The sequence below is a fragment of the Coregonus clupeaformis genome, chromosome 31 (genome assembly GCF_020615455.1).
Source record: "Coregonus clupeaformis isolate EN_2021a chromosome 31, ASM2061545v1, whole genome shotgun sequence".
Classification (NCBI taxonomy): Eukaryota; Metazoa; Chordata; class Actinopteri; order Salmoniformes; family Salmonidae; genus Coregonus; species Coregonus clupeaformis.
Genome location: NC_059222.1, coordinates 11,252,435 through 11,396,613, shown reverse-complemented (window position 1 = coordinate 11,396,613; position 144,179 = coordinate 11,252,435). Strand labels below are relative to the sequence as shown.

General features: G+C 43.6%; 2 protein-coding genes and 1 pseudogene across 4 annotated transcripts in view; all 3 read left to right on the top strand.

Annotated features, from left to right (window-relative positions):
• LOC121547568 (protein tweety homolog 2-like) overlaps positions 1-28,373 on the top strand; it is a 128,023-nt gene extending 99,650 nt beyond the window's left edge. The window contains exons 6-15 of one of the 3 annotated variants that reach the window (XM_041858906.1): positions 5,596-5,668; positions 14,040-14,109; positions 14,230-14,285; positions 24,218-24,310; positions 24,404-24,496; positions 24,655-24,797; positions 25,098-25,289; positions 25,525-25,603; positions 27,063-27,089; positions 27,815-28,373. In XM_041858906.1, the coding sequence (XP_041714840.1) occupies positions 5,596-5,668; positions 14,040-14,109; positions 14,230-14,285; positions 24,218-24,310; positions 24,404-24,496; positions 24,655-24,797; positions 25,098-25,289; positions 25,525-25,603; positions 27,063-27,089; positions 27,815-27,895 (907 nt within the window). In that variant the 3' untranslated portion in view covers positions 27,896-28,373. Of the gene's footprint in view, positions 1-5,595; positions 5,669-14,039; positions 14,110-14,229; positions 14,286-24,217; positions 24,311-24,403; positions 24,497-24,654; positions 24,798-25,097; positions 25,290-25,524; positions 25,604-25,816; positions 25,854-27,062; positions 27,090-27,814 lie in introns of all 3 variants that reach the window. The other 2 variants (XM_041858908.1, XM_041858907.1) reach the window with 2 other exon arrangements.
• A 7,148-nt stretch (positions 28,374-35,521) lies between these two features.
• LOC121547854 lies at positions 35,522-45,242 on the top strand (annotated as a pseudogene).
• A 7,224-nt stretch (positions 45,243-52,466) lies between these two features.
• LOC121547565 (kinesin-like protein KIF19) lies at positions 52,467-140,011 on the top strand. Its single transcript, XM_045209785.1, has 19 exons — positions 52,467-52,962; positions 54,583-54,663; positions 97,536-97,734; positions 100,010-100,146; positions 105,214-105,339; positions 108,699-108,893; positions 111,568-111,714; positions 111,939-112,061; positions 112,483-112,639; positions 113,110-113,284; positions 113,510-113,708; positions 119,032-119,302; positions 124,921-125,042; positions 125,246-125,409; positions 125,607-125,712; positions 125,916-126,039; positions 126,567-126,961; positions 138,179-138,347; positions 138,537-140,011. The coding sequence occupies exons 1-19, from the start codon at positions 52,924-52,926 to the stop codon at positions 138,662-138,664; spliced, it is 3,057 nt and encodes a 1,018-aa protein (XP_045065720.1). The 5' UTR covers positions 52,467-52,923; the 3' UTR covers positions 138,665-140,011.
• Positions 140,012-144,179: the final 4,168 nt, after the last annotated feature.

The window sequence follows — 144,179 nt, the reverse complement described above, 5'->3', positions numbered from 1 at the left end:
AGGGAGGAATCGACTTTTTGAAGGGATATGTTGAAGCTAGAGAATTTCTATGTTAATGTAAAATAAATACTAAATGTACATCTTCACACACAAACACACACACAACCTCCCATCTCATCTCAGTATCTATAGTCATCCATAACGATTTCCACTATAAGTACTCCAGCCCCCTGCTGTACTGTGAGAGAGATTCCACAGGGCATGTAATGCATCACTCTGTGCACACACACACACACACACACACAGTAAGCGTGTAGCTCATCCAGTCCCTCTGTGCTCCGTGCTCACCCAGGCGCATAGCTTCCTGTCTCTCTCCATCAGTCATTGGGGCTGAGAACCATGCTTATATTATATCCTCAACCAACACCCGCTTAACACACACACACACTTCAATGAGTCAGTGAGTCAGGCCTCCCAGGGGAGTTTCGATCCATTCCATTCCACTAGGCTGGGCGTCTGGGCGTTTTACACATTTGAGATGAATTACAGTTTTGAAGAAGGCCGGCTTGTGGGGTTTATGATGTGTGAATGGTGGTTCCTGTGGGCGTCAACCCCATTCTTGGTGCTCGGAGAGGAGAACTTTAGGTAGCACACAACACTTCCGTTTGTGGGGCCTAGCTGTGCAGAACATCCCAAATGGCACCCTATTTCCTATATACGTAGTGTACTAATGGGATGGACATTTGAAATAATTGTACTATTCAGATAATATCATGACATTTTTTGGGATATACCCGGATAGTCAAATTGTTTTGTTTAAAGAAAAAGGTTGTTTAAACTTGGACACTTGTTTGCTGCGCAGCCTGCCCGACTCAGGAGAGACCGTACGCAATGCAGCAGGATGGGGGATGACAGGGGCCGGTGGTGTGTGTGACACGGGAGGGAGAGAGAGAAAAAGTAGCCACTGACTCAAGTGTAGTTAGACAAACTTGTAAATGTCATACGTTATCTGACAGTGCATGTCTTTACTGCATCAACTAGATGTAAAGAAGCTAACTAAGATAGCCAGATGTTAGGTACCCAGCTAGATAGGCGAGTTGAGGCTATTTTGCTGCGCTCCCCGTCCTTGTCTACACTGTAAAAAAAAAAATCCTGTCATATTTACAGTAAATTACTGGCAGCACAGTAGCTAGTAAATTACTATAGATTTACAGGACCTTTACTGAAACACAAATGTACATCATATTACTGGACCACCTAACTACAGCAACATGCTGTGTTTCTAGAATTTACAGAGCATTACTGGAAGCACAGTGGTTAGTAAATTGTTGGAGATTTACAGTGCAGGCAGCTAGTGCCAACAACGGGCAGTATTTCTGTTACATGTATTTGATATAGGTATTTCAATCATTTCAAAACGTATTTTGTAGTGATGTTACGTCTGATACCAGAGCTCCAGAGCTCCAGACAAAAAGGCTACACTGCGCACGCACTATGACGTGTGCGACCTCATCTATAATAATTTGGCTGTTTTAAATTATTTTGACCACCAGGTGCCACTAGTGTACACTGTGTTGATTAAAGCCTTGAGTAATGAACCTATTTTCAAACAATTGGCTGGAAATGCTCAATGCTTCAGGAAGCTTTGTTTCCCCATTACTACTATTTTGTAATGTGTGTTTCACTGGCCAGAACTACAGTTGATGTATTTTGTAACATTTTAATTAGAATACATGTATTTTGTATTTTCTAATACAAAGAAAACTTGCAAGTAGCCCGTTTAACTACAACAACATTCTCTGTAATGGTAACATAATCTTTTTACTTGCTATGACTGTGATATAATTTTTTTTATCTACCTTAGTTTAATGCACTGACTGTAAGTAACTCTGGATAAGAGTGTCTGCTAAATGACCAAAATGTAAAAGTAAATGTAAAAATGTACACTTGCAAAGCACACTGCTGGGTATTATTCTAATGAGCTCCACCCTCAAACAAGGCCAAATTTGATCAAAATACAATGTGCTTTGCAAGTGTTAATTTTTACATTTACATTTTGGTCATTTAGCAGACGCTCTTGTCCAGAGCGACTTAGTGCATTAAACTAAGGTTGATAAAAAAAAAACACATATCACAGTCATAGAAAGTAAAAGGTTTCTGTAACCGTTACTGAGAATGTTGTTGTAGTTAAGGATACATTGGTCTTCAAGGTATTTTGTATTTGTAACAAGATACTAATGACTGACCATCTCTGGCTAGTGCCAAGTACGTTACTATAATATTCACATTAACTTGCCACCAGTGTCCTGTAAATTACTGTAATATCAGAGCAAAGATAAAGCACAATACTGTAAAATTAGCCTACTATACTGTAAGAAAGTAAATGCTACCGTAATATTGGTATTTAACAGTATTTTGCTATAATTACATGGGCTTGGTGCAAGCAGGTTTATGAATATTTGGCATTTTATGTCACTTGCACTTCGAGAGGCCTAAACAAAGGCTTTCAAAATGGCTGTGATTAAAGGGCAAAACAGACCAAAAGGACGTAGCAAAGCACTCAACCAGTAAAGGTTTAAGGCCAAAATTTGACTGTAGGGTGTCAGCAAATATAATAAAGTTTACCCTATTCATCTATGGCAAAGATACTTATATTTTTCCCCTTTCATCTGTGTCTAGTGTTAACTAGCTAGGTCTTCAGCCAGCATGGAACAAAAGGGGGAAAGTAGTTCAAAACTCTGACGCAGTTGTCAAGTCAACACATCCGTCAGTGCTGTAGTGAACCGCCTCATAAGAGACATGCCGAACGGGAGATGTAAATAAAACAAATCATATCATTCATGCAATTTCAATGTTTGAGTTGCTTTGTGTATCACCAATTTTGTAGTGAAGGGAAAACAAAGCTTCCGTAAGCATTGAGCATTTCATTTTACATATTTAGCAGGCGTTCTTATCCAGAGCAACTTACAGTTAGTGAGTGCATACTTTTATTTTTTTCATACTGGCCCCCCGTGGGAAACGAACCCACAACCCTGACGTTGCAAACGCCATGCTCTACCAACTGAGCTACATGGGATTTCCAGCTAATTGTGTTGAAAAAATTGGTTCATTACGCAAGGCTTTGATCAACACATTGTACACTAGTGGCACCTGCTGGTCAAAATAATTTAGAACAGCCAAATGATTATAGCTGACGTCGCACACACCATAGCGCATGTCTTCTACTGAAACCAATATCAAACCAATCAGGTGGTTGTTTGACAATGTGAAGCTTCAGACGTCATTGATCACGTGCGTCTGATAAAGTGATACAAGCATCGCCACACTGCTTCGAAGTAAACTGCTTAGCGGTTTTGATGCATTCCCCAGAGCTCCGGTATCAAACGTAACATCACTTCAAATTTGCTTGAGATTATTTTACTGCAACACTGCTCACTGCATCCAAGTTTCTTGACATAGGCATTTCAAAGAGCTGTAAGAAATCTGACATACCTGAGATGTATGCAACAAGTATGTCTCAGTCACTAACAAATTCAGTCATGGGTGGTAACTCTACAATTCACTCGAAAGGCAAGGCATTCTGGGAAATATTCAAATTGCAACTAAAGCTTTACAATTCAACAATATTCAGTAGATATACGGGTCCACACTTTAAGTGTTAATTTAACACTGGGGAATTTGCTGAGTAGAACCAGCTCACCTGCAAAATAACTAGGGATTTACAATGATGCTGAAACTTGGAGAATTTGGGGGATTAAGTGTGGCGCACGTCATAAAAACTACATTCAAAAGTTTGTTGTTTTAGTAAATAAAGAATTTTTAATGTCATGGTATATCCTTGTGTGAAGCAATGTCACAGATTATTTTATTTAACTGATCCATTGTTAAAATAGGCCTACGATTTTTTTCCTAAAACATTTGTACTCTCGCAAGTATTCGATTACTGACGTCCGTTCAGATATTCGAATATTCGAATAACTGTGCCTGCCCATCCCTATGCACTAGAGAATAGGGTGCCATTTAGGACACAACCCAGAGCTGCCCTCTCTCTGTGTTGGTGTGTGTGTGCATCAGGCTTTAAGTTTATGTCTTGTTGTTTATGTACCTCTTGTCTGTGCATGTAATGAACCAGCCAGGCTTCATCTGCCACTGCCCCAGTCCCGGCTCCTTCTCATAGATCAGTGATCTGCCTGCCTGAGCACAAAAGCCAACGGTAGCTTGCTGGAATCGCAGCTGACTTGGCGGCCCAGGGTGGCGTGTTGGTGGCCTGGCCTTACGTGGTGTGGTGTAGTGTTGTGTGTTCAATAAAGACACGCTGGGTTATTATTCCTGCCAACTGGTTTCACCCAGAGCACATACACACACTCTATCTCTCGCTCACTTTAACTGAGGCCTCCATGGCCCAGTGGACCCACAGAACCCCTCATTAAGCACTTTGAGTACAGTAGGGCAGAGCGGGCACCTATCCTTCCACACCACTGACTGCATCCACCCACCGTAGTTCCCAGAGGTCATACGCGCACACAGTCTGGGTAGCCCCCCAGAGCCCACACATGGGTTCAAACACATTCACACACACACACAAATCAGAGAACACACACCGCTGCTGTTATGCTCTTGAGGAAGACCCTTGATTATGGATTTTATTGCACAGATATTCAGCTTTTCTCATGGGCTTTACAGTATATGGCCTTCATAGCTGCATCTTCTCGACTCACGAATAATACTACTACTGTTAATAATTAACTCCTTCTTTATCATTCTGACTGTGCTCACAGACTGTCCTGACAGACAAAGACCCTGGCTTTTCTTCTCACACACGTCAATGCAAACACAGGAAGCTAGAGGATGAGTGTGTGTGAGAGAGAAGGGTCGTACAGCAGTGGGAACTCACAAAGCCCATTATGCTGCCAGTCTGTTGTGAATTGGATTAGTGGGAGAGCTGTGATGTGTTATGACCTGATGGATGCACACACACAAAAGACACACACACACAAACACACACACACTCACACGGATCAGAGAGACAAATAGGTTCATCGTATTCCTAACCACTTACTGCACACATTCATATTGCATGTGATGAGCTAATTTCATTTTCTTCGAAATATTGTGGTCATTTGTGATTGGACCCATTGCCCAATGAGTATTGAGCCCCTTGCATGCATATGTAGTTCACGTGAAATTGCTAGCTAGCTAGCGGTGCGTGCAAGCAGTGTTCAATTTGTGACGTCACTCGCTCGGAGACCTAGAAGTAGTTGTTTCCCTTGCCCTGCAAGGGCTGTAGCTTTTGTGGAGTGACAGGTAACAATGCTTCATGGGTGACGGTGGTTGATGTGCTCAGAGGGTCCCTGGTACGAGCACAGGTTGGGGCAAGATGAGGGAAGGAAGCAACACTGTTACACATACATGAGCTTACATACATAGACATACTACAGAGCATTCTCAGTATCCAGAGAGAGGACCTTTGACCTTTTTGTTGTATAACTGGCGAGGCAGAGTGACAGCCCAACCAGATAATGACATCATCTTTGATTATCACATCCTTGATGACCACATAGTTCTAATGTTTTGTGGCCAGTGTTATATATATTATAGTGTGTTATTAACAGTGTTATAATACCCACAATTCTTTTTCTCTGTGTGTCCCTGCAGGATGATGGTGTTTGGGGTGCTGACGTTGATCCTGAGCTGGGGGTCTCTGGGAGTTGACCTTGCCACAGCTGTGGTGAGTGACTGTAACTCCAAGGCCTGCGTCCCAAATGGAACCATATACAGTGCATTCAGAAAGTATTCAGACCCCTTGACCTTTTCCACATTTTGTTATGTTACAGCCTTATTCTAAAATTGATTCAATTGATTATTTCCCTCATCAATCTACACACAACACCCCATAATGACAAAGCAAAAACTGGTTTTTAGAAATGTTTGCAAAAAAACTGAAATATCACATTTACATAAGTATTCAGACCCTTTACTCAGTACTTTGTTGAAACACCTTTGGCAGCGGTTACAGCCTCGAGTCTTCTTGGGTATGTCTCTACAAGCTTGGCACACCTGTATTTGGGGAGTTTCTCCCATTCTTCTCTGCAGATCCTCTCAAGCTCTGTCAGGTTGGATGGGGAGCATCACTGCACAGCTATTTTCAGGTCTCTCCAGAGATGTTAGATCGGGTTCAAGTCCAGGCTGTGGCTAGGCCACTCAAGGACATTCAGTGACTTGTCCCAAAGCCACTCCTGCGTTGTCTTGGCTGTGTGCTTAGGGTCGTTGGCCTGTTGGAAGGTGAACCTTCACCGCAGTCTGAGGTCCTGAGAGCCCTGGATCAGATTTTCATCAAGGATCTCTCTGTACTTTGCTCCGTTCATCTTTCCCTCGATCCTGACTAGTCTCCCAGTCCCTGCCGCTGAAAAACATCCCCACAGCATGATGCTGCCACCACCATGCTTCACCGTAGGGATGGTGCCAGGTTTCCTCCAGACGTGATGCTTGGCCTTCAGGTGCCTTTTGGCAAACTACAAGTGGGCTGTCATGTACCTTTTACTGAGTGGCTTCTGTCTGGCCACTACCATAAAGGCCTGATTGCTGCAGAGATGTTTGTGCTTCTGGAAGGTTCTCCCATCTCCACAGAGGAACTCTGGAACTCTGTCAGAGTGACCATCGGGTTCCCTGACCAAGGCCCCTCTCCCCCGATTCTTCAACCTCATGGCTTGGTTTTTGCTCTGACATGCACTGTCAACTGTGGGACCTTATATAGACAGGTGTGTGCCTTTCCAAATCATGTCCAATCAATTGGATTTACCACAGGTGGACTCCAATCAAGTTGTAGAAACATCTCAAGGATGATCAATGGAAACAGGATGCACCTGAGCTCAAATTCGAGTCTCATAGCAAAGTTATTTCTGTTTTTATATTTAATAAATTTGCAAAAATTTCTAAAAACCTGTTTTCACTTTGTCATAATGGGGTATTGTGTGTAGATTGATGAGGAATTGTTTTTATTTAATCCATTTTAGAATAAGGCTGTAAGGTAACAAAATGTGGGAAAAGGGAAGGGGTCTGAATACTTTCCGAATGCACTGCATATACACTACATTACCAAAAGTATGTGGACACCTGCTCGTCGAACATCTTATTCCAAAATCATGGGCATTAGATGGAGCTGGTCCCCCTTTTGCTGCTACAACAGCCTCCACTCTTCTGGAAAGGCTTTCCACTAGATGTTGGAACATTGCTGCGGGGACTTGCTTCCATTCAGCCACAAGTGAGGTCGGGCACTGATGTTGGTTGATTAGGCCTGGCTCGCAGTCGGCGTTCCAATTCATCCCAATGGTGTTCGATTGAGTTTAGGTCAGGGCTCTGTGCAAGCAAGTCAAGTTATTCCACACCGATCTCGACAAACCATTTCTGTATGGTCCTCGCTTTGTGCACGAGGACATTGTCATGCTGAAACAGGAAAGGGCCTTCCCCAAACTATTGCCACGCAGTTGGAAGCACAGAATCAACTAGAATGTCATTGTAGGCTGTAGTGTTGAGATTTTCCTTTACTGGAACTAAGGGGCCTAGTCCAACCATGAAAAACATCCCCACACCATTATTACTCCTCCACCAAACTTTACAGTTGGTACTATGCAGTCGGGCAGGTAGCGTTCTCCTGGCATCTTCCAAACCCAGATTTGTCCGTCGGACTGCCAGACGGTGAAGCGTGTTTCATCACTCCAGAGAACGCGTTTCCACTGCTCCAGAGTCCAATGGCGGCGAGCTTTACAGCACTCCAGCCGACGCTTGGCATTGTGCATGATGATCTTATTAGGCTTGCGTGCGGCTGCTCTGCAATGGAAACCCATTTCATGAAGCTCCCGACGAACAGTTCTTGTGCTGACGTTGCTTACAGCGGCAGTTTGGAACTCGGTAGTGTGTTGCAACCGACAGACGATTTTTATGCGCTACGCGTTTCAGCACCCGGCGGTCCCGTTCTGTGAGCTTGTGTGGCCTACCACTTCGCGGCTGAGCCGTTGTTGCTCCTAGTCATTTCCACTTCACAATAACAGCACTTACAGTTGACCGGGGCAGCTCTAGCAGGGCAGAAATTTGGAAAGGTGGCATCCTATAACAGTACAGGCCATTCTACTGCCAATGTTTGTCTATGGAGATTGCATGGCTGTGTGCTCGATTATATACACCTGTCAGTAACGGGAGTGGCTGAAATAGCCGAAACCACTAATTTGAAGGGGTGTCCACATACTTATAGTGTATATATTTTTTACCCAGTCAGTTGGGTCATTGAGCAATGATCCACAGGGTCAGATCAGAAGGTGTGGCTTACTGGGGGTGTGGCGTTCAGATATTTGTTTTCGACCACCCATAAATGTCATTCCGCTTCATCTGTTCTGTTGTATTGTCAACACACGTTGTACACGTGTACACAAGTTCCTCAAGTACCTATGCGTATCCAAATGTTGGTTTAGTTACCACTTTGATATGATATTTACGTAATATTGTTATTAATTGTGTAGTAAAATATGTAGTGTGCAAAACTGTTGAAGGGAAATTTAATTTTGCCGTGTAAACACAACCAGCTTCATGAGGTAGTCACCTGGAATGCATTTCAATTAACAGGTGTGCCTTGTTAAAAGTTAATTTGTGTAATTTCTTTCCTTTAAAATAAAAAATAAAAAAATGAATATATAAATTGTTTTTGTCATTTAGCAGACGATCTTATCCAGAGCGACTTACAGTTAGTGAGTGCATACATTTTTTTCATACTGGCCCCCCGTGGGAATCAAACCCACAACCCTGGCATTGCAAGCGCCATGCTCTACCAGCAGAGCTACAGGAGCGTTTGAGACAATCAGTTGTGTTGTGACAAGGTAGGAGTGGTATACAAAAGATAGCCCTATTTGGTAAAAGACCACGTCCATATTATGGCAAGAACAGCTCAAATAAGCAAAGAGAAACGACAGTCCGTCATTACATTAAGACATGAAGGTCAGTCAATACGGAACATTTCAAGAACATTGAAAGTTTCTTCAAGTGCAGTCGCAAAAACCGTCAAGCTTTATGATGAAACTGGCTCTCATGAGGACCGCCACAGGAAAATAAGACCCAGAGTTACCTCTGCTGCAGAGGATAAGTTCATTAGAGTTACCAGCCTCAGAAATTGCAGCCCAAATAAATGCTTCACAAAGTTCAAGTAACAGACACATCTCAACATCAACTGTTCAGAGGACACTGCGTGAATCAGGCCTTCATGGTCGAATTGCTGGCAAGAAACCACTACTAAAGGACACCAATAAGAAGAAGAGACTTGCTTGGGACAAGAAACACGAGCAATGGACATTAGACAGGTGGAAATCTGTCCTTTGGTCTGATGAGTTCAAATTTGAGATTTTTGGTTCCAATCGCCATGTCTTTGTGAGACGCAGAGTAGGTGAACGGATGATCTCCGCATGTGTGGTTCCCACCATGAAGCATGGAGGAGGAGGTGTGATGGTGCTTTGCTGGTGACACTGTAGGTGATTTATTTAGAATTCAAGGCACACTTAACCAGCATGGCTACCACAGCATTCTGCAGCGATACGCCATCCCATCTGGTTTGCACTTAGTGGGACTATCATTTGTTTTTCAACAGGACAATGACCCAACACACCTCCAGGCTGTGTAAGGGCTTTTTGACCATGAAGGATAGTGACTTTGAAGAATCTAAAATCTAAAATATTTTTTTGCGCTTTTCTGCTTACTTTTTTGCTTACTACATGATTCCATATGTGTTATTTCATAGTTTTTATGTATTCACTATTATTCTACAATATAGAAAATAGTAAAAATAAAGAAAAACCCTTGAATGAGTAAGTGTGTCCAAACTTTTTACTGGTACTGTATATATATATCGTTTTTTTTTATTACATCTCCCGTTTGGCATGTTTTTGTGATGCGGTTCACAGCAGCACTGACGGATGTGTTGACTTAACAACTGCATCAGAGTTTTGAACTACCTTCTCCCCTCTTTTGTTCCTGGCTGAAGACCTAGCTAGCCAGTAACTAGCTAACACCAGACACAGATGAAAGGAGAAACATATACGTATCTTTGCCAAGTGTTTGACAAGTGTTGTAGAAGCAACTGTCATTTTTCATATTTTAGTTTCCTTCAAATAGCATCCAATTTCATGAAAAACATGATTTTGACTGTTCATGACTTTTAAAGAAAACAATAGGTTGTTTGTGACCCAACGGGCTGGTTTAAAATAACCCAACGTGTGTTACGTCCAATATTTACCAAAATTGGGTTGTTTTTAATCCAGCATTTTTTTGAGTGTACGGTATATACAGGCAACTGCCTCCCGAGTGGCGCAGCAGTCTAAGGTGCCACTACAGCCTGGGGTTTGAGGCTGTGTCACATTTACTCAAGTGGTTCTATTATTTTGGCAGTTATGATATGATAATGGACCTACATATAGTCTTCACTCTGTCCAACTTGCTAACAATCATCGAAACGAAAGCTACGGTAGACAGTCAGGGACCATCGAAAATTCCAAAAGCTATGTATAGAGGACCATTTTTTGCCCCTATGGGCCCTGGTCAAAAGTTGTGCACTATGTAGGGAATAGGGTGCCATTTCAGAAACAACTCAGGACCATGTCTATGTCCATGTCCAACTGTTACTGTTACTGTGCTAATCAATTCTCACCATGGCTGACAGCTTAGACAAATTGCTTTGGGGCCATGAGTGTTCTCACTCACTTTGAAAGTGTTCTTAAAGAGTGCGTGTGTGTGTGTGTCTGTGCGTGCATGTGTGAGTCTGAGAGAAATCACATTAAATAGCTTTCCAACAGAAATCCTTAGGGATATGCCTTTATATGTGCTCTGAATACATAACCCCAACATGTTAACATAAATCCATATTGTATTTACATAGACAAGTACTATTGCTGTCTACAAAAGTGTCATTGGATGTCTGTGTCTTGAATCAGATTAAACCAGGTATGAAAAAATATTGAGGAGAAAGAGTTAGCGAGAGAAAAGGGCAGGAGGAAAAGGAGGAGAAACCTGGTTACATTTAGTTACCAGAGGTTTGACATCTGAAGGATCTTGGTGCCTACCCTTGTTTCATCCTAGTGTCTCTCTCCTGAAGGTTTTGATCATCACTACCTATCAGCTGTAGATTAACTAAATATTACCCACAACTACTACTATACAGCTGTTATAGGATATAAACCAGGAAACCAGATCATGAGTCATCATTATAAAACCAACTAGTCAATGATGTTCTGTCAGGGATTATGTGACGAATGATGGTCCTATTCTGGTCTTGAAATTCTATCACATCCCAAATGAGAGCCATTGCAGCATTTAGGACTGTATCTCTGTTTCTATCCCAGAGCATCTGAATGCATGTGAATCTCTGGTTTGAATACAGGAAGATGAATAGATGCTGCTGTGTTTGAGTCACCACACGCCTAAGGCTCGTTGTGTTCCCTTTCTCTTCAGTTTGTTTGTTGTTGTTCCCCCCAGATTTGACTTGGGGCTGTGGATCATGGAAAATGCATAGTGTATAAGCCACAGGGCTAGTTGCATGTTTTATTTTAGACTCTAGTTTAGGTTGAGACTTCAAGGCTGGGTTTGATCATACGCACGCACGCACACACACACACACACTCTCAAACTTTTTTGGGCCTATAAGCACAAGCCTGGTTTGTTTAGGGGCAAACTGAGGTCAGGATGCTTATGTTTGGAAGAAATCACAGGGGTGCTCTGTGGTGTGCCACTTCCTGATTCTACACCATTCTCTTCACATTGTTTGGTCCAAGATGGTCAGATAGATTCCTTCCATTCTTCCATTTCTTGTGTGTGTGTGTGTGTGTGTGTTTGCCCACTGACAAAGAAATGATCAGTCTATAATTTTAATGGTAGGTTTATTTGAACAGTGAGAGACAGAATAACAACAAAAAAATCAGAAAGATTTCTGGCTCCCAGGTGTCTTTTATACAGGTAACGAGCTAAGATTAGGAACACACTCTTAAAGGGAGTGCTCCTAATCTCAGCTTGTTACCTGTATAAAAGACACCTGTCCACAGAAGCAATCAATCAATCAGATTCCAAACTCTCCACCATGGCCAAGACCAAAGAGCTCTCCAAGGATGTCAGGGACAAGATTGTAGACCTACACAAGGCTGGAATGGGCTACAAGACCATCGCCAAGCAGCTTGGTGAGAAGGTGACAACAGTTGGTGCGATTATTCGCAAATGGAAGAAACACAAAATAACTGTCAATCTCCCTCGGCCTGGGGCTCCATGCAAGATCTCACCTCGTGGAGTTGCAATGATCCTGAGAACGGTGAGAATCAGCCCAGAACTACACGGGAGGATCTTGTCAATGATCTCAAGGCAGCTGGGACCATAGTCACCAAGAAAACAATTGGTAACACACTACGCCGTGAAGGACTGAAATCCTGCAGCGCCCGCAAGGTCCCCCTGCTCAAGAAAGCACATATACAGGGCCGTCTGAAGTTTGCCAATGAACATCTGAAGGATTCAGAGGAGAACTGGGTGAAAGTGTTGTGGTCAGATGAGACCAAAATCAAGCTCTTTGGCATCAACTCAACTCGCCGTGTTTGGAGGAGGAGGAATGCTGCCTAATACCCCAAGAACACCATCCCCACCGTCAAACATGGAGGTGGAAACATTATGCTTTGTGGGTGTTTTTCTGCTAAGGGGACAGGACAACTTCACCGCATCAAAGAGACGATGGACGGGGCCATGTACCTTCAAATCTTGGGTGAGAACCTCCTTCCCTCAGCCAGGGCATTGAAAATGGGTCGTGGATGGGTATTCCTGCATGACAATGACCCAAAACACACGGCCAAGGCAACAAAGGAGTGGCTCAAGACGAAGCACATTAAGGTCCTGGAGTGGCCTAGCCAGACCTTAATCCCATAGGAAATCTGTGGAGGGAGCTCAAGGTTCGAGTTGCCAAACGTCAGCCTCAACCTTAATGACTTGGAGAAGATCTGCAAAGAGGAGTGGAACAAAATCCCTCCTGAGATGTGTGCAAACCTGGTGGCCAACTACAAGAAACGTCTGAACTCTGTGATTGCCGACAAGGGTTTTGCCACCAAGTACTAAGTCATGTTTTGCAGAGGGGTCAAATACTTATTTCCCTCATTAAAATGCAAATCAATTTATAACATTTTTGACATGCGTTTTTCTGGATTTTTTTGTTGTTATTCTGTCTCTCACTGTTCAAATAAATCTACCATTAAAAGTATAGACTGATCCTGTCTTTGTCAGTGGGCAAACATACAAAATCAGCAGGGGATCAAATACTTTTTTCCCTGACTGTATAGTATCTACTATATAATCCCTCGCTGTGCCTGGGAGCGTGTGCGCGTGCGTGTGTACAGGCGGTGGCCGCGTGTACAGGTGGTGGTTGGTGACTGCCAGAATAGCCAGACAGTACCGTAATAAAGGACAAGTGTGGTGGTTTACCAATAAAACAACAGTTACTGCTAGTCATCAATACACTACGGTGTGACAGAGATTGCATTATATTAACACCTCATTGAGAGGAAGCAGAGTAGGTACTGTGGCTCTCATAGAAAGCTTGGCTGCATGGTGTGGCCCAGTTAAATGAGCTGTGTGTGTGTGTGTGTGTGTGTATGTGTGTGTGTGTGTGTGTGTGTGTGTGTGTGTGTGTGTGTGTGTGTGTGTGTGTGTGTGTGTGTTGCTGCAGTTGTTGTGATGTTGTGATGGTAATGAAGGGAGGGAAACTGCTGCCATCTGAAGTAAAAAGAAAAACACTGACATTTGCAAAATTGCTCCAGATTCAAGGCTTCACGCCGGGGCACATAATACATGAATGCATAATGAATTCCTTCACAAGAATAATTATAGACAGAGCAGAGTGGCCGGTATGAAGGCTGCAGGCACGCACACACACACACTATAGGCTTTATGGAACAATGTACTCACAAACTTTTCATCCGTGGTATATAGAGGCTCATTGGTTGAACCCCAAGAGACGTGTACGTATTCCTATTAAACCCAGGAGGGTGTGTGACACTAGTTTTGTTGTTTAAAAAAATGCCTCTTCTTCTTGTGTTCAGGGCACCAGTGACTTCTGTGTGACCCCAGACAAGTTCATCATGAACCAGACCAAGGACCTGATCAGTTCTGGTGAGTTAAAGACAAATGCTTTTAATGTCACTTTAATTAAGCTGTAATTACAAGGTGATTAAACCCACCCCGGGCTGTAGTCTTTCTGACTTGTTGTTGGTGTATCCCTGTCCTCTACAGATATAGTGCATTACTACCTGTACTGCAGCCAGACCCTCACCAACCCATTCCAGCAGGTAATACTCATCACCACAAGCACAGGGTCAATGAAACCTGCTTTGACCTTTCTGTCTCCCTGTTTCTATCTGACCTCTTTCTGTCTCTTTTTCTCTACCTCTACACCCCTCCTCTTCTAACTGTCTTGTACTCTCTCTCTCTCTCTCTCTCTCTCTCTCTCTCTCTCTCTCTCTCTCTCTCTCTCTCTCTCTCTCTCTCTCTCTCTCTCTCTCTCTCTCTCTCTCTCTCTCTCTCTCTCTCTCTCTCTCTCTCTCTCTCTCTCTCTCTCCCCCCCCTCCCCTCCATCCTTCTCTCTCTCCATCTCCCTCAAGGGGTTCAGCAAGGTCTCCAAGTCTCTCAGAAGGAGAGGAGGAGGTTTTTAGGTCAGGGCAGTGAGAAGTATCTTTCTCTCTCCAGCCTCAGCTAGCTCCATAACTCAATAGAGTTCAGATCCTATTATGCTGTGCTTGTAAACATGCCCCTAAGGATCAAGAGAATGCAGCAACAGAGTGCAGGCAAGCGTTACCCAGCCTGCTCAGTCAGCACACATTCACCTGAGCACGGAAACACAGAGATCGCTCACTGAGACACACATACACGCATGCACACACACACACACACACAGTTATTGGATCGTAGACATGCCACCGAGACAAATTCGGAACATTTTTAGATCAAAGAAGGTAAATTATGGCTGCTGCTATAGCTGCTGGTGTGGGGTAATAGACTGTGTCTTGCTTCAATTAAGGACTGTCTGTACCATTGGGCACTTATTGTCCCAGTATATTTTGTAATGGTTGGGGACACTCAAACTATGTTTTGATTTACTGTGATGTGACAGGTTAACCCATTAATGCTGTTAGATGTCATTTGATGATTTAAATCTACACAGCAAATTCTCCAGTGTTAAAAAACAAAACAAAATTAACACTGAGAGTGTTAAATCAACACTGAAAGTGTTGCGTATGTGGACCCATATAGACACCAGAACAGTCTTAAATTAACACACTGCTTAGTGTAAAGCCTTATTAAAATATTTCCCAGAGTGGCTTGCCTTTCGAGTAAATTGTAGAGTTACCAATCATGACTGTATTTGTTAATGACAGAGACATGGTTGCATTCATCCATTTTCGGTCCTATGGACTTTACCAAGTGAGATCCTAAGCGAATATGTTATCATTCTTTTTTGTTATTATTTAACAAAATACCTTACATATTTCATGAGGCCTTATTTTGAGGGCCTAGTTTTATCCTAATACAGGGGCCTCAAACTTGTACATAAGGGTGTAGGCTGTAGGGTGTCAGCAAATGTAATGAAATTTGCATTCGGGAAGTATTCAGACCCCTTGACCTTTTCCACATTTTGTTACGTTACAGCCTTATTCTAAAATGGATTAAATAGTTGTTTCCCCCTCATCAATCTACACACAATACCCCATAATGACAAAGCAAAAACATGTTTTTAGATTTTTTTGCAAAAACTGAAATATAACATTTACATAAATATTCAGACCCTTTACTCAGTACCTTGTTGAAGCACCTTTGGCAGCGATTACAGCCTCGAGTCTTCTTGGGTATGACGCTACAAGCTTGGCACACCAGTATTTGGGGAGTTTCTCCCATTCTTCTCTGCAGATCCTCTCAAGCACTGTCAGGTTGGATGGGAGCATTGCTGCACAGCTATTTTCAGGTCTCTCCAGAAATGTTTGATCGGGTTCAACAAACATCCCCACAGCATGATGCTGCCACCACCATCCTTCACCGTAGGGATGGTGTCAGGTTTCCTCCAGATGTGACGCTTGGCATTCAGGCCAAAGAGTTTATTCTTGGTTTCATCAGACCAGAGAAACTCCAAGCGGGCTGTCATGTGCCTTTTACTGAGGAGTGACTTCTGTCTGGCCACTCTACCATAAAGGCCTGATTGGTGGAGTCCTGCAGAGATGGTTGTCCTTCTGGAAGGTTCTCCCATATCCACAGAGGAACTCTGGAGCTCTGTGAGAGTGACGATCAGGCCCTTCTCCCCCAATTGCTCAGTTTGGCCGGGCGGCCAGCTCTAGGAAGAGTCTTGGTAGTTCCAAACTTCTTCCATTTAAGAATGATGGAGGCCACTGTTTTCTTGGGGACCTTCAATGCTGCAGAAATGTTTTAGTACCCTTCTCCAGATCTGTGCCTTGACACAATCCTGTCTCTGAGCTCTACGGATATTTCCTTCGACCTCATGGCTTGGGTTTTGCTCTGACATGCACTGTCAACTGTGGGACCTTATATAGAAAGGTGTGTGCCTTTCCAAATCATGTGCAATCAGTTGAATTTACCACAGGTGGACTCCAATCAAGTTGTAGAAACATCTCAATGATGATCAATGGAAACAGGATGCACCTGAGCTCAATTTCGAGTCTCATAGCAAAGGGTCTGAATACTTATGTAAATAAGGTATTTATGTTTTCTATATTTAATACATTTGCAAACATTTCTAAAAACCTGTTTTCGCTTTGACATTATGGGGTATTTTGTGTAGATTGCAGATTTAAAATATATATATATATATATATATACATTTTTGAATACGGCTGTAACGTAACAAAATATGGAAAAAGGGAAGGGGTCTGAATACTTTCAGAATGCACTGTATATGTTTCCCCTCTCATCTGTGTCTGGTGTTAGCTAGCAGCCAGCATGGAACAAAAGGGAGGGAAGGGTCATTCAGAACTCTGACGTTGTTGTCATGTCAACACATCCGTCAGTGCTGCTGTGCATTGCATCACAAGTGACATACAAAATTGGGAGATGCATAATTTTTTGGGGACATCTATGATGCAATTTCAATATTGTTTGAGTTGCTTTGTGTATCACCAAATTAGCTTGAGATAGTTTTACTGCAACACTGCTCACTACATCCAAGTTCCTGGTAGTTAGCCATGAGAGAAAGGGTACATTTTCTCACATTTTGAGCATTTCTTTCCCCAAAAACATTATGGGTGATATTTTTGTCACTCAACAGGCTATTTTACATTGGATTCAGAATGACTGCTCGGGACCTTTAAAGAGGAGCTGGTTTGGAGAGATTTATGCTGCCAACTACTGTAGAAACAGCTGAGGTGTAGGCATCCTGATAAACAAGAATACACCCATTTTCCCTTATATCCCAGCACACAGACCAAAAAGGCTATTTTCTCATTTAGAATTGTTCCTTATATGGTGAAATATACACATTGATTTCATTGTATATCCCCCCAGTGGCACATCTGGTGTTTTTAGATTTAATTCAGGCTATATTAGATCAAATCCAGACAGGAACTATTATTTTAGCAAGCGACCTAAATCACACATTCGGCAAGTTAGACAGACACAGCAATAAAAAAGGGAAATTCAAGGAGCCTCCAAGGAGGCTGAACATTTTCATCTCTACAAATAATTTACAAGACAGCTGGAGATTACTATTCCCAACTACAAAAGAGTACTCATTTTTTTCTCAAAATAAGAAAAGCTATTCAAGAATTGACTACATTTTATTCTACAAAAATGTGCTCAACAATATACTGGTTAAAAAAAATCCATGACTGTGAAAACTGATCATTCTCCTTTATCATGCTTAATTATACCAACAGAAAAGACACTTAGTGACAGAATATGTAGAATGAACAGGGCGCATCTTCAAGACCCGAAATGTATTAAATACGTGAAGTCTACAGTGAGGGAAAAAAGTATTTGATCCCCTGCTGATTTTGTACATTTGCCCACTGACAAAGAAATTATCAGTCTATAATTTTAATGGTAGGTTTATTTGAACAGTGAGAGACAGAATAACAACAAAAAAATCCAGAAAAAGCATGTCAAAAATGTTATAAATTGATTTGCATTTTAATGTGGGAAATAAGTATTTGACCCCCCTCTCAATCAGAAAGATTTCTGACTCCCAGGTGTCTTTTATACAGGTAATTGGCTGAAGTTAAGAGCCCCACCCTAAAGGGAGTGCTCCTAATCTCAACTTGTTACCTGTATAAAAGACACCTGTCCACAGAAGCAATCAATCAATCAGATTCCAAACTCTCCACCATGGCCAAGACCAAAGAGCTCTCCAAGGATGCCAGGAACAAGATTGTAGACCTACATAAGGCTGGAATGGGCTACAAGACCATCGCCAAGCAGCTTGGTGAGAAGGTGACAACAGTTGGTGCGATTATTCGCAAATGGAAGAAACACAAAAGACCTGTCAATCTCCCTCGGCCTGGGGCTCCATGCAAGATCTCACCTTGTGGAGTTGCAATGATCATGAGAACGGTGAGGAATCAGCCCAGAACTACACGGGAGGATCTTGTCAATGATCTCAAGGCAGCTGGGACCATAGTCACCAAGAAAACAATTGGTAACACACTACGCCGTGAAGGACTGAAATCCTGCAGAGGAATGCTGCCTATGACCTCAAGAACACCATCCCCACCGTCAAACATGGAGGTGGAAACATTATGCTTTGGGGGTGTTTTTCTGCTAAGGGGACAGGACAACTTCACCGCATCAAAGGGACGATGGACGGGGTCATGTACTTTCAAATCTTGGGTGAGAACCTCCTTCCCTCAGCCAGGGCATTGAAAATGGGTCGTGGATGGGTATTCCAGCATGACAATGACCCAAAACACACGGCCAAGGCAACAACGGAGTGGCTCAAGAAGAAGCACATTAAGGTCCTGGAGTGGCCTAGCCAGTCTCCAGACCTTAATCCCATAGAAAATCTGTGGAGGGAGCTGAAGGTTCGAGTTGCCAAACGTCAAGATCAAAACCTTAATGACTTGGAGAAGATCTGCAAAGAGGAGTGGGACAAAATCCCTCCTGAGATGTGTGCAAACCTGGTGGCCAACTACAAGAAAAGTCTGACCTCTGTGATTGCCAACAAGGGTTTTGCCACCAAGTACTAAGTCATGTTTTGCAGAGGGGTCAAATACTTATTTCCCTTCTTAAAATGGAAATCCATTTATAACATTTTTGACATGCGTTTTTCTAGATTTTTTTGTTGTTATTCTGTCTCTCACTGTTCAAATAAACCTACCTTTAAAATGATAGACTGATCAAGTCTTTGTCAGTGGGCAAACATACAAAATCAGCAGGGTATCAAATACTTTTTTTCCTCACTGTATATGTATATTTCAAGACGTGGCATATGAGGTTGCAGTGAGATACCCAATGGGTTGGACTATACTTTTCTTTTCAATCATTTTGAAAAACATGTTTACTTGAAAACTGGAAATCAAATTATCCTCTATCGTTAAGACAGCGGATGAATCAAATGCTTTATTATTGAAATATTGAAATAGCGCAATTTGAGGCCAAATGGCATAGAGTGTTACAAGCACTTGAAATGTCCAAGGGATGAAGAATGAGAGGGAATGTTGTTGTTGTGAGACAAACGGGATGGGTATGGATGTGGTGAGAACATGTTGGTCTGAGCAGGTGTGATGTCATTGATGGTTGCTGAAATGTGTGTACAGCTGTCTATTGTCTTTTGTCTATGTATGATTTGTATTGTTAGAAAATAAAAATACTAATTTATCTTACCAAAAAAAATGAAACTCATACACATTACTTTGAACCAAAACCACGCCGACCATTATAATATTTCCCAGCATGCTCTATTGCAGGTAGATTTTTATGAATTGTTTGTTTCAATATTTATGTTTGTGCATTGATTGATTAATGAATTAATCTTATGCTACTCAAATATAATTTACAAACATTTTCTAAACTAATCCAGTATGTTACTTGAAATTATTGCACCCACAAATGGTTGTTCCAGTTTAGATTCTTTAGGTAGTCTCATTGCTTAGCGTTCCTGGTAGTTATTCTGAATACAGGTTGCGAGAAGATGTATATCCCAACACTGGCTGGATTCCAATAGGAATTACACATCACCTTGCAAGCCAGCATGATATGATTTGTAGGCCTGATGTGGTGTGTAAACCAATGCTTCAGGCCAGTGTATTACACTTTGGGGAAAAAATTATTAGATTTGTTCCTAAAGGGTTACAAACACTTATCACAGTAGTGGTAACCCTGTAAGGTCATCCTTTGTACCTTTAGTTATAAGTTCACACACGCCACATTAGATTTGGAAGTAAGGTTGAAAACTTCCAGTGACTTTCCCAGAATTTGCAGATTTTCCAAAAATCCTGGTTGAAGGATTTCAAATTTCCTGTTTCCATTTCCAGGAAACATCCAAACAGGATTTTTGGAAAACCTGGTAATTTTGGGAAAGTTAACACAATTTCACACTTACCTGCAAATTACATTATGCTGGCTTGCAAAGTGATACGGAACTCCAATTGGAATCCAGACAGAGTTAGAATAGCCAACTGTTGGAATTTTTATTCAGAATGACTACCAGGTTTAGAAACACTACTTAAGACATTTAAACTGGAACAAACATTTCAGTAATGGGTGCAACAAATCAACCTGCAATAGAGCATGCTGGGAAATATGATAATGATGGGCTTGGTTTTGGTTCAACGTGATGTGTATGAGTTTCAGGCCCTTTTTTTAGGGTAAAACTAGGCCATCTACATATGGTATTGTGTTAAAGATTTTAGCGTTTTTATGATAACATGTTCACTTAGGATCTCACTTGGTGTATTCAATAGGACCGAAAATGGATGAACGCAACAATGTCTATGTCACTAACCAATATAAGTCATGGGTGGTAACTCTACAATTTACTCGAAAGGCAAGGCACTCACAGTGTGTTAATTTAACACTGTTCCGGTATCTATATTGGTCCACAGACTCATCACTTCCAGTGTTGATTTAACACTCTGTGTTCTTTTTTTTTTTTTTTTTACACTGGAGAATTTGCTGTGTAGGGTTTGAGTCATAGGGTTCACACTACGGTCAGAAGTAGGATCAGCTCTAGGATCAGCCTACACTCCCAAAATTCCTTAGATCAGTGTCTAAGGGGTAAATTCATGTGATTTACAGTCTACTTGCTGTTCTGGGGTGGAGTGCACAGGGCGGATCGTACAGATTCTGTTGGATGAGACTAGCTTGCTGTTAATGATTGGCTTTTGTCGCCCTCTGCTGGACAAAAGCCGAACTGACAAGCCCACTAGTGTATTAAAGGGATAATTCACCCCAAACCACTAATTCCTACGATTAACAGTATTACTAACACTAATATGTGAAAACAATATTTTTATGATTTTTTTTACTCCCTTTTTCGATCTTGTGTCATTGCTGCAACTCCCCAACGGGATCGGGAGGCGAAGGTTGAGTCATGCATCCTCCGAAACATGACCTGCCAAACCACGCTTCTTGCCTGCTTAACCTGGAAGCCAGCCGCACCAATGTGTCGGAGGAAACACCGTTCACCTGATGACTGAGGTCAGCCTGCAGGCGCCCGGCCCACCACAAGGAGTCGCTAGAGCACGATGAGCCAAACCCTTCCCTAACCCGGATGGCGCTGGGCCAATTGTGCGCCGCCCTATGGGACTCCCGATCACAGCCGGTTGTGATACAGCCCGGGATCGAACCCAGGTCTGTAGTGACGCCTCTAGCATTGCATTGCAGTCAGTGCCTTAGACCGCTGTGCCACTCGGGAGGCCCCAAAAACAATATTTTTTTGTGAACAAATGTTTCATTTTGTCGTTATAGCAAGGTTGGTAGCAACATGTGAAAAATCGTTGTGGAAATCTGTTGCAGCTCGAGTCGACTACAAAACCCACTGCTTGCTCTCTGGGCAGGCTGGCTAGCTAACAAACGTAACTACACACATTAATACCAAAGTCAATATCAGCATGTGAAGTACAGTTGAAGTTGGAAGTTTACATACACCATAACCAACTACATTTAAACTCAGTTTTTCACAATTCCTGACATTTAACCCTAGTAAAAATTCCCTGTCTTAGGTCAGTTAGGATCACCACTTTATTTTAAGAATGTGAAATGTCAGAATAATAGTAGAGAGATTTATTTCAGCTTTTATTTCTTTCATCACATTCCCAGTGGGTCAGAAGTTTACATACACTCAATTAGTATTTGGTAGCATTGCCTTTAAATTGTTTAACTTGGGTCAGCCGTTTCAGGTAGCCTTCTACAAGCTTCCCACAATAAGTTGGGTGAATTTTGTCCCATTCCTTCTGACAGAGCTGGTGTAACAGAGTCAGGTTTGTAGGCCTCCTTGCTCGCACACGCTTTTTCAGTTCTGCCCACAAATCTTCTATAGGATTGAGGTCAGGTCTTTGTGATGGCCACTCCAATACCTTGACTTTGTTGTCCTTAAGCCATTTTGCCACAACTTTGGAAGTATGCTTGGGGTCATTGTCCATTTGCGACCAAGCTTTAACTTCCTGACTGATGTCTTGAGATGTTGCTTCAATATATCCACATAATTTTCCTTCCTCATGATGCCATCTATTTTGTGAAGTGCACCAGACCTCTTTTTCCTCCAAACATAACATTTAAGTCATTTAGCAGATGCTCTTATCCAGAGCGACTTACAGTTAGTGAGTGCATACATCATTTTTTATACTGCAGTTGCAAACCGTAGTCTGGCTTTTTTATGGCGGTTTTGGAGCAGTGGCTTCTTCCTTGCTGAGCGGACTTTCAGGATATGTCGATATAGGACTCGTTTTACTGTGGATATAGATACTTTTGTATCTGTTTCCTCCAGCATCTTCACACGGTCCTTTGCTGTTGTTCTGGGATTGATTTGCACTTTTTGCACCAAAGTACGTTCATCTCTAGAGTGGTATGACGGCTGCGTGGTCCCATGGTGTTTATACTTGCGTACTATTGTTTGTACAGATGAACGTGGTACCTTCAGGCGTTTGGAAATTGCTCCCAAGGATGAACCAGACTTTTGTTTCTGAGGTCTTGGCTGATTTCTTTTGATTTTACCATGATGTCAAGCAAAGAGGCACTGAGTTTGAAGGTAGGCCTTGAAATACATCCACAGGTACACCTCCAATTGACTCAAATGATGTCAATTAGCGTATCAGCAGCTTTTAAAGCCATGACATCATTTTCTGGAATTTTCCAAGCTGTTTAAAGGCACCGTCAACTTAGTGTATGTAAACTTCTGACCCACTGGAATTGTGATACAGTGAATTATAAGTGAAATAGTCTGTCTGTAAAGAATTGTTGGAAAAATTACTTGTGTCATGCACAAAGTAGAAGTCCTAACCGATTTGCCAAAACTATAGTTTGTTAACAAGACATTTGTGGAGTGGTTGAAAAACGAGTTTTAATGATTCCAACCTAAGTGTATGTAAACTTCCGACTTCAACGGTAGTTAGCTAGCTAGCTGTAAAATCGCCTAAACAAACAGCGCCATCAATTTAGGAGTCTATATCACCAAGTTTAAAAAATATATATTAATTATTTTTACCCCCTTTTTCTCCCCAATTTCGATCAATCTCACCGAGTTCAGCTTGCAGTTCCTCTCTGCCCAGAGTGCGGAGTATGTTGCTATGTCAACAACAACACTTTCCCATGTTTCCCACAGACACACAGGGCGCATTGGGAGATGGTACTTGAAGGAGAAACTGAGTTGAATCATTTGGTACAGTGTTTAGATTGAGCACACCTAAGTGAAATATATACTTTGTCATGATGATATAAACGGATGGATGTGTTCTAGACAAGTATGCCCATACAATCTATTGGCTGATTTGGTGATCTGGAGTGCAGGCAATTGTCTTAAAAGTGTTATGAAATGTGACAGTGTGTTATCCCGTATCTCTAGTGAGGAGAACCATGTAGCTATGACGCGTTCTACACGATTTCCTGATTTCACAGACGGGCCACTTAGAAGTTAAATCATGGGGGATGTTTTTTTTTACCCATTGATAGAACATAGGCTTTCACCAACTTGACAGGAGTTTCATGATTGTTATTTCTGGGGGTGAATTATCCCTTTAAATGTACAATACCCAGAAGTTGACATGTTGTTTTGTGTGTGTTTTTGCAGTCTCTGACCATCTTCCAGAGGTCTCTGACCACCATGCAGATCCAAATACAGGGCCTGCTGCAGTTCGCTGTGCCTCTCTTCCCCACCGCTGAGGTCAGTGTTTCATTTTCCTGTGGCATAATGTGTCTGGTCTGTGTAAGCATATCATTTTATGAGTACTGAATCCTACACTTGTCTTCTCGACAGAGAGACCTATTGGGCATCCAGCACCTGCTCAACTCCTCAGAGGCTAGCCTCCACCAGTTGACTGCCCTGCTGGACTGTAGAGGACTCAACAAGGTACAGGACACCACCACTGAATCCCACTGCATGGATCTAGTTCTACAGGACAGTGGCTCTGCTGTGTACATCTCTTCACTTCACAACATGTCTCAGACAGACATTGTCTGCTATCTGCTAATGTGTGTGTGTGTGTGTTTCCTCCCTCCACGCTGTAGGACTACCTGGATGCGCTGATCGGTGTGTGTTATGACGGGGTGGAGGGCCTGCTATACCTATGCCTCTTCTCCATCCTGGCAATTTGTGCCTTCTGTGCCATGCTGTGTGCCATCCCCCGGGCATGGACACATATCGCCAGCAGGTCAGGGGGGGCCCTCCCACTGAGTCTCTTTCAATACATTTACATTACATTTTAGTCATTTAGCAGACACTCTTATCCAGAGCATTTTGCTAAAGTAGGTAAGACAACCACATATCATGATCACGAGAATAGCAAAACCAGTGCTAGTAAGAATCAATCACTATCTTTCTCTCTCTCTATCGCCCTTTTATAGAACAAGAGTGTATACATCCTTTGTGTTTATACTGTACATACACTATAACAAGTCACTAAATCATCCTCAAAATCTATTCTCCTGACCACCCTTTCTCTTCTCTCCAGGGAGCGTGACTATGACGATATAGACGAGGAGGACCCGTTTAACCCTCAGGCCAGACGCATGACGGCCCACAACCCCAACCATGCCACCAACATGCACAGCTTCTGCAGCTACAGCAGCAGTATGGGCAGCCAGAGCAGCCTCCACCCACCTGCCGCACAGGCTGTGTCCAATGCACCCGTTTCAGAGTACATGTGAGTCAGAGTCCAGCCCTGGTCTGGTGTGGAATGTATGGTAATGCACAGTCTGGTGTGCTATACGTATGAACATACTGAAGCTTAAGTAAAGCTAACTGAAATGTAGTGATCATAATCGCAAAGATGACATACTGGCCCAAAGTGCTATGTTCTTGTGCGATGGCCACTTTTTTGGTGATAGGGAATGTTTGTTTGACTCTCTCCTTCGCTCTCCCTCTCTCGCCCTTCTCAGGAACCAGTCGGCGCTGTTCGGGGGGAACCCGCGGTACGAGAATGTTCCTCTGATCGGGAGAGGCTCCCCGCCCCCCTCGGTGCGTTGGGTCCCAGAGGCCATGTCTTTCTTGTGATGTCACACAGGGTTGGGGTCAATTCCAATGTGGAAAATTGGAATTGTAATTTCAGTTTGAAATGTCAGTTTGCTTTCTGAATTGACTGAATTGAAATTGATCCCATCCCTGATGCCACTGTCCCACATACTCTCAAGTCAATCTGCATTGTAATACTGATCTCTCTCTCATCACCAGGATTTCTGTTCTGTTATTTAATTGATTCAGTGACCCGGTAGGACTTGTTCCTTTGTTTATTTTCTGTTTGCATGTCAGCTCTGGTAAAGACCTGACAGCTAGGGCTCAGACTGCTTTTTAACTCTAGCTTGAGGCGTTTCCCCATATGATGCTCTCTCTGCATGATGCCTTCCTTAACTTGCTCAAGTCAGTGTTACTTTGACTTGAAGTTGGTCTTGTAGTTTGTTTCTCATGAGTTGTGATGTGAGAGTTTTTCACAAGATATGACGTCCATATGATAATACATTTCCAATATTGAAATCCATCAGTAAGGATTTTGATCATGATCATAATTTTAATCACATATCACAGAGCACACTGCTAACTTTGTGCCTTTACCTGTCTATCTACCATAACTGTAAATTGCTGACTCATTACAGAAGGAGTAGGACATTGAGAGAGAAGTTTAACGTGGACATACTGTACTGTACATGTATTTAAGATGAGTTGGAAGCGTGTTACTTAGACCAATGCCCAGGGGAAGATGTCACTGGTGTTAGTCCCTATTTGGTCACTTTCCTTCTCTCTAAAAGTATCTCTCTCTCCCTCTCTCTTTATTTCTCTCACTCTTCCTGGTCCTCATGATAAATTCACCTCCATCTAGGGCCTCGTAGTGGCAGCTCTTTAGATCTATTCTCCTTTCCTGTTGAGGAGACAGGCCACGTTTTTAGGATGACTAAATGTTTCATCAAGCTTAACCTTTCATAGGCCTGCTGTGCCTAATGACATTTGATAAAGAGACAGATCTCATATATTATGGGTATCGGAGTCTGTTTAAATCTACTGTAGCTGCCTGCCATCCTTCCCATGGGATGATGTTTTTATATTTGACTGAATATAAGGTTTTTACCTGAGACTAATGCTGAGTCCCAAATGGCACCAATACAACATCTTATTTATTTTATTTTAAAAGCAGTGGATTAGATAGGGGGCCATTTGGGACGAGCCCTAAAGTGTTATACCGTATCTACCTCGGTGCGTTCCCCTGCCCTCTCTCTCTACTACCAGTCTTTAGCCAATTTGGCTGTGACGATTATGTAATGTCATGTGGTGCCTTTCTGGACTCATACCTACCTTTCTGCAAAGCGTGCACTCTACTTTTTCAGCTAACAGCTTCTTTTATATTTTTTATTTGTTTGTTTGTTGTTTATATGTTTGTTTGTATTTAATTTCTTACTTCCTTCTTTTTTTTAATCAACTTTTGGAGGTATACACTCAGCAATTTAGAAACAGAGTAAGTTGTTTTCTGCTCCTCTTTGGACCTCTCTGCTGTCTGAAGGACAAGATAGACTCCCAGTTGCTTTTCCCCATGCCTTTGTATCAAATCATCTATTTTTTTATTTACCTCCATTTTCATTTTGGAACTGCATTTTCTATTTCACCTCTGGCATGGCTTTGAACTGCAAACCTCACTGTTCATGACATCATCCTCATTACATCTTAATTCGTCACCGTCATCATTCCAGTTGTATGTTTGACCCAGTCAGGTCTGTCTCCCCCTGCTGTTGGGAGTGTGGTGATGTACCCTATCCTCACGTCTCCTCCCTGGGTTCGGACATGTTTTCAGAGACACATCGGGCAGCCCTATGTGTGCATGCCGCAAACCTTCCCTCTATGTAATTCTATAGCTTTTACCGCCATGAGATGCCGAGCGTCAGGCTTGTCATCATGCTTGGTCTGGTGCTATAGAATTCTAGAGTCATGGTATGCCCCTTGTCTCACCTACCATCTGAGAAGGCTTGATCAATAAGGAGGGACCTACAGTGTTATCCCCTCAATGCTTGGCATAGGCACAGTATTGTCTCCCCTAGCTACCTACCCTTCCTTCCTGTCTCGCTGGTTAGATACTGTTCTGAAAGAGTACTATATTCTTCTATACTGTTGTGTGTGTCATTCACTATAAGTTGCCCGGTGTTGCCTCTAATTGTGTGTCCTTTGATATTCTGTTTTCCCCTACAGTACTCCCCCAGCATGAGGGCTACATACCTGTCCATGACTGAGGACCAGATCAGACACTTTGGGAATGATTTCCAGGCATAGACCTGCTCCTCCCTCCCTCCTTCCTCTCTTTCATTTCTGCCATCTCCAAGAGGGGTTCTCAAACAGGCGAACACGCACACACACAAATAAAACTACTCCAGCAGTGTGTGACTTTGTGGCTGCTGCATGGACCCTATCCTCGTCCAACTCACTGGAATGGACCAAGGCCTGATATGAGGAAAGGTGTCACACACACAGTTGTCCCATCCCAAACCCCAGAGCATAATGTGTATGTCTTAGTTACCATGACTCCAGCCCATATTCTATTATATGATTCTATTCATTCTATTTCTGTGCTCCACAGGGCTGGACTACCACATTTAGGACCCCTGGGCACCTACCTCCAGGGGGACCCCCAACCCCCAAAAACACAGATTTCTTTGGGGAAACAGCTAACTTCCTGCATTTCAACACATTTTGCCATGGGGTAGAGAGAAAAATGTGCTGTTTTATAGCTCATCTCATGGTATTCTTCACATTTTGCCATGAGGATGAGAGAAAATGTTGCAGTTTTAAAGCACATTTTCTGCAATTCTACACATTTTGCCATGAGACTGAGATATAATTTTTACATTTAAAGCACATTTCCTACAATTCTACACATTTTGCCATTGCTTATGATGTGTTCATATGCTATCTGGGGGGGCCCCGACCTCCAGGGGGCACGTGCCCTGCCTGTCCATTCGGTAATCCGGCCCTGGTGCTCCTGCTCTTCCTTGCTGTCTCCGGATAATGCAACAATGCAAAGCCCTACTGTTCCACATAACTGTCTGAAGGTGTAGTCAAAACAATCCTGCCCAAGCTCTCTTGGAAATAACACTTAACTTTTCTAATAGCTTTAGATTCAAATCACTCTTTTGTTTTGTCTGCTGCATTTGTTTTTAGGTGAGTTAGTGAGTCCTAGTATTTGTCATCTCTTTGTGTAGTAGTGTTAAAAAAGTGTCAAAATGGAAATTGTAATAATAATGATTTATTTTAACACTAGCTTGATTCATTCACTCCGAGACAAAAGCAACTTTTACAGGAAGTTACTTTAATAATGATCTAAATTGTTCAGAAACTAATGATTTGTATCAGTCTATTTTGAAGTGAAACTTCTTATAAAACATATTTTAAGAATGGAAGCATGTTTTTGGGCCTATAACCACTCCCTATTCTCCGAAACAGATTTTCTATAATTACAGTATATCTACTATAAGTCTATGACTGCCTGTGACTATTCCTCTCTTGCTAAAATATATTCTCTACCTGACCTCTTCAAAGACTTGATGTGGACTGCTGAACTATCTGGAGGAACCAGCCACAATACTTTAAGTATTCAAGTCAAAAGAAGGAACCATACCATTCTGTTGATACCTGATATACCAACCCATTTTTACTGGATGAAATTGGCCAAGCACAAGGACATCAGAAAATACATGTTCACACTCTTAGAACTGAATACTGTAATTTCGACTGTCGAAGGGTCCTCCTTTTCCCTCCATGCAACAGACAACATATGCCATAATAGTAGTTCTATGTTTCCACATACAGTTCAGACCGAAACCTTGTGAAGCACAAACCCAAACCTGACTGTATGGAAGGGCCTGGGATAGTGGCCCTATACTATGCCCTACACAATGCCCAACATTGATCTTTCACAGATACCCCTCTGTGTTGCTCGCTCTTCTCCATTCAAAAAGTCCTGCACAGTGTCTGACACAGGATTTAATCATTTGAACGACTAAGACATGTTACAAATGTTATTTGTCCACATACAGTAAATGATGCGCATATAAATAATACTGTATGTTGACGTCTGTAAATAACTTGTACGGTAACAGATTGTTGTGTCTTATTTTGTAGTATTTTTATTTCATTTTAGGGTTGTCCACGGGTTGTGCGATATCTGTAGCTTGTTTTAAACCAATAAAGCCCTTAGGAGAGCATTGCTCTGCCACAATATCAGATCTTTTTTTCAGAGGACGTTGTTAAATAATGGCATTCGGTTGTATATGTATTGTAATAATACCATATCAACTTGAGGTATGGTCATGACTTGGAAGCGGCTGCAAGCGATGATGTGTGAAATTGTGTTCAGTTAGCAGTTTTAACCTTACTAATGATAATTCTCTTCCATTTTGAGAAAACATTTCATCATACTCTTAATGAACAGGCCGGTTTGGTCTATCGTCAGATAATGTTTAATTCTGTAGGATTTTGTAATATTATTATTATTTTTCTTCAGTTTGAGTGCATGTGAAGTAGCACTGTCTACAACCATTGAGAGTGGCGCTTGATGTGTATCTATCCTCAGAGATAGGATATAATTGTGAATTAATAATAAAATACTTTTGAGTATTCTCATCTTGTGTTTGGTGTATCTTCATTCAATGAATGCCTTATGCACATATTTTTTTTAAGTCCCAAAATGAAAGTGTGGCTAACCTGACTGACACTTCGCATAATTAAGTGGATGTGAAAGACCACCAGCCTTAGGTAAATGTAAGGACGACTTGGTTAGCCACACAGGTGTACAGGGATAATATCATTTTACATAGTCATTGGGTTACACCGAGCTCCTGTGCAAACCATCCTTTTTCAAAACTTTTTAAACCTCTTCGATGAGGTTTAACGGCTGTTGGCATCCAATAAATGTTGCATTACCGCCACCTACTAAACTGGAGTTTACCTCCCCTATACATTGCTTGAAAAAATATATATATACAGTATATATATACACAAATAAAGCAACAAATACCCTACCATCTAACCCTACACTCGCAAAAAACCCACCACCCTACTCCACTATTTAAATATACACTGTATATACACAAAAGTATGTTGACACCCCTTCAAATTAGTGGATTCGGCTACTTCAGCCACACCCGTTGCTGACAAGTGTATAAAACAGAGTACACAGTCATGTAATCTCCATAGACAAACATTGGCAGTAGAATGGCCTTACTGAAGAGCTCAGTGACTTTCAACGTGGCATCGTCACAGGATGCCACCTTTCCAACAAGTCAGTTCGTCAAATTTCTGCCCTGCTAGAGCTGCCCGGTCAACTATAAGTGCTGTTATTGTAAAGTGGAAACGTCTAGGAGCAACAACGGCTCAACCACGAAGTGGTAAGCCACACAAGCTCACAGAACAGGACCACCTAGTGCTGAAGCGCGTAAAGAGCATAGAAATCATTTGTCCTCAGTTACAACACTCACTACCGAGTTCCAAACTGCCTCTGGAAGCAACGACAGCAAAATAACTGTTCGTCAGGAGCTTCCTGAAATGGGTTTCCATGGCCGAGCAACCGCACACAAGCCTAAGATCACCATGCGCAATAGGAAGCGTCGGCTGGAGTGGTGTAAAGCTCACCACCATTGGACTCTGGAACAGTGGAAACGCATTGATAAATCACGCTTCACCATCTGGCAGTCCGATGGACGAATCTGGGTTTGGTGGATGCCAGGAGAACGCTACCTGCCCAAATGCATAGTGGCAACTGTAAAGTTTGGTGGAGGATGAATAATGGTCTGGGGCTGTTTTTCATGGTTCGTGCTAGGCCCTTTAGTTCCAGTGAAGGGAAATCTTAACGCTACAGCATACAATGACATTCTAGACGATTCTGTGCTTACAACTTTGTGGCAACAGTTTGGGGAAGGCCATTTCCTGTTCCAGCATGACAATGTCCCCGTGCACAAAGCGAGGTCCATACAGAAATGGTTTGCTGAGATCGGTGTGGAAGAACTTGATCCCTCTGTACTGGTACAGATCTACTACTCACACCACTCCTCTCAGGATCCTTGCCTCATCTTCCTCTACTTTCTTTACTGTCTCAGCAACTTCTGCACTATTCTAACCCTGGAAACCTCAACCTGCCTCTCGCACAGGACATTTCTGATCCCCAGCCCCATGGGCACCCCTACAATTAGCACATACCACTACTTTCCCCAATGCTAAACATTCCTTTGTCTCATGCCCTTCTGCACACTTCTCACACCTAGGAACCTCCATCCTACACACTGCTGCCACATGCCCATAAGCTTGACACCTGTAACAATGTAATGTATTGGGCAAAAAAGCTTGTACAGTATAACTGATATACCCTAACATCACTTTGTCGGGCAAAGACTCAACATCAAAACTCAAAAGAACACACAATGTCTCTTCTGTTTCACCACTCACGCCACCCTGTCTGTGTCGCCCCAAACGACGAGCATCACAAACACCGGGAATCTTCTCCTTCAGTTGGTCAACTTTCACATTTACCGCTACCACAGTAATCACTCCTTTCAATGGTGACCTTTTCTTGAGAGCAAAACAATTCACATCTCTTGTCCCCATTCGTTTAACATGGAGCGCCTACTTCTTCTGACCAGCAGAAACACAAACAATTATCACAAGACCACTTGTGGTTACCTTCACCGATTCTGCAGCACCAAACTCTGTTTTCACCCACCCTGAAACGGATCAGCCAAAAGGCAAGGGTCCACTTTTTCTAAAAATGTCACTCCTACTCTCACAGACTAATCTTTATCCTGACCCTCGGTGCAAGCCTCTGGCTCTGAAAACATTACCACACCTACCACCTCCGACACTGTCGCCCTCACTCACTTCCATTTCTCCTCCTGTCTTCAATCATCCGGCGTACAGCTCACTCTGCTTACTCTTTCTACCATTCTTCTTTAACAAACCATCTCCCTTTTTCCACCATTTTTAACCAATTCAAGCTCACCCTCTTCCTCCCTCTCCCTCTCTTTGACCTCCTCTGCTTCTATTATTCCCTCCATTCCTCCTCCATATTCCAAGGATACGTCTCCTTATGATAATACTGCACTTCTGACACCCATCTTGTTCTTGCCCTCTCAAGGGACACCATTTTCTAATCCTTTCTCCTCAATCACTCTGGACGTGCACTGGGATTCTGAGAACTTCAACATTGCCTTCAGCTGAACTTGCAAAGAGAGGGGGATGATACTAACGCGTTCTTTAGATTTACTCTCAGCAGTCCCTCGGTCCTGGGGCCGCCACTAGTTTTTTTTGCCCTAGCACTACACAGCTTATTCAAATTACCAACTCATCTTCTTCTTCGGCGGGGTTTATCGGCGGTTGGCATCCAACGTTATGGTACATTACCGCTACAGTACTGGAGTGTGGGCCAGAGACAGGGAGAAAGTAAATCCTACCTGCCAGCCCCATTGCTCTTAAAAAATATAAAATATTTGAGACTATATCTAATGATGTTCTACTCAATATACTCTTTAAACAGTTTCCTGTAAGCGTTGTTGTTCACTAGTTTACTCCAATGGGGAAGGGGAATATCCTGTATCCCCTTCTCCCTCATACTAGATCTCAGCCTCTTTCTTTCCCTCTGATACTGCCCACACTGTAGCAATACATGTTCCACGGTCTCTGTTTCCTGGCAATAATCACACTTTCCTGTTGGATGCTTTTCTATCACATTTAAGGTCTTATTCAACTGGATGTGTCCCACCCTTAGTCTTGTAAAAATAACCTCCTCTCTTCTGTCCCTTCCTGCCGTCCTCCCCTCCCCGACTTTCATCTGTACTTGAAATAAATGCATTCCCTTATCTCTATTCCACTGCTCCTGCCATCTCTGCACTATCACTGTCCATATCAGGTTTTTTGCCTCTGCCTTGCTCATTGAAACTACAACATCCCCACTACTAAGTGCTTGTTTAGCCAGTGCATCAACTGCCTCGTTCCCCTCCACCCCCACATGGGCTGGGACCTAAATAAATATTATCTGTATGCTCATTTGTCTAATCCTGCCATGGGTTTGTAATACCTCATAAAGTAGGCCTCGTCTGCTACATGAGCTAAAGGACTGGAGACTCATTAACACTGCACATGAATCAGCGCAAATAACCCACTGCAAGGCCAACAGTATGGCCATCAGCCCCGCTGTATATACAGCCAGATTATCTGTAATACGTTTCCTGACTGCCACCCCACATTCCTGCACTACAAATGCTGACCCAGTACATCCTGTCCTTGGATCTTTTGAACCATCTGTGTAAATGGCCACAAAAATCCTATTACACAGTATCCAGACGTCTCTTAAACAAATCAGATGGATTAACACCCTCCCTCTCTTTCTGTAGTCTCTACAACACCTCTAGATCAACTACTGGAGGCAGGAGTAGCCATGGTGGATTTACAGAAATAGATACCATTGGACTAAACTCCCTTCCTTACAGTCCCATCTCCTTCGCCTGGGTATTACCCACCCACCCAAACCTCGTGTTCTGTCTTCGCTCATGTTCCCAGCATGCGTGTAAAATCCCTTTCGCAGGATCAAATCAAACCAAATGTATTTGTCACATGCGCCAAATTCAACAGGTGTGGACAGTGGACTTTACTGTGAAATGCTTCCTTACAAGCCCTTAACCAACAATGCAGTTCAAGAAATAGAGTTAAGAAAATATTTACAGAATAAACTAAAGTAAAAATGTTTTCATAAAGAGTAACAATAAAATAACAATAAAGCGGCTATACATCCCATGTCCCTGTAAATTGACCCAATAATTCATTGCCAGCTGCTGTCTCCTAATCTGCAATGGCAAATCCCCCATCTCCACCTGTAGTGCAGCCACTGGGGAGGTCCGAAACGCCCACTACATATTCTGAGTCCTTGCCCCAGTACGACATCTTGCCTTTCCAATGAGGTCCGGGCTGCGAACCATACGCTGTACTGCCATGGTCTATTACAGATCGGATCAATGCAACATACATGGTCCTCAATGAGGACTTAACAACTAATCATCAAGCTTTGATTATTTGAATCAGCTGTGTAGTGCGAGGGGAGGCAGGACCGAGTTTTGGAAACGCTCTCCTAGTGTGGGCGGTCCTATCACACCGGGCAGGGGATATGTTGCTAGGATACGGTAAACTACTGCTAGTTTTGTGTGTTTGCTTTGATAGTTGGGGAAATCCAAACATTTGGAGATACGGGCGTTTTGACGCTACATTTCATTATTTTGTATCCCCAAGGGGAAAGGTAGGAATATTGCAATATGATGTCAGTTTATTGACAGTCGTTTGAACATTCAAAACAATAAGAATGCCATGTTAGCTAGCTAGCTAATTTAGTTACATGATACTCTGGCTGGTGATGATTGATTACCTAAATAGCTAGCTAGCTACCCCATGTATTGTCAGCCTAGCAAACGTTAGATAACTGGCTAGTCAGTTTAGCTACCGGCAACGTTAGCAAGCTGAGAACTGCACTGTTCTACTCCCCCTAAATATATATTGTAACGTGGTAGCTAGCTAGTTAGGCTAACCATCACAAGTTGGTTACATTGTAAAGTTAACTGAGACAAAGCAAACCGAGACACAGATGTTGACTGATTTGGAAGCTTGTCATTCAATTTGGTTGACATTGCCACATTGCAGGTAACCTCCCCTCCCCTTTAGGGTTAATTATTTTCATCAAGGGCAGTTACACTGTGTCCCTGTACTGTGCTATATTCATCCACTCACTGTGCATCTTTTCTATTGTTTGTGTTAATTACATCATCAGGTGAATTCATCCTTGACTTGTGTTGATAGATAAACAAGTAGGCCCATAGTTTAACCTGTATCAAAACTCTCTCTCCTATCTGTTTCCCAACTGCACTCACAATGGAGATAGTTCATGTGTACACCAAGAAGCGCAACGAGTTTGGTCAACAGTGTAATTTGTCTAATAGGCCTTCTGAATTGCATGTGGACATCCTCTGTGATCCTTCTCTGGCAGCCAACTTCATTGAGAGAGACCCTTGTGATGTCGCCATACAGTGCACACAAGAGATGTCTGAGCATGAGGTGAGCATGTACTAACAACCTGTCACCTGTAACATAAGAATGGAAGACAGTGGTGCACAACACTAGTACAATTATTTGAGCGTTCCTTGATACCTGTAGCAGTATTATCATTTATTACACAACCTAACAATTTCACAAGACTTAAGCAACACACACCAGTTTTAATTGGGTATGTTGAGTGTCATGATATCAGCAAAGTTTGTGTTAGATAAAAACAGCTTCTGCTTCATTATGAGATAATAAGCCGCATCTGGCAGCCTATGTACATTTCAATCCAACACTGTTTATTCAGACAGACTGTCTGTCTGTAACTAGGCCACTACAGCCTTGAGTGTATGGTGTGTGCTGAATCCTGCCTGGCCCTTTCTTTGTAGGTGAACACAGAGCGCTTTGAGTCGGAGACCAGGGGGATAAACCATGTGGAGAGAGGCTGGCCCAAGGACGTCAACCCTCAGGAGATGGAGCAGACCATCCGCTTCAGGAAGAAAGTGGAGAAAGACGAGCATTATTTCAACACCATCATGCAGCTGGGCAGTGTGAGTGTGTCAGACATCATAGAGATTTTTCAATATCATTTTATTGAATTAGTCACTAGCATATGACATTATACATTATATCAAATCTAAATAATATGTCCTACAGCAGCCAGTTCTTAGCTGCTACAGTAGTGTGATAGATAGAGAAAATTACCAGTTCTGAAAGGGAGAGAGTAACAAGAGTGTTCCTCTCCATCTCTGATCACAGCCCTCCTCTGTTCCTTCCGTTTGAACACAGAACATGGAGCACAGCATCAAGCAGAACAATGCCATCGACATCTACCAGGAGTACTTTGAAGGGGAGGAGGAGGTGGTGGAGGAGTCAAAACCATCAACGTTTTCAAGTGCCTCCCTGACCTCTATTAACCTATCGTTCAACAGTGTTACAGTTACATAACAACAACAATGGCAGCAGGGCATAGTTATTGCCCACATACAGTGGGGAAAAAAAGTATTTAGTCAGCCACCAATTGTGCAAGTTCTCCCACTTAAAAAGATGAGAGAGGCCTGTAATTTTCATCATAGGTACACGTCAACTATGACAGACAAATTGAGATTTTTTTTCCAGAAAATCACATTGTGGGATTTTTAATGAATTTATTTGGAAATTATGGTGGGAAATAAGTATTTGGTCACCTACAAACAAGCAAGATTTCTGGCTCTCACAGACCTGTAACTTCTTCTTTAAGAGGCTCCTCTGTCCTCCACTCGTTACCTGTATTAATGGCACCTGTTTGAACTTGTTATCAGTATAAAAGACACCTGTCCACAACCTCAAACAGTCACACTCCAAACTCCACTATGGCCAAGACCAAAGAGCTGTCAAAGGACACCAGAAACAAAATTGTAGACCTGCACCAGGTTGGGAAGACTGAATCTGCAATAGGTAAGCAGCTTGGTTTGAAGAAATGAACTGTGGGAGCAATTATTAGGAAATGGAAGACATACAAGACCACTGATAATCTCCCTCGATCTGGGGCTCCACGCAAGATCTCACCCCGTGGGGTCAAAATGATCAAAAGAACGGTGAGCAAAAATCCCAGAACCACACGGGGGGACCTAGTGAATGACCTGCAGAGAGCTGGGACCAAAGTAACAAAGCCTACCATCAGTAACACACTACGCCGCCAGGGACTCAAATCCTGCAGTGCCAGACGTGTCCCCCTGCTTAAGCCAGTACATGTCCAGGCCCGTCTGAAGTTTGCTAGAGTGCATTTGGATGATCCAGAAGAGGATTGGGAGAATGTCATATGGTCAGATGAAACCAAAATAGAACTTTTTTGGTAAAAACTCAACTCGTCGTGTTTGGAGGACAAAGAATGCTGAGTTGCATCCAAAGAACACCATACCTACTGTGAAGCATGGGGGTGGAAACATCATGCTTTGGGGCTGTTTTTCTGCAAAGGGACCAGGACGACTGATCCGTGTAAAGGAAAGAATGAATGGGGCCATGTATCGTGAGATTTTGAGTGAAAACCTCCTTCCATCAGCAAGGGCATTGAAGATAAAACGTGGCTGGGTCTTTCAGCATGACAATGATCCCAAACACACCGCCCGGGCAACGAAGGAGTGGCTTCGTAAGAAGCATTTCAAGGTCCTGGAGTGGCCTAGCCAGTCTCCAGATCTCAACCCCATAGAAAATCTTTGGAGGGAGTTGAAAGTCTGTGTTGCCCAGCGACAGCCCCAAAACATCACTGCTCTAGAGGAGATCTGCATGGAGGAATGGGCCAAAATACCAGCAACAGTGTGTGAAAACCTTGTGAAGACTTACAGAAAACGTTTGACCTGTGTCATTGCCAACAAATGGTATATAACAAAGTATTGAGAAACTTTTGTTATTGACCAAATACTTATTTCCACCATAATTTGCAAATAAATTCATTAAAAATCCTACAATGTGATTTTCTGAAAAATTGTGCAAGTTTCCCCTCATTTTGTCTGTCATAGTTGACGTGTACCTATGATGAAAATTACAGGCCTCTCTCATATTTTTAAGTGGGAGAACTTGCACAATTGGTGGCTGACTAAATACTTTTTTTCCCCACTGTATGGGATATTGGCAACAAAGCCTCCTTCACTCATGCTGCCAAACATGCCCTCGTAAAATTGACTATCCTACCGATCCTTGACTTTGGCGATGTCATTTACAAAATAGCCTCCAACACTCTACTCAGCAAATTGGATGTAGTCTATCACAGTGCCATCCGTTTTGTCACCAAAGCCCCATATACTACCCACCATTGTGACCTGTACGCTCTCGTTGGCTGGCCCTCACTACATATTCGTCGCCAAACCCACTGGCTCCAGGTCATCTATAAATCTCTGCTAGGCAAATCCCCGCCTTATCTTAGCTCATTGGTCACCATAGCAACACCCACCCGTAGTATGCGCTCCAGCAGGTATATCTCGCTGGTCATCCCCAAAGCCAACGCCTCCTTTGGCCGCCATTCCTTCCAGTTCTCTGCTGCCAATGACTGGAACGAACTGCAAAAATCTCTGAAGCTGGAGACTCTTATCTCCCTCACTAACTTTAAGCATCAGTTGTCAGAGCAGCTTACCGATCACTGCACTTGTACACAGCCCATCTGTAATTAGCCCACCCAACTACCTCATCCCCATATTGTTATTTATTTTGCTCATTTGCACCCCAGTATTTATATTTGCACATCATCTTCTGCGCATCTATCATTTCAGTGTTAATCCTAAATTGAAATTATTTTGCACTATGGCCTATTTATTGCCTTACCTCCATAACTTACTACATTTGCACACACTGTATATAGATTTTCTATTTTTCTATTGTGTTTTTGACTGTACGTTTTTGTTTATCCCATATGTAACTCTGTGTTGTTGTTGTTTTTATCGCACTGCTTTGCTTTATCTTGGCCAGGTCGCAGTTGTAAATGAGAACTTGTCTCAACTGGCTTACCTGGTTAAATAAAGGTGAAATAAAATAAATAATTTGCAATAGCTGTGGCAGTGATATTTACTCATTTGTCATCTTAATTGATAGTTCTAATTGATAGTTATAAGTCTAGTAATTAATAGAATCCCCTTTGTTGCCTCTTGCCTCTTCAGAGAATCCCAATTAGCCAGAGATGACCCTGAAACATGTCTCTCCACTGATCTGTCTGGAGTACAACCCCAAAGACTCTCACATCCTGGTCGGAGGTAGCTACAATGGCCAGATCGGTGGGTCCTTCAACAGCTGTATCATGCTTCCTGTCAGCTCAGTGACAATGTTCTGAGGAGATTACTGTGCAGTGTAAAGAACTTTGGGGGTATGGTCAGGTCATCCAACATACTACCTACTCTCAGACTGCAGCTATTTCATTCTTTCTTTTGTAGCCTATTAATCACAGTTATCCCAAGGTTTTACTGTTTAAAGTTTCATTTTTTTCTGTTGTAAATTTCTGTTGTACATTTGTCCAGATGCTCTTTTGAGCATTTAAGTACATTGCCTCTAGATATTTGTTTAGTCTCTGACAGTTAATATGAAATTCTGAAATTCAGTTGTGTGTTCTTGTCATTCGTGTGTTTTGTGCGTGCATGCATGTGTGTTTGTGAAAGTACACTAAGTAAAATGTCTTTGTCTGAGCAGCTTATTGGGACACTTGCAAGGGGAGCCAGCCAGTGGAGATGTCCACACTAGAGCACAGCCACAGAGACCCTGTCTACAAAGTCATCTGGTTGCAGTCAAAGACTGGAACCGATACCTTCTCTGCTTCTACGGATGACCAGGTGAGCCAAGCCTCCAATAGAAGCAATAAAAGCCTTTGTCACCTTATCCCTTTCTCAAGCCAAGCAGGCACAATAGGCCAGGGAGGCACAAAACGCTCAGGGCTCATGGGCAGTGAAGTCTGATACTCTTGGTCCGGGATGGGTGCACTTTCTCTGACCTTCAACTGCCATTTGGCCGTAGCCAGAAGTTATGTCATAATTTGTCTATTGAAGGCAAGGAGACTGACTGATCGGCCTGAGTTGACCACTGGTCTCTGTCTCTCTGTCTATAATGTGCTGTGGTGGGACATTTGTAAGATGAGCGAGCCCACAGAGAGGCTGGTACTGGACCCCAACAAGAAGGGCAACCTGGAGTTTGAGACCACTATGGTGAGGAGGCTGTCTAGACTGGACTATCCCTCTGTTGTTTCACTGTTGATTAATTAAGAGTATGGATTCACCTAACATCTTCTTGTATGAACTGGTCCAAGTGGGAGATCCAGTATGTCATCTATTTGTATTTGTACGTAAGGAAGACCTCAAATTTAACATGATGTTTTCTCTTTTTCTTATTCAGCCCACAAAGTTTATGGTGGGGACAGAGCAAGGGCTGATGGTCTCCTGTAACCGAAAGGCCAAGACCCTAGCAAAGAAGATAGTGTGCACGTACAGCGGTCCTCATGGCCCAATCTACGCCCTGCAAAGGAACCCTTTTTTCCTCAAGAACTTCCTGACTGTAGCCGATTGGACAGCCCGCATCTGGTCCGAAGACATCAAGGAGTCGTCCATCATGTGGACAAAGTAAAGGGTCCCTCTGAAACAACATAATACAGACCAATGATATAGCTACTTCACAGATGGATACATTACACTCTTTTTAGGTTCTAATACATACACTACCAGTTAAAAGTTTGGACACACCTACTCATTCAAGGGTTTTTCTTTATTTAAAAAATTTGTTTTACATTGTAGAATAATAGTGAAGACATCAAACTATGAAATAACACATGGAATCATGTAGTAAACAAAAAAGTGTTAATCAAATCAAAATATATTTTATATTTGAGATTCTTCAAATACCCACCCTTTGCCTTGATGACAGCTTTGCACACTCTTGGCATTCTCTCAACCAGCTTCACCTGGAATGCTTTTCCAACAGTCTTGAAGGAGTTCCCACATATGCTGAGCACTTGTTGGCTGCTTTTCCTTCACTCTGCCGTCCGACTCATCCCAAACCATCTCAATTTGGTTGTGGTCGGGGATTGTGGAGGCCAGGTCATCTGATGCAGCACTCCATCACTCTCCTTCTTGGTAAAATAGCCCTTACACACATGTTGGGTCATTGTCCTGTTGAAAAACAAATGATAGTCCCATTAAGGCCAAACCAGATGGGATGGCGTATCGCTGTAGAATGCTGTGGTAGCTATGCTGGTTAAGTGTGCCTTGAATTCTAAATAAATCACTGACAGTGTCACCAGAAAAGCACCCCCACACCATAACACCTCCTCCTCTATGCTTTACGGTGGGAACTACACATGCGGAGATCATCCGTTCACCCACACCGCGTCTCACAAAGACGCGGTGGTTGGAACCAAAAATTTCAAATTTGAGAGTAGAGTGTTGGAGGCTATTTTGTAAATGACATTGCCAAAGTCAAGGATCGGTAGGATAGTCAGTTTTACGAGGGCATGTTTGGCAGCATGAGTGAAGGAAGCTTTGTTGCGAAATTGGAAGCGGATTCTAGATTTAACTTTGGATTGGAGATGCTTAATGTGAGTCTGGAAGGAGAGTTTACGGTCTAACCAGACACCTAGGTATTTGTAGTTGTCCACATATTCTAAGTCAGACCCGCCGAGAGTAGTGATTCTAGTCGGGCGGGCGGGTGCAAGCAGCGTTCGTTTGAAGAGCATGCATTTAGTTTTACTAACGTTTAAGAGCAGTTAGAGGCTACGGAAGGAGTGCTGTATGGCATTGAAGCTTGTTTGGAGGTTTGTTAACACAGTGTCCAATGAAGGGCCAGATGTATACAAAATGGAGTCGTCTGCATAGAGGTGGATCACCTGCAGCAAGAGCGACATCATTGATATACACAGAGAATAGAGTCGGCCCGAGAATTGAACCCTGTGGCACCCCCATAGAGACTGCCAGAGGTCCAGACAACAGGCCCTCTGATTTGACACATTGAACTCTATCTGAGAAGTAGTTGGTGAACCAGGCGAGGCAGTCATTTGAGAAACCAAGGCTATTTAGTCTGCCAATAAGAATGCGGTGATTGACAGAGTCGAAAGCCTTGGCCAGGTCGATGAAGACGGCTGCACAGTACTGTCTTTTATCGATCGCGTTATAATATCGTTTAGGACCTTGAGCGTGGCTGAGGTGTACCCATGACCAGATCGGAAACCAGATTGCATAGTGGAGAAGGTACAGTGGGATTCGAAATGGTCGGTGATCTGTTTGTTAACTTGGCTTTCAAATACTTTCAAAAGGCAGGGCAGGATGGATATAGGTCTGTAACAGTTTGGATCTAGAGTGTCACCCCCTTTGAAGAGGGGGATGACCGCAGCAGCTTTCCAATCTCTGGGGATCTCAGATGATACGAAAGAGAGGTTGAACAGGCTGGTAATAGGGGTTGCAACAATTTCGGCAGCTCATTTTAGAAAGAAAGGGTCCAGATTGTCTAGCCCAGCTGATTTGTAGGGGTCCAGATTTTTTTTTTGGGGGGGGGGGCATGGGCAAGTAGCAGCGGAGGGTGCAGAGCTGGTGGCCAGGGTAGGGGTAGCCAGGTGGAAAGCATGGCCAGCCATAGCAAAATGCTTGTTGAAATGTTCGATTATCGTAGATTTATCGGTAGTGACAGTGTTTCCTAGCCTCAGTGCAATGGGCAGCTGGGAGGAGGTGCTCTTATTCTCCATGGACTTTACAGTGTCCCAAAAAGTTTTAGTGAGTTAGTGCTACAGGATGCACATTTCTGTTTGAAAAAGCTAGCCTTTGCTTTCCTAACTGATTGTGTATATTGGTTCCTGACTTCCCTGAAAAGTTGCATATCGCGGTGCTGTTCGATGCTAATGCAGCATGCCACAGGATGTTTTTGTGCTGGTCAAGGGCAGTCAAGTCTGGGGTGAACCAGGGGCTATATCTGTTCTTAGTTCTGATTTTTTTGAATGGGGCATGCTTATTTAAGAGACTTTTAAAGAACAACCAGGCATCCTCTACTGACGGAATGAGGTCAATATCCATCCAGGATACCCGGGCCAGGTAAATTAGAAAGGCCTGCTCGCTGAAGTGTTTTAGGGAGCGTTTGACAGTGATAAGGGGTGGTTGTTTGACCGCGGACCCATTACGGACGCAGGCAATAAGGCAGTGATCGCTGAGAACCTGGTTGAAGACAGCGGAGGTTTATTTAGAGGGTCAATTAGTCAGGATGATATCTATGAGGGTGCCCATGTTAACGGATTTAGGGTTGTACCTGGTAGGTTCCTTGATAATTTGTGTGAGATTGAGGGCATCTAGTTTAGATTGTAGGACGGCCGGGGTGTTAAGCATATCCCAGTTTAGGTCACCAAGCAGTACGAACTCTGAGGATAGAAGGGGGGCAATCAATTCACATATGGTGTCCAGGGCACAGCTGGGGGCTGAGGGGGGTCTGTAGCAAGCGGCAACAGTGAGATACTTATTTCTGGAAAGGTGGATTTTTAGAAGTAGAAGCTCAAACTGTTTGGGCACAGACCTGGATAGTATGATAGAGCTCTGCAGGCTATCTCTACAGTAGATTGCAACTCCGCCCCCTTTGGCAGTTCTATCTAGATGGAAAATGTTGTAGTTGGGAATGGACATTTCTGAATCTTTGGATTCTTTGGAAGAAATCATAGAATTCGTTCCACATTGGGTGAGGCGGGTTGCAGGAAAGTATATTTAGTTAAAGAATGGAAAGTGAGATTGAGAAATATATACGAAAAAGACAAAAACAAACAAAAAAACTGGCTATTTACATGAGGACACTACAGAAAACACGACCGCACTGCTACGCCATCTTGGATCTTTAAAACTTTTAAAATTTATTGAAATGTTCCGTATTGACTGACCTTCATGTCTTAAAGTAATGATGGACTGTTGTTTCTCTTTGCTTATTTGAGCTGTTCTTGCCATAATATGGACTTGGTCTTTTACCAAATAGGGCTATCTTCTGTATACCCCCCTCCCCTACCTTGTCACAACACAACTGATTGGCTCAAACGCATTAAGAAGGAAAGAAATTCCACAAATTAACTTTTAAGAAGGCACACCTGTTAATTGAAATGTATTCTAGGTGACTTCCTCATGAAGCTGGTTGAGAGAATGCCAAAAGTGTGCAAAGCTGTCATCAAGGCAAAGGGTGGCTATTTGAAGAATCTCAAATCTCAAATATATTTTGATTTGTTTAACACTTTTTTGGTTACTACATGATTCCATATGTGTTATTTCATAGTTTTGATGTCTTCACTATTATTCTACAATGTAGAAAATAGTAAAAATAAAGAAAAACCCTTGAATGAGTAGGTGTGTCCAGACTTTTGACTGGTACTGTATAACCAGTGATTTGGCATACAACTCCCCTCCTGTAATATTGACCTAATGTAAAATGACCTCTGTTGGTTGCCGTAGATACCATATAGCCTATCTGTCAGAAGGCAGCTGGAGTCAAGTACGGCCCTCTGTGTTCTTCACCATCAAAATGGACGGGACACTAGACATTTGGGACTTCCTCTTCAAACAGAACGACCCCACACTCAGTCTGAAAGTATTATCAAACACCTCATCCAGCCTTTACTCAACACCTGCCAGGTCTAATTGACCATGTGAAACCCCTTTCTGTTGTGTTGTTATCGTTGGTAGAATTATTGTATGATGATGCCAAATTAAAATGTCCATCCTCAGATAGACATAAAAGTTATATTCTATTGTTTTCTAGGTGTGTGATGAGGCTCTGTACAGCCAGTAGGTGCAGGATAACGGGCGCTTCATGGCCTGTGGATCTCAGCTAGGCACTGCTACCCTGCTGGAGATCTCCTCAGGCCTGTGTACCCTCCAGAGGAACGAGAAGGCCCTGGCCACTGCGGTGAAAGACCCCCTCTAACCCAGCACATCCATCTCTTCCCTAGCTTGGTCCCAGATCATTGTCACGTGACATGACAATGACCATATGAGTTGGCAAGGCAGCACAACCCCTGACCCTGTCACACCCTGGCTATGGGACTCTAGTTGTTGAGCCAGGGTGTGTTTGTTCTATGTGGTGTGTTTCTATGTTGGGGGTTCTGGTTTGTTGTTTTCTATGTTTGCCTTAGTGACTCCCAATCAGAGGCAACGAGTGTCAGCTGTTCGTTGGTTGTCTCTGATTGGGAGCCATATTTAAACTGTCTGTTTTTCATTCGGGTTTGTGGGATTTTGTTCGTGTTGGTTTGTGTTTAAACCATAGACGTCACGTTTTTCGTTTATTGTTTTGATCGTGTGATCATTAAATAAATATAAATATGTTCACGTTCAACGCTGCGCCTTGGTCCTTTTCCTTAGACGATTGTGACAGAAAATCCCACCAAGATGTGACCAAGCAGCGTGTCCAGGAGCCATCGCCAGGGAGATCCCTAACAGATCTCCTTCGCCTCCTCGACTGGGTCAAGCCGAGTGAGGAGGAGAAGGGCTTGACCTTGTGGCAGAAGGGCGAAAGGCTGGCGAGGGACATGGAGACCTGGTCCACGGGTAGGGGAGACGCCCAGAAATTTTTTAGGGGGGGGCTAACGCCGTGGACGACGGGCCAGCAGGAGACCGCGGCAGAGCGGCCCAGCGGATTGGCAGAGAAGGACGCCAGGTTACGGGAGTCACTGGTCACCAGGGGGAAGGAGGTTGTAGAGGCACGGCGAGAGGTACTGGCGTGTGTTGCCAGTCCGGTCCGGCCTGTTCCTGATCCCCACGTAGGGCCAGTGGTGTGTGTTCCCAGTACGGTCCGGCCTGTTCCTGCCACTCGCACCAAGTCAGTGGTGCGCGTCGTCAGCCCGGTCCGGCCCATTCCTGCTCCCCGCACCAAGTCAGTGGTGCGCGTCGTCAGCCTGGTCCGGCCCATTCCTGCTCCCCGCACCAAGTCAGTGGTGCGCATCGTCAGCCCGGTCCGGCCCGTTCCTGCTCCCCGCACCAGGTCAGGGGTGCGCTTCGTCGGCCCGGCTCGGCCCGTTCCTGCTCCCCGCACCAGGTCAGGGGTGCGCTTCGACAGCCCGGCTCGGCCCGCTCCTGCTCCCCACACCAAGCCAGTGGTGTGCGTCGTCAGTCCGGCACGGCCCGTGCCTGTTCCCCGCACCAAGTCAGGGGTGCGCTTCGGCAGCCCGGCTCGGCCCGCTCCTGCCCCCCACACCAAGCCAGTGGTGTGCGTCGTCAGTCCGGCACGGCCCGTGGCTGTTCCACCGGTGGCTGGTCCGGCACCGGTCAGAGGCTTCATGTCGGAGCTGGAGCGATCCGCTCTACCAGTGTTCGGTCCAGCTCCGGCCAGCAGGGCCAGACCGGACCAGGGGTACTTTGGGGGGTTAGAAAAGGAGTGGGGGTCAAGTCCGGAGCCAGAACCGCCGCCGAGGAGGTATGCCCACCCAGCCCTCCCCTGTTTTGCTCTTTTTGAGGCGCGGTCGCAGTCCGCGCCTTTAGGGGGGGTACTGTCACACCCTGGCTATGGGACTCTAGTTGTTGAGCCAGGGTGTGTTTGTTCTATGTGGTGTGTTTCTATGTTGGGGGTTCTGGTTTGTTGTTTTCTATGTTTGCCTTAGTGACTCCCAATCAGAGGCAACGAGTGTCAGCTGTTCGTTGGTTGTCTCTGATTGGGAGCCATATTTAAACTGTCTGTTTTTCATTCGGGTTTGTGGGATTTTGTTCGTGTTGGTTTGTGTTTAAACCATAGACGTCACGTTTTTCGTTTATTGTTTTGATCGTGTGATCATTAAATAAATATAAATATGTTCACGTTCAACGCTGCGCCTTGGTCCTTTTCCTTAGACGATCGTGACAGACCCACTCTATTCTACTCTTTTCTCGCCTCACCTATCTGTACTATTGAATTGACCCTGTGTGTGTTTTTGGTCAGATGTTTGAGTGGGAGACCAAATGGGAGAAGATCTTGGAGGCGCGCCACCGTGAGATGCGTCTGAAGGAGCGCAGCCGCTCAGAGCAGAGCAAGGACAGGGACACCAAGGAGAGCGACGGAGAGGAGAGCGCTGAGGAGCTAGTAACACGCACGTAGACTGAGTTCTATGAGGTAGTGGAGCTGAAGAAGAGAGAGGAGGAAGAAAAGAAGGTTTGAAGGGATTGAGTGAAAATAATATGTTTTCAAAATTCCTTGACGTTGATGAATTTTTTGCAAATCCAGTCAGTTTTCCATGTTGATCCAACATCATCACAATGATTTCTGTTGTTGAAATGATGTGGAAACAGCGTTGATTCAACCAGTTTGTGCCCGGTGGGTTATTATTAATCGTTTATACTCTGTGGTATGACTGAATTAGTTGGCTATTTCATTAGCATAACAAACAACACCACCCTTCAATAGCATTCATCTGGCAATACATTCACATCAGGTGGCCTATGTACAGTAGTAGCATGAACTCCAACACTGTGTTCTGTGCACCACGGCTGCTCTGATTTTATTTGATTTAGGATCATTAGCGGACGCCAATGGCGACAGCTTGTCTTACTGGGGTCCGACACATAACGAAAAATACATTACAGACAAAATACTTTACAATTTACATAGTCAATTTATGATCTCATAGTTGATAATGTGTGGATGAGGTATCACTACATTGGTCTGTCTCATCTGAGTATCATATTGTCCATTCATGCTGTGATAGTAATTATACTGTGTCTAAAGAGCAAGTTTTCTTCTTCTGCAGAAGCACCTTCCCTGCAGTGCAGGCCATAATTGAGCTCCCTCCCGTGAAGAGTGTTTTGACAAAGAGAGAGCTTGGACAATAGATGGAGAGACGCTCATGTCACAATGACATTACAGGCGTTACAGTTACTGTGTAATATAGGTTGTCAAGGGTTTATAAATTGAGAGGGGGCTGGTGAGGGGGGCTGAATTTTATTTAAACTCTAGCCCTATGACACACCGACCACTTAAGTAAAATCTAAATTAATTGTTCTGTTCTGACGGAAGTCGTTGCTGTCCTCCACCGGCCTGTATGACATCACCACTGCACCTCTTTGTTCAAGGGTAACAAATTGACCCTTGTTTTGGTCCACTGGCCCATTAAGATTGGGGCCTGGGTGTCTATATATAGCTACTGTATGTAAGCTCGTCTAGAGAAGAAAAAATGTATAACCTGTAAATCTGACTGTAAGTAGAATTTTTTTCCCCCAATATTAATTTGTGCTGTGGTTGCCCTTTTGAAATGTTTGTCCCCATAATGACAGAAAATCTCCCATGACGGAAATATTTTATAATAAGAAAATAGGAGTGAATGGAATGGATTGTTGGTCATTTAAACTTTTCAGTGATGTCAAAAAGCAATGTTTACTTCTGATTTAATTGTAAATTACTTACAGGTACATACGGTACATTCTGTGCTCACACACTGAGGATGTAATATCATTATGTGATGATGTAATATCATTATGTGATGATGTAATATCATTATGTGATGATGTAATATCATTATGTGATGATGTAATATCATTATGTGATGATGTAATATCATTATGAGAAAGGCGTGTGTGAAGAGAAAGAAGTCTGAGACAGAACGCCTTAACAACACGATGTTCCACATGTCATCTTGAATCAATCAAATAAAGACAGCAAGGCATTTTCTATAATAGAGACATTCTCAATGAGTCACGTGGAACTCAATAATGGGATTGAGTTGTTATTCATGTTTAATTATTTGAGATATACAGTATATGCTGTATGTATAATCATTATATTAGTGTTGTCTGAATACAGGAAATGTGTTTTGCTATCTGTGTCTTTTGGGATTTTGACATTTTAGTTTCCTTTGTAGAAATCAAACAGATTATTGTATGAAATTAGTCATATGCCAAGCCTCAATGAATGTCAAAGAGTCATGGATTGAAGGTATTTGTGTGCAGTTATATACAGTGGGGAGAACAAGTATTTGATACGCTGCCGATTTTGCAGGTTTTCCTACTTACAAAGCATGTAGAGGTCTGTAATTTTTATCATAGGTACACTTCAACTGTGAGAGACGGAATCTAAAACAGAAATCCAGAAAATCACATTGTATGATTTTTAAGTAATTAATTTGCATTTTATTGCATGACATAAGTATTTGATCACCTACCAACCAGTAAGAATTCCGGCTCTCACAGACCTGTTAGTTTTTCTTTAAGAAGCCCTCCTGTTCTCCACTCATTACCTGTATTAACTGCACCTGTTTGAACTCGTTACCTGTATAAAAGACACCTGTCCACACACTCAATCAAACAGACTCCAACCTCTCCACAATGGCCAAGACCAGAGAGCTGTGTAAGGACATCAGGGATAAAATTGTAGACCTGCACAAGGCTCGGATGGGCTACAGGACAATAGGCAAGCAGCTTGGTGAGAAGGCAACAACTGTTGGCGCAATTATTAGAAAATGGAAGAAGTTCAAGATGACGGTCAATCACCCTCGGTCTGGGGCTCCATGCAAGATCTCACCTCGTGGGGCATCAATGATCATGAGGAAGGTGAGGGATCAGCCCATAACTACACGGCAGGACCTGGTCAATGACCTGAAGAGAGCTGGGACCACAGTCTCAAAAAAAACATTAGTAACACACTACACCGTCATGGATTAAAATCCTGCAGCGCACGCAAGGTCCCCCTGCTCAAGCCAGCGCATGTCCAGGCCCATCTGAAGTTTGCCAATGACCATCTGGATGATCCAGAGGAGGAATGGGAGAAGGTCATGTGGTCTGATGAGACAAAAATAGAGCTTTTGGTCTAAACTCCGCTTCGCCGTGTTTGGAGGAAGAAGAAGGATGAGTACAACCCCAAGAACACCATCCCAACCGTGAAGCATGGAGATGGAAACATTATTCTTTGGGGATGCTTTTCTGTAAAAGGGACAAGACGACTGCACCGTATTGAGGGGAGGATGAATGGGGCCATGTATCGCGAGATCTTGGCCAACAACCTCCTTCCCTCAGTAAGAGCATTGAAGATGGGTCATGGCTGGGTCTTCCAGCATGACAACGACCCGAAACACACAGCCAGGGCAACTAAGGATTGGCTCCGTAAGAAGCATCTCAAGGTCCTGGAGTGGCCTAGCCAGTCTCCAGACCTGAACCCAATAGAAAATCTTTGGAGGGGGCTGAAAGTCCGTATTGCCCAGCGACAGTCCCGAAACCTGAAGGATCTGGAGAAGGTCTGTATGGAGGAGTGGGCCAAAATCCCTGCTGCAGTGTGTGCAAACCTGGTCAAGACCTACAGGAAACGTATGATCTCTGTAATTGCAAACAAAGGTTTCTGTACCAAATATTAAGTTCTGCTTTTCTGATGTATCAAATACTTATGTCATGCAATAAAATGCAAATTATTACTTAAAAATCATACAATGTGATTTTATGGATTTTTGTTTTAGATTCCGTCTCTCGCAGTTGAAGTGTACCTATGATAAAAATTACAGACCTCTACATGCTTTGTAAGTAGGAAAACCTGCAAAATCGGCAGTGTATCAAATACTTGTTCTCCCCACTGTATATTTCAAGAGCACAATATAGCCTGCACAGTCTGACTCATTATTACAATGACTCATACAAAGTGAGTGCAGTGTGACACTGAAAACCTTGTTGAGGATAGCGGGAAAGGACCCATAGATGCACTGTAAAGGGGTTACCATGAATTTGACAGTAATTTACTGGCAGCTCGTGGCAAATATATTTCTGTATTTAAAATTACAGTACACATACTGTAATATAAATACGGTATGAAATCATCAATTTGTAAGTCGCTCTGGATAAGAGCGTCTGCTAAATGATGTAAATGTAAAATGTACTGTCTAATGACACACAGTACAATACTGTAAAATTAACTATTATACTGTAAAAAAAAAAAATGCTACAGTAATGTGAATAAATTCATTAATTAAATTCATTGAGGGGAGGGGTTTGTATTTCACAGTATTTTACTGCAATCACATGGGATTCGTGCAAGCAGGTTGGCTGCTAGGTAAAGTGTTTACACATTATAGCATATTAATGAATATGTTGTGTTTTATAGCACTTGCACTTGTAGAGGCCTTAACAAAGGCTTCCAAACTGGCAGCGACTACAGGGCAAAACAGACCAAAAGGACATGGCAAAATGCTCAACCATTTAAGGTCAATTTATTTGGTTATTCCAAAATGTTATACATGTTAAAATTTTAAAATCAACTTCTAAATAATATAAACAATTAAAACAATAAATTATTAATCAACTCAAGTTAATCAAATGAAAAGAAAAACAATTACATAAAAATAACCACAAAAAAAATTCTATCAATCAAATAACATTTAACAAAGGTTTAAGACTAGCTGCCACTCCAATCTGTCCCCTATACATTTTTAATTGATAGGACGTTATAACCACATAGGAGTTAAATTGGTACAGCATTCTCACTCATAGGTGAACAAATATAGCCTCTTACAAGGTATGCCTCAAAATATGTTCATGAGACAGAAAAAACAATAACATGCACCCACAATGCACCATAATTTACAGTATGCAGCAGTAAAGTTTTTACTTTTGATAATACCTAATTACTGTATAAATTACCGTTTTCTGTTACTGTGTGGACCATACCCATTCCATTTGGGATGGAGATGGCCCATGTGAATACTGTATGTGTGGATTTAAAAAATATAATACATTAACAATGTTGGCCAACAAAATAAGCACTTTTCATGTGTTGAGAAATCGTTTGCAGGGCGGCAGGTAGCTTAGTGGGTAAGAGCGTTGTGCCAGTAACCGAAAGGTCGCTGGTTCTAATCCCCGAGCCGACTAGGTGAAAAATCTGTCGATGTGCCCTTGAGCAAGGCACTTAACCCTAATTGCTCCTGTAAGTCGCTCTGGATAAGAGCGTCTGCTAAATGACTAAAATGTAAATGTAAATGTTTGGTCTCACCTGTAACCTGGCACAGATGCCTTTGTTGGAATGCAGTTTCACCAGCTCATCAGAATGTGTGGTTGGCCTAGCTGCATTTCAATCAGCTGCAATACCCCAGAACAAATTAATGAGAATTATGTCATTTCGTTTAGCAACATAAACGTGTTTTATAATTGAATATGTTAGTCTAGAAACCGCAGTCAAATTGTATTAAAGTATGGCCGGAAAGCAAGTGCGTCTGCGTTATTTGGAGAGCCATTTGCGCAATTTTATGCGCCATTAATCTGTCCACCAGATGTCGTCATTGGGCTGTGGCAAATCGAAGAAACAGCCGTGTTTTACGCGCCTCTGGTCATGCCTATATGAGGCTCTGGAGAATGCCTCTGTGCGTACACTTCACCTACTGGTCTCGGGTATCCAGGAACACAACACACGAGTCGTCAGAAGAGAAAAGAAAAGGCGAGAGTGAAGGAGAATAAAAGGCAAGCTCTAGTAGACAGGTCGACACCTGTCATTCTCCGTCCGCATTCTCCTCGGTATCCTCGTCTGTTTTCAAAGACATGGGTGAAAAAACAACCGAATAGATTAAACGGAATGTACTCGTTTTACGCTGTTATATCATGTTTGAAAGAGCGCACTTTTGGCGAGTGGAGTGGCGTTTATTTAACCGTAAATAAATGATCCTAACTATTTTGACGCGGAAAGGTAGAGGTTTGTTTGTAGGCTACATTGACAAGCAGTACAGGTGGTTTTGAGAGGGGTCGTGCAGGTATTGTGCAGGATGTCTGACCGATGTCCAGTTTAGTAGCCTGTATAGACGGCCACTATTTTCTAAAAAGTCGAGGACACTCCAACCACAAGTGGCCATGAAGGACACTGGCGAATCAAAGGACCACCAACTAACAGTAAGTATGGTACAATACCGTAGCCTACCTATACATCATCACACCTGTTTACTATTACTGCAAGAACAGCAGTAATGTTGTATAGCCTACCGGTATAGGGAAATTTAAGTGTAATATGCCACATGGAAGTCGTGACTTTAGATAATTGTGTAGACTAGACTGTAGTCTATATGCCCGTTGGTTCTGGGTTGCAGAGATGAATGCCACTCAAGCTTGTATTTTATTCAGATATCCCACATTAAAGATTAGAATAAAATACCTACGTTTATTATAGCCTAAATTACATTACTTATCCTTAAACAAATTATGACTTTTTTATTACAGTACCTCTTGCCTCAGTCACATATGGAGACATTTGTTTACCTTTAACATTGAATTCCCATGTCATAAGTCAATAGTTGGCCAACTCCACACAGACCTTATTATTTCCCAGTAGTTTCTGCCTGTGTAATATAACATTTCTAAATTATTAACATGGCTCATTTCAGTTCCCCAGTCTCTCATCTTCTCCACCATGTCATACACTGACTAGCTCAACAGCACTGGGGATGGAAAGGATCAATATTAATCCCCATTGTATGTGGTATGACTGAATAGTCCTGTAAAGGTTTAATTAATATCGGTCAATGTCAAGAGCCGGATGTATGACCTGTATCATTGTCATATTATCTACCTACTAAACTTGTTATCTTGACTCTGCCACATCTGCCTCATCCTTGTATCTAATAACATTAGTTACCTATTTCACTAACAAACAACACCACTGCTCTACAATTTCATTCATCCGGCAATACATTCACACCAGGTGGCCTATTCAGTCTGACTGTATCAACTCAGAGACTGTGTTCTATGCACCGCTGCAGCCCTGATTATCTAATAGGTTTATAACGTGTTGATTAAGTATCAGTCTATACCTTGGTCTGTCTTGGTCTATCTGAGTATCATAATGTCCATCCATTATGTGATAGTAATTATACTGTGTGTAGGGAGCAGGTATTTATCTGCTGTAGAAGCACTTTCCCTGCAGTGCAGACCAAAATTGAGCTCCCTCCCGTGAATAGTGTTTTGACAGAGAGAGAGAGAGAGCTTCAGGACAGTAGATGGAGAGAGGCTCATGTCACAGTGACATTACACAAGTTAAGTTACTGTGTTAAAAACACAAGGTAACCATGATAATTTACTTTATCCTTTGCTCTTGTTGACTTGTGAATGGCATCAAGAATCCAGACTATTTCTGTGGTGTGAATAAAGAATCTCCTTGATGCTGTTCTATTATTTGCTGTGAAAGCTCTAACCTTGTCAAAGCTCTAGCACTGTGAAAGTTCTAACTGTGAAAGCTCTATCCCTGTGTTAACTGTCTTTCTGTGAAAGCTCTAATCCTGCATTGTTCTCTCTGTGAAATTTCTAACCCTGTGTTGTTGTCACTGTGTCGCTCTCTGAAAGCTTTAACCATCTTCTACCTGTGACTCTCTCTGTGAAATCTTTAACCGTGTGTTGTTTTTGTGTGTTTCTCTGTGAAAGCTCTAACACTGTGTTATTGTAGTTGTGTGTCGCTCTAATTGTGAAAGCTCTAATCTTGAAAGCGCTAAGCCTGTGTTGTTCTGCCTGTGTGTCTCCCAGGTGGCCCTGAGGATCAGACCCCTCAGCGATTCTGAGCGGGAAGAGGCAGCCACCATAGTGGCCCACAGAATGGACGACCAGGTTAGATGACCCACCGTGTGTGTGTGTGTGTTTGCGTGTGTGTTCATGCGTGCGCATTCTTCCGTTTGTGTGTGTGCATTAGTGTGTCTGTGCACACTGCTCAGTGAGTCAGTCAGTCAGCCAATCGAGTAAGGTCCATTTCATGTTGAATGTTGAAGACGTGTGTGTGTGTGTGTGTGTGTGTGTGAGAGAGAGAGACGCGTGCAGATGGCTCTGTACTGTGATTCAGTGGTTTGTTATAGTTTAGAGGGTGACCTCTGATAGAGGAAGGAAATTGGATTCCTTCTGAAGAAAGAAGGCAGCCAAGACATGTCTGGACATTAGCAAAGGAGGACATGATGTGTGTGAAACAGCTTTGTGCCATTTTTGAATGCTCCTATCCTTGATGGAACTGCTATTTGAGACCCACCATTTATCATTCTGACACTGTTATGAACATAGATAATATTATTATGAGCTTATTTTCAAGTTCTCTGTTGTTGTGAATATGGAGAACATCTCAGATGTCCTTTAACAAGTCTTCTGGCCAGATCACACACCTGACCTGAGGTATTCAGTCCCTATGGGGATGGGAGTTGGCGGTCGTTCTATTTCCATTTAGTCCATCTATTTAACTGAAATCCCAATTCTAATTTTCCTCAATGCAAAGCATGACCCCAACCAAAGGAAGTTAATCCATGATATACAGCACAGGGAAAGGCAGGGCTCCTATTGGGTCCTTGGGGAGCATATTTACCAGCAGCCAATTAGAAGCCCCCAGGTGTGTCCCTCATGGAGACAACTTGGATACCACGTAGTAATTCTTCTGATGTGATGATGATGAGAAGGAGGGTGAGAATGATGATGATAATGAGCAGTATTTTGACTGGGATATGGATGAGGTGTTAATACCACTGAGAATACACTGGTTCAGGTCTTAGTGGGTGATCTGCTGTAGGGACTAGATGTTGTTGGACTTATGTTTGGCATGACAATTCCATAAGGAGTTAGCAGGAGAGCAGAAACACTCTAGCTTCCAGGGTAAGATAACATGGGTTTTGCTGGTGAAAGATTTGATACGGTTCACATAATAATAAGTCTGTCATCACTAATTTGTTGTTCACTTCAGTCAAAGTATTTTACTGCATGGAAGGTGGTGCCTCAGTTAAACTGGAGATAATACGCATTAATTGTGAGTGAGGGACTGGAGGGACTGAGACCCAGCTGTCTGTCTGTCTGTCTGTCTCTGTCTGTCTGTCTGTCTGTCTGTCTGTCTGTCTGTCTGTCTGTCTGTCTGTCTGTCTGTCTGTCTGTCTGTCTCTTGTCTGTCTGTCTGTCTGTCTGTCTGTCTGTATGTCTGTCTCTCTCTCTCTCTCTCTCAAAAGCAATTCAATTAACCTACAACCAGACTTATTAACCCAGCAACTCTTCCTCTGCTCTGCCATGATGACACCACCAGGAGTAAGCTAAGTGTGATGGGCCCAGTGTGATGGTGTATTGTTGCTAACACAGCCCTGCTTTTTACAGTGAACAACAGTTCTTCAGTTAGCTCCTCAATCCATGCACCTTGGTTGGAGAGCAAGGTAGCAGCAATGTTCCTTTCCCTTTACAACATTATTGTCAACATTATGTCAACATTTTTGGTGACAATTTTTCATTGGCACAGGTAGAATAAAACAAAATATAACCTCTACATACACTGTTGATGTTATACTATTGAAAAACAAAGGCAAGGTGATAGAATGGAAACATTTTGTGAGTGGTTCATCTGTGTAGAGTAGCAGCCTAGCAGGTTATCTTAGGTGTGTTTACAGCCAAGGGCTTAGAGACACTACAATACAAACAGGTTGTGGAGACAGTGTGTGGGGTATTGTGTGTGTGCACTGCGTAGTGTTTACCTCTTACCTGATAAAGGGCTTATAGGCCTATGTGTTCCTGTGGAGAGAGGGAGAGAGTTGTGTTACTAGCTCCTTACAGTGCAGTAAAAAACAAAATATTACAAAATTATAATAAAATAACAAAAACTAGAAGCAAGAAATCATGAATGTCAGGATGAATCCAGTTAACAACTCAAATAGCACTGTATCAGTAATCCAAATCACAATCTATACGTATACAGTGCATTCAGACCCCTTGACTTTTTCCACATTTCGTTACGTTACAGCCTTATTCTAAAATTGATTAAATTGTTTTTTTCCCTCATCAATCTACACACAATACCCCATAATGACAAAGCAAAAACCGGTTTGTAGACATTTTTGCAAATGTATATATATTTTTAAAAAATTCAATATTACATTTACATAAGTATTCAGACCCTTTCCTCAGTACTTTGTTGAAGCACCTTTGGCAGCAATAACAGCCTTGAGTCTTCTTGGGTATGACGCTACAAGCTTGGCACACCTGTTGTGATGCGTGTGATAGAAGGAGTCAGGCGCAGGAGAGTAATACGCATCCAAAGAGTTTATTTCGTCGATAAACAGTTGCGCAAGCATGCGACAACAAAACTCAGGCACAGGGGAAATATCTACCCTGGCAACAGCAAGGTAAGAGTAGCTCAACCGAGCTACACACAGCTCACTACAAACAATCACCCACACAGACAAGGAAGCAGAGGGAACACTTATACAATGACTAATTGGGGATAAGGACCAGGTGTGTGTGAGTGATGATAAATGGATCGGCAGCGGCTAGTTCCTGCCCGAACAAGGAGGGGAGGCAGCCTCGGCGGAAGTCGTGACAGTACCCCCCCCCCCCCTTGACGCGTGGCTCCAGCAGCGCGCCGACCCCGGCCTCGGGGACGGCCAGGAGGACGCGGAGCATGGTGAGCCGGAAGGCGAGCCGGATGGCGACGGTGGAAATCCCGTAACACGGAGGGATCGAGGATATCCCTCACCGGAACCCAGCACCGTTCCTCCAGACCGTACCCCTCCCACTCCACGAGGTACTGAAGGCCCCCCACCCGACGCCTCGAATCCAGGATGGAACGGACAGAGTACGCCGGGGCCCTCTCAATGTCCAGAGGAGGTGGAGGGACCTCCCGCACCTCAGACTCCTGGAGCGGACCAGCTACCACCGGCCTGAGGAGAGACACATGAAACGAGGGGTTAATACGGTAATCAGGGGTAAGTAATAACCTATAAGTGACCTCGTTGACTCTCCTCAGGACTTTGAACGGCCCCACAAGAGCCAGACCCAATCCCCCGGTACAAAGACAGGGGCCTCACTGTGGTGGCGGTCAGCGTTGGCCTTCTGACGACGCACGGCGCGTTGGAGGTGAACGTAGGCAGCATCCCACGTCTCCTCCGCGCACTGAAACCAGTCATCCACCGCAGGAGCCTCGGTCTGGCTCTGGTGCCACGGTGCCAGAACCGGTTGGTAACCTAGAATACACTGGAAAGGCGTTAGGTTAGTGGAGGAGTGACGGAGAGAGTTCTGGGCATATTCTGCCCATGGCAAGAACAGCGATCACTCCCCCGGCCGGTCCTGGCAGTAGGACCGCAGGAACCTACCCACGTCCTGATTTACCCGTTCCACCTGCCCATTACTCTCGGTGTGGAACCCAGAGGTCAGGCTGACCGAGACCCCCTGACGTTCCATGAACGCCTTCCAGACCTTGGACGTGAACTGGGGACCTCGGTCAGACACTATATCCTCTGGTACCCCGTAGTGCCGGAAGACGTGTGTAAAAAGAGCCTTCGCAGTTTGCAGAGCCGTGGGGAGACCGGGCAGAGGAAGGAGGCGGCAGGCTTTAGAAAAGCGGTCCACAACGACCAGGATGGTGGTGTTACCTTGGGAGAGGGGAAGATCAGTTAGAACATCAACACTTAGGTGAGACCATGGTCGTTGTGGAACTGGTAAAGGTTGTAACTTACCAGCTGGGGTGCCTTACTCTGGGCGCACACTGAGCAGGAGGAGACATACACCCTCACGTCCTTAGCCAAGGTAGGCCACCAGTATTTTCCGGTCAGGCAGCGCACTGTAAGGCCGATACCTGGGTGACCAGAGGAGGGTGACGTGTGTGCCCAGTAGATCAGACGATCACGGATAAGAGCAGGCACGTACTGTAGCCCATCTGGACACTGAGGTGGAGATGGATCCGTGCGTAATGCCTGCTCTATATCCGCGTCCATCGCCCATACTACTGGCGCCACAATGCAGGAGACCGGCAGTATGGGAGTGTTGTCTCTGGGCCTCTCCTCTGTGTCATACAGCCGGGACAGCGCGTCTGCCTTCACGTTCTTCGTACCCGGGATGTATGATAGAGTGAAATCAAACCAGGTGAAGAATAGGGCCCACCTGGCCTGGCAAGGATTCAGCCTCCTCGCTGCCCAGATGTACTCCAGGTTACGGTGGTCCGTCCAGACGAGGAAAGGGTGTTTTGCCCCCTCGAGCCAATGCCTCCACACGGTCAAGGCTCGGACAACAGCCAATAGCTCCCGATCACCAACGCTGTAGTTCTGCTCCGCCGGGCTGAGCTTCTTCGAAAAGAACGCACAGGGGCGGAGCTTGGGTGGCGTACCCGAGCGTCTATCCCAACCTCGGACGCATCCACCTCCACTACGAACGGTAGTGATGAATCAGGGTGGGCAAGTACTGTGGCTGAGATGAACAGACCCCGCAGTTTGCTGAAGGCCAGGTCAGCCTCAGCAGACCAGCGGAGCCGGGATGGCCCATCCTTCAACAGGGAGGTAATGGGCACTGCGACCTTGCCAAACCCCGGATAAACCTCCGATAAGCCAAGGAAGCGCTGCACCTCCTTAACCGTGGTTGGAGTTGGCCAATTACGCACTGCTGAAATGCGATCTCCCTCCATCTCCACACCTGAGGTGGAAATGCGATATCCAAGGAAGGAGATGGACTGCTGGAAAAAACAAACACTTCTCTGCCTTAGCATGAAGGTCATTTTCCAACAATCGGGCCAGCACCTTGCGAACCAGGGGCACATGCTCGGCGCGTGTAGCGGAATACACCAGGATGTCATCGATGTAGACCACTACACCGCGACCAAGCATGTCCCGAAACACCTCGTTCACAAAGGACTGGAAAACTGAGGGAGCATTCATCAAACCATAGGGCATCACCAGGTATTCATAAGGCCCCGTGGTTGTGCTGAATGCTGTCTTCCACTCATCTCCCTCTCGGATACACACCAGGTTGTACTCACTCCTGAGATCGAATTTGGTGAAGAAGCGTGCCCCATGCATTGATTCAATCACTGAAGGAATGAAGGGGAGAGGATAACTAAATCTTATCGTCTCCCTCTTCAGTGGTCGATAATCAATGCACGGGCGCAGACCTCCGTCCTTCTTCTTCACAAAGAAGAAACTCGAGGAGGCGGGTGAAGTGGAGGGACGTATATACCCCTGGCGCAGGGACTCGGTGACATATGTTTCCATAGCCACCGCTTCAGCCTGTGACTGGGTGTATATGACTACTGGGAGGTACAGCGTCTACTCGGGGGTTTATCGCGCAATCCCCCGCCCGATGAGGTGGTAATTTACTAGCCTGCGTTTTAGAGAACGCTTGCGCCAGATCTAGGTATTCAGGAGGAATGCGCACGGTGGAGGTACTGTCTGGACTTTCCACCATGGTTGCACCAACGGAAACACCTAGACACCTACCCTGACACTCTCGCGACCACCACGTGAGGAAAGCAGGAGACTCAATAATGGAAAAAAGTTACCTGCTCACAATGAGTCTCCTGGGTAATCATGGTGACTGGTGCAGTAACTTCCTTAACCAACCCGGACCCAAATGGTCGACTATCAAGTGCTCTGATGGGGCGTGGAATGGATAGGGGAATCAATGGAATGCCTATACGGTGTGCGAATGCCCTGTCCATTAAGTTCCCAGCTGCGCCTGAATTGACTAGCGCCTTACACTGGGGAACATCCATGTGCTCAGGAAAGGAGACAAGTATTTTACAGTGTGCAGCAGAGGGCTCTGAACAAGTGTGGGTGTTCGATACCTGGGGTGATGCATGAGTGCCCTGCCTGCCGCCTCCAGGCCCAAAAGAACGTTGACTACGACGTGTGGTGTATTGTCCCTTTGTGCCACCAGAGTGGCACTGTCGCTGTCCTCCTCCGCTCTCTCGGCCGGCGGCTCCACCCAGCTCCATCGGCTAGAGGTCAGAGTCTTCCGGGGTGGAAACGGGCAGACCCCTACCAGGATGTCCTCTGGCTGCCAGCAAGTTGTCCAACCAAATGACCATGTCCACCAGTTTATCGAAGGACAACATGGTGTCCCGGCAGGCTAGTTCCCGTCGGACGTCCTCACGCAGATGGCACCGGAAATGGTCGATCAGGGCCCGCTCGTTCCACCTGGACCCCGCTGCCAGCGTCCGGAACTCCAACGCGAAGTCCTGTGTGGTCCTCGTTCCCTGCCTCAGGTGGACCAGTCGCTCACCCGCCTCTCGACCCTCGGGCGGGTGGTCGAATACCGCCCAAAAGAGGCGAGCAAACTCCCTGTAGTTCTCCAACGCGGCTCCTCCTTCGTTCCACACCGCGTTGGCCCACTCCAGGGCTTTCCCACAGAGGCAGGAAAGGACGACACCTTCTCCCGCTCCGATTGTGCCGGCCTGATGCTGGCAAAGTAAAGCTCCAATTGGAGGAGGAATTCCCGGCACAGCGCTGCTGTCCCCTCAAACGCTCGTGGTCGGGATATCTGGATCCCTGCTGGGGTGTTGGTGGCTGGATCCGGTTGGCCAGCTGGTATCGACAGATCGGGTCTGCTCCTCTCCAGGCGTTGGACGACCTGAAGAACCCGATCCATCGCTTCCCCCAAGCTGGCCATCATCGTGGAGTGCTCCTGGACCCGTGCCACGACTCCAGGCATGCGCTCTTCTCCCGCTGACTCCATAGCAAGGTGGGTGATTCTGTGATGCGTGTGATAGAAGGAGTCAGGCGCAGGAGAGTAATACGCATCCAAAGAGTTTATTTTGTCGATAAACAGTTGCGCAAGCATGCGACAACAAAACTCAGGCACAGGGGAAATATCTACCCTGGCAACAACAAGGTAAGGGTAGCTCAACCGAGCTACACACAGCTCACTACAAACAATCACCCACACAGACAAGGAAGCAGAGGGAACACTTATACAATTACTAATTGGGGATAAGGACCAGGTGTGTGTGATTAATTAGACAAGACAAGTGGAGTGATGATAAATGTATCGGCAGCAGCTAGTAAGCCGGTGACGACGAACACCGAAACCTGCCAGAACAAGGAGGGGAGGCAGCCTCGGAGGAAGTTGTGATACCTGTATTTGTATAAAGTAATCATTCTTCCCCCACCCCCCATTAAAAAAAATGGAAAAAAATGGTGGTTGTCCCATTGGCTATCATAAGTTGAATGCACTCTGGATAAGAGCGTCTGCTAAATTATGTAAATGTAAATATATTTGGGGAGTTTCTCCCATTCTTCTCTGCAGATCCTCTCAAGCACTGTCAGGTTGGATGGGGAGCGTCGCTGCAGAGATATTTTCAGGTCTCTCCAGAGATGTTCGATCGGGTTCAAGTCCTGGCTCTGGCTGGACCACTCAATGACATTCAGAGACTTGTCCCGAAGCCAATCCTGCGTTGTCTTGGCTGTGTGCTTAGGGTCGTTGTCCTGTTGGAAGGTGAACCTTCGCCCCAGTCTGAGGTCCTGAGCGCTCTGGAGCAGGTTTTCATCAAGGATCTCTCTGTACTTTGCTCCGTTCATCTTTCCCTCGATCCTGACTGGTCTCCCAGTCCCTGCTGCGGAAAAACATCCCCACAGCATGATGCTGCCACCACCATGCTTCACCGTAAGGATGGTGCCAGGTTTCCTCCAGACGTGACGCTTGGCATTCAGGCCAAGAGTTCAATCTTGATTTCATCAGACCAGAGAATCTTGTTTCTCAAGGTCTGAGAGTCCTTTAGGTGCCTTTTGCCAAACTCCAAGCGGTCTGTCGTGTGCCTTTTACTGAGGAGTGGCTTCCGTCTGGCCACTCTACCATAAAGGCCTGATTGGTGGAGTGCTGCAGAGATGGTTGTCCTTCTGGAAAGTTCTCCCATCTCCACAGGGGAACTCTGGATCTCTGTCAGAGTGACCATCGGGTTCTTGGTCACCTCCCTGACTAAGGCCCTTCTCCCCCGATTGCTGAGTTTGGCCGGGCGGCCAGCTCTAGGAAGAGTCTTGGTGGTTCCAAACTTTTTCCATTTTAAGAATAATGGAGGTCACTGTGTTCTTGGGGACCTTCAATGCTGCAGAAATGTTTTGGTACCCTTCCTCAGATCTGTGCCTCGACACAATCCTGTCTCGGAGCTCTACGGACAATTCCTTCGACCTCACAGTTTGGTTTTTGCTCTGACATGCACTGTCAACTGTGGGACCTTTGTGTGTCTTTACAAATCATGTCCAATCAATTGAATTTACCACATTTTGAGTCTCATAGCAAAGGGTCTGAATACTTATGTAAATAAGGTATTTCTGTTTTTTATTTGTCAAAAATTTGCAAAAAAATCTAAACCTGTTTTCGCTTTGTCATTATGGGGTATTGTGTGCAGATTGATGAGGAATAAAATGTATTTAATCCATTTTAGACTAAGGCTGTAACGTAACAAAATGTGGAAAAATTCAAGGGGTCTGAGTACTTTCCGAATGCACTGTATACACAAAAATATACAGTATATATACAAATGTATGTGGACACCCCTTCAAATGATTGGATTTCAGCTACACCCGTTGCTTACAGGTTTATACAATTGAGCACACCGCCATGCAATCTCCATAGACAAACATTGGCAGTAGAATGGCCTTACTGAAGAGCTCAGTGACTTTCAACGTGGCACCGTCATAGGATGCAACCTTTCCAACAAGCCAGTTTGTCAAATTTCTGGCCCTGTTAGAGTTGCCCCGGTCAACTGTAAGTGCTGTTATTGTGAAGTGGAAACTTCTAGGAGCAACAATGGCTCAGCTATGAAGTGGTAGGCCACACAAGCTCACAGAACGGGACCGCCGAGTGCTGAAGCGCTTAACGCAAAAAATCGTCTGTCCTCGGTTGCGACACACACTACCGAGTTCCAAACTGCCTCTGGAAGCAATATCAGCACGAGAACTGTTCGTCGGGAGCTTCATTAAATGGTTTTCCATGGCCGAGCAGCCGCACACAAGGCTAAGATCACCATGCGCAATGCCAAGCGTCGGCTGGAGTGGTGTAAAGCTCGCCGCCATTGGACTCTGGAGCAGTGGAAACGCGTTCTCTGGAGTGATGAATCACGCTTCACCATCTGGCAGTCCGACGGACGAATCTGCGTTTGGCGGATGCCAGGAGAACGCTACCCGAATGCATAGTGCCAACTGTAACGTTTGGTTGAGGAGGAATAATGGTCTGGGGCTGTTTTACATGGTTCGGGCTAGGCCCCTCAGTTCCAGTGAAGGGAAATCTTAACGATACAGCATACAATGACATTCTAGACGATTCTGTGCTTCCAACTTTGTGGCAACAGTTTGGGGAAGGCCCTTTCCTGTTTCAGCATGACAATGACCCCATGCACAAAGCGAGGTCCATACAGAAATGGTTTGTCGAGATCTGTGTTGAAGAACTTGACTGGCCTGCACCTCAACCCCATCGAACACTTTTGGGATGAATTGGAACGCCGACTGCGAGCCAGGCCTAATCGCCCAACTTCAGTGCCCGACCTCACTAATGCTCTTGTGGCTGAATGGAAGCAAGTCCCCACAGCAATGTTCCAAAATCTAGTGGAAATCCTTCCCAGAAGAGTGGAGGCTGTTAAAGCATATTAATGCCCATGATTTTGGAATGAGATATTTGACAAGCAAGTGTCCACATACTTTTGGTCATGTAGTGTATACTAAGAATGATATGTAGTAGTAGTAGATATACACTGAGTATACCAAACATTAGGAACACCTTCCTAATATTGAGTTGCACCCCCCCTTTTGCCCTCAGAACAGCCGCAATTCATCGGGCATGGACTCTACAAGGTGTCAAGCATTCCACAGGGATGCTGGCCCATGTTGACCATTCTTGATACACACAGGAAACTGTTGAGCGTGAAAAACCCAGCAGCTTTGCAGTTCGTGACACTAACCGGTTAGCCTGGCACCTACTACCATACCCCGTTCAAAGGCACTTAAATCTTTTGTCTTGCCCATTCACCCTCTGAATGGCACACAATCCATGTCTCAATTATTTCAAGGCTTAAAAATCCTTCTTTAACCTGTCTCCTCCCCTTCATGTACAGTGATTGAAACGGATTTAACACGTGACATCAATATGCGATCATAGCTTTCACCTGGATTCACCTGGTCAGTCTATGTCATGGAAAGGTGTTCTTAATGTTTTGTACACTCAAGAATCCAGTATATAAATACGCAGTGTGTATCAATAGTGTAACACAAATGCAATGTAGCCTACATCACCAGGGGGTTATGAGATTACCATGCACAGGATTTTACACACACACATACACTGAATCGCTGACGAACTAAGAATAAAGCACCCTCCTCAACAGGCACCTTATGGCACCCTCTGCTCTCTCCCTCCAGGTAGGTAAGGCTGAGATAGATTAGCTGGTGGCTGGCTAGTGGAGACTACGCTCCATCTCTCTCTCTCTCTCTCTCTCTCTCTCTCTCTCTCTCTCTCTCTCTCTCTCTCTCTCTCTCTGTGTGTATCCCTCCCTCTTTCTCTCTCTCTCTCTCAGACGATTCAGTGGCGAGCGTCTAAGCCTGAGGTGGATGAGATGAGCTCACTTAGGGGCTTTAGAAGGAAGCTCAGCTAAGCTTGCTGCCTGCCACCTGCTCTTTGGAGCTTCCCAGCCACAGCCCTACCCAGTCCACCTCCAACCACCTGTTACGAGAATAACCAGCAGAGCCATGTCTGGAGGTGAATCAGGTTCCTCCTCTCCTTGAAAGACAAAGGAAAGTCAGAGGTGGCTCAGACTCGGACTGTATTATGAAACACATAATTGAGAACAGCGGTTAACTTGACATTTGGGCATTTCAAATGAGTGCTGGTGATATGTGAGCATCTACAGTTGCATTACTGTATGTGTGTATCCTCCACCGTGTGTGACCCTCCTTGGCTAGCAGGCTTACTTTTGGCACCTTGGCTAGTTTTGGTTGGGCTATTATCCAAATAAGGCGGCAGGTAGTCCCGGGGTTAGAGCGTTGGGCCAGTAACCAAAAGGTAGTGCTGATTTGAATACTGGAGCCGACAAGGTGAAAAATCGGTTGTTGTGCAAGGCACTTAACCCCAATTGCTCTAGGGACACCAGCAAAATGGTGTAACCCTGGCTGCGACCCCACTCCTCGCGGTGTCTCAGGGGGAGTTGGGATATGCAAAAAAAAATAGCATTTCCAATTCACTCAAGTACACACTTGTACAAAGAATGAAATAGGATATAAGCACCTACTAAATGATATTATTACGATGTGTGAAGATAGCTAAGTGCTAGTGGTTATTATGTTAATTAAAACAGAACCCTACAGTGTGGCGGGAGGGACCATCTGGACATGGGAGACAATGACTTACATAACCATGTTATATGATCTAATGCTATGGCTCCACTATACCAAGAGAGACCCGTTAAAATGTGGAGAGGACTTCAAAAAACAATTCTTACTGTTTAGTCACTACTCACTAGTGTAGCAACTCTAATTGTCAGATTTTTTAAATGTATACTCACTTTGACACACAAAATATGTCCAGCTGAGAATTACTCATGTTGCCTACACGTAGCCTACATAATATATGGGTTATGACTTCCAGACGAGTGTTTCCCCCACTTGAAAACAGTTGATCTTCTCTTCCTAAGAAAAACCCAGTATGATGGCCACTGAGTGTGTATTCAGCCCACATGGTAGCGATGAGTAAATGGAGAGACAGACAGGCGTTACTGTTGACCCTAACACTTGATTAATGCTGTCTATATTTAGTCACCTGTAGAGACAGAACAGGAAGCCACATATAGATGAGCTCAGTGGCTGGTTTCACTGAGTTGATATTAGCGCTAGCTACAACGTGGGCTATAAGCAGAGCCATTAAGTAATGTATCTACTGTAACTGTAAGGCTCAGCCTATATAAGCACACACCAGCAGCGCTTTTAAATAAGACTTGATATAGGGTAGCCGACTTATAGAGAAGGAGGGAACCTACTAATCAACTGTTCCCAGCAGTTATCAAACTTGATAAGTAGGCCACTACTCTTTAAAGAATTTACGTCTTCCTAAAACAGGAGTAACTTGACACAGTATTGACAAAAGCAATAATATGCAGTACATTTCCAGACATTTTTATGATATAAGCTTCCCATGCTAAATTGCTTAATCCACAATTATGGAAATGTATATAGTGCCAGAAGAGTGATGTATAAGTCCTATTATCACTGTGCCAGGCTATCTGGTGTAGGGTGTGGTATTGTGTGCCATGCAGGATGTCTCCTGTAGCTTTAGGGCCAGTTAACAGGCAGGGCAGGGCAGGGCTGTCACCCACACACACAGGGAGCACACAAGAGAATGGTTTATAGGGAGGCCTTGTCCGTCACCATGGAGACCACCAGACAAGGTCAGGGCTATTTTTTTTATTTTTTTTCACTGCCATAAGAGGGAGGATCTATCAGCTCTGCGTTAGAGGAGAGAGGGAGAGAGGAAGCAGGGTCGGACTGCTGGGGGTGTCTTCTGCCCTCCCAGGGCTTCTATTGGCTACTCTAACCATGAATTCTTCAGTAAAGATTTTCTTTACATGCAGTGGGGACTAAGTGAAGTGACTGTCCATTTTGTTGTTGTTTTGGAAGCTTTGAAGGCTTGGAGTTTGTGTGTGGGATTGTGTGACAGGGAGCGGTACATCACTCAAAGTAATGACGGTAGCAATAGTTAGAAAGGAAGAAAAGTTTATCAGCGCTGTCTGCCGCTGCCTCAGCGTTCTTTCCTAAAGTACAACAAAGCGCTGTATTCACTCTATCCCCAGAATAATTCTAGTCATCTACCTGTTAACACATGGCCATGAATCGGCAAATTCCCTTCTTTGTGGACTACAAAGCATCCTGCCTGGGCATTCTGTATTCTGTTTCTTCTGCTTTTATGCCCAGAAGTCTCACTGAAAGGAGATTCAAATTGCTCTCACCTCAGGGGCTGTACAACAGCCAGCCTGATTCAGCTAGAATAGCACATTCTAGCACCCCCTGTGTAAGGTAGAAAGCATGCTGTGAGGAAGATTGAGGAGGTAGTTGGCGGGGGGCTGATGCTCATTTAAAATGGATGAAAGAAAGAAAGAGACGCTCATTTCAATCAATCATTTTCACCATTTACATTTTATTTTTATTATTTTTATCATGATAAAACTCCTGTTTCACTTTCTTACCGTTCACTTCAGTAGCCCTAGATGATCTTGACACAGTTATAGTTTGTTGTATTTTCTAAAATAGAACAGCCACAAAATAGCCTTGTTAGTGTGTCTGAGGGATAGACTTGGAGGACTTTGTCCAAACAGTGTCAGAGTCTTTTACGAGGCATCGTATTTGAATAGGTTCCTGGACAGGAGAGGGGGGGAAAGGAACTACAAACAAACCCCAGCAGTGTCTTTCTTTAGCCGCAGCCGAAGATTTAACCTCAGTCAGTTCCTCCACCAGAGGTAGAGCCAGGAATGAGAATGAAGTGGCTGTAAATGGCGACACCACTCCTGGCTGGCACTGGCTGTGGAGGGAAGAAGGGAAGGAGGGAGCCACAGCAGGTTGGAGGTTGCATCACAACAAAGGGACCTATTTTCTGTGCAGCCAGGTTAACATGACAACACTAATAGACAGTCTGACCCTGAACACTGTGTTGCTTAAAGCACTGCTTTAAGTGCTTTAAGCAACACTAAATGACTTTCAGGGTTTTAATCACCTACTGTAATTATTTTCACAATACAGATTCATAAAACTCCCTACATCTCTATACAGTATAGGCCTATTTTCTAGTAAAAGGAATTTTATGAATAATATATTAGAGACTGTTGAGCAAGACATACACAAAATATGTATTACTGAACAAAAATATAAACTCAACATGCTTCATAAAAGGCTGCTCTAAAATGTGCAGTTTTGTCACAACACAATGCCACAGATGTCTCAAGGTTTGAGGGAGCATGCAATTGGCATGCTGACTGCAGGAATGTCCACCAGAGCTGTTGCCAGAGAATTGAATGTTTTCTACCTTAAGCTGCTTCCAACGTTGTTTTAGAGAATTTGACAGTATGTCTAACCGGCCTCACAACCACAGACCACGTGTAACCACGCCAGTCCAGGACCTACACATCTGGCTTCTTCACCTGCAGGATCGTCTGAGACCAGCCACCCAGACAGCTGATGAAACTGTCTGTAATAAAGCCCTTTTTTGGGAAAAACTCATACTTATTGGCTGGGCCTGGCTCCCCAGTGGGTGGGCCTGGCTCCCAAATGGGTGTGCCTATGCCCTCCCAGGCCCAAACATGGCTGCGTCCCTGCCCAGTCATGTGAAATCTATAGATTAGGGCCTAATGAATTTATTTCAATTGACTGATTTCCTTATAAATTATTAACTGTAACTCAGTAAAATCGTTGAAATTGTTGCATTTATATTTTTGTTCAGTATATATGACTTTATTAGAGTTACTTATGACTGTACAGTATGTGCCATATATTGTGGATCTAAGTATAACTTTGTTTGTGTCTGTGTGTGTGTGTGGTTTATTGTAGTGTGTGTGGTCTTTTGGCCACCCAGCCCTCTGGCCAGTACTGTTACTGTTAAACATCATCAGTGCGGAGCAGTGTGTGCCTTTGAGCTCACCTCCTGGCCACTTAATACCTGTTACACAACCAGGAGGCAGGTCAGCCACAGGGTCAGCACTGCACTCTCATCATTGGCCCACGGGTCAGCTCTGCACTCTTCTTATTTGCCGGCCCTCTGCTTTGTGCTTTCCATCCATCCATCCCCCACACACACACACACACACACACACACACACACACACACACACAGGGCCTTTCAGGGGGCATGTGCTCAAAATGATATATTTTTTTACTTTCATAATTCATATCTCGGAATTCATAACATACTAAATGCCTCTGTAGCATAGGGCGATTTATTTCTGCAACAACACACTCATCATCATAAATTGTAAGCAAGCTAGTTACAGGGCCTCCTAAAGACATGATTGACATCAGGAAAAGTGGGTGGGCTATCAGCTGATCATTGATGTTGATGATTGATGTAAATCTGCTAGTTAGCGCAACCAGTGGACGGGGTGGCGAACTTGATGACGACTTGCGGGCAGTGGGTTCCCAACAACAATGACAAAATACAAAGGGTAATTATATCACCACCCAAAAGGGAACTTTGGAGACTGGAAAGTATGAAAAAAATTAAATAATGTATGCACTCACTAACTGTAAGTCGCTCTGGATAAGAGTGTCTGCTAAATGACTAAAATGTAAAATGGAAATGGAAAGGAAAAGGAGCATGTGCTCTACATAGGGAGAGCCCTATCTGTGCACATGCTTGCACGCATACTCACACACACTATGATTTTGTTGTTGTTCATCATATGACGTACAGTAGCCACCGTGAAGGTGAATACAGTTTTTTTGCCTGTTCTGTACTTTTCCTGTTTTTTCCCCCTCTCACCTCTGATGGATTTGTAATGGACAGAAAATGGACATGGGCTCATAATGATGCCATCTCTGCCGTGTTAAAGGGTGTGTGTGTGTGTGTGCATAATTTGTTTAAGGTAAGTGTTGACCTGAAGCAGTGCTAAATTAGTTTCTCTCTTCTACAGTATAGTGATGGTATAGTTATTTTTTGACAATATTATATCAATATTTGATGGCAAGTATCGATTTGTAAAAATCGATAATTATAATTTGTAGGTAGCATTAGCAAGCGCTAGTCGGCTATACCTGCACCAAAACTCCAGTATTTTTTTTACTATAGCTTGTTCTCCATCTTCCTTTTAAAATATTTCCCTGACTGATCAAAAGTTGTTTACTCTATAGTGAGCAATATGTTTGGAACATCAAATCGCAATAAAATCACAGTATCGAACCGCAATACATATAGAATCGTAAGAATCGCAATACATTATCGTATTGGCACCTTAGTATCATGATAATATCGCATCGTGAGGTCCCTGGCAATTCTCAGCCCTAATACAGTACATGCAGTGATTACAGTGCATTCGGAAAGTATTCAGACCCCTTGACTTTTTCCACATTTTGTTACCTTACAGCCTTATTCTAAAATTGATTAAATAGTTTTTTTCCCTCATCAATCTACACACAATACCCCATAATGACGACGCAAAAACAGGTTTTTAGAAAATGTTAGAACGTATTTAAAATAAAAAACTGAAATATTACATTTACATAAATATTCAGACCCTTTACTCAGTACTTTGTTGAAGCACCTTTGGCAGCGATTACAGCCTCGAGTCTTGGCCCCCCTGTATTTGGGGAGTTTCTCCCTTTCTTCTCTGCAGATCCTCTCAAGCTCTGTCAGGTTGGATGCGGCTCTGGCTGGGCCACTCAAGGACATTCAGAGACTTGTCCTGAAGCCACTCCTGTCTTGTCTTGGCTGTGTGCTTAGGGTCGTCGTCCTGTTGGAAGGTGAACCTTCGCCCCAGTCTGAGGTGCTCTGGAGCAGGTTTTCATCAAGGATCTCTCTGTACTTTGCTCTATTCATCTTTCCCTCGATCCTGACAAGTCTCCCAGTCCCTGCCTCGGAAAAACATCCCCACAGCATGATGCTGCCACCACCGGAGGGATGGGGCCAGGTTTCCTCCAGACGTGACGCTTGGCATTCAGGCCAAAGAGTTAAATCTTGGTTTCATCAGACCAGAGAATCTTGTTTCTCATGGTCTGAGAGACCTATAGGTGCCTTTTGCCAAACTCCAAGCGGGCTGTCGTGTGCCTTTTACTGAGGAGTGGCTTCCGTCTGGCCACTCTACCATAAAGGCCTGATTGGTGGAGTGCTGCAGAGATGGTTGTCCTTCTGGAAAGTTCTCCCATCTCCACAGAGGAACTCTGGAGCTCTGTCAGAGTGACCATCGGGTTCTTGGTCACCTCCCTGACCAAGGCCCTTCTTCCCCGATTGCTCAGTTTGGCCAGGCGGCCAGCTCTAGGAAGAGTCTTGGTGGTTCCAAACTACTTCCGTTTAAGAATGATGGAGGCCACTGTGTTCTTGGGGACCTTCAATGCTGCAGAAAATATTTTGGTACCCTTCCCTAGATCTGTGCCTCGACACAATCCTGTCTCGGAGCTCTACGGATAATTCCTTCGACCTCATGGCTTGGTTTTTGCTCTGACATGCGCTGTCAACTGTGGGACCTTAGACAGGTGTGTGCCTTTCCAAATCATGTCCAATCAATTGAACTTACCACAGGTGGACTCAAGGATGAGCAATGGAAACAGGATCCACCTGACCTCAATTTCGAGTCTCATAGCAAAGGGTCTGAATACTTATGTAAATAAGGTATTTCCGTTTTTTATTTGTAAAACATTTGAAAAGCCTGCTTTCGCTTTGTCATTATGGGGTATTGTGTGTAGATTGATGAGGAAAAACATTTATTGAATCCATTTTAGAATAAGGCTGTAACGTAACAAAATGTGGAAAAAGTCAAGGGGTCTGAATACTTTCCGAATGCACTGTATGTGGAGCTTTTCAAAGGCACTCTTGATAGGGAGCCATTACAACGAATATCCACTTCAGCTTTCACTGCAGGTTTTAATCCTGGCTAATGATGGGTGCTCTAGTTGTGCTATAGTATAATAGTCTCCTAAATTATGGTCGCAGTAGGTGTGCCAGGTTAGGGTGACATGGAGACAGGGAGTGTGGTAATTTGATTGGCTCCCACTGAGTTCTGGTAATAGCATGGGAACAGCTAGGCGACTAACTGAATCAAAGAGAGGCCATCCAAAGCAACAGAGACTGGCTAAAGGGCTTGAAAGAAATTACATTTGTTTTTGTATTTTCTTATACTAGGGCTTCTTTTGTGAGCCAAATGAAACATACAACAGTAACATTTTACTCTGGAGGATTTTGCACTGTACATTTTCACTGTGTTCATTTTCTCTAGTGGTCACATAATGTCTGGTTTGGCAACCTATATTTTGGTATCTAGAGAGTCTCTCTATAACCAGTTCTGCTAACATTTCTACATTTCTTGTGGAGGCTGTTTATTCCCTTATCTTAAATAACCTTTTTTGTCTGACAGTTTCTCCATGGTAGGCAGTCATGTCATGGCAGCTGTATTCCATTTTAAGTATTTTCCCTGGCATAGCCTGGCCCATGGCCTGACCAGCCCTGCTGCTGACCCGAGTTCTGACTGACTGACCAGCAGTAGTAGCTTGGTGATGAGGGTGGTGGTGTGTTTAGGTTAGGACTCATTGTATGCCCTGCTCCCAGTGGCCCAGCCCAACCTCTATGTTGTCCTGTCTGTTTGTTGCTGTCCCTGTCCCTGTAATCAGCTGCTGTCCTAGATTGTTGCGCCATGCCCTGCGCTTCTGACCTCTTGGTCATGACCTCCGGATTACCTCTGACCTCTGACACTTGGCCAGTAGGCTCTTGGGCCTGTCATCTGCCACAAATGTTAAATATGCTTGCCTCTATGGCCTGACCTGGGGAGTTGTGTACCTGAGGAGTTGTGTGTTTGGTGGTAGCCAGATGCTTGGTCGTTAGTACTACAATCAAGTATTCTGGTATTCATCAAACAGGGAGTAGATTTATTGTTTACCGACAAGGTTTACAGTTGATTAAGTTGATTAGATAAAGCTGATTGGCGTGGGTTGATATATCATCTCTGTCTTTCATGTTGTTTGTAATACCACAGCCAACCTCAGGGCATGTTAGGGCCTGTTAGGTTCACCTCCTCCAGACAAAATACTGATACAGAACAGCAATACAGTACACTGGCATGAAGGTTGCATAAAGAGATTGTGACTTACATTATCACTCAATATCACTGTTTTGTTCTGTTCTAAACGGTTGTCTGTAGAAAAACAACTTATTTTGTTCTACATTATCAACAGTAAAGAGACAACCCTTTTACTTTGTTGCAAAGTAGCTTTGGAGGACTCCTTTGTTCAGCTTATTTGACCTCCTTTACAATCCAATAATGTATAGCTGTGTGTAATATGCAGTAGCCTATAGACACAAGGGAACAATCCACAAGGAGAGTGACAAAGAAAGGAAAGAGAGCACACTGACCCCCTTCACCAGCAGCTCTTGATCGCTGTCCTGCTGTTGTGTAAGTGGTCAGTCAGTGGTCTTATTGTCAGTGATCCTATTGCAGGTCTGTGATGGCTACACACACACACACACACACACACACACACACACACACACACACACACACACACACACACCTGATCCTGTTGCAGGTCTGTGATCCAGCACGACCCTCAGCGCTGAGCTATGCTATGTTGATCTCCCAGACGGCTACACACACACGCGCACACACACACACACACACACACACACACACACACACACACACACACACACACACACACACACATAGAGCAGACAGGTTACATAAACACAGAGGGCAGGGGGCAACAGACTGAGCTACAGTACAGTTCAAGAGCTGCAACTAAGCACCCTGTATCAGGTGCAGACTGGTACACGCCTGCTGCCACTGATGTAGAGCCCCTGAAATGGGATACACCATTGTTGGAGGGCGGGGGTGAAGAAAATTGAAGGAGGGGGTTCTTGCTTGGTGATTGCTCCCAAAGCCTTGATTGAGTTCTGAAAGAGCAACTGAAAGGGCAACCTGGTAAAGGTCCTGGCTGGTCAGACTTGATTGTTCTTGATCCTCTTTAGATGGGTGGCACACAGACGGCATTGTTCAGGGGGCCTATTGGTATGTCATCGTTTCACAGGGGGCATGGTGGTTTGGTGGTGACTCATCAAGACTGCATGTGAGCCCAAATAGCACCCTATTCCCTATATAGTGCCCTACATTTGACCTATGACATTTGGAAAGCTGATGTAGCTTCTAGAAGGAAGGAAATGTGATATGGACAGATAGACACACTTCTTTCATTTCACTATGAGAGCTGTGCAATGAGACAGGTCATAACGCTGCATGGGAACATAGATATCAACATCTTCAACAGCAGATTGTTCTAGACTCTATGTGGGGCATAGTGATGGACTCTCTGTGCCCTGCTCCCACAAGCTCTGCTGTACCAGTAATGGGTATGTGTACCGCTTTGATTGATTGATTCGATTTTTTATGTATTTTATTATTATTGTATCATGCATCTTCAGGATGCCTAGCCCACATGGGCTTATAAGACACTGTATTTGCTGTAGTAAAATAAAATAATTATGTCAATATATGCACACATACATATACACTACATGACCAAAACATCTCATTCCAAAATCATGGACATTAATATGGACTTGGTCCCCCCTTTGCTGCTATAACAGCCTCCACTCTCGTTCTACTAGATGTTGGAACATTGCTGCAGGGACTTGCTTTCATTCAGCCACAAGCATTAATGAGGTCGGGCACTGATGTTGGCCGATTAGGCCTGGCTTGCAGTCGGCGTTCCAATTCATCCTAAAGGTGTTCGATGGGGTTGAGGTCAGGACTGTGTGCAGGCCAGTCAGGTTCTTCCACACCAATCTCGACAAACCATTTCTGTATGGACCTCGCTTTGTGCACGGGGGCATTGTCATGCTGAAACAGGAAAGGGCCTTCCCCAAACTGTTGCCACAAAGTTGGAAGCACAGAATCGTCTAGAATGTCATTGTAGGCTGTAGCGTTAAGATTTCCCTTCACTGGAACTAAGGGGCATAGCCCGAACCATGAAAAACAGCCCCAGACCATCATTCCTCCTCCACTAAACTTTACAGTTGGCACTACGCATTGGGGCAGGGAAAGTTCTTCTGGCATCCGCCAAACCCAGATTCGTCCGTCGGACTGCCAGATGGTGAAGCGTGATTCATCACTCCAGAGAATGCGTTTCCACTGCTCCAGAGTCCAATGGCGGCGAGCTTTACACCACTCCAGCCGACGCTTGGCATTGCGCATGTTGATCTTAGGCTTGTGTGCGGCTGCTCGGCAATGTAAACCCATTTCATTAAGCTCCAGACGAACAGTTCTTGTGCTGACTTTGCTTCCAGAGGCAGTTTGGAACTTGGTAGTGAGTGTTTACACGCTCCGGCACTCGGCGGTCCCGTTCTGTGAGCTTGTGTGGCCTACCACTTTGTGGCTGAGCCATTGTTGCTCCTAGAAGTTTCCACTTCACAATAACATCACTTACAGTTGACCAGGGCAGCTCTAGCAGGGCAGAAATTTGATGAACTGACTTGTTGGAAAGATGGCATCTTATGATGGTGCAACGTTGAAAGTCACTGAGCTCTTCAGTAAGGCCATTCTACTGCCAATGTTTGTCTATGGAGATTGCATGGCGGTGTGCTCGATTTTATACACCTGTTAGCAACGGGTGTGGCTGAAATTGCCGAATCCGCTAATTTGAAGGGATGTCCACATACTTTTGTATATATAGTGTATATATAAACATACGTTCATACGGCAGTGACAGACAGTAGAGAAAACAAAACAAAAACCTTTCAAGTATACAACTTATCTTGTCGCATCTTCCAAGCTTTGGAGATACAATTTGACACCAGGAATACTTCTTTCCTAAATAGCCATTCAAGTTTTTCTTCATCTATAGTCCAAAATAATGCCTATTTTCTTTGCAACATTTTAAATTACAGTATAGCTCTCAAATCATCATATAAAGTACAATAAAATATAAAGTGCAATTCATTCTCTACCTCACCTAAATCACAGACTGTACATTGTTGCTCTTATTCATCTATGGTATTGAACCTACCTACTTAAATTGCCAGAGGCAGTATCCATGTTCTCAACTGGGCACACAAGGACCTTTGGTTTCTGGATAGGTGAGAGGTGACATAAGGTTCTGGATAGGTGAGAGGTGACATAAGGTTCTGGATCGTAGCTGTTTTTGATCTGGTTGTAAGTTCTGAGTTTTTGTTTTAGCCATATGTCAGTTGATCATTTTTCTTTGTAGCTTAGGGTTAACTTGTGTTTGACCATATTGACATTGCATCGTAACTTGTTTCTAAATATGTGTTGTAGATCACCTTCTTTAAATATGGTGTTAGGTTCTAAGATTCTGGTACAAATTCCAGTCGGATTCTGAAGAAAGCTCAAGCTAGATTTATTAAACCACACTGGGTCATACAGCTGCAAAGACAAAGTATGATTATACATTATATACTTATAACCTCCATGTGTACCCTCTTGCCAGACAAGCCCTCCCCCCTCCTGAGTCTAGGATGTACAATGAATCTCTGTGGCTTGTCATGTGAGGTTATCGTCCCAGCCCGAGTCCGGAACCTTAAGTACTCCACGAATCTCCCTGTCTTCTTATCAGTCAGGGGAAGCTTTGAGACTAGGGAGTATACATTCTTGCAGCCTGCCTCAGTCCAATGTTAATTATCCGGACTCATACACAAAGAGCTATTTGAGAATAAGCGACCCATTCGTACTCAAGTGAATGTAATGATGCAAAACATATTGAGAGAATATAAGGATTTACAGTGCCTTCGGTAAGTATTCAGATTTCTTGACTTTTTCCACATTTTGTTACGTTACAGCCTTATTCTAAAATTGATTAAATAGTTTTTTCCCCTCATCAATCTACACACAATACCCCTATAATGACAAAGCAAAAACAGGTTTTTAGACATTTTTGCTAATTTATTAATTTAAAAAAACCTGAAATATAACATTAACATAAGTATTCAGACCCTTTACTTCAGTATTTTGTTGAAGCACCTTTGGCAGCGATTACAGCATTGAGTGTTCTTGGGTATGACGCTACAAGCTTGGCACACCTGTATTTGGGGAGTTTCTCCCATTCTTCTCTGCAGATCCTCTCAAGCTCTGTCAGGTTGGATGGGGAGCGTTGCTACACAGCTATTTTCAGGTCTCTGGGTTCTGGCTAGGCCACTCAAGGACATTCAGAGACTTGTCCCGAAGCCACTCCTGCGTTGTCTTGGCTGTGTGCTTAGGGTCATTGTCCTGTTGGAAGGTGAACCTTCGCCCCAGTCTGAGGTCTTGAGCGCTCTGGAGCAGGTTTTCATCAAGGATCTCTCTGTACTTTGCTTCGTTCATCTTTGCCTCGATCCTGACTAGTCTCCCAGTCCCTGCCGCTGAAAAACATCCCCACAGCATGATGCTTCCACCACCATGCTTCACCGTAGGGATGGTGCCAGGTTTCCTCCAGACGTGACGCTTGGCATCCAGGCCAAAGAGTTCAATCTTGGTTTCATCAGACAAGAGAATCTTGTTTCTCGTGGTCGGAGAGTCTTTAGGTTCCTTTTGGCAAACTCCAAGCGGGCTCTCATGTCTCTTTTAACTGAGGAGTGGATTCCATCTGGCCACTCTACCATAAAGGCCTGATTGGTGGAGTGCTGCAGAGATGGTTGTCCTTCTGGAAGGTTCTCCTATCTCCACAGAGGAACTCTAGAGCTCTGTCAGAGTGACCATCGAGTTCTTGGTCACCTCCCTGACCAAGGCACTTCTCCCCCGATTGCTCAGTTTGGCCAGGCGGCCAGCTCTAGGAAGAGTCTTGGAGGTTCCAAACTTCTTCCATTTAAGAATGATGGAGGCCACTGTGTTCTTGGGGAACTTCAATGCTGCTGACATTTTTTGGTACCCTTCCCCAGATCTGTGCCTCGACACAATCCTGTCTCGGAGCTCTACGGACAATTCCTTCGACCTCATGGCTTGGTTTTTGCTCTGACATGCACTGTCAACTGTGAGACCTTATATAGACAGATGTGTGCCGTTCCAAATCATGTCCAATCAATTGAATGTACCACAGGTGGACTCCAATCAAGTTGTAGAAACATCTCAAGGATGATCAAACAGGATGCACCTGAGCTCAATTTCGTGTCTCATAGCAAAGGGTCTGAATACTTATGTAAATAAGGTATTTTTGTTTTTAATTTTTAATACATTTGTAGAAATTTCTGCAAACCTGTCATTATGGGGTATTGTGTGTAGATTGCTGAGGAATTTGTATTTATTTAATCCATTTTAGAATAAGGCTGTAAAGTAACAAAATGTTGAAAAGGTCAAGTGGTCTGAATTTTTTCCTAAGGCACTGTATAACAGTGAATCTATAACATATTGAGAGAATATAATGATATAAAAACATTGAAGCTATAAGACAGCGTCATAGGGCAGTAGTTTACAATCTATTAGCTCTAACACATGCCTCCCATCTCACCCTTATGGAAACATTCTGTCTCAGAGACAGGTCCCCTTAGTTATTTGATTATAAACATACTAAAACATGCTCAAGTCAATTAGTCAGTTTACAACAATGGCATTGAGTTCCTTTGTCCAGGTGTAGCTGTGTGTTTTATCCCAGTTGAAAACCTTTTTTCTTATTCTGTCTTCAGGCATATTGATAAGACGGTTCCATAACCTACCTGTGATGGCGGGTGTGTTTTAGCTCTGAGGAGGGTATGTTGGGGCTTGTTGTTTCTCACAGCTTTGCACACTGCTTCAGACATCTGCTGGGCCTGAGCTCCTCTGTGTGGTGTGAGTTACTGCTCCCAGTCCCAGCCCCCTCTTTCAGGGTACCCCCAGGCTTGCAAGTAGTACAGATGGCCCCTAGGAGCAGCCCATCCCACCCCACTCCAGCACATTCCACCCCACCAGCCCCTATTAGTCTAATAGCAACAGGTGTGTGTGTGCCTGCCTATGAGGGGTAGACAGGCTCCCCGCCCTGCTGCCACAGCAACCGCACTGTCGCCAAACGACATGGATTAAAAGGGACGGTGTATCTAGGGAAAACGTAAGCACAGGCAGGTACATACACACTCAGACACGCACACACACACGCTTAGACACACACTCAGACACACACAGGCACACACACTAAAGCACGTAAACAACCTTTATCTCTGTCCTGCATGCACAGCCCTGACATATAGGCACATAAACAAGCACTAAACCATACATGCGTACATCAGAAAACACATAAACTCACACAATTCCAGACCACATATAACCTATACAACACATGAACTGGCACAATCACACGTGATACGTGTATAGACATGGTGTTGTTAGGGTAATGTAGCTCTGGCTCAATCTCTATGACCAGTGACCCTCTGTTCCTTCTATAAATCATTTCTACCAGCATTCTATCCCTTGCCGTGTGGATGGCTTCTACCACAGATGATGCGTCTGAATACAGATTATCATCAATATAGTAAATATATAATTCTCTATATTAAAATATTAAACTTCTACATATCTCTCTCTCGTTCTCTCTCCCGCTCGCTCTCTGTCTCTCTGTCCCTCTCTACGTGCCTCTCTTTCGCTCTGTCGCTCTCGCTCTCTCTCGCTGTCTCTCTCCCTCTCTGTCTCTGTCTCTCTCTTTCTCTATAGCTCTCTCTTTCTCTGTTTATCTTTCTGTCTCACTCTCTCTCTCTCTCTCTCTCTCTCTGTTAATGATGGTTGTGTTTCCTGTCTAGTGGTGTTGGCCTCAGAGGGCCGTACAATTAAGTCTGATTGTGTTCTCTGCTCGCTGCCTCTGTGCCTGGGAGATAATCCTCTTGTTAGTGTGGAACAGGGCCGGAGGTGAGTCTGATCATGTTATACTGGCCAAGGTGGGCCGTGCCTGGCTGCCTGCACAACTCCTGCACACGCGCACCTCCATCAGGCTTCTTACTACTAACTAATCTGTCCCAGAACACAATGGGTTCAGGAACATCCCCAAACTCATCTTTTAAAGCATGCATCTCTGTCAGTTCAAGAGTAGGCCTAGAGGGAAGGGATGAGATCCTAACTAATCTGTCCCAGTCACAATGTTGTCAGGAACTATTTTTGGCCAATGTCACGCTATTTTAATTTTCTGCCTTCTGTAATGTTAGAGTTTTATTGAAGAATCACCTTTTATTCTATTCTATTGTTGTGGGATTAGTGCATAAAATAGGCAGCAGCTGTCTCAGTGACTCGTTTGACTTTTGGTGCTGGTTATGCACACCTCTCCACTGTCGCCCATCTTGGCATGGTGTGTGTCTGGCACCCGATAGTGGACGAGGGAGAGGGAGACAGAGAGAGAGAGCGGGAAGAGAGAGGGTGAGTGTAGGAGAGACAGAGAGAAAGGGGAGAGATAGAACTACCCACATGAAAAAATACTATAAGTATACTATGGTATAAATACAATAGCATTTACGGTAGTGTTTTTGCAGACTTTACTGTAGTATTCACTGTAGTGTTTACTGTAGTATACTGTAGTATTTACAGTTAATTATAGTATAAATACTGTAGTAAAAGAAAACTGTAGTATATACTATAGTAATTAATATAGTGTTTTTGTGGATTGTATTATACTGTAGTATTTATTGAAGTATTTTTGCTGACTATACTATACTGTAGTATTTACTGTAGCATTCCAGGCATTACTGTAGTATTTACTATAGTGTTTTTGTTTTATTATCTTTGACATAGAAGTGGAGGCTTTCACCTTCAGGAAACCTACTGGAGAAATACTAAAATAGCAAATGTTCCATAACCTGTAGGTAGGTAGGACTGGGTTCTAACCTGTAGAGAACACAATATGGTCTATACTTGGCACGTAGGTTTCTCACTTATGGGTGAACAAACTGTGATATGGGAGAAGGGAATGGGCAGTATTGTAGTATTTGTGTTTTTGCAGACTGTAGTGTTTTTTGCGGACATTACTGTAGTATTTACTACAGTGTTTTTTTGCGGATAATACTATAGTAAGTACTACACCAGATCGAGGGATAATACCGTTAAAAAAGTGCTACTCCACTGCTTATAACTAACTAGAAGTTAAGTATAACTGAAAGAAATCTAAGATGTGTCAAATAAATTTTATCCAGCTCAGGGCTCCAACTATGTATTTGGTTTGCTAACTTGCTAGTTAAGTGGCTAGATGTCAAGATCAAGATTATTGGTTACAGCAGAGACATTCAATCCCCTCCTGGATCAAGATCCCTTTTGCCAAATGTTTTAATAAAAATACTGTATACCCCAGTATGATAAAGAAACCCTACCCTATATTTAAGCAATAAGGTCCGAGGGGTGTGGTAAATGGCCAATATACCACGGCTAAGGGCTGCTCTTAAGCACGACGCAACGCGGTGTGCCTGGATACAGCCCTTAGCCATGGTATATTGGCCATATATCACACCCCTCTGACCTTATTGCTTAAATATAGGGTAGGGTTAATTTACCATACCGGGGTATATGGTATTTCTTAGATTTCTTATAATTACCAACGTAATTAGAGCAGTAAAAATAAATGTTTTGTCATACCCGTGGTATACTGTCTGATATACCACGCCTGTCAGCTAATCAGCATTCAGGACTCGAACCACCCAGTTTATAATCTATAGTAAACTATAGTAATGTTTCATGTGGGTAAGGAGAAAGAGAGAGAGAGTGGGTGGGTGGGAAAGAAAGAGAGAGAAGTAGAGAGGCAGGTGAAACCTCACAACGGCCAGGCGTTAAATTATGAATCTGGTACGGTGGCGGTGGTAGCAGAGCAGCGTGGGCAACACGGCAAGCAGCGCTCCAATCAGCTAGATGGCCAACCGAACAGAAGCCTGCTGCTGCTCCCCTTAAAGACTTTAGATCAGTGAGCCCTGTTGATTAGAAACCCTATCAGGCTTAGAGAACTTGGACCAGGCTCCCAAGCCATCATGGCTTTTTATAGCATTTAAATAACACCATCCAACTAATTGGTTTCATGTCGCCGCATAAGCAGGCTGTCGTTTTTGACTTTGGAACGGGTGATAGTTGAGGACAGGGGCATGAATATTTCAAAGGTTTAGCGTAGCTGCTGGCTCTATTTTTGTAGTCTGAATTCATGCTCTGGCTGTTTGTTTTGTCATCTAGCATTAGTGTTGACTCTAGGCTGCATCCAATGTGAAGTGGTTCTACCATGTGACGTCCATTGTGGTGCTGGACAAACACCATGATTAAAACAGATGAAGAAGAAAATGCCATTCACGTCCCAAATAGCACCCTATTCCCCATATAGGGCCCATAGGACTCTGGTCAAAAGTAGTTCACTGCATAGGGACATGGGTGCCATTTGGGATGCAGTCACCATGTTTACCAGAACCATCGATCAGTCTCAGGTCTCGTGTCCTGCATGTGTCCAGGCTCAGTGGGCAAAAATTACAAAATGCAATTACAAAATACCATAAAGATCAAAATAAACTACAAGATAATTGAATTTTAAAATGTATTTAATTAAAACACATGTATTTTGTATTTTAAAATACAGAAATACATTTGCAAGTAGCCGGCTCGAACAGCATCAACATTGTCAGTAACGGTTACAGAAACGTTTTACTTGCTATGACTGTGATATGTTGGTTAACTAAAATGTATTCGGAAGTATTCCGACCTATTGACTTTTTCCACATTTTGTTACGTTACAGCCTTATTCTAAAATGGATTCAATAAAAAATATTCCTCATCAATCTAAACACAATACCCCATAACGACAGTGTTTCTACAACTTCATTGGAGTCCACCTGTGGTAAATTAAATTCATTGGACATGATTTGGAAAGGCACACACAGTTGACAGTGCATGTCAGAGCAAAAACCAAGCCATGAGTTGTCGGTAGAGCCCAGAGACAGAATTGTGTCAAGGAATTTCATTTCAGCAGAATTAAAGGTCCCCAAGAACACAGTGGCCACCATCATTCTTAAATGGAAGAAGTTTGGAACCACCAAGACTGGCCGCCTGGCCAAACTGAGCAATCGGGGGAGAAGGGCCTTGGTCAGGGAGGTGACCAAGAACCCGATGGTCACTCTGACAGAGCTCCAGAGTTCCTCTGTGGAGATGGGAGAACCTTCCAGAAGGACAACCATCTCTGCAGCACTCCGCCAATCAGGCCTTTATGGTAGAGTGGTCAGACGGAAGCCACTCCTCAGTAAAAGGCACATAACAGCCTACTTGGAGTTTGCCAAAAGGCACCTAAAGGACTCTTAGACCATGAGAAACAAGATTCTCTGGCCTGATGAAACCAAGATTGAACTCTTTGGCCTGAATGCCAAGCGTCACGTCTGGAGGAAACCTGGCACCATCCCTATGGTGAAGCGTGGTGGCTGCATCATGCTGTGGGGATGTTTTTCAGTGGCAAGGACTGGGAGACTAGTCAGGATCGAGGGAAAGATGAGATCCTTGATGAAAACTTGCTCCAGAGTACTCAGGACCTCAGACTGGGGCGAAGGTTCACCTTCCAACAGGACAATGACCAGAAGCACACAGCCAAGACAATGCAGGAGTGGCTTTGGGTCAAGTCTAAATATCCTTGAGTGGCCCAGCCAGAGCCCGGACTTGAGCCCGATCTAACATCTCTGGAGAGACCTGAAAATAGCTGTGCAGCGACGCTCCCCATCCAACCTGACAGAGCTTGAGAGGATCTGCAGAGAAGAATGGGAGAAACTCCCCAAATACAAGTGTGCCAAGCTTGTAGCGTCACACCCAAGAAGACTCGAGACTGTAATCGCTGCCAAAGGTGCTTCAACAAGGTACTGAGTAAAGGGTCTGAATAATTATGTAAATGTGATATTTGAATTTTTTTTAATATACATTTGCAGCATTTTATAAAAACCTGTTTTTGCTTTGTCATTATGAGGTATTGTGTGTAGATTGATGAGGATAAAAAACGATTTAATCCATTTTAGAGTAAGGCTGTAACGTAACAAAATGTGGAAAAAGTCAAGGGGTTTGAATACTTTCCGAATGCACTGTATATGTGAAAATGAACATACCAAAATGAACTGCAAAGCACACTGAGTATTATTATTGGCCTTGTTTTGTGGTCATGTCTCGATGGGATACAGCTTAACCTAATTCTCCTAAATGCTGCTTAAGTTCTCCTAAACCTGCTATGAAAAGTCAATTTTGTCAAAAGCTGTATCCCTTCTAAACAAACCTTGTTTCAGGGTGGAGCGCATTAGAATAATATTCAGCATGCTTTGCAATTGTCCATTTTTACATACACATTTATATTTAGTTCATTTAGCAAATGCTGTTATCACACCATGGTGCCATCAGACTTCTAATATCAATGCAGGGTGAAAGGGGGCCACAAAATGGTGAACCGCTATAAAGAATTGTATAGAAAAGTATTTTGAAAATATTCATTACAGCTCTCGACAGTATCTCGTTACAAAATACATTGGAGTGTAGTTCAGCCCAGTGTAATACAAATTACAAAATACTCAGAAGTAATTAAAATAAGTATTTCAAATACATGCCCATCTCTGACTGCAAGTTCTCAATTTTCTTGCCTTGTATTGTCTTGTCTCTCCTGTGGTCTGCCAGTGAGATAGGAGGTAGAAGATGGCTGATAGGATAGGAGATATGAACTCCACTGGACTGGCCTTAGCCTTGCCTGAGCTTAACTCAGATATTGACAGCTTTCAGTAGTTCAAGTGCATACAGTGCCTTCAGAAAGTATTCACATCCCTTGTATTACATCCTTAATTTAAAATGGATTAAATTGTAATTTTTTGTCAATGGCCTACATACCCCATAATGTCAAAGTGGAATTATGTTTTTCGAAATATTTACAAATTAATAAAAAAATCAACAGCTGAAATATCTTGAGTCAATACGTATTCAACCCCTTTTGATATGGCAAGCCTAAATAAGTTCAGGAGTACAAATGTACCTAATAAATTGTATGGACTCACTCTGTGTGCAATAATAGTGTTTAACATGATTTTGTAATGACTACCTCATCTCTGTACCCCACTTATACAATTATCTGTAAGGTCTCTCAGTCGAGCAGTGAATTTCAAACACAGATTCCACCACAAAGACCAGGGAGGTTTTCCAATGCCTCACAAAGAAGGTCACCTATTGGTAGATGGATAAAACATTTTTTTAAACAGACATTGAATATCCCATTGAGCATGGTGAAGTTATTAATTACACTTTGGATGGTGTATCAATACACCCAGTCACTACAAAGATACAGGCTTCCTTCCTAACTCGGTTTCCGGAGAGGAAGGATTTAACCATGAGGCCAATGGTGACTTTAAAACAGTTACAGAGTTTAATGGCTGTGATAGGAGAAAACTGAGGATGCATCAACCAACAACATTGTAGTTACTCCACAATACTAACCTAATTGACAGAGTGAAAAGAAGGATGCCTGTTCAGAATAAAAAATATTCCAAAACATACATCCTGTATGCAACAAGGCACTAAAGTACAGTGGCTTGCGAAAGTATTCACCCCCCTTGGCATTTTTCCTATTTCTTTGCCTTACAACCTGGAATTAAAATTGATATTTTGGGGGGTTTGTATTTTTTATTGTGAAACAAATAAAAAAACAGAAAACTTGAGCGTGCGTAACTATTCACCCCCCCAAAGTCAATACTTTGTAGAGCCACCTATTGCAGCAATTACAGCTGCAAGTCACTTGGGGATGTCTCTATAAGCTTGGCACATCTAGCCACTGGGATTTTTGCCCATTCTTCGAGGCAAAACTGTTCCAGCTCCTTCAAGTTGGATGGGTTCCGCTGGTGTACAGCAATCTTTAAGTCATACTACAGATTCTCAATTGGTTGAAACATGTTATTTTTTTCATTTCACTTCACCAATTTGGACTATTTTGTGTATGTCCATTACATGAAATCCAAATAAAAATCCATTTCAATTACAGGTTGTAATGCAACAAAATAGGAAAAACGCCAAGGGGGATGAATACTTTGCAAGTAAAAAAATAATCTATTTAATTCATTTTCAATTCAGTCTGTAACACAACAAAATGTGGAATAAGTCAAGGGGTATGAATACTTTCTGAAGGCACTGTATATGTGAAAATGAACATACCAAAATGAACTGCAAAGCACACTGTGTATTGTTTCAGGCGGAGCTCATTTGAATAATTCTCAGCATGCTTTTTAATTGTTCATTTTTACATTTACATTTATATTTAGTTAATTTAGCATACGCTTTTATCACATCATAGTGCTATCAGACTTCTGATTCCGATGCAGGCTGAAAGGAGGGCCACAAAATGTGAACCGCAATATAAAATGATATAGAAAAGTATTTCATATTTTGAAAATACAAAATACATTGGAGTGTAGTTCAGCCCAGTCTAACTCAAATCACAAGTCATTCAAATACGTATTTAAAATACATGTAACAGAAACACTGCCCATCTTTGAGTACACAGACCTCTACCCCTGTGGTCAGTCATGCTTCGCACACCCTGCATGCCCTGACTTGCTGGTTGCAGCTGACAGGCTATGTGTGAGTGTCTGTCTGTATTGGAGCGTTTGTGTTGGGGCGGTATAACTATGACATCCAAAGCTCCTACAGAAAAAGGGAAAGGAAAGGTAAAGCGGGATACCTAGTCAGTTGTACAACTGAATGCATTCAACTGAAATGTCAAGTCTAATATACAGCCCTAGAACTGACCCCTGGCTTGATTCTACCCTGGAACTGAACTCAGACCTGTGCTCTTTATAAGAGCCTGTTAATGTCAATAAGATAGTAATGGAACATGGATCGAGAGCAGAGCAACAACACCCTCATTGTTATTTTAAATAAACACTGCTGGTTGTTCCCATGTAATGCAGTGAGTCACCTTGTGAACCTTGTTGGAGGCGGACCGAGGTCCATGACTCCAGTCGAGGAGCTAGAGCTGCTTTTGTCTTCTATTCTGGCATCCAGTTATGTGTGTCAGATTGCATTCAACGTACTACTTAGAATGCACACTACTTAGAAAGCATGCCCAATGTATTGCTTCATTCTAAGTAGTGTGCAAGTACTGACGTTGGAACAAGTGCATGCCTAGTTTCCCAGGCATCTGTGCCTACTGGCACCATGCTGCAGGTCTCCTTATCAGCTGCCTTAAGAATAGTCGCCCTACAGAAGATGCCCTGCCAGCAGCTGTCATGCGTTACCGGGCGAGGTGGGGTAACAGGGTAACTAGGTAACCTAAGGAACACAGGCAACAGATGCGAGAGGTGTGCAATCATCCCAGTTGGCCTTAAAGGGTGTTCCTTAGCATAGGCACACACACACACATGCTACTGTACTAAACACACTCTCGTCTAAGAGCATCCTTGAATGCACACCAGAACCTCTCTTGAACAAAATACATGATACTGTATATGCTCGCTGGTGCCTACTGAAACACCCACAGGGACACAGGGACACATGGACACGCACACAGCCCTGCCTGCCAGGTACAGTAGTAAGTGCTGCCAGCCTGTCTGACCAGAGTAGAGTAGAGCAGGGCTCTCAGACAGATAGACAGGTTGAAGTACGTCAAGGCCAGAGCCATCTCTCTTCTATCCTAGGTCATATCCACCCCACACACGCACACACACACACACACACACACACACACACACACACACACACACACACACACACACACACACACACACACACACACACACACACACAACACACAACACACAAAACAGAACACATCAGTTCTGTCACGTTGTTGGTGAGGACACCAGACCGATGCAGGTCTGTAGGTTACTGAGTGTCTCTGTCCCTGGCTAGAGAGAAGAGAAGAAGAGCTCATGGATTACAATACAATACTATGTTTCCTGAGAAACGTGATCTTAGAGAGAACATCATTATGGCAGCAGGAAGTTGTGCTGCTGTGGGAAGAGGAAGAAGGAGAGAGAGGGATATAGAGAGATGGAAGGGAAAGAGAGCTGCTACGGTGTCAACAAACCAAATACATCTGATCCCCGGCTCTTCTCTGAGGTCAAGTCTTCATCTGGTCTCATCTCTTCTTCTTCACAACAATGCCAGCTCTTCTTCTCTCTAGCTCTTTTGGCAGGGGGAATAATAAAATATACTGTACTGTATACAGAAAGCATAGAGTCTACACCAATCGTATAAAAGGAGGAGAGGAAAATGTCTGGTCCTGGGCAGCGGACTCTCCCTCATTCTCCCTCCTCTCGTCCCTCCCATTCTCTTACCTCTCTCCTCTGTTTGCTGATTACGTCTGTGCGTGTGTTTTGTTCCCTCTTTCTCTGTGTAATTGTACGCTTTTAAAAGTCAGATTTCTCCTCTTGAATTTCAATCAAGAGGCTTCAAAGTGAGCGGCTCCATGACTGAGGGGTCATTAAACAGGGCTATGCTGTGCTGGGGATACTAGACCAGACCCAGACCATTCAGTCACAAACACACACACGCACACACACACAGGGAGACAGACAGACACACACACACACACACACCACACACACACATACACTGTCCTGAACCTAAAGGCCCTCTCTCCAGCCCTTCAGAGCTGGACATGAACAGAACAGACCATTTAAACCCTGAACACACCACAACATCCAGTAGTCCTGAAGTCTACTCAAAATAACGAGTGACATCAAGACAATGTTTTAATATTCACCACAGTGTCCAACTGACTCCCCAGCTTTGACTCACTCCTCTGCTGACGAACAGAGCTCTGGGGAGCTAGCTAGGTCTCCCAGACCACCACTTAGTGAAGTGATTCATGTTTGCAATACTGTCTAGCTCTTTCCCCTGAGTTGTCATCATTATTACAGTTATTACATTCTGACACTGTGCCCCTGTGGATGGACTCTGAATAGAGCCGGCAGGGAGAGCCAGGCGGACTCTGAATAGACCTGAGTATGGCTTGCCGGTGGGTAATGATTGTGGATGATGGTGCATGATACTGTTCACCTTTCAGAAATGACATGGATGGCACAATGGCTCAAATCAATCACCAGACACTCTGGTTGAGTCCCAAATGTCACCCTGTACCCTATACAGTGCATTCGGAAAGTATTCGGACCCCTTGACTTTTTCCACATTTTGTTACGTTACAGCCTTATTCTAAAATTGACTAAATTGTTTTTTTCCCTCATCAATCTACACACAATACCCCATAATGACAAAGCAAAAACAGTTTTTTAGAAATGTTTGCAAAAGTATAAAAAATAAAAACTGAAATATCACATTTACATAAGTATTCAGACCCTTTACTTAGTACTTTGTTGAAGCACCTTTGGCAGAGATTACAGCCTCAATTCGTCTTGGGTATGACGCTACAAGCTTGGCACACCTGTATTTGGGGAGTTTCTCCCATTCTTCTCTGCAGATCCTCTCAAGCTCTGTCAGGTTGGATGGGGAGTGACACTGCACAGCTATTTTCAGGTCTCTCCAGAGATGTTCGATCGGGTTCAAGTCCGGGCTCTGGCTGGGCCACTCAAGGACATTCAGAGACTTGTCCCGAAGCCACTCCTGCGTTATCTTGGCTGTGTGCTTAGGGTCATTGTCCTGTTGGAAGGTGAACCTTCGCCCCAGTCTGAGGAGCAGGTTTTCATCAAGGATCTCTCTGTACTTTGCTCCGTTCATCTTTCCCTCGAACCTGACTAGTCTCTTAGTCCCTGCCGCTGAAAAACATCCCCACAGCATGATGCTGCCACCACCATGCTTCACAGTAGGGATGGTGCCAGGTTTTCTCCAGACGTGATGCTTGGATTCATGCCAAAGAGTTCAAGCTTGGTTTCATCAGACCAGATAATTTTGTTTCTCATGGTCTGAGAGTCCTTTAGGTGCCTTTTGGCAAACTCCAAGTGGGCTGTCATGTGCCTTTTACTGAGGAGTGGCATCCATCTGGCCACTCTACCATAAAGACCTGATTGGTGGAGTGCTGCAGAGATGGTTGTCCTTCTGGAAGGTTAGTCCCATCTTCACAGAGGAACTCTGGAGCTCTGTCAGAGTGACCATCGGGTTCTTGGTCACCTCCCTGACCAAGGACCTTCTCCCCTGATTGCTCAGTTTGGCCAGGCGGCCAGCTCTAGGAAGAGTCTTGGTGGTTCCAAACTTCTTCCATTTAAGAATGATGGAGGCCACTGTGTTCTTGGGGACCTTCAATGCTGCAGAAATGTTTTGGTACTCTTCCCCAGATCTGTGCCTCGACAAAATCCTGTCTCGGAGCTCTACGGACAATTCCTCAATTTTGAGTCTCATAGCAAAGGGTCTGAATACTTATGTAAATAAAGTATTTCTGTTTTTTATTATGGCGTATTGTGTGTAGATTGATGAGGGGAAAAATGTATTAATTACATTTTATAATAAGGCTGAAATGTAACAAAATGTGGAAAAAGTCAAGGGGTCTGAATACTTTCCGAATGCACTGTATAGTGCACTACTTTTTTACCAGGGTCCTATGGGTGCACTAGGGAATAGGGGGAATTGGGATGTAGACTTTGTGTGGGTATGGAGGGGCACGGTGGCACGCAGGGCTCTATCTACCCCACAGGAGGCCCTCTGTATCTCCAGCTGCAGATATATAAAAGGCCCGGTTTAAACCATCAGACCCCTGGATCTAACTGCTTCTGCGCCCATCAGTTTCTCTTAACCACTTTAATTAACTGCACAGTAGAGGTGACCAGTGGTACCTTAATTGGGGAGAACAGGCTCATAATAATAGCTGAAACAGAATCAATTGAATGGTATCGAACACATCAAACACATGGTTTCAATGTGGTTGATACCATTCAATTTATTCCATTCCAGACATTATTATGAGTTGGCCTCCCCTCAGCAGCCTCCTGTGCTGCACTGAGCTGGGTAACTGTCAACCATTACGGTGCTCACAGTCCAACTGTGGCAGATGGTAGCAGAAGTGAGAGAGGAGTACCACACTCTAAAAAATGCTGGGTTAAAAAGCAACCCAGCGCTGTGTAAGTAGTGGACAGAACATTTACATTTACATTTACATTTTAGTCATTTAGCAGACGCTCTTATCCAGAGCGACTTACAGGAGCAATTAGGGTTAAGTGCCTTGCTCAAGGGCACATTAACGTCATTTAGCAGACGCTCTTAGCCAGAGCGACTCACAAATTGGTGCGTTCACCCTATAGCCAGTGGGATAACCACTTTACAATTTGGGGGGTTAGAAGGAATACTTTATCCTATCCCAGGTATTCCTTAAAGAGGTGGGGGTTTCAAATGTCTCCGGAAGGTGGTGAGTGACTCCGCTGTCCTGGCGTCGTGAGGGGAGCTTGTTCCACCATTGGGGTGCCAGAGCAGCGAACAGTTTTGACTGGGCTGAGCGGGAGCTATGCTTCCGCAGAGGAAGGGAGCCAGCAGGCCAGAGGTGGATGAACGCAATGCCCTCGTTTGGGTGTAGGGACTGATCAGGGCCTGAAGGTACAGAGGTGCCGTTCCCCTCACTGCTCCATAGGCAAGCACCATGGTCTTGTAGCGGATGCGAGCTTCAACTGGAAGCCAGTGGAGTGTGCGGAGGAGGGGGGTGACGTGAGAGAACTTGGGAAGGTTGAACACCAGACGGGCTGCGGCATTCTGGATGAGTTGTAGGGGTTTAATGGCACAGGCAGGGAGGCCAGCCAACAGCGAGTTGCAGTAGTCCAGACGGGAGATGACAAGTGCCTGGACCAGGACCTGCGCCGCTTCCTGTGTAAGGCAGGGTCGCACTCTCCGAATGTTGTAGAGCATGAACCTGCAGGAGCGGGTCACCGCCTTGATGTTGGCGGAGAACGACAGGGTGTTGTCCAGGGTCACGCCTAGGCTCTTCGCACTCTGGGAGGAGGACACAGCGGAGTTGTCAACCGTGATGGCGAGATCATGGAACGGGCAGTCCTTCCCCGGGAGGAAGAGCAGCTCCGTCTTGCCAGGGTTCAGCTTGAGGTGGTGATCCGTCATCCATACTGATATGTCTGCCAGACATGCAGAGATGCGATTCGCCACCTGGTTATCAGAAGGGGGAAAGGAGAAGATTAGTTGTGTATCGTCAGCGTAGCAATGATAGGAAAGGCCATGTGAGGATATGACAGAGCCAAGTGACTTGGTGTATAGGGAGAAAAGGAGAGGGCCTGGAACCGAGCCCTGGGGGACACCAGTGGTGAGAGCACGTGGTGCGGAGACAGCTTCCCGCCACGCCACTTGGTAGGAGCGACCGGTCAGGTAGGACGCAATCCAGGAGTGAGCCGCGCCGGAGATGCCCAGCTCGGAGAGGGTGGAGAGGAGGATCTGATGGTTCACAGTATCAAAGGCAGCAGACAGGTCTAGAAGGACAAGAGCAGAGGAGAGAGAGTTAGCTTTAGCAGTGCGGAGAGTCTCCGTGACACAGAGAAGAGCAGTCTCAGTTGAATGACCAGTCCTGAAACCTGACTGGTTTGGATCAAGAAGGTCATTCTGAGAGAGATAGCAAGAGAGTTGGCTAAAGACGGCACGCTCAATAGTTTTGGAAAGAAAAGAAAGAAGGGATACTGGTCTGTAGTTGTTGACATCAGTGGGGTCGAGTGTTGGTTTTTTTGAGAAGGGGAGCAACTCTCGCTCTCTTGAAGACGGAAGGGACATGGCCAGCGGTCAAGGATGAGTTGATCAGCGAGGTGAGGTAGGGGAGAAGGTCACCGGAGATGGTCTGGAGAAGGGAGGAGGGGATGGGGTCAAGCGGGCAGGTTGTTGGGCGGCCTGCAGTCACAAGTCGCAGGATTTTATCTGGAGAGAGAGGGGAGAAAGAAGTCAAAGCATAGGGTAGGGCAGTGTGAGCAGGACCAGCAGTGTCATTAGACTTAACAAACGAGGATCGGATGTCGTCAACCTTCTTTTCAAAGTGGTTGACGAAGTCATCCACAGAGAGAGAGGAGGGGGGGGAGGATTCAGGAGGGAGGAAAATGTGGCAAAGAGCTTCCTAGGGTTAGAGGCAGATGCTTGGAATTTAGAGTGGTAGAAGGTGGCCTTAGCAGCAGAAACAGATGAAGAAAATGTAGAGAGGAGGGAGTGAAAAGATGCCAGGTCGGCAGGGAGTTTAGTTTTCTTCCATTTCCGCTCCGCTGCCCGGAGCTCTGTTCTGTGAGCTCGCAATGAGTCATCAAGCCACGGAGCTGGAGGGGAGGACCGAGCCGGCCGGGAGGATAGGGGACACAGAGAGTCAAAGGATGCAGAAACATTGGGTTGTTTTTTACCCAGAAGTTGGGGCACTTAGTTGGGTTATTGAGCTATGACCAGATGGGCAGTATGTCTGTTACATGTATTTGAAATATGTATTTTAATTACCCCTAAGTATTTTGTGTTTTGTATTACACTGGGCTGAACTACAGTTGAAGTCGGAAGTTTACATACTCTTAGGTTGGAGTCATTAAAACTCGTTTTTCAACCACTCCACACATTTCTTGTTAGCAAACTATAGTTTTGGCAAGTCGGTTAGGACATCTACTTTGTGCATGACACAAGTAATTTTTCCAACAATTGTTTACAGACAGATTATTCCACTTATAATTCACTGTATGACAATTCCAGTGGGTCAGAAGTTTACATACACTAAGTTGACTGTGCCTTTAAACAGCTTGGAAAATTCCAGAAAATGATGTCATGGCTTTAGAAGCTTCTGATAGGCTAATTGACATCATTGAGTCAATTAGAGGTGTACCTGTGGATGTATTTCAAGGCCTACCTTCAAACTCAGTGCCTCTTTGCTTGACATCATGGGAAAATCAAAAGAAATCAGCCAAGACCTCAGGGAACAAGTGGTAGACCTCCACAAGTCTGGTTCATCTTTGGGAGCAATTTTCAAACGCCTGAATGTACCACGTTCATCTGTACAAACAATAGTACGCAAGTATAAACACCATGGGACCACGTAGCCGTCATACCGATCAGGAAGGAGACGCGTTCTGTCTCCTAGAGATGAACGTACTTTGGTGCGAAAAGTGCAAATCAATCCCAGAACAACAGCAAATGACCTTGTGAAGATGCTGGAGGAAACAGGCACAAAGGTATCTATATCCACAGTAAAACGAGTCCTATATCGACATAATCTGAAAGGCCGCTCAGCAAGGAAGAAGCCACTGCTCCAAAACCGCCATAAAAAAGCCAGACTACGGTTTGCAACTGCACATGGGGACAAAGATCGTACTTTTTGGAGAAATGTCCTCTGGTCTGATGAAACAAAAATAGAACTGTTTGGCCATAATGACCATCGTTATGTTTGGAGGAAAAAGGGGGATGCTTGCAAGCCGAAGAACACCATCCAAACCGTGAAGTACGGAGGTGGCAGCATCATGCTGTGGGGGTGCTTTTCTGCAGGAGGGACTGGTGCACTTCACAAAATAGATGGCATCATGAGGAAGGAAAATGATGTGGATATATTGAAGCAACATCTCAAGACATCAGTCAGGAAGTTAAAGCTTGGTCGCAAATGGGTCTTCCAAATGGACAATGACCCCAAGCATACTTCCAAAGTTGTGGCAAAATGGCTTAAGGACAACACAGTCAAGGTATTGGAGTGGCCATCACAAAGTCCTGACCTCAAACCTATAGAACATTTGTGGGCAGAACTGAAAAAGCGTGTGCGAGCAAGGAGGCCTACAAACCTGACTCAGATACACCAGCTCTGTCAGGAGGAATGGGCCAAAATTCACCCAACTTATTGTGGGAAGCTTGTGGAAGGCTACCCGAAATGTTTGACCCAAGTTAAACAATTTAAAGTCAATGCTTCCAAATACTAATTGAGTGTATGTAAACTTCTGACCCACTGGGAATGTGATGAAAGAAATAAAAGCTGAAATAAATCATTCTTTCTACTACTTTTCTGGCATTTCACATTCTTAAAATAAAGTGGTGATCGTAGCTGACCTAAGACAGGGAATTTTGACTAGGATTAAATGTCAGGAATTGTGAAAAATTGAATTTAAGGTATATGTAAACTTCCGACTTCAACTGTACATATGAGATGAGTAGTGCAAGATATGTAAACATTATTAAAGTGACTAGTGTTCCATTTCTTAAAGTGGCCAGTGATTTCAATAGGCAGCAGCAGCCTCTAATGTGCAACGACAATACCTAGTATGCTTTGCAGTTGTTCATTTTTACATATACACTACCGGTCCAAAGTTTTAGAACACCTACTCATTCAAGGGTTTTTCTTTATTTTTACTATTTTCTACCTTGTAGAATGATATGAAATAACACATATGGAATCATGTAGTAACCAAAAAAGTGTTACAAAAATCAAAATATATTTTATATTTGAGATTCTTCAAACAGCCACCCTTTGCCTTGATGACAGCTTTTCACAACCAGCTTCACCTGGAATGCTTTTCCAACAGTCTTAAAGGAGTTCCCACATATGCTGAGCACTTGGTGGCTGCTTTTCCTTCACATTGCGGTCCGACTCATCCCAAACCATCTCAATTTGGTTGAGGTCGGGGGATTGTGGGGGCCAGGTCATCTGATGCAGCACTCCATCACTGTTCTTCTTGGTCAAATAGCCCTTACACAGACTGGATGTGTGTTTTGGGTCATTGTCCTGTTGAAAAACAAATGATAGTCCCATTAATTCCAAACCAGATGGGATGGCGTATTGCTGCAGAATGCTGTGGTAGCCATGCTGGTTAAGTATGCCTTGAATTCTAAATAAATCACAGACAGTGTCACCAGCAAAGCACCATCACACCTCCTCCTCCATGCTTCACGGTGGGAACTACACATGCGGAGGTCATCCGTTCACCTACACTGCGTCTCACAAAGACACGGCGGTTTGAACCAAACATCTCCAATTTGGACTCCAGACCAAAGGACAGATTTCCACCGGTCTAATGTCCATTGCTCGTGTTTCTTGGCCCAAGCAAGTCTATTCTTCTTATTGGTGTCCTTTAGTAGTGGTTTCTTTGCAGCAATTCGACCATGAAGGCCTGATTCACACAGTCTCCTCTGAACAGTTGATGTTGAGATGTGTCTGTTACTTGAACTCTGTGAAGCATTTATTTGGGCTGCAATTTATGAGGCTGGTAACTCTAATGAACGTATCCCTTGCAGCAGAGGTAACTCTGGGTCTTCCTTTCCTCTGGCGGTCCTCATTAGAGCCAGTTTCATCATAGCGCTTGATGGTTTTTGCGACTGATCTTGAAGAAATTTTCAAAGTTCTTGAAATGTTCCGTATTGAATGACCTTCATGTCTTAAAGTAATGATGGACTGTCTTTTCTCTTTGCTTATTTGAGCTGTTCTTGACATAATATGGACTTGGTCTTTTACCAAATAGGGCTATCTTCTGTATGCCACCCCTACCTTGTCACAACACAACTGATTGGCTCAAATGCATTAAGAAGGAAATAAATTCCACAAATTAACTTTTAAGAAGGCACACCTGTTAATTTAAATGCATTCCAGGTGACTACCTCATGAAGCTGGTTGAGAGAATGCCAAATGTGTGCAAAGCTGTCATCAAGGCAAAGGGTGGCTACTTTGTTTAACACTTTTTTGGTTACTATATGATTCCATATGTGTTATTTAATAGTTTTGATGTCTTCACTACTATTCTACAATGTAGAAAATAGTAAAAATAAAGAAAAACCCTTGAATGAGTAGGTGTGTCCAAACTTTTGACTGGTACTGTACGTATTTCAAATACATGTAACAGAAATACTGCCCTTCTCTGAACGTGGCTCAATAACCCAGCTTCAACAACTGAACCTTGCTTTGGCAATGGGTTGTCAAGTGGCCCAACTGCAGAGTCAAAATAACCCAACATGTGTTCTGTCCAATATTTACCCAAATTGAGTTGTTTTTAACCCAGCATTTCTTTGAGTGCATTTGCATACATTGGTGTGTAGTGGGTGTCACAAGCCTTGCCTCCTGGATAATAGCAGTCATTCTCTACTGACAGATTCATCCAGATGATTTGACTTTTTAATGTTCATTTTTAAAACGAAAAGTATTATTATTTGTTATGCAATGATGTTTCTGTGGTGTGATGACTAATCATTAAAATATCCCTTTCTCACTATTTTTTATCCCTCTTTCCTCCTCCCTCCCTCCCTCCCTCCCTCCCTCCCTTCCTCTCTGCTGTAGATGGTGGTTCTGATGGACCCCATGGAGGATCCAGATGATATCCTGCGTGCCAACCGCTCCCGGGAAAAGACCTATATGTTCGACGTGGCGTTTGACTACTCAGCTAACCAGGAGGAGGTGTACAGAGCCACGACCAAGGGCCTAATCGAAGGCCTCATATCTGGCTACAACGCCACCGTTTTCGCCTATGGACCCACAGGTTTGTCATAGCTGCCATATCCTCTATTCTAACTGTGTGCATGTGTGTGAATGCATGTGTGCATGTGTCCTCTGTCCCTGTGTGTGTTGTCCTCATCTACCACCCACTGGGCACCAGGGGAGAACATTACAAAGGAAATAATCAGCCTGGGGGTTGATGATCCTGACTGCATGTATTTTTATCCAAGTTATTTCTTATTTTTTTGCCCATTACAGCCATATAATCAAACTCATATAGCGCTATCTTCCTTTTCCACTTGATTAATCTGGTGGTTCTATATTTTAATTACTCAGATTTGTTACCATATGGACTGGGGAGGGGTGTTGCGTGTCATCTCTCATTCTGCTTTTAATAGGAAGACAGGAAATTGTTCCGTAGGGAGCACCTGACTGCCGAGAAGCAGGGCTCAGACACACAGTCACTACCTAGAAAGACAAATACAACAGACCCAAAAGTAATCTTCCCCTCCATCCCTTCCTCCCTCCTTCCTGCTGTCTGTCTCTCCCTGTAGACTCACCACTCTTAATCTCTGCTCATCTCTAATTAAACTAATTAAACTCAGTGTGTCGCAGTCTTGTTGTCCAAAACAGAATTAAGATCTTGTGACCAGGCTGTCCTCCTCGACCAAAACAGGCACGATTTCAGGGAATAGAGCTTGACTGGGGTTAAGCTTTTTTTAATATTGAGTTTAAAAGTAGTGTACAGCTACTGAATGTGAGACAAATTCCTGTAAAAGGGCAAATAAATGAACTGAACTTAAAGGAGAAGTTTTCTTTTTTACAACTATATCTCTATTTCTGAAGTATTGTAAATGGCATGTTCTAGAAATTTTTGTGTGTTTTCACTTGTTTTTGAGAATTTGCTGTTTAGGGTAAGGTTCTCAAAAACAAGTGAAATCACAAAAAAAGGTGTCTGGACCCTTCCATAACATCCCAGCTAGCACATAACATTCTGAGACCCATATGTTTCTTAGAGCTTGGTGAGAGCGTGGTTGTCCTATGGTTATTTTGCATACAACCATGCCACAACTTTCTGGGAATGGTGCAGGATACCGAGCTAGCACTTAACGTTCTGAGAACCATATGTTTCTTAGGTGGGAATTTCAGTACTTCAGCATAACGTTTTCTACAGGTTTTCTCATGGTTCTATTTAGTCATGTTCTCATATTGTTTAGAGAACGTTAAGAAACATTGTTGTTCTGTGGGAATTTCAGTACTTTAGCGTAACGTTTTCTGCAGGTTTCCTCATAGTTCTATTTAAAGTCATGTTCTCAGAACATTAAGAAAACTTACCATAAAAAACACAACAATACATTAGTAATGTTCAAAGAACGTTCTGAGAATGTTATTTAAAAACACAGTCATTCCGTTCTCAGCGTCAACAAAACTCTCTATCCTCTATCTTGTTAAGTGTGTTCAAGTGTGTTGGCCGCGCCTTCTAATTGGTCATAACTGATCTTAATGAGTGCAAGTTTCCTTTGAAATGGGGTCTATTTGAATAGACTAAAATGAACAGCTTGGTATGAGTAAAAAAACTATGGCATTAAGAAATTAAGATCATAGGTTTGAATCTCACTGATGCCATGCCACAATAAAAAATAAATGTGTTTGCCTGATTAATGCCTACGAAAATTAATTTCCAATTGTCCTATCTGTGTTCAAAACAGTTAACCTAAGCTAGCAGTGTTATTAAAAGAAACAGAAAAATGTTCTCAGAACATTATTTAATTACCTTCAAATTACCTATAATTTCCGTTCTCAGAACATTAATAAAACTTCCCAGGAAAATATAGTAAAACGTTCTCAGATCCTCCTTGCAACCAAAAAATGTATGTTCCCAGAACAGGTGAAATGTTCACTTTCGTTCTCAGAACGTTAAAAAAACGTTCAGTTTTACCGATCAGGAAACTTACGACTTCGTTCCCAGAACCAATGGGAAACCAAAAACATACGTTCCCACAACTTCCAAAGAACCAGATGTGCTAGCTGGGATACCATTGACATAAAAAATGTAGATTTGGAGTAAAGAAGAAAACTTCTCCTTTAAGTGAACTGATCTTACATTTTACATTTACATTTTAGTCATTTAGCAGACGCTCTTATACAGAGCGACTTACAGTTAGCTTGCAGAAAAATATAGTAATGACACTGAAATTGACACTATTCAATGATCAAGTTGTTTGGTATTGATACTATTTTCCCCTTCAACTCAAACTGCAAACTGTAATTGTGCATATTTTCCCTCTTTGTGTGTGTGCGTGTGTGTCTGTGCTCAGGTTGTGGGAAGACGTACACTATGTTGGGGACGGACAGGGAACCAGGGATTTACGTAAGGACTCTAAATGACCTGTTCAAAGCCATCGAGGAGACCAGCGATGACATGCAGTACAACATCTCCATGTCATACCTGGAGGTGAGAATACATACTGTGTCTATTTCTGCTTTCCAAATGACACCCAATTCCCTATATAGTGCACTACATTTCAAAAGTAGTACACTATATAGGGAATAGGATGCTATTTTGGGACGCAACCTGTGTCTGCCATTATTTCTCTTAGGAATACCCTGACAACATGTCTAATAACACACATCTAACACAGCTGTCAGCAGCCTACTTGTGCTATAACAAACTGCCCTATCACCTGACCCACAAGGCTTTCAGTTCAGCTAAGGTCATCAACAGTGATGTAGTGCCATATAGTATACTAACTTATAACCACAACTGCATTTCTGTTTATTTAACAGTTCATGTTGATAGTCATGCAGATACAGTGCCTTCAGAAAGTATTCACACCCCTTCACTTTTTCCACATTTTGTTGTGTTACAAGGTGGAATTGAAATAGATTTAATTGTCAACAATCTACACACAATACTCTGTAATGTCAAAGTGGAAGAAAAACATTTGTAAAACAAAATATGAAAAATAAACCACTAATATATCTTGATTACATACAGTGGCTTCAGAAAGTATTCATACCCCTTCACTTATTCCACATTTTGTTGTGTTACAGCCTGAATATAAAACATTGAAAACATGTTTTTTAGACAGTTTTTCAAATTTATTGAAAATGAAATACAGAAATATCTCATTTACATAAGTATTCACACCCCTGAGTCAATACTTTGTTGAAGCATCTTTGGCAGCGATTACAGCTGTGAGTCTTTCTGGGTAAGTCTCTAAGAGCTTTCCACACCTGGATTGTGCAACATTTGCCCATTATTCTTTAAAAAATTCTTCAAACTCTGTTGATCATTGTTAGACAACCATTTTCTTGTCTTGCCATAGATTTTCAAGTAGATTTAAGTCAAAACTGTAACTTGGCTACTCAGGAACATTCACTGTCTTCTTGGTAAGCAACTCCAGTGTAGATTTGACCTTGTATTTTAGGTTATTGTCCTGCTAAAAGGTTAATTAATCTCCCAGTGTCTGGTGGAAAGCAGACTAAACCTGTGCTTAGCTTCATTCCATTTCTTTTTTATCCTGAAAAACTCCCCAGTCCTTAACGATTACAAGCATACCCATAACATGATCCAGCCACCACTATGCTTGGAAATATGGAGAGTGGTACTCAGTAATGTGTTGTATTGGATTTGCCCCAAACGTATCACTTTGTATTCAGGACAAAAACTTAATTGCGTTTGCCTTGTTGCAAATAGGATGCATGTTTTGGAATATTTTTTATTCAGTACAGGCTTCCTTATTTTCACTCTGTCAATTAGGTTAGTATTGTGGTGTAACTACAATGTTATTGATCCATCCTCAGTTTTCTCCTATCACAGCCAAAAACTGTTTTAAAGTCACCATTGGCCTCATGGTGAAATCCCTGAGCGATTTCCTTCCTCTTTGGCAACTGAGTGAGGAAGGATGCCTGTAGGGGTTGATACATTTTTTGTTAGGGCACCGAGTGAGTCCATGCAACTTATTATGTGACTTGTTAGGCACATTTTTACTCCTGAACTTATTTAGGTTTGCCATAACAAAGGGGTTGAATACTTATTGACTACTTTGTCAGTATTTGAAAGTGGTTCCTTTTGTATGCAAGCGTAGCTTCCCATTGTGCTTCTTTTGTACACTTAATTCCCAATTTCTTTCCAGGAACAATCACCATAATGAAAAGAAACCTTGACAAGGAGTGATGTAGCAACCTTCTCATGATTATGGCTTATTATTAACATAGTGGTATTCCTTCTAAGCAAACAGTGACGCATGCAGAGATTCATTCTAAGTTGTTCATCCTATCTTCATCTAGGTAGAAAGAGAAAGAAAGTGACAGATGATAGACAGCTCTTTATTAAAAAGAACAAAAATGGAGAGAACGCTCAATCAGCCAAAGACATACACCAGAAAAATATTTCTAGAGTAGAATGAGCGACAGTCCTTGTGTTTGGAAGAAATGAGCGTTGATTGCAGAATGCGTAAGACATACAAAGGGCACAATGCCATTGGTTTGAAGTTTGACACTCGCTACTTTGTGCTTCTACTACAAGCTATTCTACAAGCTATTATTTTACAAAATATTCTGCAATAAATGAGTGGGTGCAGTAGTAGAGAGTAGCAACACATGATTAATAAAGTTGAAGGTAACACTGGATGCCCGTAGCATACGTTTCGTACTGTAGTCCTGTCCAGCTCTGTGATGGCTGGACTGTGACATCGTGTGTGTTTGTCTTGTTGGCCTCTAGGGAGCAACCTGCTGCCTGCTGTTGCCCTCTTTCAGTCCTCCTATCACTACACAGAGAGGTTCAGTGGTGTTTTATAGCACTGCTAAAACCATACTCACATCTGCTCTCTCTGCTGCCTTTCTCTTTCAAATCAGCCTCCTGTTTAACCTGTTATTACACAAACATAAACTAATTACAAATATGCACACAAGAACACATGCATACACACACTTGCTCATTTAACACCCATGCACTTAGTTCAGCTTCTATTCTATTCTATGAAAAGCTCCTATGTTTTTACCCTGTCTTCATATGTTACTACCCTAATGAGAGGAGATGTGTTTTTCCCCTTCACCTGAACTGAAAGAGTTTAGATGGTAAGAATAACTGGATAAACACTCTCCTGTCTGTCTCAATCATTATTTCCCCTTAAGTGAGTTTAGAGTGGTTCTGGGGTTGGTTATGAACAAGGATAGCCTACTCTGCAGGAGAGAAGTGTTTTGTTTTCTTTACTTGCACACTATGTTCTAACCTCCCCTGCTGCCACACATCCCAGTCTATCCCAAGTCTCCAAGTGGTCTCTCTCTCTCTCTCTCTCTCTCTCTCTCTCTCTCTCTCTCTCTCTCTCTCTCTCTCTCTCTCTCTCTCTCTCTCTCTCTCTCTCTCTCTCTCTCTCTCTCTCTCTCTCTCTCTCTCTCTCTCTCTCTCTCTCTCTCTCTCTCTCTCTCTCTCTCTCTCTCTCTCTCTCTCTCTCTCTCTCTCTCTCTCTCTCTCTCTCTCTCTCTCTCTCTCTCTCTCTCTCTCTCTCTCTCTCTCTCTCTCTCTCTCTCTCTCTCTCTCTCTCTCTCTCTCTCTCTCTCTCTCTCTCTCTCTTCCTGGTTGTCACTTTGTTGATGTGGGGATAAGAGCTCTCCACATGAAATCACAGTCAACACAGAATGATCAGCCTGTATGAAAGCAACTTGAGCTGCTGACGACAGACTGTCACAGAACAAGTTGGGCTAGCTAAATTAGGAGTTAGTAAAACAACAAAAGAGTTTATGTACAGTACTAGTTTTAGACCTTTCAAGTGTATATACTTTGCAGGAGGTATTTTCCATGTACAGTACCAGTCAAAGGTTTGGACACACCTACTCATTCAAGTGTTTTTTTACTATTTTTTACATTGTAGAATAACAGTGAATACATCAAAACTATGAAATAACACATATGGAATCATGCAGTAACCAAAAAAGTGTTAAACAAATCAAAATATATTTTATATTTGAGATTCTTCAAATAGCCACCCTTTGCCTTGTTGACAGCTTTGCACACTCTTGGCATTCTCTTAACGAGCTTCACCTGGAATGCTTTTCCAACAGTCTTGAAGGAGTTCCCACATATGCTGAGCACATGTTGGCTGCTTTTCCTTCACTCTGCCATCCGACTCATCCCAAACCATCTCAATTGGGTTGAGATCGGGGGATTGTAGAGGCCAGGTCATCTGATGCTGCACTCCATCACTCTCCTTCTTGGTAAAATAGCCCTTACACAGCCTGGAGGTGTGTTGGGTCATTGTCCTGTTGAAGAACAAATGATAGTCCCACTAAGCCCAAACCTGATGGGATGGCGTATCGCTGCAGAATGCTGTGGTAGCCATGCTGGTTAAGTGTGCCTTGAATTCTAAATAAATCACAGACAGTGTCACCAGCAAAGCACCCCCACACCATAAAACCTCCTCCTCCATGCTTTACGGTGGGAACTACACATGCGGAGATCATCCGTTCACCCACACCGAGTCTCACAAAGACACAGCGGTTTGAACTAAAAATCTCCAATTTGGACTCCAGACCAAAGGACAAATTTCCACCTGTCTAAAGTCCATTGTTCGTGTTTCTTGGCCCAACAGGTCTCTTTTTATTATTGGTGTCCTTTAGTAGTGGTTTCTTTGCAGCAATTCGACCATGAAGGCCTGATTCACACAGTCCCCTCTGAACAGTTGATGTTGAGATGTGTCTGTTACTTGAACTCTGTGAAGCATTTATTTGGGCTGCAATTTCTGAGGCTGGTAATTCTAATGAACGTATCCCTTGCAGCAGAGGTAACTCTGGGTCTTCCATTCCTGTGGCGGTCCTCGTGAGAGCCAGTTTCATCATAGCGCTTAATGGTTTTTGCGACTGCACTTGAAGAAACTTTCAATGTTCTTGAAATGTTCTCTTTGCTTATTTGAGCTGTTCTTGCCATAATATGGACTTGGTCTATTACCAAATAAGGCTATCTTCTGTATACCACCCCTACCTTGTCACAACACAACTGATTGGCTCAAACTTATTAAGACGGAAAAAATTCCTCAAATTAACTTTTAAGAAGGCACACCTGTTAATTTAAATGGATTCCTGGTGACTACCTCATGAAGCTGGTTGAGAGAATGCCAAGAGTGTGCAAAGCTGTCATCAAGGCAAAGGGTGGCTATTTGAAGAATCTCAAATATAAAATATATTTTGAGTTGTTTAACACTTTATTTCATAGTTTTGATGTCTTCACTATTATTCTACAATGTAGAAAATAGTAAAAAATAAAGAAAAACCATTGAATGAGTAGATGTGTCCAAACTTTTGACTGGTAGTGTCCCAAAACCATTGTGTCATCAACTCCAAAAGAAAACTCCCCAATGGAATCTTAACTCATGTTTCTCCCAACTGTCACTATAACAATTCCTTGGATATGAGAATTAATTTGATCTAACAATTCCTTGGATGTTGAGCTTTTGAGATTTGATTTGGAAGCTGAGGAGAAACTTCCTGACTCCCCTGACCATTCCCTGTGTTGTGTTCCCAGATCTACAACGAGATGATCCGGGACCTTCTCAACCCGTCCTCTGGGTTCCTGGACCTGAGAGAGGACTCTAAAGGAGAGATCCAGGTGGCTGGCATCACAGAGGTCTCCACTATCAACGCCCGAGAGGTGAGCGTTCACACCTGGGAACACTTATTCCATGCTTTACAAGATCACACACTATACAGTACATAAAACACATACACAATCCATACATTATTCTAAATCAGGATATTGTATATTATGAAGCCTACACTTGAAAAAATGCTGGGTTAAAAAACAACTCAATTTGGGTAAATATTGGACAGAACATATGTTGGGTTATTTTGACCCAGCCAGTTGGGTCACTTAGTTGGGTTGTTGGGTTATTGAGCTATGACCACCGGGTCAGATCAGAAGACTGGGGGCATGGCTTAGTAGGGGTGTGGCTTTCAAATAGTTATTTTTGGCCACCTGCGAGAGTACACTACATTACCAAAAGTCCACTCCAGCCGACGCTTGGCATTGCGCATGGTGTTCTTAGGCTTGTGTGCGGCTGCTCGGCCATGAAAACCCATTTCATTAAGCTCCCGACGAACAGTTCTTGTGCTGATGTTGGTTCCAGAGGCAGTTTGGAACTTGGTGGTGAGTGTTGCAACCAAGGACAGACGGTACCGTTCTGTGAGCTTGTGTGACCTACCACTTCGTGGCTGAGCCGTTGTTGCTCCTAGACGTTTCCTTTTCACAATAACAGCACTTTCAGTTGACCGGGGAAAGCTCTAGCAGGGCAGAAATTTGATGAACTGACTTGTTGGAAAGGTGGCATCCTGTGATGGTGCCATGTTGAAAGTTACTGAGCTCTTCAGTAAGGCCATTCTACTGCCAATGTTTGTCTATGGAGATTGCATGGCAACGGGTGTGGCTGAAATAGCCGAATCCACTAATTTGAAGGGGTGTCCACATACTTTTGTATATATAGTGTAACTGTCATTCCGGTTCATGTTCTGTTGTATTGTCATCACATGTTAAGGTTGAGCACTGACACTTTTGTTCTTTTATGAGTCTTACGCAAGAGTATGAATTCCTGGAGCCTATGCCACTTTGTTATAATATTTAAATAATACTGTTAGTAAATGTTCGTTAAAATACATTACCAGTCAAAAGTTTGGACACACCTACTCATTCAAGGGGTTTTCTTTATTTTTTTTTACTAATTTCTACGTTGTAGAATAATAGTGAAGACATCAAAACTATGAAATAACACATATGGAATCATGTAGTAACCAAAAACGTGTTAAACAAATCAAAATATATTTTATATTTGAGATTCTTCAAATAGCCAACCTTTGCCTTGATGACAGCTTTGCACACTCTTGGCATTCTCTCAACCAGCTTCATGAGTTGTCACCTGGAATGCATTTCAATTAACAGGTGTGCCTTGTTAAAAGTTAATTTGTGGAATTTCTTTCCTTCTTAATGCGTTTGAGCCAATCAGTTGTGTTGTGACAAGGTAGGGGTGGTATACAGAAGATAGCCCATATAATGGCAAGAACAGCTCAAATAAGCAAAGAGAAATGACAGTCCATCATAACTTTAAGACATGAAGGTCAGTCAATCTGGAACATTTCAAGAACTTTGAACGTTTCTTCAAGTGCAGTCGCAAAAAACATTAAGCGCTATGATGAAACTGGCTCTAATGAGGACCGCCAGAGGAAAGGAAGACCCACAGTTACCTCTGCTGCAAGGGATACGCTCATTAGAGTTACCAGCCTCAGATTGCAGCCCAAATAAATGCTTCACAGAGTTCAAGTAACAGACACATCTCAACATCAACTGTTCAGAGGAGACTGCGTGAATTAGGCCTTCATGGTCGAATTGTTGCAAAGAAACCACTACTAAAGGACACCAATAATAAGAAGAGACTTGCTTGGGCCAAGAAATACGAGCAATGGACATTAGACCGGTGGAAATGTGTCCTTTGGTCTGGAGTACAAATTGGAGATGTTTGGTTCCAACCGCCGTGTCTTTGTGAGACGCAGAGTAGGTGAACGGATGATCTCCGCATGTGTGGTTCCCACCGTGAAGCATGGAGGAGGAGGTGTGATGGTGTGGGGATGCTTTGCTGGTGACACCGTCTGTGATTTATTTAGAATTCAAGGCACACTTAACCAGCATGGCTACCACAGCATTCTGCTGCGATATGCCAACCCATCTGGTTTGCTCTTAGTGGACTATCATTTGTTTTTCAACAGGACAATGACCCAACACACTTCCAGGCTGTGTAAGGGCTGTTTTACCACGAAGAAGAGTGATGGAGTGCTGCATCAGATGACCTGGCCTCAACAATCACCCGACCTCAACCCAATTGAGATGGTTTGGGATGAGTTGGACCGCAGAGTGAAGGAAAAGCAGCCAACAAGTGCTCAGCATATGTGGGAACTCCTTCAAGACTGTTGGAAAAGCATTCCAGGTGAAGCTGGTTGAGAGAATGCCAAGAGTGTGCAAAGCTGTCATCAAGGCTTTGAAGAAACTTCTACGTTGAAGAATCTCAAATATAAAATATATTTTGATTTGTTTAAACACCTTTCTGCTTACTACATGATTCCATATGTGTTATTTCATAGTTTTGATGTCTTAACTATTATTCTACAATGTAGAAAATAGTAAAAATAAAGAAAAACCCTTGAATGAGTAGGCGTGTCCAAACTTTTGACTGGTACTGTATGTAATGTGCAACAATATTGAAAGAAAATAGAAATGTAATATGATGAACATGAATGACATTTACTCTAACGGGTGGCCAAAAAGAACCATCTGAGGCCTCCCAAGGTTTGCAGCGGTTCGATCCCAGGCTGTGTCACAGCCGGCCGTGACCGGGAGACCCTTGAGGTGGTGCACAATTGGCCCAGCGTCGTCCGGGTTAGGGGAGGGTTTGGCCGGCCGGGATTTCCTTGTTCCATTGCACTCTAGCGACTCCTTGTGGCGGGCCGGGTGCCTGCAAGCTGACTTCAGTCGCCAGCTGGACAGTGTTTCCTCCGACACATTGGTGCGGCTGGCTTCCGGGTTAAGCGAGCAGTGTGTCAAGAAGCAGTGCGGCTTGGCAGGGTCAAAGCATTTCATGGCTACAGACGTGAGTGCTACTGTGTCGGTAGTCATTTAGGCAGGTTATCTTAGTGTTCTTGGGCACAGGGTCTATGGTGGTCTTCTTGAAACATGTTGGTATTACAGACTCAGTCAGGGACATTTTGAAAATGTCAGTGAAGACACGGGTGGCCAACAATAACTATCCGAATGCCATGCCCCTACTAAGCCATGCCTCAAAGAAAACAAACATATAAGTGACCCAACTGGCTGTTTCAAAATAACCCAACGAGTGTTCTGTCCACTATGTACCCAGCGCTGAGTTGTTTTTAATCCAGCATTTTTTTGAGTGTACATAACACATCTACGAGCACGTCATAAACATTACATTAAATCTACATAAAGCTTAATGACTGTGTTCCTGCCAGATCATGGAGCTGCTGATGAAGGGTAATAAGCAGCGTACCCAAGAGCCCACGGCAGCCAACCAGACATCGTCCCGGTCCCACGCCGTGTTGCAGGTGGCTGTCAGGCAGACGAGCCGCTGTCGAGACCTTCTACAGGAGGTCCGCTTCGCACGCCTCTTCATGATCGACCTCGCTGGCTCCGAACGAGCCTCACAGGTACAAAAGTATGTGTGCTTTTGTGTGTGTGTGTGTGTGTGTGTGTGCATGCATTTGTCTGCAAACATACCTGTTTCTGGGTCCTCTTTTCACCTCTTGTTATGATCTGTTACTTGTGTCCATGACATAACAGCACAGTCTCCTCCCAGACATTACAGTGTGTGTGTGTGTGTGTGTGTGTGTGTGTGGGGGGGGGGGGAGTTGGTCCTCTCTGTGTGTTTGTCCCCTCTGGGTTGTTTGACAGCCATGTTTTACGACAGTACATAGGGACACTGTTTTTGTCACTTTATCAGCCCCGTCCCTGCTATTAATCTCTCCTAGAGGGAACTGGATAACCTATAAACCTCAAGTCTGCATCCCAAATGGCTCTCTAATCCCTATATTTGCTCTAACATCCATAGGGCCCTCATCAAAAAGTAGTGCACTATGTAGGGAATAGGGTGCCATTTGTATGCAGCCCTGAGGTTTATAGGACACTTTAATAAAGGCCCTTCACAGTGTAAAGCACCATACATTTACATTCTAGACCATGATTGGCCCACCATTGAGGGAAAGAAGGGGTTAATGTCCATATAGTTGGCACCGCTTATGTAATTCTTACTGTTGACCGTCTATCAACGTCTTCCTTATGCCAGGGTTATAAACGATTACTAAATGGCTTATATAGTTGATATGGTGCTGACTTTTATAGCACAGTTTTATGGTGCTGGTCACTTTTGTTGAACAGATTGCAATTGGAGTCTGCCAACAGAATGTTTGCATCCCAAATGGCACCCTAACCCTATTCCCTATAGTGCACTACTTTTGAGCCATGGGCCCTGGTCAAAAAGTAGTGCACTATAAAGGAAATAGAATGCCATTTGGGACGCAGACAATGTATTATGTGAACTAGTTGGGGTCGTTTGTGACACAGTATATGACACAAAAGTGTTAACTATAAATATTTTTCAGATTTACTTACTTATTACTTCATTATCTTCATTCCTGGAGGAACATAGGGCATGTACTAAAGTTTTCAAACAATTGCCAGCCTTTTCACATTTGTTATACTTTACATTTTTCCCATGAACACTGAAGGCTTCATATTAGCCATTTGCTTCTCCAATTAGTTGCTGCAGCTTCCTGTAGACATTCTAATTAAGGCGAAGCGCTTAACCAACACAGACATTGACATGTCATTCATGATGAATGTTGTTAGATTAGCATCCATATTAAACCAGCCAGACCTCCTATACACCATGGGTACGTCCCAAATGGCACCCTATTCCCTATATTGTGTGCATTACTTTTGACCAGGGCCCGTAGGGCTCTGATCAAAAGTAGTGTACTATACAGGGAATAGGGTGCCATTTGGGACGTAGCCATGTGAAAAACATGCAATCATGTCTGAACGGAGAGAACAGTTATTTACCATGGAAACCTTTAGAAAGGTTAACCAGCTAGGCTCTTCAATGGATGTATACCATAGCCTAAAGGCCACCAGTCTTTTTAGATACAGAGAATAGAGGGGGCACTACCTCTTTTGAAGGGATATTTTCTCTTGAGTTAGAGAGTAAAGATGTACTGGTAGCAGCCAAAATAAAGGAAACACCAACATAAAGTGTTTTAATAGGGCATTAGGCCACCACGAGCCGCCAGAATAGATTCAATGCACCTTGGTATAGATTCTACAAATGTCTGGAAGTCTATTGGAGGGATGCGACACCATTCTTCCACAAGAAATTCCATCATTTGCTGTTTTATTGAAGGTGGTGAAAAAAACTGTCTCAGGCACCACTCCAGAATCTCCCATAAGTGTTCAATTGGGTTGCAATCTGGTGACTGAGATACACACTCACACACTTTAAACCCCCTATGCTCCTTTGAGACACCTCTTTCAAAGTCACTGAGATCTCTTCTTCTAGTCATGGTAGCTAAAATAATGGGCAACAGGAAGTTTTTATACATGGCTCTAAGCAGTTTGGGATGTTAATTGCTTAATTAACTCAGGAACCACGACTGTGTGGAAGCACCTGCTTTCAATATACTTTGTATAGTCCCGTGTAGCTCAGTTGGTAGAGCATGGCGCTTGCAATGCCAGGGTTGTGGGTTCGATTCCCACAGGGGACCAGTATGAAAATGTATGCACTCACTAACTGTAAGTCGCTCTGGATAAGAGCGTCTGCTAAATGACTAAAATGTATCCCTCATTTAGTCAAGTGTTTCCTTTATTTTGGCAGTTACCTATAAATAGAAAGACTGGTAACACTTTCTATAAAATACATATATAATAACGTCCTTTATAATGCATTATAATAAACTTACTGTGTTATGACACTGACACTGTCCATAGTAACTCCTAAGTGGTTATAAAACGCTGATTTTATTTACTGGCTACTCTTCCAATGTCACAGGCAGAGGAGAGAAAAGGAAGGTTAGAGCGCCCTCTGCTGGTTAACAGTGGCAGTATCTGTCTTGGCCTGGAACTCAGCAAATGGAGACAATGGCATGTTCAAGATCGACTACATTGCCGTCAGTGACTGCAGTGCAGACAGACTGACTGATCTACATACAAATCACCTTGCATCCTAAATAATCACTCTTTATTATTTGTAGATCAGTCAGTTTGATCAGCAAAATTGATTGTCTGGAACATGAGGCCAGATAGTAAACCTGCTCCCTCTCGCTCTCCCAGACACAGAACAGAGGTCAGAGGTTAAAAGAAGGGGCCCACATCAACCGCTCCCTCCTGGCTCTGGGTAACTGCATCAACGCCCTGAGTGAGAAACACGCCAACAAATACATTAACTACAGGGACAGCAAGCTGACGCGCCTGCTCAAGGTACAGTACGGCAACCCTTCTAAGACAAACTGTCCTGACTTGCCACGTGCTTTATGAATACAATACACTACACTACAATACCATACCATACCATATGAAACAATACAATACAAAACAGTACAATACAATGCAACTTTTTGCTGTATTTTTTCATCATTCAGACAGATTATTCTGCATTCCACTTGCATTCATTCACTTCCTGTTCTTATGTGTTTGATTGACAGGACTCGTTGGGCGGCAACAGTCGCACAGTGATGATAGCCCACATTAGCCCTGCCTCCCTGGCCTTCGAGGAGTCTCGCAACACACTTAGCTACGCCGACCGTGCCAAAAGTATTCGCACGCGGGTGAGTTAATACACAACACACAGCACATCAAACATTTCTGTCTTCTCTCCATCGCTGAGGTATGGGACAACTGAAGTTTTTCTCTGCTCTTTCAATTTTAAAATCAATCAATCAATCAACCAATCAAATGTCATTTAAAAAGCCCTTTTTAATTCAACAGTTATCACAAAGTGATTTACAGTCAACCAGCCTAGACCCCCCAAAAGAGCAAGTTAAAGATGCCTTTAGGTCTGCAGTATAACACAGTTATATCAAAGCACCAAACCAGTCAACATTAGGCTTCATAGTTAATCAATTGGGTTCCTCCTTGCTGAACGTGTGCTACTACATCATCCAGTACACCAACATGTTATTACACAGTTATTACAGTTATAACACAGTTATTACACTGTTATAACACAGTTATCTCTCTCCACTCCAGGTGAAGAGGAACCTGCTGAATGTGTCCTACCACATCGCTCAGTACACCAACATAATCTCTGACCTGCGCAGCGAGATCCAGCGGCTCAAGAAGAAGATCGCTGATCAGTCTGGACGTCAGCTCAACCTTGACCGAGCTGACATTCGCCATGTCCAGGGTAATGACCTTACCTTGACCTCTCTAATTGCTCCCTCGCTTCCTCACAGAGTGCGTGTGTTGGTTGGTTCTTCTATCTTTGTGGGGACCTAAAATCACCCAAAGTCCCCACAAGGATAGTAAGACAAGGAAAATTCTGCCTCGTGGGGACATTTCCCACATCCCCATTTTAAGCTTAGGAGTTAGGGTTTGGGTTAGGGTTAAGGTTAGGTTTAGGGAAAATAGGATTTTGAATGGAAATTAATTTTAGGTCCCCTCAATGGAAATTAATTTTAGGTCCCCACAATGGAAATTCATTTTAGGTCCCCACAATGGAAATTCATTTTAGGTCCCCACAATGGAAATTCATTTTAGGTCGCCACAATGGAAATTCATTTTAGGTCCCCACGAGGACAGAAGAACAAAACATGTGTGTGTGTGTGTTTGCCTCCAACAGACAGTAACTTCTCTCCTCCCCTGACATCAATGTAGCGGAGGTGCAGGCCCACAGCACGCAGGCAAGCCGGGCAGAGATGGACCAGCTGAGGGAACAGCTCCTAGAGGCCTTCAGGAGCCAGATGGAGATCAGGAAGAGCCTGATGGAGCTGGACAACAGCAACATGGAGATCCAGATGGACACCTCCAAACACCTGCTCACCATCGCAGAGTATGTGTCTTAGGATGCGTCCCAAATGGCACTCTATTCCCTATATAGTGCACTACTTATGACCAGGGCCCATAGGGCTCTATATAGGGAATAGGGTACCATTTGTGACCTACAATAATCTCATACCACTGCCTCTACACCTGTAGCCTTTACCTGTAGCAGTTAAATGACTGTGATAGTTAACATAAGTGTGTCTAAACACCTGTTGTTTGTGCCCTCCTGTAGTTGGGAGCAGGAGCGAAGTCGTCGTCGCAGGAAGTGGCGAGCGGAGAGGAGGAAGGAAAGCTTCAGTAAGGAGGAGAGTGAGAAGGACTCTGACTGCCCTGAGTCTCCCCCAGACAGCACTGAGACCCAGGAAGTAGCCATGGCCAGAGAGAACCTGGTCACTCTCATGGCTGAACAGAAGAAGATACGCAAACAGAAGGTAGGTTACTGTAGTCCCCTGCTCTCACCTCTAGAGGGAGCTACAGAATCACACACACACAGCTCTTAGGCTACCCTGCTTCAAATCAAATCAAATTTAAATGGTTGTGTACACATATTTTGCAGATGTTATCACAGGTGCAGCGAAATGCTTATGTTCCTAGCTTCCTAGCAACAGTGCAGTAATACCTAACAATACAAAACAATACACGCAAATCCTAAAACTAATAATAAAGGAATATAGAAATATAGAGCAAAGTTAGAGTCCAGAATATAAATATATATGTATGTGATGGTGTGTATAGACATTATGGACAGTATATGAATAAAAAAGGTGTGTACAGCAGTAGTTATTTAGGATGAGCCATGACTAGAATACAGTATATACATATGAGGTAGGTAAAACAGTATGTAAACATTCTTAAAGTGACCAGTGTTAAATGACTATGTACATAGGGCAGCAGTCTCTAAGGTGCAGGTTTGAGTACCGGGTGGTAGCCGGCTAGTAACAGTGACTAAAGTTCAGGGCAGGGTACTGGGCGGAGGCTGGCTAGTGGTGACTATTTAACAGTCTCATGGCCTGGAGATAGAAGCTGTTTTAAGGTAGACTCATCTTAAAGGTAGACTCAGTGAAATGACGTTGCCACAAGCAGCACCGCAGATATTGAGATGAGCGAGATGCAAGACTTCGCTCTTACACAGTCACACACAGTATCTGCACATGTGCATGGGTTCGCTTAATGCTGTTAGATCGTGGTATAGCCCCGGGACCAAAACAGCGGTTCAGACATAGCGGCTCAGACACGAGACGTATGTGGCAGGGTCTACAGACAATCATGGACTACAATAGGAAAACCAGCCACGTCGCGGACACCGGCGTCTTGCTGCCAGACAAGCTAAACAAGTTCTTTGCCCGCTTTGAGGATAATACAGTGCCACCGACGCGGCCAGCTACCAAGGACTGTGGGCTCTCCTTCTCCGCGGCCGACGTAAGACATTTAAACGTGTTAACCCTTGCAAGGCTGCCGGCCCAGACGGTATTCCTTGCCACGTCCTCAGAGCATGCGCAGACCAGCTGGCTGGTGTGTTTACGGACATATTCAATCTCTCCCTATCCCAGTCTGCTGTCCCCACATGCTTCAAGATGGCCACCATTGTTCCTGTACCCAAGAATGCAAAGGTAACTGAACTAAATTACTATCGCCCGTAGCACTCATTCTGTCATCATGAAGTGCTTTGAGAGACTAGTCAAGGATCATATCACCTCCACCTTACCTGTCACCCTAGACCCACTCCAATTTGCATACCAGCCCAATACGTCCACAGATGATGCAATCGCCATCACACTGCACACTGCCCTATGCCATCTGGACAGGAGGAATACCTATGTAAGAATGCTGTTCATTGACTATAGTTCAGCATTCAACACCATAGTACCCTCCAAGCTCATCATCAAGTTTGAGGCCCTGGGTCTCAACCCCGCCCCTGTGCAATTGGGTCCTGGACTTCCTGACGGGCTGCCCCCAGGTGGTGAAGGTTGGAAACAACATCTCCACTTTGCTGATCCTCAACAGTGGGGCCCCACAAGGGTGTGTGCTCAGCCCCCTCCTGTACTCCCTGTTCACCCATGACTGCATAGCCATGCACGCCTCCAACTCAATCATCAAGTTTGCAGATGACACAACAGTAGTAGGCTTGATTACCAACAACGATGAGACAGCCTACAGGGAGGAGGTGAGGGCTCTCGGAGTGTGGTGTCAGGAAAATAACCTCTCACTCAACGTCAAAAAAAGAAAGGAGATGATCGTGGACTTCAGGAAACAGCAGAGGGTGCACCCCCCTATCCACATCGACGAGACACCAGTGGAGAAGGTGTAAAGTTTTAAGTTCCTCTGCGTACATATCACTGTCAAACTGAAATGGTCCACCCACACAGACAGTGTGGTGAAGAAGGCGCAACAGTGTCTCTTCAACCTCAGGAGGCTGAAGAAATCTGGCCTGTCACCTAAAACCCTCACACATTTTTACAGATGCACAATTGAGAGCATCTTGTCGGGCTGTATCACCGCCAGGTACGGCAACTGCACAGCCCACAACCGCAGCGCTTTCCAGAGGGTGGTGCGGTCTGCACAACACATCACCGGGGGCAAACTACCTGCCCTCCAGGACACCTACAGCACCCGATGTCACAGGAAGACCAAAAAGATAATCAAGGACAACTACCACCCGAGCCACTGCCTGTCACCCCGCTATCATCCAGAAGGTGAGGACAGTACAGGTGCATCAAAGCTGGGACCGAGAGACTGAAAAACAGCTTCTATCTCAAGGCCATCAGACTGTTAAACAGCCATCACTAGCACAGAGAGGCTGCTGCCTACATACAGACTTGAAAATCACTGGCCACTTTAATAAATGGAACACTAGTCACTTTAATAAGGCCACTTTAATGTTTACATATCTTGCATTACCCATCTCATATGTATATACTGTATTCTATACTATCTTAATAATGTTTACATATCTTGCATTACCCATCTCATATGTATATACTGTATTCTATACTATCTATTGCATCTTGGACTATGCCACTCTGATAATGACATTGCTCATCCATATATGTATATATTCTTATTCCATTCCTTTACTTAGATTTGTGTGTATTATGTTTTTGTTGTGGAACTGTTAGATATTACTTGCTAGATATTGCTGTACTGTCGGAACTAGAAGCACAAGCATTTCGCTACACTCGCAATAACATCTGCTAACCATGTGTATGTGACCAATACATTTGATTTGATTTTGATTTGATTTGAAGTAGAGCCCCGCGCTTCAACGCTCTTAGTTGTTACAACAACAAAAAAATATGTACTTTCTGCATCTATGTCATATTGCTGAGTCTACCTTTAAACTAGGCATTGATAGCCTTGTAAACTAGACAATAGAGCTCGTAGTCCTAAAAAAAGGAAATTAGTTAGCCATGGCTCATTGGTCAAAGCCTATGGGGAAATGAATGTTTTTATTTTATTTTATTTTTTATAAATGCTGAAAATAAGGTCAGAGGTTAACACAGGCTTAGGAGATCGCATACGTTTTGTTCTATGAGATACAGTTCCTATAGAAATTCTACACCCCCCTTGGATTTCTTAACATTTTATTGTATACAACGTGTGATTAAAATTGATTTAATTGTAATTTTTTGTCAACGATCTACACAAAATACAATAAAACAAAAAAAGATTCATGAAAAATAAAACACTAAGATTACAGCTGTGAGTCTTCTTGGGTAAGTCTCATAAGAGGTTTGCAAAAATTATTTGACCATTTTATTATTTTCTAAATTCTTCAAGCTCTGTCAAGGTGTTAGAAATCATGACAGCAATTTTCAAGTCTTGCCATAGATTCTCAATCAGATTTAAGTCAGAACTGTAACTTGGCAACTCAGGAACATTCACTGTCTTCTTGGTAAGCAACTCCAGTGTAGATTTGGCTTTGAGTTATAGGTTATTGTCCTGCTGAAAGGTGAATTCCTCTCCCAGTATCTGGTGTAAAGCAGACTGAAGCAGGCTTTCCTCTAGGATTTTGCCTGTGCTTAGCTCCATCCCATTTATTTTCTTCCTGAAAAACTCCCCAGTCTTTGCTGATGTCAAGCATACCCATACCATGATGCAGCCACCACCATGCTTGAAAATAAGAAGGCAGTTACTCAGTGATGTGTTGTGTTGGATTTGCCCCAAACATAGGGCTTTGCATTTAGGCCAAATAGTGTACTCCTTTGCTTGCCGTATTACTTTAGTGCCTTGTTGCAGACATATGCATGTTTTGGTATATTTTTATTCTTCTTTTCTCTCTGTCATTTAGGTCATTATTTTGGAGTCACTACAATGTTGTTGATCCATCCTCAGTTTTCTCCCATCACAGCTATTGAACTCTGTAGCTGTTTTAACATCACCAATGGCCTCATGGTGACATCCCTAAGCAGTTTCCTTCCTGTCCTGCAGCTCAGTTCAGAAGGACGTCTGCATCTTTGATGTGTCTGGATAGTTTAATACATAATCCACAGCATAATTATTAACTTGACCATGCATAATGATGCAGAGTATTCAATGTCTGATTTGTTATTGTTACTCATCTTCCAATCACTGCCCTTCTTTATGAGGCTTTCAAAAAGCTCCCTGGTCTTTGTAGTTAAATATGTGCTTGAAATTCAAAACTTGACTGAGGGACCTTATAGATGTTGTATGTATGAGGGACAGACGAAGGGGTAGTCATTAAAAAGTAATGTCAACCCCTACTATTTCACACAGAGTGAGTCCATATAACGTATTATGTGATTTGTTAAGCAACATTGTACTTCTGAACTAATTTAGGTTTGCCTAAACAAAGGGGGTGAATACTTATGCAAAGGGGGTGAATTTTTATTAATTTGTAAAAGATTTGTCTAATTATCTTTTCAATTGAATCTATTTCAATCCCACTTTGTAACGGCAAAAAAATTGAAAAAGGTTCAAGAAGGTATAGACTTTCTATAGGGAAAGGGAATACCTAGTCAGTTGTACAACTGAATGCATTAAACCAAAATGTGTCTTCCACATTTAACCCAACCCCTCTGAATCAGATAGGTGCGAGGGGCTGCCTTAATTGACATCTTCGGCACCCGGGGAGCAGTTGTTGGGGGTTAACTCACTTGGGCAGAACGGCAGATATTTCCATCTTACCGGCTCAGGGTTTCAAACCAGCGACCTTTCGGTTACTGCCCCAATGCTCTTAACCGCTAGGCTACCTACCACCCACAGGAACTGTAATATCAGTCAGTTAACATGACCTTTATGAATTATGAAGCCTTTATGCGCTTTATGTGTTTGTTTTGATGACATAAATGCTTCAGAATTCACAAAAAGTGACGTTAGCTGATTAAGTTATCTCATAGAACAAAACGTATAAGATCTCCTAAACCTGTGTTTATCACATACCTTATTTTTGGTGTTTATCCAAAACTCACATTAATTTCCCAATAGGCTTTGACCAACGAGCCATGGCGGAGTTAGCCTCCGTTACTGCATACAAAAAGCAGCCATTACTATTGCTCTCTATTGCACAGTACAGAGGTGGCCAGTGGTAGGAGATATCGGAGGACAGGCTCATTGTCATGGCTGGATTGGAATGAATAGAACGGTATTAAGCACATGGTTTACAATGGTTTATTCCATTTAATCTACTCCCACCAGCCTCCACTTGTACAGTAGACCCACATGTACCATGATGAGAACATACTATGGTGAGGATTTCATTGAGCCCTGCCTGCTGTTTGTCCTCCTGTCCTATAGGCGTCGCTAGAGAGCCGCTTTGTGGAGCTGCGGGAGCGGGCCAGGCGCCTGGAGGAGCTGCTTCCTCGCAGGGTGAGCTCCGAGGAGCAGAGGGAGGTGCTGGGCCTCCTCTGTAAGGTCCACGAGCTGGAGATCGAGAATGCTAAGATGCAGTCCCATGCCCTGCTCAAAGACAACGTGATCCGACAGAAGAACTTTGTGGTGCAGCGCTTCGAGCAGCACCGCCACCTCTGTGACGAGATCATCCAGCAGCAGAGACAGTTCATTGACGGTGTGTTCAAACAACACAGTAAACAAACACAACTTCATTTTTTTTACTACAATAGCTATAGACCTCCTCTTCAAAAATATTGAAGTCTGAAATCTAGAACTCACTATCCAGGGTCCACACTTTAGTGATCTTGCAAACGCAGTGAGGTTGATTGAATGTGTAACAATTAAATGTTGTGTATGTAAGTGTTGGGTACGGAAGAGTATTATGCCAAGGGAAGAGATACAAAATAATAAACAGTGGCAATATTATGAATAAAGTGGAAATATTTCGAGAATAAAGTCTAAATTTAATTTTGTGAATAAAGTGGCAATATTTCAAGAATAAAGTGGCAATATTTCCAGAATAAAGTGGCAATATTTCCAGAATAAACTTCTATCGAAGTTATATTTCAAGATTAATGTAGGGGATTTGATTAACTGCATGTCTCCCTGGCTCCCTGTTGCTGTGCACACCACTGTTGAAATGCCTGCAGTTAGATGACCTGGTGAAACTATACTTTAGAATTGGCTTTAGTAAAAAGGAAATCCTTTCTCTTTTACCACATAATAACCATTAACCTATTAGGACCTGGAAGGAGGAACCACACGGGCTCTGATTAGGTATTTTATCTAAGTCTGTGTGGTTACATACAGTGCCTTGCAAACGTATTCATCCCCCTTGGCGTTTTTCCTATTTTGTTGCATTACAACCTGTAATTTAAATTAATTTTTATTTGAATTTCATGTAATGGACATACAGTGGGGGAAAAAAGTATTTAGTCAGCCACCAATTGTGCAAGTTCTCCCACTTAAAAAGATGAGAGAGGCCTGTAATTTTCATTATAGGTACACGTCAACTATGACAGACAAAATGAGAGAAAAAAAATCCAGAAAATCACATTGTAGGATTTTTAATGAATTTATTTGAAAATTATGGTGGAAAATAAGTATTTGGTCAATAACAAAAGTTTCTCAATACTTTGTTATATACCCTTTGTTGGCAATGACACAGGTCAAACGTTTTCTGTAAGTCTTCACAAGGTTTTCACACACTGTTGCTGGTATTTTGGCCCATTCCTCCATGCAGATCTCCTCTAGAGCAGTGATGTTTTGGGGCTGTCGCTGGGCAACACAGACTTTCAACTCCCCTCCAAAGATTTTCTATGGGGGTTGAGATCTGGAGACTGGCTAGGCCACTCCAGGACCTTGAAATGCTTCTTACGAAGCCACTCCTTCGTTGCCCGGGCGGTGTGTTTGGGATCATTGTCATGCTGAAAGACCCAGCCACGTTTCATCTTCAATGCCCTTGCTGATAGAAGGAGGTTTTCACTCAAAATCTCATGATACATGGACCCATTCATTCTTTCCTTTACACGGATCAGTCGTCCTGGTCCCTTTGCAGAAAAACAGCCCCAAAGCATGATGTTTCCACCCCCATGCTTCACAGTAGGTATGGTGTTCTTTGGATGCAACTCAGCATTCTTTGTCCTCCAAACACGACGAGTTGAGTTTTTACCAAAAAGTTATATTTTGGTTTCATCTGACCATATGACATTCTCCCAATCCTCTTCTGGATCATCCAAATGCACTTTAGCAAACTTCAGACGGGCCTGGACATGTACTGGCTTAAGCAGGGGGACACATCTGGCACTGCAGGATTTGAGTCCCTGGCGGCGTAGTGTGTTACTGATGGTAGGCTTTGTTACTTTGGTCCCAGCTCTCTGCAGGTCATTCACTAGGTCCCCCCGTGTGGTTCTGGGATTTTTGCTCACCGTTCTTGTGATCATTTTGACCCAACGGGGTGAGATCTTGCGTGGAGCCCCAGATCGAGGGAGATTATCAGTGGTCTTGTATGTCTTCCATTTCCTAATAATTGCTCCCACAGTTGATTTCTTCAAACCAAGCTGCTTACCTATTGCAGATTCAGTCTTCCCAGCCTGGTGCAGGTCTACAATTTTGTTTCTGGTGTCCTTTGACAGCTCTTTGGTCTTGGCCATAGTGGAGTTTGGAGTGTGACTGTTTGAGGTTGTGGACAGGTGTCTTTTATACTGATAACAAGTTCAAACAGGTGCCATTAATACAGGTAACGAGTGGAGGACAGAGGAGCCTCTTAAAGAAGAAGTTACAGGTCTGTGAGAGCCAGAAATCTTGCTTGTTTGTAGGTGACCAAATACTTATTTTCCACCATAATTTGCAAATAAATTCATAAAAAATCCTACAATGTGATTTTCAGGATTTTTTTTTCTCAATTTGTCTGTCATAGTTGACGTGTACCTATGATGAAAATTACAGGCCTCTCATCTTTTTAAGTGGGAGAACTTGCACAATTGGTGGCTAACTAAATACTTTTTTCCCCCACTGTACACAAAATAGTCCATATTGGTGAAGTGAAATGAAAAAAATAACTTGTTTCAAAAAATTCTAAAAAATAAATAACGGAAAAGTGGTGCGTGCATATGTATTCACCCCCTTTGCTATGAAGCCCCTAAATAAGATCTGGTGCAACCAATTACCTTCAGAAGTGACATAATTAATTAAATAAAGTCCACCTGTGTGCAATCTAAGTGTCACATGATCTGTCACATGATCTCAGTATATATACACCTGTTCTGAAAGGCCCCAGAGTCTGCAACACCACTAAGCAAGGGGCACCACCAAGCAAGCGGCACCATGAAGACCAAGGAGCTCTCCAAACAGGTCAGGGACAAAGTTGTGGAGAAGTACAGATAAGGGTTGGGTTATAAAAAAAATAGTTTCTGAACATCCCACGGAGCACCATTCAATCCATTATTTAAAAAATGGAAAGAATATGGCACCACACCAAACCTGCCAAGAGAGGTCTGCCCACCAAAACTCATGGACCAGGCAAGGAGGGCATTAATCAGAGAGGCAACAAAGAGACCAAAGATAACCCTGAAGGAGCTGCAAAGCTCCACAGCAGAGATTGGAGTATCTGTCCATAGGACCACTTTAAGCCGTACACTCCACAGAGCTGAGCTTTACGGAAGAGTGGCCAGAAAAAAGCCATTGCTTAAAGAAAGAAATAAGCTAACACGTTTGGTGTTCGCCAAAAGGCATGTGGGAGACTCCCCAAACATATGGAAGAAGGTGCTCTGGTCAGATGAGACTAAAATCGAGCTTTTTGGCCATCAAGGAAAACGCTATGTCTGGCGCAAACCCAACACCTCTCAACACCCCGAGAACACCATCCCCAGTGAAGCATGGTGGTGGCAGCATCATGCTGTGGGGATGTTTTTCATCGGCAGGGACTGGGAAACTGTTCAGAATTTAAGGAATGATGGATGCCGCTAAATACAGGGAAATTATTGAGGGAAACCTGTTTCAGTCTTCCAGAGATTTGAGACTGGGACGGAGGTTCACCTTCCAGCAGGACAATGACCCTGTCACGCCCTGGCTCTGGGGACTCTTAAAAGTTGAGCCAGGGTGTGTAGTGTCTATGTTGTATTTTCTATGTTTCGTTCTAGTTCGTGTTTTCTATGTTGGCCAGGGTGGTTCCCAATCAGAGGCAGCTGATTCTCGTTGTCTCTGATTGGGAACCATACTTAGGCAGCCGGTTGGCACTAGTTTATTGTGGGATCTTGTTCTGTATAGGTTTGTGTTGGTGAACCTGTAGACTTCACGTATCGTTTTGTTGTTTTGTTATTTTGTGTAAAGTACTCATTAAAAGATGTACGCATATCACGCTGCGCCTTGGTCCGCTTCATCCTATAACGATCGTGACAGACCCTAAGCATACTGCAAAAGCAACACTCGTGTGGTTTAAGGGGAAACATTTAAATGTCTTGGAATGGCCTAGTTAAAGCCCAGACCTCAATCCAATTGAGAATCTGTGGTATGACTTAAAGATTTCTGTACACCTACGGAACCCATCCAACTTGAAGGATATAGCGGTGTTGTAGAACATTTGGAGAGCAGCTTGACACAGGATCCCAAGAAAATGTGTTTTATTGGGTGTGCTCACGTAACCTACTAGCCTATAGTCGTTAGAAGGATAATTTCCATAAGGGGAAATACTACTGTTAGTAAAGCACCATGTATAAGGTCGTTAATAGTTGTCATTATGGACAGATTTTATGCAAGGTGTTCGCCTAGGCTACGTAGCAGAACGTTGTAGCGAGTCGGAGGGCAGACTGACAGGGACTCAACCCAAGTTCTCTTCGCATTCAGTGACGGTGGCAAGAAAGTTTTTTGTTTGTGCTCACCATTGCCGTTAGAAGAGTGTATGCCCATAGTCTGAAAGTGTGTGTGTGTGTGTGTGTGTGTGTGTGTGTGTGTGTGTGTGTGTGTGTGTGTGTGTGTGAGAGAGAGTTATTAGATCATTAGATTGATAAGTGTGAGCAGTGACGCCCATTTGAACAGTGGTGGAAAAAGTACTCAATTGTCATACTTGAGTAAAAGTAAAGATACTTAATAGAAAATGACTCAAGTTAAAGTGAAAGTCACCCAGTAAAATACTACTTGAGTAAAAGTCGAAAAGTATTTGGTTTTAAATATATATAAGTATCAAAATTAAATGTAATTGCTCAAATATACTTAAGTATCAAAAGTATAAATACTTTCTTATTCCTTATATCAAGCCAGGGGCACACTCCAACACTCAGACATCATTTATAAATAAAGCATTTTAATCTTCAGTGAGTCCACCAGATCAGAGGCAGTGGGGATGACCAGGGATGTTCTCTTGATAAGTGTGTGAATTGGACCATTTCCCTGTGCTGCTAAGCATTCAAAATGTAACCAGTACTTTTGGGTGTCAGGGAAAATTTATGGAGTAAAAAGTAAATTATTTTCTTTAGGAATGTAGTGAAGTAAAAGTTGTCAAAAATATAAATAGTAAAGTAAAGTGCAGATACTCAAAAAAACTACTTAAGTAGTACTTTAAAGTATTTTTACTGAAGTACTTTACACCACTGCGTTTGAACAAGTGTATTGGATCATTAGTTTGATGGCCATTTGTCTGTTTTGCCCCTACTTTTACCGCCCACACACACAACCAGCCCGTCTCTACCTATGTATGTAACCACAGTTCCTCCTTCTGAAAATAATCTGTGGCACAACCTTATCCAGGTCCTAATACTTATAATAATAGGGTTATTACACTGTATGTACTAAAAGAGCAAAGTTTTCCTTCTTACTAAAGCCAATTCTAAAGTATAGTTTCACCAAGTCATCAACAGTGGAGTGCACAGCAACAGGGAGCCAGGGAGACATGCATTTAACCAAATACCGTACGTTAATCTTGAAATATAACTGTGACTTTGTTATAAAAATGTTGACTTTATTCTCAAAATTTTGCCACTTTATTCTCTAAATATTGCCACTTTATTCTCTAAATATTGCCACTTTTTAAAAATACTATAGTGCAAAAAATAATAATCCAAGTACCACCACCCGTCACAGTTTATTTATTTTTTCTCTTTACTTGGCCCTAATACTCTTCCGTAGTTGTATGTTTAGTGTTGTAGTATGACTACTCTAACATGGTTGGTGTTGTGTTGTAGTGTGACAACTACTCTAACATGGTTGGTGTTGTGTTGTAGTATGACAACTACTCTAACATGGCTGGTGTTGTAGTGTGACTAGTATTCTAACCTGTGTTGTGTTGTGTTGTTGCAGACCACAGCCTTCTGGTGCCCCCCCACCTTCAGGAGCTGTATGGGATGTACATGAGAGAGCTGGACGAGAGGAACCTGGACAGAGCCATGGCCCTGGACAAAGTCACCGGATGCACACTCAAGGTAGACAACAGATGCACACACCACACACATGCACACACACACATTAAAAGCCCTGGACAAGATCACTGGACGCACACTCAAGGTAGACAATAGATAGAGAACGTGATTGAGATTGAAATCGAGATCACGCACAGACAGACACACACACACACAATTCTAACATATAAACGTATCCTTCCTCCTCTACCATTTGCTGTCTCCAGGAGGCCTCCCTGCCCAAGATCACCCTACCCAGCCGAGGTCGTGGCCCGCTGCAGGACATGGACTCAGACCAGGAGAGCGTTCGCACCATGGGCTCAGAGACCAGGCATGGCAGGGCCAAGGCCCGCAGACACACCCTGCCACCCATCCTACCTGAGCCTGAAGGGTAAGAGGACAGAGGGACTGGGAGATTGGGAGGGTGGGAGAGAGAGAGAGAGGGTGGTGGTTGGTTTAGGAGGAAGAAACCCTTTAGTCTGTATCTCCATCTTATCCTTCTATTGAAGGACATTAGTCTAACTGACTATCTTTCTCTCTCTGTCGTTCTTTCTCTCGCTCTCTATCTACCCCCCATTCTTCTCACAGAGACAACAACCGGGTGTTTAAGAGCAGTCCCCATGCCAGACAGATTAAACATTCTGCTGTGATGACCCCTCCTCCCATCCACATCAACGGCCAGGGGAACAGAGAGGTGAGAACACAGTACCATCCACACTGTGGATATAAACTAGGCCCGATGCAGCTATTGCCATTATACCTGAAGTGTGGAGACATCATAGTAATGGAGGTTACAGCCATATCAGAGCAACATTTCTACCAGGTTTCATATGTGCATACTCCCCTATGAGAGTGTGAGTATAATGCCACATGTCCCCTCTCCTCTGTCCTCTCCAGCTGCAGCCATTGGCTCCAGAGACCACTCTGAGCTACAGCCACCTCAGCCACAGTGTCAGCAGTCACCTGGACTCCTCCCCCGAGAGCAGCGAGACGGGTCAGGATATCCCCCTCACACGTAAGGGTAAGCGACCCCCAAGGGCTACAGCAGACAGGAGCGATACAGGATAGGGAGTACTTTGGGTACAGAGGTAGGATCTTATTTTGAGACAGTTTGCAATAGCAGGAAAATTATCCTTTAGCAACAGGAAATGTGAATTATTATGTGGATTGTAATTAATTGACATTTTTGTAGAGGTTGATACATTTTTCGTAAGGGAAAATCAAGTCTGAAATTAAGTAGAAATTACAAACTTCAGAAGCCTTTTTAAAGGTCAAATACACTACAAGTTTTACATTTCCCTACATTGCAGGAAAGTACTCCTGCAACCGGGTGATCAAATTAAGATCCTACATCTGTAGATGTGGGCACGGACCACAAACTGATGGAATACAGAATATAGCCATTATACATCTAGGGGACAATTGGGGACAATAACGTTTATATGTTATTATCTTATCTTAGGTCAGGATGCTGGTGTACTAGATGAGTTCATAGTAGAGCCTCTGTCTCGATTTCCTACTAATCAAATGTCTCCCTTGATTCAACAGAGAGGCAGCAGATCCTCAAAGGGATCCACAACATTGCAGTAAAGGCCGCTTGCCGCCGCTCCAAAGCCCTGGAAGTGGACGCCCTGAGGCTGCCCCCTCCTCCCTCCCCCCTGGACCCCAAGAAGCACAAGAGCAGCTTGTCTCTGAGCGAGGCGCCCCCTAGGGGCCTGACCCTGCTTCGCGGCCGGCAGCCCAGCCCCGAGCTCCGCCACGCCACCTCAGATGAGAACCTATCCAGCAGCACAGGGGAGGGGCCTGGCTCCCTGGGCACCTGGACACGCCCACGCAACCGCCAGCCCGCCCCCAAGAACCCAAACCCCACCCCCCGTGAGCAGGACTTCGAGGCTCGCCGCCGGAAGAAACGATCCCGCTCATTCGAGGTCACAGGTCAAGCAGTAAGTAGCATGTTCATTATCTAGCTCCCTGAGAAGGATTTGATTATTCAGTACTGTATGTTAGTAGAGTCATCAGCAGCTGTGATTGATTGATTGATTGATTGATTGATTGATCAAATTACATTGACATATAAAGTGGCTCCAGCCGGAAACAACGTTACAGTAAATAGCCTACATGATATCAGCCTTAACACACTACTCAATCCCTCCCCCTGCTCAGCTGTCTCAGTCTAAGACCATGGCAGCCCAGCGTGTCCGCCCGCTGGACAGCACTTCAGACCCCCACCTCCACATCAACGGCCAGCCCCAGGCCCCCCTGCTACGCCCACAGCACAGGGGGTCCCTCCTCTCACCAAAGTCCGGCTGCCCCACAACAACCACCAAACAGGTCAGCCTCCCTTTACCTACACCAGATAAAAAAATACAAAATATTGCTGCAAGCAGCCATGGCGGGGTTCAAGCCCTATGGCACCCACAGCGCCCTTGGATATTGGCTTATCTCCTCACAGTGTAGCTAATTAAATATATCAACATACTGTACTGTTTGTAAACAGTTTTTGACTAATGCTTTTTACAGGCCCCATCACAGAGTCCTCCCCAGTACATCTGAGCAACCTGAAGCGTGCGTCCCAGCTGCGCCAGCCGCAGCCGCTGCTCTACATCACCACCACGGGCACCGGAGGCCAGCGCATCCGCAGGCACTGAGGGCCTACAAGCCTACCACTCTAGGGTCATGTTCAGTAGGGCATGGAATGGAAAACATTTAGCAATGTGACATTTTTTGCAATGGAAATCAAAAATGAATCCAGGCAGTCCTTTTCAGTTTGTTGCCTAATGGACACGACCCAGGGTTTTCTTACACAGGACCCTCCAACACCAGCACAACCCTGACCAGCTGACCCTGAGAATGTGGACTGGACTGGACTAGAAAATGACTGGACTGTACAAAACTGGACTCTCCAGCTCCACCTTCATGCTCCTGATTGGCCCACAGCCCAGTCTAACCCTGTGTCCTTGAGCCCCCCAATGCCCTCTGGCCCGTGACCTCTGACCTGTGACCTCCATCCTGGCTGTACGTTGAACCCAGAGACCTAGCTTTCCCTCGTGCTGATCACAGAGAGAGACACTAATAGGATGGATGATGCCCCAAGACAAGAGGCTTGAATACCTCACCATCACAGACTCCAAAGATTACTCTTGTCTGTTAGTGCGTCCAAAATGGCACCCAAATGGCCCTGGTCAAAAGTAGTGCACTATATGGGGAATAGGTTGCCATTTCAGACACACTGTTACTGTTTTCCCTTGCTCCTCTTGTTTCCCACGTTTCCACTGCTCAAGTGCTCCTGTGAGTGACCATCCAGTGGCCACCACTAACCGCTACTATGGCTCTGTACACACTCTGGTTGTACAGATAAAATGGCACAATGGTTATGATACAACTGAGAGTTTTTCTGCGTAAAAATATTTACACAAGCGTTGTGTACACATTATTTGTGCATACAAACTATGTTGTATCACAAAAATATCAGTTGTATCACAACCAATGTGTCAAATGCATTGAACGTCAGTTGTAGAACCTGAGTGGTAAGGGGCCTCTGCTGTAAAGCAGACATTACTAATTGTTGCGCAACAATAGCCTAGTAGACTACATCCTACTGCTTTGATGACATGAAATGCTTATTATCATGATAATGTGCTGATGAAGCCTCAATGTTACATCAAGCTAACAAATGAATTGATTTTGAAGAAATGTTAACTAATGTAATCTAATTTATAGACAGTCAGACAGCTGTTTTTGGGTCAATCCAACCTTTTTGCTTTGAGGTTAAATTATAAATAAAAATAGTGCACTAAATAGGGTGCTATTTTGAACAGTTATTGAAACAGCCCATGGTCTATGCCTTCTTCTCACCTACCCAGACATGATTTGATCCTGTGTTTATGGCTGCCTTTTCTTGTTATTATCCAAACTACAGTCTTTGTCAGAGTTTTCATATTTACATTTTTTTCTATGCTTTGTTTTGTAAAAAATAACTTTTTGTAACGAAATAAATTCCAGTAAAAACCTAAAGATGTTTGTGATGTGATTCATATCACTGTATGTATGCATTCTGGGTAAGTTTACCCTAGGTACAGATCTAGGATCAGCTTCCCTTTCCCCAATCACAACCTTAACCATTAGTAGGGAAAATGCAACACTGATCCAATATCAGTGTCTAGGGGGAACTTCACCCTACACCGTACAGTGGGGAAAAAAAGTATTTAGTCAGCCACCAATTGTGCAAGTTATCCCACTTAAAAAGATGAGAGAGGCCTGTAATTTTCATCATAGGTACACGTCAACTATGACAGACAAAATGAGATTTTTTTTCCAGAAAATCACATTGTAGGATTTTTAATGAATTTATTTGCAAATTATGGTGGAAAATAAGTATTTGGTCAATAACAAAAGTTTCTCAATACTTTGTTATATACCCTTTGTTGGCAATGACACAGGTCAAACGTTTTCTGTAAGTCTTCACAAGGTTTTCACACACTGTTGCTGGTATTTTGGCCCATTTCTCCATGCAGATCTCCTCTAGAGCAGTGATGTTTTGGGGCTGTCGCTGGGCAACACAGACTTTCAACTCCCTCCAAAGATTTTCTATGGGGTTGAGATCTGGAGACTGGCTAGGCCACTCCAGGACCTTGAAATGCTTCTTACGAAGCCACTCCTTCGTTGCCCGGGCGGTGTGTTTGGGATCATTGTCATGCTGAAAGACCCAGCCACGTTTCATCTTCAATGCCCTTGCTGATGGAAGGAGGTTTTCACTCAAAATCTCACGATACATGGCCCCATTCATTCTTTCCTTTACACGGATCAGTCGTCCTGGTCCCTTTGCAGAAAAACAGCCCCAAAGCATGATGTTTCCACCCCCATGCTTCACAGTAGGTATGGTGTTCTTTGGATGCAACTCAGCATTCTTTGTCCTCCAAACACGACAAGTGGAGTTTTTACCAAAAAGTTATATTTTGGTTTCATCTGACTATATGACATTCTCCCCAATCCTCTTCTGGATCATCCAAATGCACTCTAGCAAACTTCAGATGGGCCTGGACATGTACTGGCTTAAGCAGGGGGACACGTCTGGCACTGCAGGATTTGAGTCCCTGGCGGCGTAGTGTGTTACTGATGGTAGGCTTTGTTACTTTGGTCCCAGCTCTCTGCAGGTCATTCACTAGGTCCCCCCGTGTGGTTCTGGGATTTTTGCTCACCGTTCTTGTGATCATTTTGACCCCACGGGGGTGAGATCTTGCGTGGAGCCCCAGATCGAGGGGAGATTATCAGTGGTCTTGTATGTCTTCCATTTCCTAATAATTGCTCCCACAGTTGATTTCTTCAAACCAAGCTGCTTACCTATTGCAGATTCAGTCTTCCCCAGCCTGGTGCAGGTCTACAATTTTGTTTCTGGTGTCCTTTGACAGCTCTTTGGTCTTGGCCATAGTGGAGTTTGGAGTGTGACTGTTTGAGGTTGTGGACAGGTGTCTTTTATACTGATAACAAGTTCAAACAGGTGCCATTAATACAGGTAACGAGTGGAGGACAGAGGAGCCTCTTAAAGAAGAAGTTACAGGTCTGTGAGAGCAAGAAATATTGCTTGTTTGTAGGTGACCAAATACTTATTTTCCACCATAATTTGCAAATAAATTCATAAAAATCCTACAATGTGATTTTCTGGATTTTTTTTCTCAATTTGTCTGTCATAGTTGACGTGTACCTATGATGAAAATTACAGGCCTCTCTCATCTTTTTAAGTGGGAGAACTTGCACAATTGGTGGCTGACTAAATACTTTTTTCCCCCACTGTATGTATGTAAGCACTGCAGTTCACTTCCTCAACAGTAGATAGTGACGGAAGAAAACAGTGAAATCAAAAACATCTGCAGTACTACCAAATGACCACTGTATTCTTCTCTTGTGTTCTCATGTCCTATGACAACTTCAGTACACAATGTCCCAACAAAGAGGTCCTTGTGCTGATGTGTGATCAAAACAAAGCTTTCCACAATTATATACTGAACAAAAATATAAATGCAACATGCAACAATTTCAATGATTTCACTGAGTTACAGTTCATATGGAAATCAGTCAATTGAAATAAATAAATTAGGCCGTAATCTACAGTGGCTTGTGAAAGTATTCACCCCCCTTGGCATTTTTCCTATTTTGTTGCCTTACAACCTTGAAATAAAATGGATTTTTGAGGGGGTTTGTATCATTTGATTTACACAACATGCCTACCACTTTGAAGATGCAAAATAAGACAAAAAAACAGAGAACCCCCCCACAAAGTCAATACTTTGTAGAGCCACCTTTTGCAGCAATTACAGCTGCAAGTCTCTTGGGGTATGTCTCTATAAGCTTGGCACATCTAGCCACTGGGATTTTTGCCCATTCTTCAAGGCAAAACTGCTCCAGCTCCTTCAAGTTGGATGGGTTCCGCTGGTGTACAGCAATCTTTAAGTCATACCACAGATTCCCAAGACATGGTGGTACCATGGGGGGTGGCCATACCACAGATTCCCAAGATGTGGTCCTCTGTAGCTCAGCTGGTAGAGCACGGCGCTTGTAACGCCAAGGTAGTGGGTTCGATCCCCGGGACCACCCATACACAAAAAAATAAATGTATGCACGCATGACTGTAAGTCGCTTTGGATAAAAGCGTCTGCTAAATGGCATATTATATTATTATATATTATATACATTTAAATGTTTCCCCTTAAACCACTCAAGTGTTGCTTTAGCAGTATGCTTAGTGTCATTGTCCTGCTGGAAGGTGAACCTCCGTCCCAGTCTCAAATCTCTGGAAGACTGAAACAGGTTTCCCTCAAGAATTTCCCTGTATTTAGCGCCATCCATCATTCCTTCAATTCTGACCAGTTTCCCAGTCCCTGCCGATGAAAAACATCCCCATAGCATGATGCTGCCACCACCATGCTTCACTGTGGGGATGGTGTTCCCGGGTGATGAGAGGTGTTGGATTTGCACCAGACATAGCATTTTCCTTGATGGCCAAAAAGCTCAACTTTAGTCTCATCTGACCAGAGTACCTTTTTCCATATGTTTGGGGAGTCTCCCACATGCCTTTTGGCAAACACCAAACGTGTTTGCTTATTTTTGTATTTTCTTTAAGCAATGGCTTTTTTCTGGCCACTCTTCCATAAAGCCCAGCTCTGTAGAGTGTACGGCTTAAAGTGGTCCTATGGAAAGATACTCCAATCTCCGCTGTGGAGTTTTTCAGCTCCTTCAGGGTTATCTTTGGTCTCTTTGTTGCCTCTGATTAATGCCCTCCTTGCCTGGTCCATGAGTTCTGGTGGGCGGCCCTCTCTTGGCAGGTTTTTGTGGTGCCATATTCTTTCAATTTTTTTATAATGGATTTAATGGTGCTCCGTGGGATGTTCAAAGTTTTGGATATTTGTTTATAACCCAACCCCTGATCTGTACTTCTCCACAACCTTGTCCCTGACCTGTTTGGAGAGCTCCTTGGTCTTCATGGTGCCGCTTGCTTGGTGGTGCCCCTTAGCTTAGTGGTGTTGCAGACTCTGGGGCCTTTCAGAACAGGTGTATATATACTGAGATCATGTGACAGATCATGTGACACTTAAATAAAGTCCACATGTGTGCAATCTAACTAATTATGTGACTTCTGAAGGTAATTGGTTGCACCAGATCTTATTTAGGGGCTTCATAGCAAATGGGATGAATATATATGCACGCACCACTTCTTCGTTATTGATTTTTTTGAAACAAGTAATTTTTTTCATTTCACTTGTCCATTACATGAAATCCAAATAAAAATCCATTACCTTCAGAAGTGACATAATTAATTAAATAAAGTCCACCTGTGTGCAATCTAAGTGTCACATGATCTGTCACATGATCTCAGTATATATACACCTGTTCTGAAAGGCCCCAGAGTCTGCAACACCACTAAGCAAGGGGCACCACCAAGCAAGCGGCACCATGAAGACCAAGGAGCTCTCCAAACAGGTCAGGGACAAAGTTGTGGAGAAGTACAGATAAGGGTTGGGTTATAAAAAAAATAGTTTCTGAACATCCCACGGAGCACCATTCAATCCATTATTTAAAAAATGGAAAGAATATGGCACCACACCAAACCTGCCAAGAGAGGTCTGCCCACCAAAACTCATGGACCAGGCAAGGAGGGCATTAATCAGAGAGGCAACAAAGAGACCAAAGATAACCCTGAAGGAGCTGCAAAGCTCCACAGCAGAGATTGGAGTATCTGTCCATAGGACCACTTTAAGCCGTACACTCCACAGAGCTGAGCTTTACGGAAGAGTGGCCAGAAAAAAGCCATTGCTTAAAGAAAGAAATAAGCTAACACGTTTGGTGTTCGCCAAAAGGCATGTGGGAGACTCCCCAAACATATGGAAGAAGGTGCTCTGGTCAGATGAGACTAAAATCGAGCTTTTTGGCCATCAAGGAAAACGCTATGTCTGGCGCAAACCCAACACCTCTCAACACCCGAGAACACCATCCCCAGTGAAGCATGGTGGTGGCAGCATCATGCTGTGGGGGATGTTTTTCATCGGCAGGGACTGGGAAACTGTTCAGAATTTAAGGAATGATGGATGCCGCTAAATACAGGGAAATTATTGAGGGAAACCTGTTTCAGTCTTCCAGAGATTTGAGACTGGGACGGAGGTTCACCTTCCAGCAGGACAATGACCCTGTCACGCCCTGGCTCTGGGGACTCTTAAAAGTTGAGCCAGGGTGTGTAGTGTCTATGTTGTATTTTCTATGTTTCGTTCTAGTTCGTGTTTTCTATGTTGGCCAGGGTGGTTCCCAATCAGAGGCAGCTGATTCTCGTTGTCTCTGATTGGGAACCATACTTCAAGGCAGCCGGTTGGCACTAGTTTATTGTGGGATCTTGTTCTGTATAGGTTTGTGTTGGTGAACCTGTAGACTTCACGTATCGTTTTGTTGTTTTGTTATTTTGTGTAAAGTACTCATTAAAAGATGTACGCATATCACGCTGCGCCTTGGTCCGCTTCATCCTATAACGATCGTGACAGACCCTAAGCATACTGCAAAAGCAACACTCGTGTGGTTTAAGGGGGAAACATTTAAATGTCTTGGAATGGCCTAGTTAAAGCCCAGACCTCAATCCAATTGAGAATCTGTGGTATGACTTAAAGATTTCTGTACACCTACGGAACCCATCCAACTTGAAGGATATAGCGGTGTTGTAGAACATTTGGAGAGCAGCTTGACACAGGATCCCAAGAAAATGTGTTTTATTGGGTGTGCTCACGTAACCTACTAGCCTATAGTCGTTAGAAGGATAATTTCCATAAGGGGAAATACTACTGTTAGTAAAGCACCATGTATAAGGTCGTTAATAGTTGTCATTATGGACAGATTTTATGCAAGGTGTTCGCCTAGGCTACGTAGCAGAACGTTGTAGCGAATTCGGAGGGCAGACTGACAGGGACTCAACCCAAGTTCTCTTCGCATTCAGTGACGGTGGCAAGAAAGTTTTTTGTTTGTGCTCACCATTGCCGTTAGAAGAGTGTATGCCCATAGTCTGAACGTGTGTGTGTGTGTGTGTGTGTGTGTGTGTGTGTGTGTGAGAGAGAGTTATTAGATCATAAGATTGATAAGTGTGAGCAGTGACGCCCATTTGAACAGTGGTGGAAAAAGTACTCAATTGTCATACTTGAGTAAAAGTAAAGATACTTAATAGAAAATGACTCAAGTTAAAGTGAAAGTCACCCAGTAAAATACTACTTGAGTAAAAGTCGAAAAGTATTTGGTTTTAAATATATATAAGTATCAAAATTAAATGTAATTGCTCAAATATACTTAAGTATCAAAAGTATAAATACTTTCTTATTCCTTATATCAAGCCAGGGGCACACTCCAACACTCAGACATCATTTATAAATAAAGCATTTTAATCTTCAGTGAGTCCACCAGATCAGAGGCAGTGGGGATGACCAGGGATGTTCTCTTGATAAGTGTGTGAATTGGACCATTTCCCTGTGCTGCTAAGCATTCAAAATGTAACCAGTACTTTTGGGTGTCAGGGAAAATGTATGGAGTAAAAAGTAAATTATTTTCTTTAGGAATGTAGTGAAGTAAAAGTTGTCAAAAATATAAATAGTAAAGTAAAGTGCAGATACTCAAAAAAACTACTTAAGTAGTACTTTAAAGTATTTTTACTGAAGTACTTTACACCACTGCGTTTGAACAAGTGTATTGGATCATTAGTTTGATGGCCATTTGTCTGTTTTGCCCCTACTTTTTACCGCCCACACACACAACCAGCCCGTCTCTACCTATGTATGTAACCACAGTTCCTCCTTCTGAAAATAATCTGTGGCACAACCTTATCCAGGTCCTAATACTTATAATAATAGGGTTATTACACTGTATGTACTAAAAGAGCAAAGTTTTCCTTCTTACTAAAGCCAATTCTAAAGTATAGTTTCACCAAGTCATCAACAGTGGAGTGCACAGCAACAGGGAGCCAGGGAGACATGCATTTAACCAAATACCGTACGTTAATCTTGAAATATAACTGTGACTTTGTTATAAAAATGTTGACTTTATTCTCAAAATTTTGCCACTTTATTCTCTAAATATTGCCACTTTATTCTCTAAATATTGCCACTTTTTAAAAATACTATAGTGCAAAAAATAATAATCCAAGTACCACCACCCGTCACAGTTTATTTATTTTTTCTCTTTACTTGGCCCTAATACTCTTCCGTAGTTGTATGTTTAGTGTTGTAGTATGACTACTCTAACATGGTTGGTGTTGTGTTGTAGTGTGACAACTACTCTAACATGGTTGGTGTTGTGTTGTAGTATGACAACTACTCTAACATGGCTGGTGTTGTAGTGTGACTAGTATTCTAACCTGTGTTGTGTTGTGTTGTTGCAGACCACAGCCTTCTGGTGCCCCCCCACCTTCAGGAGCTGTATGGGATGTACATGAGAGAGCTGGACGAGAGGAACCTGGACAGAGCCATGGCCCTGGACAAAGTCACCGGATGCACACTCAAGGTAGACAACAGATGCACACACCACACACATGCACACACACACATTAAAAGCCCTGGACAAGATCACTGGACGCACACTCAAGGTAGACAATAGATAGAGAACGTGATTGAGATTGAAATCGAGATCACGCACAGACAGACACACACACACACAATTCTAACATATAAACGTATCCTTCCTCCTCTACCATTTGCTGTCTCCAGGAGGCCTCCCTGCCCAAGATCACCCTACCCAGCCGAGGTCGTGGCCCGCTGCAGGACATGGACTCAGACCAGGAGAGCGTTCGCACCATGGGCTCAGAGACCAGGCATGGCAGGGCCAAGGCCCGCAGACACACCCTGCCACCCATCCTACCTGAGCCTGAAGGGTAAGAGGACAGAGGGACTGGGAGATTGGGAGGGTGGGAGAGAGAGAGAGAGGGTGGTGGTTGGTTTAGGAGGAAGAAACCCTTTAGTCTGTATCTCCATCTTATCCTTCTATTGAAGGACATTAGTCTAACTGACTATCTTTCTCTCTCTGTCGTTCTTTCTCTCGCTCTCTATCTACCCCCATTCTTCTCACAGAGACAACAACCGGGTGTTTAAGAGCAGTCCCCATGCCAGACAGATTAAACATTCTGCTGTGATGACCCCCTCCTCCCATCCACATCAACGGCCAGGGGAACAGAGAGGTGAGAACACAGTACCATCCACACTGTGGATATAAACTAGGCCCGATGCAGCTATTGCCATTATACCTGAAGTGTGGAGACATCATAGTAATGGAGGTTACAGCCATATCAGAGCAACATTTCTACCAGGTTTCATATGTGCATACTCCCCTATGAGAGTGTGAGTATAATGCCACATGTCCCCTCTCCTCTGTCCTCTCCAGCTGCAGCCATTGGCTCCAGAGACCACTCTGAGCTACAGCCACCTCAGCCACAGTGTCAGCAGTCACCTGGACTCCTCCCCCCGAGAGCAGCGAGACGGGTCAGGATATCCCCCTCACACGTAAGGGTAAGCGACCCCCAAGGGCTACAGCAGACAGGAGCGATACAGGATAGGGAGTACTTTGGGTACAGAGGTAGGATCTTATTTTGAGACAGTTTGCAATAGCAGGAAAATTATCCTTTAGCAACAGGAAATGTGAATTATTATGTGGATTGTAATTAATTGACATTTTTGTAGAGGTTGATACATTTTTCGTAAGGGAAAATCAAGTCTGAAATTAAGTAGAAATTACAAACTTCAGAAGCCTTTTTAAAGGTCAAATACACTACAAGTTTTACATTTCCTACATTGCAGGAAAGTACTCCTGCAACCGGGTGATCAAATTAAGATCCTACATCTGTAGATGTGGGCACGGACCACAAACTGATGGAATACAGAATATAGCCATTATACATCTAGGGGACAATTGGGGACAATAACGTTTATATGTTATTATCTTATCTTAGGTCAGGATGCTGGTGTACTAGATGAGTTCATAGTAGAGCCTCTGTCTCGATTTCCTACTAATCAAATGTCTCCCTTGATTCAACAGAGAGGCAGCAGATCCTCAAAGGGATCCACAACATTGCAGTAAAGGCCGCTTGCCGCCGCTCCAAAGCCCTGGAAGTGGACGCCCTGAGGCTGCCCCCTCCCTCCCTCCCCCCTGGACCCCAAGAAGCACAAGAGCAGCTTGTCTCTGAGCGAGGCGCCCCCTAGGGGCCTGACCCTGCTTCGCGGCCGGCAGCCCAGCCCCGAGCTCCGCCACGCCACCTCAGATGAGAACCTATCCAGCAGCACAGGGGAGGGGCCTGGCTCCCTGGGCACCTGGACACGCCCACGCAACCGCCAGCCCGCCCCCCAAGAACCCAAACCCCACCCCCCGTGAGCAGGACTTCGAGGCTCGCCGCCGGAAGAAACGATCCCGCTCATTCGAGGTCACAGGTCAAGCAGTAAGTAGCATGTTCATTATCTAGCTCCCTGAGAAGGATTTGATTATTCAGTACTGTATGTTAGTAGAGTCATCAGCAGCTGTGATTGATTGATTGATTGATTGATTGATTGATCAAATTACATTGACATATAAAGTGGCTCCAGCCGGAAACAACGTTACAGTAAATAGCCTACATGATATCAGCCTTAACACACTACTCAATCCCTCCCCCTGCTCAGCTGTCTCAGTCTAAGACCATGGCAGCCCAGCGTGTCCGCCCGCTGGACAGCACTTCAGACCCCCACCTCCACATCAACGGCCAGCCCCAGGCCCCCCTGCTACGCCCACAGCACAGGGGGGTCCCTCCTCTCACCAAAGTCCGGCTGCCCCACAACAACCACCAAACAGGTCAGCCTCCCTTTACCTACACCAGATAAAAAAATACAAAATATTGCTGCAAGCAGCCATGGCGGGGTTCAAGCCCTATGGCACCCACAGCGCCCTTGGATATTGGCTTATCTCCTCACAGTGTAGCTAATTAAATATATCAACATACTGTACTGTTTGTAAACAGTTTTTGACTAATGCTTTTTACAGGCCCCATCACAGAGTCCTCCCCAGTACATCTGAGCAACCTGAAGCGTGCGTCCCAGCTGCGCCAGCCGCAGCCGCTGCTCTACATCACCACCACGGGCACCGGAGGCCAGCGCATCCGCAGGCACTGAGGGCCTACAAGCCTACCACTCTAGGGTCATGTTCAGTAGGGCATGGAATGGAAAACATTTAGCAATGTGACATTTTTTGCAATGGAAATCAAAAATGAATCCAGGCAGTCCTTTTCAGTTTGTTGCCTAATGGACACGACCCAGGGTTTTCTTACACAGGACCCTCCAACACCAGCACAACCCTGACCAGCTGACCCTGAGAATGTGGACTGGACTGGACTAGAAAATGACTGGACTGTACAAAACTGGACTCTCCAGCTCCACCTTCATGCTCCTGATTGGCCCACAGCCCAGTCTAACCCTGTGTCCTTGAGCCCCCAATGCCCTCTGGCCCGTGACCTCTGACCTGTGACCTCCATCCTGGCTGTACGTTGAACCCAGAGACCTAGCTTTCCCTCGTGCTGATCACAGAGAGAGACACTAATAGGATGGATGATGCCCCAAGACAAGAGGCTTGAATACCTCACCATCACAGACTCCAAAGATTACTCTTGTCTGTTAGTGCGTCCAAAATGGCACCCAAATGGCCCTGGTCAAAAGTAGTGCACTATATGGGGAATAGGTTGCCATTTCAGACACACTGTTACTGTTTTCCCTTGCTCCTCTTGTTTCCCACGTTTCCACTGCTCAAGTGCTCCTGTGAGTGACCATCCAGTGGCCACCACTAACCGCTACTATGGCTCTGTACACACTCTGGTTGTACAGATAAAATGGCACAATGGTTATGATACAACTGAGAGTTTTTCTGCGTAAAAATATTTACACAAGCGTTGTGTACACATTATTTGTGCATACAAACTATGTTGTATCACAAAAATATCAGTTGTATCACAACCAATGTGTCAAATGCATTGAACGTCAGTTGTAGAACCTGAGTGGTAAGGGGCCTCTGCTGTAAAGCAGACATTACTAATTGTTGCGCAACAATAGCCTAGTAGACTACATCCTACTGCTTTGATGACATGAAATGCTTATTATCATGATAATGTGCTGATGAAGCCTCAATGTTACATCAAGCTAACAAATGAATTGATTTTGAAGAAATGTTAACTAATGTAATCTAATTTATAGACAGTCAGACAGCTGTTTTTGGGTCAATCCAACCTTTTTGCTTTGAGGTTAAATTATAAATAAAAATAGTGCACTAAATAGGGTGCTATTTTGAACAGTTATTGAAACAGCCCATGGTCTATGCCTTCTTCTCACCTACCCAGACATGATTTGATCCTGTGTTTATGGCTGCCTTTTCTTGTTATTATCCAAACTACAGTCTTTGTCAGAGTTTTCATATTTACATTTTTTTCTATGCTTTGTTTTGTAAAAAATAACTTTTTGTAACGAAATAAATTCCAGTAAAAACCTAAAGATGTTTGTGATGTGATTCATATCACTGTATGTATGCATTCTGGGTAAGTTTACCCTAGGTACAGATCTAGGATCAGCTTCCCTTTCCCCAATCACAACCTTAACCATTAGTAGGGGAAAATGCAACACTGATCCAATATCAGTGTCTAGGGGGAACTTCACCCTACACCGTACAGTGGGGAAAAAAAGTATTTAGTCAGCCACCAATTGTGCAAGTTATCCCACTTAAAAAAGATGAGAGAGGCCTGTAATTTTCATCATAGGTACACGTCAACTATGACAGACAAAATGAGATTTTTTTCCAGAAAATCACATTGTAGGATTTTTAATGAATTTATTTGCAAATTATGGTGGAAAATAAGTATTTGGTCAATAACAAAAGTTTCTCAATACTTTGTTATATACCCTTTGTTGGCAATGACACAGGTCAAACGTTTTCTGTAAGTCTTCACAAGGTTTTCACACACTGTTGCTGGTATTTTGGCCCATTTCTCCATGCAGATCTCCTCTAGAGCAGTGATGTTTTGGGGCTGTCGCTGGGCAACACAGACTTTCAACTCCCTCCAAAGATTTTCTATGGGGTTGAGATCTGGAGACTGGCTAGGCCACTCCAGGACCTTGAAATGCTTCTTACGAAGCCACTCCTTCGTTGCCCGGGCGGTGTGTTTGGGATCATTGTCATGCTGAAAGACCCAGCCACGTTTCATCTTCAATGCCCTTGCTGATGGAAGGAGGTTTTCACTCAAAATCTCACGATACATGGCCCCATTCATTCTTTCCTTTACACGGATCAGTCGTCCTGGTCCCTTTGCAGAAAAACAGCCCCAAAGCATGATGTTTCCACCCCCATGCTTCACAGTAGGTATGGTGTTCTTTGGATGCAACTCAGCATTCTTTGTCCTCCAAACACGACAAGTGGAGTTTTTACCAAAAAGTTATATTTTGGTTTCATCTGACTATATGACATTCTCCCAATCCTCTTCTGGATCATCCAAATGCACTCTAGCAAACTTCAGATGGGCCTGGACATGTACTGGCTTAAGCAGGGGGACACGTCTGGCACTGCAGGATTTGAGTCCCTGGCGGCGTAGTGTGTTACTGATGGTAGGCTTTGTTACTTTGGTCCCAGCTCTCTGCAGGTCATTCACTAGGTCCCCCCGTGTGGTTCTGGGATTTTTGCTCACCGTTCTTGTGATCATTTTGACCCCACGGGGTGAGATCTTGCGTGGAGCCCCAGATCGAGGGAGATTATCAGTGGTCTTGTATGTCTTCCATTTCCTAATAATTGCTCCCACAGTTGATTTCTTCAAACCAAGCTGCTTACCTATTGCAGATTCAGTCTTCCCAGCCTGGTGCAGGTCTACAATTTTGTTTCTGGTGTCCTTTGACAGCTCTTTGGTCTTGGCCATAGTGGAGTTTGGAGTGTGACTGTTTGAGGTTGTGGACAGGTGTCTTTTATACTGATAACAAGTTCAAACAGGTGCCATTAATACAGGTAACGAGTGGAGGACAGAGGAGCCTCTTAAAGAAGAAGTTACAGGTCTGTGAGAGCAAGAAATATTGCTTGTTTGTAGGTGACCAAATACTTATTTTCCACCATAATTTGCAAATAAATTCATAAAAAATCCTACAATGTGATTTTCTGGAATTTTTTTTCTCAATTTGTCTGTCATAGTTGACGTGTACCTATGATGAAAATTACAGGCCTCTCTCATCTTTTTAAGTGGGAGAACTTGCACAATTGGTGGCTGACTAAATACTTTTTTCCCCCACTGTATGTATGTAAGCACTGCAGTTCACTTCCTCAACAGTAGATAGTGACGGAAGAAAACAGTGAAATCAAAAACATCTGCAGTACTACCAAATGACCACTGTATTCTCCTCTTGTGTTCTCATGTCCTATGACAACTTCAGTACACAATGTCCCAACAAAGAGGTCCTTGTGCTGATGTGTGATCAAAACAAAGCTTTCCACAATTATATACTGAACAAAAATATAAATGCAACATGCAACAATTTCAATGATTTCACTGAGTTACAGTTCATATGGAAATCAGTCAATTGAAATAAATAAATTAGGCCGTAATCTACAGTGGCTTGTGAAAGTATTCACCCCCCTTGGCATTTTTCCTATTTTGTTGCCTTACAACCTTGAAATAAAATGGATTTTTGAGGGGGTTTGTATCATTTGATTTACACAACATGCCTACCACTTTGAAGATGCAAAATAAGACAAAAAAACAGAGAACCCCCCCCACAAAGTCAATACTTTGTAGAGCCACCTTTTGCAGCAATTACAGCTGCAAGTCTCTTGGGGTATGTCTCTATAAGCTTGGCACATCTAGCCACTGGGATTTTTGCCCATTCTTCAAGGCAAAACTGCTCCAGCTCCTTCAAGTTGGATGGGTTCCGCTGGTGTACAGCAATCTTTAAGTCATACCACAGATTCCCAAGACATGGTGGTACCATGGGGGGTGGCCATACCACAGATTCCCAAGATGTGGTCCTCTGTAGCTCAGCTGGTAGAGCACGGCGCTTGTAACGCCAAGGTAGTGGGTTCGATCCCCGGGACCACCCATACACAAAAAAATAAATGTATGCACGCATGACTGTAAGTCGCTTTGGATAAAAGCGTCTGCTAAATGGCATATTATATTATTATATATTATATACATTTAAATGTTTCCCCTTAAACCACTCAAGTGTTGCTTTAGCAGTATGCTTAGTGTCATTGTCCTGCTGGAAGGTGAACCTCCGTCCCAGTCTCAAATCTCTGGAAGACTGAAACAGGTTTCCCTCAAGAATTTCCCTGTATTTAGCGCCATCCATCATTCCTTCAATTCTGACCAGTTTCCCAGTCCCTGCCGATGAAAAACATCCCCATAGCATGATGCTGCCACCACCATGCTTCACTGTGGGGATGGTGTTCCCGGGGTGATGAGAGGTGTTGGATTTGCACCAGACATAGCATTTTCCTTGATGGCCAAAAAGCTCAACTTTAGTCTCATCTGACCAGAGTACCTTTTTCCATATGTTTGGGGAGTCTCCCACATGCCTTTTGGCAAACACCAAACGTGTTTGCTTATTTTTGTATTTTCTTTAAGCAATGGCTTTTTTCTGGCCACTCTTCCATAAAGCCCAGCTCTGTAGAGTGTACGGCTTAAAGTGGTCCTATGGAAAGATACTCCAATCTCCGCTGTGGAGTTTTTCAGCTCCTTCAGGGTTATCTTTGGTCTCTTTGTTGCCTCTGATTAATGCCCTCCTTGCCTGGTCCATGAGTTCTGGTGGGCGGCCCTCTCTTGGCAGGTTTTTGTGGTGCCATATTCTTTCAATTTTTTTTATAATGGATTTAATGGTGCTCCGTGGGATGTTCAAAGTTTTGGATATTTGTTTATAACCCAACCCTGATCTGTACTTCTCCACAACCTTGTCCCTGACCTGTTTGGAGAGCTCCTTGGTCTTCATGGTGCCGCTTGCTTGGTGGTGCCCCTTGCTTAGTGGTGTTGCAGACTCTGGGGCCTTTCAGAACAGGTGTATATATACTGAGATCATGTGACAGATCATGTGACACTTAAATAAAGTCCACATGTGTGCAATCTAACTAATTATGTGACTTCTGAAGGTAATTGGTTGCACCAGATCTTATTTAGGGGCTTCATAGCAAATGGGGTGAATATATATGCACGCACCACTTCTTCGTTATTGATTTTTTTGAAACAAGTAATTTTTTTCATTTCACTTGTCCATTACATGAAATCCAAATAAAAATCCATTTAAATTACAGGTTGTAATGCAACAAAATAGGAAAAACACCAATATAGCTATATAGAACACTTATTAATGGTTCTTAATAGAACCTTTATGGAGAATGGTTCTATAAAGAACATTTTTCAATATCAAACCTTCTACAAAGAACATTATGAAGAACAATACAGGTTATTTTTTACTGGTTAGCCATGTTATATTGTTAAAATTCTATAAATGTTATTATTGTGTTAATTGACAAGTTGAATCAGGTGTGCTACTCCTGGAATGGCTCCCTGTGGAGAAACTTGAGAACTGATGTAGACAACAGTTCTCAACTGACACAAGGCCATACGTGAGTCTTTCACAAGACACTGTCACTGGACATAATTATATTTAATATGTA

Bases quoted from the DNA above. Each gene is read 5' to 3' on its own strand.
- LOC121547565 (XM_045209785.1), top strand. From the start codon at position 52,924: ATGAAGGACACTGGCGAATCAAAGGACCACCAACTAACA. The intron at 52,963-54,582 runs GTAAGTATGGTA...TGTGTCTCCCAG, and splicing joins CAAAGGACCACCAACTAACA to GTGGCCCTGAGGATCAGACC. The intron at 113,285-113,509 runs GTATGTGTCTTA...GCCCTCCTGTAG, and splicing joins CACCTGCTCACCATCGCAGA to TTGGGAGCAGGAGCGAAGTC.